Raw genomic sequence first — 133,106 nt, forward strand, 5'->3', positions numbered from 1 at the left:
ATAAAATAAAAATTAAGAAAAGGTTAAAATGGGAAGAAAGTATAAAAAGCTACAAGCTATAAGCTAAAAAGCTACTTGGATTAGCTTCTTAAAAAACGTTATAAGCTAGTGAGAAAAGCTTTTTACCAAACACATCTCATTTTATCAAAACAAGCTTATAAGCTAATCCAACAAACTATAAGCTAGCTTTTTTGTGTTACCAAATGCACCGTAAATTGGCAATGTTAAATAAGGAGAGCAGGTGTGTTAACGTTATGGTTCGCGTAACCCAAAAGTAATAAATGAGTGGAATGGGAAGAAGATAGTCAGAAAAGGAAGTTTCAAGTCCGACCTGACCACGCGACGCAAACACCTAACTAAGTAAGCTAACCCAACCTAACCACTCCGCTCTCTCTCTCTCTCTCTCTCTCTCTCTCTCTCTCTTCTGAATGCAACCACCGTCGTCCTCGTCTGTTCACAGGTTCGTATTGTCTCTCTCTCACACACTCTTTCTTTTCTCCTTTTCCTTTTTCTAGATTTCCCTTTTTCTCCCTCCACCGACATTACCTTTCATTCCAGATTCCAGATCAATGTCGTTTTCCCTTTTCTTCACCGCGTTTCATTGTGTTAATATCCTTTTCCCAAAATCAGCTATCCCTTTTATTTTTACCTTTTAATTTATTTATTTTTATAATCAACAACGATTGTTCTACCTTTCTTCTTCTTCTAGGTATTCATAAATTCTTCCTTATGTTAGTTACATTGTTGTTCATTCACTCTTTGGATCTCGTTTTTCACTCTCGATTATTAACTTTTGTTTTCTTAATTTCACGTGCTTGGTTATTTATCATGTTTCTGTGTCTTTTTTTAAGGTTATAGATCTCAACAACCAACTAACCTTGATGTTGTTGTGTAGGTGACTAGGTGTTAAAATGAGCGGTGTCAAGAATAATACAAGGGTTCACGCTGATGACAAACCTTTTCCTGGATGCTTGGGAAGAATGGTTAATCTCTTTGATTTGACTCCTTCTACTGTAAATGCAAACAAGCTTCTCACCGATAAACCCCACCGCGATCATCATGGTTATCTCTCCTTCTCAAATTTAACTATTAGTTTTCACTTTTTGCCACCAAATTAATTTATTAGTTTGTGATTTTCTTTTGTTGGGTTATAGTGTATGTTTTATGGGGTATTATGGGTTATAGCTTGTAGGTAACGATTAATAGGAAAGTTAGAAAAATGTAAATTTTCTACCTTGGTTGCACTTTCCTATTTGCCTTGTAGTAGTTGTAGTTTTTATTTATTTATTTATTTATGGATATACAACTCTCTTTATGATCTGTCCTTTTTTGTGTTTAGCTGACTTTACCATCATAAAACCTGGTCAATTACTTTTATATATTTTCAAGTAGTTTGTAAGAATAATAATTGTGGTTTTGTCTGTTGGATTTTTTTATGCTACTCCCTCTGTCCCTATATATAAGACCCTTTTGCCAAAATCACGGGAATTAAGATAGTGGATATTTGTATTAAAGTTGTTTGTAATCACTATTGTTTTTACAATTTTATCCTTTAAGAAAGAAGGTTAGTTTATGTTTTCAACATGTTATTTATTGTTGATTGAAGAAAAAGATGTATAATAAATAGGGGCATGTATGTAAAGAAATAATTAATGTAGTTGGAAATAACAAAGGGGTCTTATAAAAAGGGACAAAAAAATTTCTCAAAAGGGTCTTATAATTAGGGACGGAGGGAGTATTAAATTTTTCCATATTAATCTCACTGCATTATAACTGACTTGCATCAGCATCTCTTTCAAGAAGTCAATCCGATGTTTCGAGGACTGCAAGTCCTTCATTTGGTGATCGGATAGAAGATAAGCCGGTAAGTTGGAGAGGGTTACTCTTTTATTGGGTGTAATTCAAAAGAGAAATACATGAGACCATAGTGCTTTGCTGTACTTGTTTTGATTTTTTCCGTTTTTATGGGCTTTGCAGATTGTTTCTGACTCAATGAGAGCGTCTTCAAATAAAAAAGTAAATGGAACACCCATCAAGATGCTCATGGACCAAGAAATGTCCAAAGAAATTGTTTCCAAGCATAGTCCACCAAATGTGGTTGCAAAATTAATGGGCCTTGAAGCCCTTCCACGGGGAGAACATAGTTTAGCTGTGGAGAGAAGCCCTGGAGGAGATTGTTCTCAGCATATGTGTAGTCATTCTGCGACATCATTCAATCATTGGCAGCTGGAAGATAGGTTTATGGACAAGGAAATGCTTCATGAAGTTCATCCGAGCAGAGAACAGGTTGCTTACAAAGATATTTATGAAATATGGCTGCAATCACAAAGAACAAGCAATGTAAGAGACAAGACACCGGAGAGACGGAAGTGGGTTGAAGATGTTAATGAGAAGAAGATGGCTCTTATCCGCCAAAAATTCATGGAAGCAAAGCGTCTGTCTACAGATGAGAGGTTACGTCAATCGAAGGAGTTTGAGGAAACATTGGAAGTTTTAAGCTCCAATAACGATCTGTTAATAAAGTTATTGGATTCTCAAAATCTATATGAACGGCAGTCTACTCCACTGGCTGAGACAAAGCGTATTACCGTTCTTAAACCTTCAAAGATGGTTGACAATGAAAAATTCTGTAGAAAGGGAAACAATAGTGACAAGCATTTTAAGAACCCATTAAATAATGATGCTGTGTGGGAGAAAAATAGTCCTGGATACTCTCCAGCCAGCCAGAAAGTTGATGAGTTCGCTGTTCAACCTACTCGAATAGTGGTATTGAAGCCAAGTTCTGTGAGGGCGCATGATATTAAGGACGTGGTTTCTCCAACGGTATCATCACCTCAAAATCCGCAAAGTGGAAGCTTCTATCATGACCCTGAGGATGATGATCTACTGGAATCGAGAAAAGTGGCAGAAGAAATTACACAACAGATGCATGAAGACGCGAGGAGCTACCAAAGAGATGAAACCGTGTATTCTTCAGTATTTTCCACGGGCTATATTGGCGATGACAGTTCATTCTACAAATCAGATCATGAGTGTACTGCTGGGAATTTTAGTGATTTGGAAGTTATGTCACCATCTCCAAGACATTCTTGGGATTTTGTCAATCGCTGTGGAAGTCCTTATTCGTCTTCATCCTTCAGTCGTGCTTCCTGTTCTCCTGAGTCGTCAGTATGCAGAGAGGCCAAGAAACGACTTTCTGAAAGATGGGCCATGATGGCATCTAAGAAGGGTTTTCAAGAACAAAGACATATGCGGAGAAGCTCTACTTTGGGCGAGATGCTTGCTCTTTCAGATGTGAAAAAATCTCTAATATCTGAATTTGAAGGTATTAATAAAGAACAAGAACCGAATGAATCTGTTTCTTGCAGTAAAAATTTCAATGAAGAAATACGCGCAGATGGTTCTCCTAAAAACCTTCCCAGGTCAAAATCTGTCCCTCTTTCTTCCACTGTCTATGAAAATGGGCTCTACGTTGAAGCTTGTAATAATAATGCTACTAAGGCACACGACTCCAAGGAGCTGACAAAGTCAAAGAGTATGAAATCATCATTTAAAGGGAAAGTTGCGAGTTTCTTATTCTCAAGGAATAAGAAATCAATCAGGGAAAAATCTTGTCTATCTATTTCTACAGACGAGTCTCAATCAACTGTTGCAGAAACATCAGTATCTCCAATAAACTCACCTGAAATCCCTAGGAATGATATTTCTCAAAGCTTCAACGGTGGCTTCTCTGGAGAGTGTTCTCTTTCAACTCTTTGTGAATCATCGGGCAAAACTTTATCCGGTTCTGTCTTGAACAAACAAGGCGTAATATCTCTGGAGGTAATAGCATTTGATCTTTGTTTTCATGGTGCCTTGTGCAAATTTTCTCTATTGGCAAGTTAACTCATAAATGTCTCTAACTCTGCCACCTTTTCTTAGTTGCTCAACTCCCCTCTTCCCCTGCGATAGGGCAAAAGGGAAAGAAAAATGGGAACTAATTGAAATATTGTAGGGTAAAACAGTATGAGATTGGTTCTTCTGAAATCCAAACTATGTTGTTCAGTTGTATGGCTGACTGTCATTTAATCTGTGTCTATGTGTCTAGGTCATAACATGATAATAACAGTCTTAAACTGTATAGTCTTAAGTACCATTTCTTCACTATCCAGAAGTAAGTTTGTGCTTTCTCTAAGCTAACTAATAAATCAGTCCCTTGAAACTTGCACTGTTGTAGAGATGCTTGTATGCATTGTTGCTTCATGGTATACTGTAGTGTTAAGTGTTAATGAAATTGGATGACATGGTGGCAGGTTCTATGTAAGCAAAACTATTTTCTTGGGGATTTTGATATGTGTCGGAATAGTGAAATAAATGAATACCTAGTTATGAATATCATAGGGCCGGTGATAAATAATCTGTCTTTTCTCGGTCAGCTTAGACTTAGTACTGTGAAGCACAACCTCTTTGATTTCTTGCTGTCGAAGATTATAGAATGACGAACTTAATGCCATATACCCTTTTGGATCATATTTGTAACAAATACTTTACATGTACTCAAAGTTGGTAAATAAATGGACTGGAGAAGTTTCTGACACTGTTTTATTTGTTTTCACAGCCTGAATTGACCATGTCAAAGCCCAGGGTGCCATGGATTTCCAGTGAAAACCAGGATCAGCCAAGTCCAATCTCAGTTTTAGAACCTCCATTTGAAGATGAAAATGCAGCTCACGAGTCCTTGGACTGTATGAAGAGTGGTCAGCTTGGTAATGCTGCTTTGCTCTCTCTCTTTATCCCGACCTTGCTATTTTAGCATGTTCTTAATTGAATTTTCTTGTCATTATTGGTTTATTTACTCAAATGTTATCTATTCTGTAGGATCACGGGTGTCTCTGAAGTCTAATTTAATTGACAAATCACCGCCTATAGGATCAATAGCTCGAACCCTTTCATGGGATGATTCTTGTGCAGAGGTGGCAAGTCCGTACCAATTAAAGCCTTCATTGGCTTCCTTGGACACAAAGGTGGAGGACCAAGACTTGCTTGTCTTCGTTCATAAATTACTATCAGCTGCTGGACTTGATGATCAAGAGTCTGACTTGTTTTATTCTAGATGGCATTCTCTTGAAAGTCCATTGGACCCAACATTGAGGGACAAATACGCCAATCTCAATGACAAAGAGCCTCAACCTCTCCACGAAGCAAAGCGAAGACAGAGGAGATCTAATCAGAAGCTTATATTTGATTGTGTCAATGTTGCACTAATGGAAATTACTGGTTACGGATTAGAAAGTTCCTTAATGGGCAGGTTGTGGAGTGGGGGCCACAGAAGGCTCCAAGTATCAGAGGGTGCACCTTCCCTATTGGTGGATTTGATTGTATCCCATATGAAGGAGTTGACATCTAGTGGCATGAGGTCTGTTTGGGGGGATTGTGGGGACAGCAACAGCCTGGTGGTGGAGACTGTTGTCAGAAAAGAGGTCGTGGGTAAAGGGTGGGTTGAGCTTATGGGATTGGAGGTGGATATTTGGGTGAAGGAAGTAGAGGGGAAATTGCTAGAAGAACTTGTGGAGGATGCAGTGGTTGATTTGACAGGCAGGGTCTGAATGGTTGAATTAAATCCTTGATGTGGCTTACTGCTTTGTTTTTTGAATATTGTAACTCTATTATTGTTGTATTCGATTGTTAACACATGGTCCTACTTACCTAATTTATTAAATGCTACTGAAAAATGTTGCAGTATGTTATAGTAATGAATCTGTAACCCATTAAATATCTACACCTCTGCTGAAACAAAGTATATAAAGAATTGCATTGGTTTTAAGTATGAGTAGGGTTATTTATGTGACAATTTCTTTTTTCTCTCTTTTCATTGGTCAAAAACAATGAAGAGAGAAAAAGAAAGAGAGAGAATAAGAGTATAATATGAATATGAGAGAGAAAGTTGTTAAAAAGTGGTTGTATAAATATCATTTCTCTTTTAAGATATACCGTGCTATCCATTCTGATTGCAAATGTAAATATTAGTATGAGACTATTAAATAAATAAAAAATATAAACATTAGGTATCTTCCTATTTAGGAATTTTTTTTTTTTTGCCCTAGGGTAAATAAGAATGACTAGTTGAAATTTGTAGAGGTTAGAAGAATACAGTTGGAAGATCCCTAAAAAAGAGAACTGCAAAAGTGATTGAGAGATAGACTGTAACAAGCTACTACTACGTTGCAATAAGTGTATAATCAATTAAGTTCTGGCAGTAGAATAATATAGTAATAGAGACTCGATTTTGAGTACTCAATCATCAACTTTTCAACGTTGAGTCTGTCTCAGCGGGTGGAAATGTAGACACGGCCGTGGGCCATATGGTGCTGCATATCTGTACAACTTGTATGGAACATGGACCCACCATAACCCTTAAAGAAAGGAATAGTTCATTCCTCTTCTTATTGTCTACATATTGCAATAATACGTTGGTTGGCTCCATTAAATTATGATTAAGATAGAGTCCAGAGTTCGCAACTTCAAGAATCGTCGTCACAAGTTTATGATTGTACGTTGTTAGTAAATTCAAGGTCATCTGATCAAAATCGAACCATCCACATTTCAATCTAAAATATGTTTGATCTTAATCAGATGGTCTTGAGATACTGATTGTGTGCATTAAAGACTGAACTTAATCTGAATTTCAACATAAGACATAACCACAAAGAAATGAATTGCATCTCCTACGGTTATAATCTTGACCGTAAGTTGAAGATGGAATGATTATGATTTTAAGTAGTATTATACATCTATTTTAGAATTTAAAACATAAATTGTCCATGTTTATCAACTAGGGTGACTACATTCAATCTGATGGAATGATGATGACTTTTTCACAACCAAACATTAACATGATGAGGAGTGATTCTAATTCCCTAATCCATATTATACAGCTGAATGGGAGCACGTTCAATTTGTCTGTTCTAAATTAGTCCATGACATGATGGCTGATAGTGCACCAGATGACAATACTAAGATGCAAAAACATAGCACTTGCACTATCCAAACAGCCTTTCCCTTTTGTCTCAAAACTTGTCTTATGCAAAAACAGCCTTTCACTTTTAATTACAAAATTGAATTTATTTTTATTGTTTTTTATTTTAAAATTTAAAAGTGATAGTTGTTTTCATTGCTTTATGTACAACTCTTTAAAAATAAAAGTTATATTAAAAATAGCAAGAGTTTTAAAATCTTAGAATAATAATAATAATAATAAATCAGACTGAAACTAGGGTATCATATTATGCATTCAAAATATAACACAAGGTACTTCTTATGAGCAAAATTTAGGAGATGTTTTTGACCAAGCTTTTAAAGTTTCATATATTTATAATACATTAGACGTCAGTGTCATGCAATAAAATAAATTACAAAAATGTATGGATATTATAGCTGGTTTTAGCAAAAGCAATCATATTTGAGATATTGTTAGAGAGACGTCTAAATATAAACACCCTCGGGGAGATTTAAATATTGATTCAACAAGTTATGAGCATTGCGAGTGACTAACAATTTTTGCTAGATTCAATCCTCAACTGTAACTATGTTTAATGTAAGATTCTCTTACAACACATGGAGTGTCGCATATACTAAGGGAATTTTGTGGTCCAAAAACCACTCACGAGTTGAAGCAAGTTTATTTTATATTATGGTTTTTATTTATTGGCACATCCATTCTATAGAATCTATTTCGTTTGAGAAAAAGGGGTTATTCAGGATTACGTTGTTCAGAGCTGGTTCATCTGAAAAGTATTATTTGTTATTAAACATGGTATATAAAATGAGTACAAACCAACAATTAAAAATTAATACTGTTATGGGATTATCGTGCCAAATTTAATAATGATATTTAATCCAAGTCCTAAGAATGATCAGAAGGCGTGGTCAACTTGTATTATTTTTAAATTTTACATCATTTTTTTTTATAAATTTTTTTTTGCAGTACAAGCGGAACGTACATAAATTATGATGAGAAGTTGATGTTCCGAGTTTGAACCTACGCTCCTATATACTAATTGTCTCTGCAACATTTTACCATCATAACTCATAAGCGTGTTTACACGGTGATGTATTATTTATATGTTCACATTATAATTGTATATACTAACTCGTGGGATGCAATGAAAGCTAAATAGATTAAGAAAAAAAGATTCTTGGGCATATATGAATATGATCATGTAAGCCAGGTACTAATCATAGTAGCTAACTCGGAAACTGAATCAAAATAGACAAATAATATTCCAAAAAAGAAAGGGTATAGTGGCATTTGTCAAAAGACTCAAAACTCAAATGTGAGAAAGAAAAAAAAAAAGAATATTCCAAAGTGGCAGGTATTCTGGCAAATGGTTATTCAGGGAAGCCAAAAATTATTGCATCTTCGACTTAAAAATTGAAATTTGAAACACAACCCGTGACAGCTCTATTTGACTATGTTACATGAAGATAAGGCTTATAATAGAGAATAATTAATTAACTTCAGCTTACATCCTTGAGATCCTAAAATTGCAGGAGTAAGGCTGATTCTTGAAAGGGACTGATATTTTTTTCTTTTATCACTTGTCATTTTCTATATCAAATAAAAAAAGATAAAAATATTGTACCAAAGAAAAGATTGAAAGATGTCTGCGTCTGTTTGGATGATCAAAGAAAGTGAAAGGAAAGAAAGAGTAAGGAAAGATTATATGAGGAAAGAAAAAGAATAGAAAATGAGAGGATTGTTTTGGTTGTTTGGTATAAAAGAAAATGGAATAGAAAGTTGAAGGAAAGAAAGATATATATTTATTAATTGACATAAATACCCTTGTAACCTTAACAATTTTCTTTGACTTTTATTCAATTTTTTTTTCAATTAAATTAAATCTTTAGTGAAGCTTTTAAAATTTTAAATTAAACAATGCTGACAATTTTCCAACTTTAGCAGAAAAAAAAGGGGCAGTATTTTTTGTACATAAAATAAAGGCCAATTACTTTTTTAATGCACTGCAGTTTAAAATAATATATAATATTTTGCATATTGTTGATATTACATTAAAAAGGGTTACTTTTGTCTTTTTCTAAAAAGCATGGTTTCCCTCATGTTTCTGTCCATTCCAGAGCGGAAAGGATTTTTGTGTGGATCCCACGTAAAACTTTCTTTCCTTTCTCATGTGTTGGAGTTCCAAACCATGGAAAGGGAATCTTTCCACTAACTTTCTTTCATCTCTTCTTATCTTTCCACTGAACCAAACACACCAGGATAAGGATAGAAGAAAAAAGCTTCTTTTTCTCTCTCCATTTTAAGGATTTACTGTATTGGTTTTACTGGAATACAAGAAACTGTGACTAAATTCTTTAAATTTCTTATATGTCCGGTGAGAATGGATGAGAGACAACGGTGGTGGAAAGTGCTCCGGTGTGACGGTGATGGTTTCCGATACGGTAATGATGAATCTTCGTGGTGGAACGAAAGGTGCCTGCAGACACGTTAACACTTTAACGCTCAAGTCAGTAATGAAACTGAGAAAGAGTGTGTAAAAAGTGTTGTAAAAAGTGAATCATGCCATGAGGGGGGAAGCAATGTCACCCTTATATAGACGCACATTGGAAATAACCGCCTCCGAATTTTGCGGCGTGTGATTAGGAACATTTGGAGGACACCTATAGCGTGATCCTTGCATGGGGAAGCGTTTGTATGTGATTTGACGTGTCAAAGTTGACGTGTGTGGAGCCTTAAGACGGTGTAATTTAGATCACGTGCCAGCATGGGATTGGTCTTCTGACCGATCTATAACATTTCTTAAACAAAAAATGAAGATATTTATTACTATGATTTTAATGTATAAACATCTAATTATACTAAAAAAATGTATAAATGTTTAATTAATATTATTAACTTTTAGAAAGTGTAGTAATAGACATCTCAATTTTTCTTTCTTTTTTTTTTTAAAAAAAAAGGGGAAAGTGTTTGTTCATTTAAAGGATTTTAGAGGTAACAAGGAAAACGGATTTCAAATGAACTCGTTTACCATTCAAGACTCAATTTATGTAATTTTTATTAAATAGTTAGATGAAATGACAATGACAATTAAAAATTCGTACACATAAATACAAAAAATTTCCTCCTTGAAATTGTAGGTTTCGTCAATTACCCCTTGAAATTAACAAAACTTCAATTACCCTCTTGAAATTGCATAACGTTAATCAATTTATCTCCTCCGTCAAATTTTTATGTTAACTGTTTACGGTTATGATCAAATACCCCCTGAAATTTTGCACTTATGTGCAAAATGCCCCATAAATTTGGAAATATTTTTTTTTTATCCTTGACTCAAAAGATATTAAAGACAAACAAATTAACAATTATTGATCATATAAATATGTATGAAATGTATGTTTATGCAGCTATTGGTCATATAAATCTTTATGGAAGGTATGTTACTCTCATGTGTTTTAAATATATACATATATAGAAGACGTTTTTTTACACGAGTTGGTAATTATATTAGAGTGTAGTCATATAGTACACAAGTCTTTGATAATTGTGTGTCCATATGTTAATATCTGCAGAAGGAAGAAGAAACAATGCTTGTTGATAAATATGAAATGTGAATGAAAAGGCTGCGCATGACAGAATCATGATTTCTTTGACATATATTCATTCATTTTCTTGTGAATAGAATTTTTATGACAACAGTACAATATACTACTTGAAGAACTAAATGTATGATTTTTGGTAAGAAAAAAAATCTAAATTTTTAAGTTTAAGGGGCATTTTGCACATAAGTGCAAAATATCAGGGGGGGTATTTGATCATAACCGTAAATAGTTAACAGAAAAATTTGACGGAGGGGTAAATTGATTAACGTTATGCAATTTCAGGGGGGTAATTGAAGTTTTGTTAATTTCGAGGGTAATTGACGAAACTTACAATTTTAGGGGGGAAATTGACCATTTACTCTATTTTTTACTAAGAACGTTTTTTTTTTTTACTAAATTTTTACCAAGAACGTAACAACATTAATTTAAGTTCTCTAAAAGAACATTAATTTAAAAATTATTTCTTTTTAACTCTCTCAATATCTTTTGGCTCCTCAAAGTTCACTTTTTACCCATATCTATACATAATATATGTTAGGTTACCTTACATACCTTAGATGATTGAGATATATCATTGTACTTAGTGATTTCAGAGTTTGGAACAGATGATTGTTATTTTATGTAATAGAATTGGGCATTTATGTATATTCTTTATGTTGCTCCGAGTCCTTTCCTGTATTTTTTTTGATACCTCAGGTAGATAGATAACTCCTGGATGGTTAGGGAAATATCTACCGGATGGTTTGGGAGATAACATCTGGATGTAAAGGATCAGGGGTAGAGAGAAAATTTTGGGGGGCCTAGGAGATATTGAGGATGATCATTAAGAAAGAAAATTGTTTTTCTGACAATGAAAACTTCCTATTAACACATGTAAAATACGTAAAAAAAAAAAAAAAGCAATTTTCACTAAGAAATTCTCAAAACTGTGGTGGTGTAAGCTGACGCATCTAGCAAGCCACAAGTATTGGGCCTTGTTTTCAATTTTCACTTGGTTGGTTTTCTTCATGAGAATTTCTTACCCCATCCTCCAACATTTTCACACACCCTATTTGCATTATAAAATTTGGGAAAAATTGTGTATTTTTTTTTTACACTTTTTAAATTATATAATCCAAGATCCATGGGATGCGCGAGAAACAGCAGGGTGAAAAAAGATACAGCATTTCTTCAAATGTGACATATTAGGACCAAAACTGATTGAGATTAACAAGTGAGCATACATATCTATATAACACATTTAGATTAAGAAGTTCTCAATCATAGAAAGTCACATACATTGGTGCCCTCATAAGTTTCTATTTGTGAAGGAAGCATATATATATATATTTCAAAGAGAAAATAGGAGACACCATGTCGCCGGAAAATAGTTTTACATTATGGTTTAATAAAACAAGTAAATGGTAGTTAGTTCAAAAAGCCCATGGTGAATTAGATTTATCATGTATGTAATCTATTTTCAGTTGCAGTTTTTCTTTAAATATTGAAGAATGAAATTAATGAAAAGTGTTGCATGGGGGTTTTAACGTGATCATAGACATATTGAAGTTTTGGAGAAGAGACGAGGTTGAAAATAATTTATTTTATTTTCTTATACAAGCAATTTTTCTATGTTGTTTCTAAAAAAGTGTTTATCTAGGTTTGGTCATTTTGAATTTTCGAAAAAAAAAGGTTTCAAAACTGAAATATTTGGAAAAGAATAACATTTCAAAATACCACTTTTTTCAGAATAAAAAAATCAAATAAAAAAGGAAACATATAGCATAAAATAAATCAAATTTTAAAATAACCCCCCTTTTCACCCAAAGATAAATTAAAAATATTTGATTTTTTAAAGATAAATTTTCAAAACAAATTAATTTTTTTTTGAAGAAATCAAAATGATATATAACCAAACGATTATCCTCCCAGCACAAGGTGTACCAGAAAAGAGCCAAAATTTACAAGAGTATTTCAACAGCAAAAATCAATAATTAGCCACAACCCGCACAAATGAATGGGTTTTGGCACCAGTGATGAAAGCTATAATGAAAAAAATACAACATGAGCTTTAAACCACCAAAAGGATAATAATTTTACTTTTTCCAAGAGTTGCAATGGAGAATTATCTTTACCGCTAAAGATCATGTCGTTTCTTTCCTTCCAAATCACCCAAACACAAGCGAACCAAAACAAATGCATGAGGGAACGCCTAGAATTAGCACCACCAGAAAGAGCACCAAACCGACAAAAGTGATCAACAATGTTATAATGATCCGGAGAATAAACACAAAGTCAATTTCGAACTAGTTGCCAAATTTGACCAAACAAGGGACAAGACAAAAAAAGATGATTCTCCGTTTCCTCAAAACCACAACCTGCTACACACATCTGAGCCTCTGATGGGATAACGCCTCTACGATACAAATTTGTCTTAGTAGGCAAGCGAAATTGAAACAGACGCCAGGAGAACACAATAACCTTCAAAGGAATGTCCTTCCTCCACAAAAGAGCCTCCGGGATACAAGCAACGGGGAGGGGCCGCACAATAAGGATTAAAAAATAATTAATATTCTTTTAGAAAAGTCTCTTTTAAAATTACCAATACAATGAATAAAAGCTCAATAATTAAAAAGTTAACTTTTCAAAATACCCGATAAAACATAACAAAAGTCGTGTCAAGTACATAAAAATACCTCTTATACAATTGTCACTAAATTATAGGTTTAATTCCACCTTTGGCCCCCTAACTAATGAAAATACAAAACAGCCCCTGTATATTGGATCTTTGGCAATTTTGGCCCCCAAGGTCAATTTGGACTCGTTCAACGCACACGTGTATTTTTTAAATTTTTATTATTATTTAAAATATATATATATATATTTTTTGTAATTAAAAAAATAAATTTTTTTATTATTTAAAAAAAGTACATTTTTTAATTAAAAAATATATTTTTTATTTTTTAAAAATATTTATTTATTTTAAATTGCCACATCAGCGAAGACCAAATCAAAATTGGTCTTGGGGGTCAAAACTGCCAAAGATCCAATACATAGGGCGCTGTTTTATATTTTAATTAATTAGGGGTTAAAATTGCACCTTTTAAAAAGATAGGAGGTCAAAAGTGCAATTAAACCTAAATTATACAAGAGGTATTACAAACTGGACTACCAGAGCAGATCCGAACTCCTTGCGTATATAAACCACCCGAACCGGGCCCAAACAAAAAGTATTCATGAACTGTATAAACCGAGACACAACGAGAGAGTATCTAGTAGTGTTGCAATAACAAGTCATTGCTTAGACTCTATTCCATAAATTCTCTCGTGCGTGTTTCTTCTTCGCATTTTCACCGAAAATACAATTCCGGTTAGATACAATGGTGGAGGAAGCTCCGCCTTCTTCACTGATTACTCTCTGTATCGATCATCTCGCTAACCAACTCCTCTTCGGTATACAATTTTCATTCTCTATCTATATTGATTGAATATTGTAATGTCTATGAGAAATTATAACCTAAATTTTGAAACTGTTTCAGGGGAAGATGAAGTTATTGCTATTATTCCAGTTATATATGAACTTCCATCACATTTGCTAGATGATTTGATTTCGCGTTTAACTCCTCATGCATTGTATCATTTCCACCTTCACATGTACGTTTTGTTAATCAACTCCATTTTTGCTAATTATTATTGTTTATCTGAACTATTATCTGGAAGGTAAAATTTAAGAATGAATCACTGATAAGTTTGTTATGAATTGTAGGTCAATCAATTTCATATGATTTTCACTGAAATTGTTTTTTTTTTTTTTAATCATGTAATATTATTCCTTCATTGATCAATGATGACTAATGTGATACATGTTATTTTCATTTTTAGCTTTTTTGTTTTTGTTTTTGGAATTTGTTAATCTCATGCAGCAAGTTTTTGATCTTTACGATTTTAGGGTTAAATTGGTGATTCATGTTGATCAGTGGTTTTTTTGTGTTTGTGATTTTTTTAATCATATAGTATTAGCCCTTAATTGATCAATCAGGACTGTTGTGATATGATATTTTCAATTTTAGTTTTTTCTTTTTTTTTGGAATTTTGTTAATTTCACGCACCAAGTTGTTTGATCTTTACGATTTTAGGGATAAGTTGGGGATTCATGTTGATTGGTGTTTTTTTTGTGTATTTTGAGTACTAGCTGTCATATTGTTCTGTTTTATACTATTTAGTGAGTGAATATGCAAACTGGTCATTGAAATTGTGATCATCGGTGAAAATAATCCCTAATTTTTGCAAATTGGCAAATACATCATTGAAATTGCAAGATGTTAGTTAAAAGTCATTCTGATAACTTTAATTGTTTGAGACTATATTTTTACACATTAGTTGAATATGTGGTCCCTCCAAGTTGATTTCGCATCAATTTCACCACACTAGATGCCAATTTGTCTATGAAGTATAGGTCTCTTAATGACTAACTTTGTCAGTGATTGTCCCTGCACAATTGCAATTACTGACAGTTTTGTCCATGAGTTGATTTAAATTTCATAGGCAATTAAATCCCTAGTGAAGTGAAATTTATTTGGAATCTACATGCAACGTGACACGTGCAGTTAATGTGACAAGCCATAGCCTCTAACGGCAAAAATTAACATAGGGACTATTTTGACCGATGTTTACAATTTTGAGGCCAGGTTTCTTATTCATGTCACTATTTAGTGTTGTGTTGATAGGAGGAGAGTTTCTCAGTAGATCGCGTAATAGTGGTTCAGTGCTTTGTTAGCTGCTGATGTCAATCTCTATGTTCTTTTGATGTCTTTTGTTGGGTCATTGTTGTGTTATTTTTGGCACAAGAGAAAGTTAAAAAACGTAACATTCTCCATTCAACACTAACTTCAGTTTCTGATAATTGATACAACAATTTCAATAATAGAACAGTACAGTGTTCTGCTAACCAACAATGATTATATAGCCTAAACCCCAAACACACTGTAACAATCATGGTGAAAAGACACACCAAACAACTACACAAGCACATCCCGAAACACCTGTGTACATCTTAAATTTCAGCATCTGAATAGTTATTATTGGTACAGGCCATTTCAGGATGTAAATGAGGAAGATTTTTCGCGTGATGACTCAACGAACAACAAGAGAAAACGTTCCAGGTTGAGGAGAATTTTATACTCATCTGGTTTCCGCAAATGCATTCTAGTGTTATCCTTGTTGGTTATGAATTTGTGAATGGAATCTTGTTATTACAGGGATTGGAATCTAAATACAGCCTGGCAGAAGTTGTTTGAGTTGCGGTGGCCTGATCTCATTAATCAGATTCAACCATCCGACTGGCAGAAAGCATATTGGGAAGCCCATTTGCAAAAGTATTTACACCATAAAGCATTATATTATGTCTATCAATTGATATCGTTTTCTCTCAAAATTTATATTTTTGTATAATCTACTTGAAATAACAGCTGTCTGGATGAAGCAGCAGAGATAGCACTAATCTCACCTTTTAAAGGACGTCTTGCGGACATAAATATTTCTGGTACTATGCTAAGTTGCTTTCTCTGTAATGAAATTTTCAATGCGAAGTTGCCTTTGATATGTTTATGTTAATTGAGAAATTGTTAGAGATGTGGGTCATGAGAAGGGTTGGGAGGAGGAGAGAATCTTGCCATTTAAGAGGCTTGTGGCCTGTGGGCATTTGTGAGGTTTGCAGACCCTCAAAGTTCTGCAGTTTTGTAGTCCTGCAGTCAAGACAATTTTTCCTATTTTCTTCTAATACTAGTTCCTATCATATCCGTATCAGGCTTATAGCTCCAGAATAGGAAAAAGTATGTTCATTTTTGGAAAACAAGGGAATTTTTCCTATTTTCATCTAATTAAACACTGGTTCCTATCAGGCTTATAGCTCCAGAAAGTATGTTCACTTTTTAAAGTGGTTATGGAATAAGTCGATTTTGTTCCTCATAAAAGAATGTTGCTAGTGTTCTTTTAGTCAAAGAAGAAATGTGATTGTAACATGTTGCTTTTCACTTTTAAGGATATAGATAGTTTTTAAGACTTTGATACGTTGAACGCCTTTGGCGGATGACAAAGAATGAATGAGCAATATAGATGATTCAAAGTTTGTTCAATTGATTGATTATCCTGTTGGGAAAACTACTGAAGTTCCATTTTATTCTTTAAGTATTTTCTGTGATTGTGATATCTCCTACGTGAGTATAAAGCTTCTGAGCTTTTGAGAAGAAAAAAATTTAGTTGCAAAGAGTTTGCTTTGACATCAATCACATTCACAGTCTGTATACTTAAGATGCCTTAAACTTTATGCTTAAATAATCTTTTCTGTGTGGTGCACAACCCACTTCACTCTGTTTTATTTTGTCAATTGATAATTATTGAATTTTCTTCCCTTTTGTACTCTTCTTTTCAGAGAGCATACTGCGCCATATTGGTTTTGTGAGACTTGCAGAGCATGAATATGATAAATATTCAAAACTCTCTTATCATTGCCTACAATTTGGAAGCCATGTGAGGTAACATGTTAAATTGTTATCTTCTATTATAATTTATATGAAAACGATCAGTTTTGATAGCCTTTATATAGTAAAGGAGTGACCCAGAATTCAAACCCCACGATTCTTAACTAGACATGATTTAACTTCCGTCAAACTTTGGATTACCAAAGTTGATATTTCCCCTGGGAATTGGAGGGTTAAAATAAAAATATAATAAAGGGGTTAACCATGGATTACATTTTTGTATTCATGGAAAAATACTTTCTTTCTATTGGTAAAGGTCAAATGCTTTGACTGTTGTGGCAGCCACCTTCTAGGTTCGATCATTTTGATAGTGAGGCATTCTGGTTGCATCTAGGTAGTGACAGTCACACAAATATTCAAAGAGAATTGCTAAAATTACTCAATTTGACAAATTGTAACCGAAAATAAGATCTGAATTTAATTCCAATTAAGTCACGGCAACACTTTTAAGACATTAGCTAGTTCAAATGACCTGAAACATAGTGATGTAATTGTAAATGCACATCCAACCAAATGCAATTCAAGAGGCCAAGCGATACACTCAATAACAAATATTAGGATATGAAATGAAAGGATAACACAATAATTGCTTTTGATGGTATGTCAGAATCATGGCGACCCACCGTGATTTTCCAAAAGCTACACTTTGTAGCTTCTGCAAAATCACAGTGGATTGTCGTGAGATACCAAACATACACCAATTTACTGCTTGGTTTGGCGGTGGTGTAAGAAAACGCACGTCCAGATGGCTTTGCGCGTGATTTTAAAGAAGCTTCAAATACTAGCTTCCTTGTGGCCGCACATATGTAACGCCCACACTAAACGTATCTAGACAGTTTAGTATGTGCATTATCTTTAGTATTGGATACATTAAAATTTACAACATAAATTCTTCGAATGAATATCTTATACAACAATGCGCGTTCGTACAATCAACAATACAAACTACTCGTCCAAAAACATAGAAAATACATTCTTGAAATCGAAACATCCTGCAGCGGGTACGAACGAACACTTGCTGAATATCCATCCGGCTACAGCTTGCTAGATCCTGCCACATCAACCTGCTTGATCTGAAACAAATAAGGATTGGGATGAGACATAATGTCTCAGTGAGTTCTACCCAATCCTAGGCTATAGGTAACCTCGGGGAAACCTATGGTCACCACGTGTCTACAATACAACCTGCCGGTTGATTATACGTGTGTGGGCTTGCTTTCCTAGACGGTTGTGCATACTAGTCCGTCGTAGGTTCTTCGTATCATAACTCCCAAGTCTTGTCTTACTTTACATGTCATGGCGGTCAAGGGAACCTAGGACCGCTATGTCGAGATACGATAAACGCATCGAGACCTAAACATAACTCATTCATGACATGTTCCTAAACTGGATGATTGGGGAGTCACTCAGACCGTCGACAGTGTATCATCTTTACTTGTGCTATTGCATAAACTTATTCTCGTCTCGTAACGTATCATAAACATACACATATTCATTCTTATGTTAGAAGTTAGCGTGTAACAAACAACATTATCTTGGTTCATTTTACGGAGTGCATCGGGTGGAGTAACCCCGAGTACATTCCCTTACTTGACCGATGAAAACCTAGCTAAGGTACACCGGACTCCCTCAGTGACGTGCGGGCCTACCTTGCGGAGCGTATCCCGTTCCCCTTGAGAACCTCTCGTATCCCCCTTGGCGTGGATAACGGAAAGCCACGACAACTACATCTTACTTTATGGTCTTGACCATATATGATATCTTGTCTTAGTACTTGCTTACTTAAACGTTCTTACTTATAGTGAATAGACTACATCTATCAATCCTTGGCTTAACGTTACTTAAGGTTCTTGCTAACTTTCTAGTTCTCGACAATCTATGTCGAGGCTCTATGCTTTCCCCATTCTTAGTTTATCGCTACCAAAACAAAACATGTTAAACTCTCTTGACCATTCTTGACATATATGCTAATATTGCCATGATTTTCATTTGAAGGATCAATCGTTGTAATGTGCGTTGTTTCGATGATGTTTAGGGGTTTTGTAATTGGAAAACATTGCAATAAAAGTATCGGAAGGCACTACAGGCACCCATACGAATCTACAAGCCATTTGAAAAAGATGGAAAGTCAGAGACTTCCGCTAATGGCTAAATAATTTCGCCAACGACGGTTTTCTTCTGGGGAATTTCGCTATTAGCGAAATAATTTTGCTAATAGCGAATTTCTTTGGGTCTGTAGTGCAGATTTTGCATTTTCACCCTAAATTCACCAAATCTTGATCCTGCAATGCACATTACACTTCCAGCAACTTATATAAACATTATAAACATTTTGCATGGCAATATTAACACATAATCAACAAGATTGGACATTGGGTACTAGGGATTTGTCATACCAACTTAACTAAAATCTTGCTTTCTTGCTAAGATTACACAACCCAAAGGTATGTTAAACTATCTAAGAACTCACCTAGTGATTGCAACAATCTCCAAGCTTCAATCACCAAACCCTAGCTCTTGATCTACTTGCATCCATGATTCTTGCTCACCAATCCAAACCCCAAAGTTTCAATCCACTCTTATGGTTGTTTCTTGCTTGTTGAATTGCTAGCATCCATACTTGATTCATCAATTACACAAACTTGGAAGCTTGAGGGAAGAAGATTGAGGAATGGGGGCGCCATTCTAGAGAGAAGGAGGAGAGAATTTCTTCTCTTGTATTCTAGAGTGAGAAGCAACATGAAAATAATGAAGGTTCTTGGTCCAACATGCTTATATACTCCTTGTGCGAAAATACTAAAATGCCATTCTTCTTAATCGTGTTTACACTGACACTGATAATTCAACCCGTGATTAACTGACATCACATAATAAAATAAACATTCTCTGTCGTACTTGCTTCCCATGAATATTCGTCCTCTGATATGTTTGACTGGTCATATCCCAATGATCGTCGAGCGGGATATTACAGCATATTTACGTGGACTCTGCCGCGATAACAAACACATTATAAGTCATTCTTCAAAGTCATGTTCCCCAAAGTCGAAATCATTGACCAACTCTTCTAAGTGTGGCAATTGACTCCATTTATTCATCGTCCATCCATTGCATCCAACTATCAATCCATTGACTATACAATAAAATTGTTAATAGATTGGATCCGGTTCCTCTATTTTCTTTTTAAATCCAATCGATAACTTTTTATTTAACGATCCAACTTTTTTCAAACAATCCAATGGATCATTTTTATGAGTGAACTCCAATGGATTTTTTTTTTTGTTAAAAAATAAAATAGATTTATGTAAAAACGAAAAAATAATTATAATTATTTTAAAAATTAATATTTTCATTAATTAAAAATCAAAGGTAATTATCACCAGGCCGGCCGTTGGTTGCCACTTTTGGCCTCAGTTAGCCAAAGCTGCTACCACCGCCACTTCCATGTATTATAATTAAAATTATTAATAAAATTTTTAAATAATAATAATTTCTTTTTTAGAGATTTGTTTTATATAATTTAATAAATGGATTGGAAATATTGTAATGGATGGTTTTATATTTCAGTGGATTGATTAGATATTTTGAACTGACTTTTATTGGGTTGTAAATGGATTGTTTGAATTCATCCAATTACAATCCAAATCCAAGGTTAATATAGAACATGCCCCCTCACGTGAGAGGCAAAAGAGCGTTCGGTGCATCATAAAATAACACTCTTGTTTTTTTTCATTTTAATCGGAGCTTATTGATTCTTAGTCGCACTATTGATGCATGTATCATTCACAATCCATCACATGATACGAATCATTGGCTTGCCCAACTACATCAAATTATGATCACCCATGCATGTATCAAAAGATTCTAAGCCATTTACAATCCATCACATAATACAAATCACTGGCGTGCCAAATTGTATTGAAATGTGATCACTGCATTTTGTCTTGATTATTTTTTTCACTTCTTTTATCAATTTGTCTTGATGCAGTTGTCTGAGACTGCAGAATATTCTGTGCTCTGCAGAAACTACTGTAAGTTGTGTGCTATCTACAATATCATGAAACACTCCTTGATTACTCTGCATTATTTAGTTAATCTTTTTGGAATCACTTTCATCATATTGTCATCTTGTTAAATGCATCTGTAGTTTTCATAACCTTAAGGAAAGCACTGACAGCTACTTGTTATATACATTAACTTTCTGTCCATGATATCTGCTACTTTGAAAATTTTGATTTGTAACTTTGAGAGAGTTCACATTTTATTGTGAGTGCAGAATTACAACTGAATACAATCAGCATGGTAGAGTAGTATACAGAAGCAGTGTGCATGCACTGTTTCTGTTAGTTGGTAACTTAATCTGTTGGAGTTAGCCGTTAGGTATGGAAATTATTGTGTTAGTTCTCACTTTGATGTAATCTTCACTCACTATTAGCGAGTTCCCCTTTTACCTAATCATTCAGTGAAACCTGCACTCACTATTCTACTTCTCTACAGTGAAGCACAGATGCGGAAGTCTTATGGCGTGCCACCGTGTCCGACACAGTTCCGACACCAACATAACCGACGCGCATCTGCTGTATCCACCAAAAAAACGTACAAGAGTGGGGCACGGACACGACACCGCGGTGCTCGTCAAACAGGACACGACCCAACACAAAAAAACCCAAAAAAAGAAAAAGAAATAATGAAACTAGGTTAACTAGCTCGCATCTCCACATTTTCTATAGTATAAATGCCACACACACCACTTCAAATCTATTATCGCCGCCATGACCTCCTACCAGACATATTCTGTGCCGCCGTCTGCTTCCTTTCTTCTATCCATGGCGTCGTTGAATTTCCCAGTTCCATGTATATCTGCTTCCTTTTGTTTTGTTTGTTTTTGAATTCTGCTTAAATTTAATCCTCCGTCTCTGCTTTGTCCTGCTTCCTTTGTTGTTAGAAAGGAAGCGAAACAAAGCAGGGATGAAGGATAAAATTCAAGCAGAATTTAGAAACAAAGAAAGCGGAAGGAAGCAGATATACCTGGAACTGGGAAATTCAACGACGCCGTGGATAGAAGAAAGGAAGTAGACGGCAGAGCAGGACAAGTCTGGTCGGAGATCACGACGGTGATGACAGATTTAGAGTGAGGTGAGTGGCTATTATATTGTAGAAGATGTGGAGACACGAGTTAATTAACCTAGTTTTCGTTCTTCCTTTTTTTATTTTTGGGTTTTTTTGTGTTAGACCGTGTCCTATTTGACGAGCACCGCAGTGTCGGGTCTGTGTCGCACCGTTGTACGTTTTTTTTTGTTGGATATGGCAGATGCGGATCAAGTCCGCGTCATACGTGTGTGGTAACCACGGTGAATCGCCATACTACCGCCATGTATTCATTGGTAGAAACTAGAAACCAATTTTGTTTGATATTGTCAAAGTATTTTGCAACTTTTGTATTCATAATTCGATTGCACCAATTCATTATAATAATTTTCTTATTGCCTTGTTCAAAATATTGCAAGTTTTAGAGAAATGGTCTCCAAAATATATTTTGAATGTTGAGAACCAACTGGTATTCATGCATTATGCATTTTGAACAGTCAATAAAGTGGGAGGGGGTGGGGGGTTCCCTTGAATCTATCTGCAATTTCCACAATATATTATATTTATCGTACAATTCAAGACATGCATTATATGATGTTTTCATATGCTTCAACTTTTTAATGCTTTAAACCACGTAACATATATTCATCATAGACCCTGATTTTGACTTGCAGCGTTTATTGAGAGAATGCAAGCTGCAGAGTATGGTGGTAAGATGTATCCGATCTGTGGAACAAGTGAGCTCTCTTTCTCCGATAGATATGTATTATCTATGCTCCCTCAGTCCCTAGTAATAAGCACTCTTTCAGAACAAAATTGTCGCCAAATATAAGCATTTTTTTTTCCTTCCAAACATAACCCTAATTAATAATACTGTTTTGTTTTGGAACATGAAAAATCAATATTAAACACTTCTATGCTCATCACATATAATCACAATTTCATTAACATAAACCACAAGGCAGATATATATTTTTGATGATGAGCATTTAAGAAAAACAAAGCAATCTAACCCTTAGCAGATCATCACATTTTAGCAATGAGGAGTGTTTGAGTTTCACAATCTCGCGAAGCACCTTATAGATTGGAGTGTAGATAGATCGTTTTACTTTGTACATATGATTTACTATATCAATATTTTTTCCTACTGTAAACTATGGACTGCCTCATCATGACTTGATGATTTCATTTGTATTCACTGTTTCACAGGTTAATGGATTATGCAGACTGATCAATCAACATAGCAGGACATTAACGTCCCTGGAGTTTATTCACTGCACACTCTACGAAAATTTTCTTAATACACTACTTGATTCTGTTGTCAGAAAGAGCGTACATAAATATGCGCTCCAAAAACACGGGCTCCAACACCTCTCAATCGTCTCCTCAAGTTTCGGACCATGCACTGGTTCTTTACCTACTGGGCTTCAATCACTCTTGTCTTCAGCAAGGTACATGAATGAATGTAAACTGTTTTTTTTTTTTTTTGTTTATTCGCAAACTTCTTCACACTCTTTTTTATGTGCTATTCCTATTTGTTATTTTATCAAAGTTTGATATGTTCTCTGAGTGATCACTATTTCAAGACTTCGTATGATGATCTTAATATAAATGAATAATGGCTGATGCATTTGCTATTTCTCTGGAAATCCATTGTAGAGTTGTTTCTCCAGTTTTTGTTTTATTTGGCTAGCTATGGGTGGTAGAGTAGGGTGATTATGTTCATATATATCGCGTCTATTTGAATGATAATATTACGATGATAACATCGATTTCGGATATTGAAGAAATTGACAAACTTGAGAAGCATTCATCTTATGATAATGTATTGGATCTAGTACTGAAGTTAATCTCCTGCTCTGTTCCTCACTTGGCAATTGTTTTATCAGACTATTTAAATCATTTGCAATTGTTTGCTTGATTAATTATGTTATTTTTTTTTTTTTTTATTGTGTGTTTGTATGACTAGATCGTAGCTTTTCTGTCTCTTGTTAAGTATTTACCTTCTTTCATGCTGATATTGCTGCTAGGTCCATGTGCTCATTAAAACTATGTGGCAGTCGCCTTGGACGGAATTTTGCAAAAGCTCTTTTTGTGACTCTTCTCAGTGTTTCCTCATGCATATCTGTCCTTGACCTTGCTGAGAATGAAGTAAGTTTATCATCTACAAAATCTTCTGTGTTCGGACTTATTATCACTGTAAGCTAACATAAATTTCATGCATACCATTCAAGATATCGGGATGCCTTTCTCACTTTAACAGGAGAGTACCAAGTTATTTACGCGAGTCACATATTGGAATTGGAGAGTCCTTGCAACTCTTGCGTGTACTCAACCTGAGGTAGCACCATACTAAATAGTTGTGTTTTCTGTGTGATATGAGAAATCTTTGATAATTTAACGTGTACACTAAGTATGAGAAAATTTCTCTGTAACTTTATCACGTCATGCTTTGGTATATGGGTGTTCGCAGTCCAATTGAGGTGAAAAGCCATTTGATCCAAAGTTTTAAGTAGTATGTGGTTCTGTTTAGATTGTTTCCTCAAAAGAATCTAATATGATCCAATTCAATTAAGTTCGGTCTGGATTTGATCGGTTCATTCAGTTTTACTAATATGCATAATTACATATTTATATAATGTCAAATAACGTAATACAAGCTAAATTATGTTTGTAATTGTTAAAATTAAGAATCTTCAGATATTCCTTTAATTGTATAACTTCCTGCATTGATTGTTATTCTAGAGTATACAACTTCCTAGGCTAGTGCCTACTCATTAAGCATTCAATGCATTTATTGTAAAATCGTTATAAATACAAGGTGTGTGTGATCTCATTATAGACACAGAATTTACAGGGTTCACATATTTTTACATTAACATATATAATTGCAAGGAACTGAAGATTAATAACACAATAACAAATGAAAAGAGAGAAAGAGTTTTGTATTATTGATGATAATGGACAATTACAATTGAGAGATTCTCAATAGCCACAGGGAAAGCCCTTACAGAGAGCTAAAAGCTCTCTTTTCTACTCAGTTGATTATTACACTGGATGCCCAATTCTCACCCCAATCCCCCTTCTTAAGGAACTCTGCCAACAGAATACAGTTACCAGATATTCTCTCTGTCAGCTGCCAGCGCAGCAGGGCTGTACTCCTCTTCACTCTACGGGTGTAAACCCGCCTAGTGATAGGTTGACTCACTGGTCCAACATCATTAGCAGTGGCCCAACAATACCTCCTTCTGGGACTTCAACCTTGTACCCAAGTTTGAGGTGGGGAAACTTAAATAGTGGTCTAATTTGCACTCCGCATGTCTTCTTAAGGCAACCTTGCAGATTTACTAACCAAGGGGCTGAACAACAATAGCTTTGAAAGAATTGTTTCCAAGTTGGGAACGATAGATATTCATTCACGATCTTGTGGAGTGTTGCAAATAATGTATTTTTATTTTTATTATTAGTTTTTTTGTATTCCTCCCATTAGTCCATTATTAGTCAAGCCAATAAAGTTAGAATAATCTATATAAACACATCAGTGGTCGTACATTATTCATAACTTCAAATATAATATATACGCTTGGATTCAGTATTAAAAAAAGAATCTGAAATCTGATTCAATCCAAACCTAATGGTTTACACAAAAAGATCCAAAAGCATAAAATTCGGCTGTGTTTTTTTTGGAAAAAAAATTCTTCTGTTTGTAGCTGTTATTTGGATCGGTTAGGATGTGAACCACCCTAGTTTATTTCCCATCTTTTTATAGTCACCTTTAATATGAGCTGCTCTAAGACAATGTTGATAAGTTGTTTGCATATATGTTTTTCATTTCAGACAGTATTATATAAGCAGAGAATTTCTAATCTGATTTTTGTCACATAGGGGGAACAATCTACGGAAAGATGATGCAGAAAATCTTGGATATGCTTTTGCATACATGCCTAACTTGGAGGACCTAGATATAAGTGACAATCCAATTGAGGATGAAGGACTCAGGTCAATTTTATTCCTATTTTGTTGGTATATTTCGAAGATATGAAATCAGAGTTGAGTGTCTAATTGTCTACCATCAAACTTACAGGTATTTGATCCCATATTTTGCTGGAACATCTGAAATGTGCTCCCGCCTGGCTTGTTTGAAATTAGAGGCTTGTGACCTGTCCTGTGATGTAGTTAACCATCTACTAGATTCCCTTCCCGTCCTCAACGGAACATTGAAGTCTCTTTCCATTGCTGAAAATTGCCTTGGAAGGTTTGTGTGTAGGCTGTATTCATCTCCCGGTTCATCTCTCCACCTTAATTTTGATTGATTTTTCATATGCAGCAAAGTAGCAGGAGCTTTAGGAAGGTTTTTGAGCACACCTATCGAAGTACTTGATGCATCAGGCATTGATTTGCTTCCATCTGGTTTTCTAGAGCTTCAAAATATGCTGACGATAGAGGAGGAGCTTAGTTTGGTGATAATTAATATAAGGTTAGGATTAATACTTTATATTCTACGATTGCTTGTTTAATGTTGTAAAGTGACACTTTTTTCTATGTTGGCAGCAAAAACCGTGGTGGGATCCAAACTGCCAGGTTTTTGTCAAAACTCTTGCCACAGGCTCCACGACTTGTTGACGTGAATGCATCAAGTAATTGTATGCCTATTGAATCACTGTCCATCATCTCCTCTGCATTAAAGTTTGCAAAAGGTATTTATGGTGTTCCTGTCTCTTATATCGGTGACCTCTTGGATCTCAGATGCTGGCAGGTGGTAACTTCGTGGTTATTAAATTGATCAGTTATTATAACATGCCCACTAAATTCCCATCTGTCGCTATGTCTTGTTGCAATGTTACAGTCGTGTAAATAGCACCGATCACACACTCTAGGGAGGCATTACGGAAAGCATTTGAAAACCCAAAAACACACTATGTTTGTGGTAGTTTTTTTGGTTACAAAGTATGTTTGTGGTAGTTTAGGGGGTTTTGGGTCCAAGTAATCAGATCTCAGAGCTGAACACCTATGTGTTGAGAGCTCTTTTACTCCGCACCCATCCGACCTTCGAGGAACTTTTATAAAAAAAATTGAGTATTTATTCATATACTAGTATAAATTGATCTTCGAAGAATTTGTTTTAAAAAGAAAAGGTCAAGCATTCATTCATATATAGAATTGTTTAATCTGACATAAAAAAGTAATAGAATCATGGACATTGTGCTATGTCTAGGATTAATAAATATGATCTATGGTTACTTATACTCCAGCTTGCCAATAGTATAATATTATAGTGCAAGCAACTAATTTTAGCTAGAAGAATACTCCTGGTTCAACCTCATTTTTTTTTACAAAGAATGGATTATCTTCCAGGACAGTGAGTAGTTGTAGAACCTATTTGAATCTAGTTTGTTAAAATATATTTTGAAGTTCCGATATTTATTGTTTCAAATCTTTGACAGCTGCAGGTAATGTTCTGAATTTGGACTTGACGGGACATGACTGGGACTATACGCCAGAGCTTACTTCCCTTTGCACTGAATTTGTACATAATGGAAAGCCTATATTGATGCTTCCAGTATCATCGGCCACTGCTGCTCCTATTGATCATGATCCTTAGAAAACAATTTTCTTTGATTTCAACTAGTGTTCATGCTCAAACTGGTTTAAATTAAATAAATTAAAACTGTAGGCAGATAAAAAAAAACTTAAAAAACCGCACAAAACCACATTATTAGATGTTATTGGATTTTTTTGTTGTTGTGAAAACTGCTCGGATTTCAGATTTCCCAACTTTTTCAAAATCAAACCAAACCAAATAAAAAAATTTAAATACTGATTTTTTTATTGCTATGAGATATTTCATTAGTCTATTATTTGTTGGTTTTCAAATATTTTAATATTTTTCAAATATTACATTAATCTATCTATTATTTCAGATATTTTAATAATGTTTATTAATTTAATTTAATCTATATTTTGGTTATTTCACATGTTTCAAGTATAACCAGTCATATTCCTCAAAAAGAAAGTATGATCAATTATTGTTACTCTGTTAATTTTTGGTATATTACGTTATATTTTGCATTAAAATTATTTCAATTGTACTAATAGATTTTTTTTTATTTTTTTTTATTTTTAGAATTGTCATTTGGGATACCATAAACCGATCCAAACAAGACTGTTTTTAATTGGATTAGATTTCAAGTAATTTGAATCTTCGGATCAAATGATTTCCCCCTCAAAACCATTTCAAACTACACCGCAAACAATCCTAATTTCAACTATGTCACCATGTGGGTGACATAATTGAAATTGATAGTTGTTTTTGTTTCTGTATTAATCATTTTGTATGGTAGATCAGTTTTATTCATAATGCTCGCAAACTAAATTTATTTTGTATTTAACGTGGCACAAAGTTAAGGAGACTATATAAGTGTGTGTATATAATTTAATATTGGGCGGTTTCTCTTGTATGTTTGAAAGCAATCTGACTTTCTTTTTTTATAGATAGAGAAAAAGTCATATGATTTCATAACTATATATGAGGTTTTGTTTACTACCTAGTGTTTTGAGTTGTGATTTTGCTCATTTTAATTTCTTTATCCAATAATTTGGTCGCTCTTTTAAATTATCAATGAAATGTTTTATAGCGTAGCAATTGTCAATCATTCGGGACGGATTTGAGTATGAGGTCGGAATGAATGCTTATATCCTTGTTATCCATCTTACACTTGTGTTTTGAACATGAATAAAATTCAAACTCATAACCAAAAAAACCGTCATATCAAGGTGAGTTTGGACGAATACACGCGGGTATGTATTTTGTTGTCATGCCTAATTAAGTCCGAGTTTTAACTTTAATATTCACATGGCTCATGAGACCATAGAACATCTCTTTTGGTACGTAGTAAATTTTAAAGCTCTTTCTTGCAAAATTAATGTTAAGAACATAAATTATTTTTAGAGCAATCACAATGAATAGATGTTTCGTCTATTTAATATCAAGTTAAATAGGCATTTTTTTAAAGGAAAATAGACATTTTTATTGTTAAGCTAAAACTTTCGGTGCTTTTAGGAAATGATGTTTGTAGAATGACTATCTCTCTTTTCCTTTTTTTTAGAACTGACTCAATAAATTGTTTTTAAATAAATAAATATTGATGAAATACAATAATTTGTGAAACTCAATTAATAAATTTTGTGTGAGGCGTTGGGTTGGAGGAAGTGAGTGCTTATTTAGTAAATATTAATATTAAAAAATTATAAAAAAAAAAAACAGGATGTATACACACGAGACCGACTTAGACATTTAAATAGTTGAATTATTGAATGTTTAAGTCTTTTTTTTTTTTGTTCGAAATAGAATGTTTAAGTCTTAACTTTCTTGTTTAACCCTTAAAAATAAAATAAAATGCACCCTTAAAAATAAAATAAAATGCATCTACGAGGAAATGATCTCATGTGATGTAAACTAAATGATAAGAGAAATTTAAGGACCCAAATCTCACCCCAACTGGAGATGCTGCGTTTTCTGGCCTGCACTGTGGAATAATAAAGTAGCTTATGTATAATGTAGTCATGGTCATATGAAGATGAAAGACATTCCACCCATGAGAATAGAGACATTGAACAGAGCAGGAACATCTTATTATGGAATTCCTGAAGAATTGTTCTAGATTAGAGTTGCATTGTTCAGTAGCAATAGTTGTCCCTGTTTCAACGAATTATTTATGTTCATGCATTTGGCTCTACATTAACATATTTCATAGATGTTTTTTTGTTAAATCTAATTGCGGCAAAGGCAACGGACACAATCATGGATCATATAAAGCAACAATGGAGCAAATACATAACTTCCGTTGTAGCATTTTTTTTAGTTTTTCTTAATTTTTTTGTGTATGTACATAAAATTTTGTTCTCATTCAAAACAAGTGAATTGCATGATTGCTAATAAATTCGGTGCAATGTTTTAAGAATCTGATTGACCCAGGTAAATTGTCGGTTGGTTTGATCTCAATTGAACCGCAATCGGATTGAACCGTTTGAACTTTAGTTGCTTCAACGGTTTTTTTTCTTGCATTATTTATTTAAATCATTGCCGAACTAATTAACCAACGATTTATAAGTCTCTTTTATTCGATCTCTCATGCAACATAATACATTATTTGAAGTAAGTATATACGATTAGGCAGAGTTGGATTGGACAACAGTTTTTTAACACTATTTGAAGCGTATGGGTTTCTTGGACGTAACTTTTCAACTATATAGGTCTTTTACTTGAGGAATTGGTTTCATGGTAGATTAATTTTTCTTTCATATTTTAGGGAGTGCCCCAAAGGGGTTGTAGGCCAGCATTGGTATACCCTACAACTTAAGGTACCCAAGACAAGACTTCACAGGACTTGCATCATCATCCAAGCTACTTCATTGGCTTAATTGATGAAATTAATCAAACATCAAACAATATATAAAACCTAACGACTGACGTGTTGAGACAAAAATGGAAGTGGACAACAGTTTTTCATAAAAAAAGATATTTTGTAATAATTTTTTGAACTTTGTCTAATATGGGTTGTTGATTAGGCTCTGTCATGAAGGTTAGCCTCTATTTGCTCTACTTGTGGCAGTTTCTATCAACTAATGTCAAAGCTTATCACTTCTCAAAATTCATTTAACAAACCTAATATAAATAATGTTCTTGAAAGACATGTGAACAAACAACTTTTAAGTTTTTGTCCGGTGGAAGTGGGACTTCAAATATGTTTTAATGTGGAGTCTTAACCATCATTACGTGATGAAAATGTGAATAATGCAATGTAGAGTATCATGCATGGGACCATTATTATGTCTAATTTACACGCTGCTATAAGACCACAGGAATTATTTGTGCTTTAAATCATATTTGTGGTGTACATGCGTTTGTTTAGAATTGAAAAGATGGTTCGTTAATTCTTATAATTTTTTAAAGAATTTGACAATAATAATATATATTTTTTTAATTCAAATTTAAAAACATATAAAATGAAGATAGACTTAATAAATTTTCTTTACTATAAACATGGTCCCTCCAATAAACTTAATTTTTAACTTCATCCCTGTTTTGAAAGGAATTATTTTAAAGGGTTAAATAAATAAAATGTTAATAATAATATGATAAATAATCTTATAATATTTTTAAAAAAACATTTCATAGCTTCTTTGACTTAGAAAAAATAAATAAATCTTTCATTTTTTTTCTTTATGAAATCCTCGGTGGAAATATACTCTAAGAAGTACAATTGTAATGTCATACACCACAAATGACATCTTTGTGAAAGTGTACCAAACTGATGGGTTGTTTTTGCAAACAAAAAAAAACTTTTATTCCTAATTTAATGAAAAACACGGATCAATGCTTTGATTAACCAATCAAACATGACATATCATTTTCATTCCCGTAAAACTATTTCTTGCTTGCTACCAAACAGAAATTTTTTTCTTACAAAAAAACAGATTAATTTAATTTTGAAATAGATGCGTTTTTAAAACTACAATTTATGAAGCGGGGTATTTTCAAAAAAGTAATCAAAATATTGTTTTGACAATTTTGTTACCAATGCAATAAACAACGTAAAGCAAACATCAACGTGAAGAACAGTGGTATAAAGCGTAAATTTGAAGTATAAGTATGGTTAAATTTTCAACAACCACACCCTCAACAATAACACTGTTAATTTTCTTTCAATTTCATTTTCAACTTCAACTTCAACTTCTATTCATATCTTCTTTCTCCATCAATCTACCCCCTCTCTCACTCTCTCTTTCTCTTCTTCAATTCAACTTCTCCGCTAAATTAATCACTTAATAATCGATTCTCAAACGCGCTTCCAAATTCAATTCACTTCCTCTCTTCAACTGCGCTTAACTTCCCGAAGTGATTATTAGATCTGAAGCAGATCCAAATGGAGGAAGCGTTGGAACTCACACGCGCCAAAGACACAAAGGAAAGGATGGCTGGTGTGGAGCGTCTCTACCATCTTCTAGAAGCTTCTAGAAAGAGTCTTTCATCTTCTGAAGTTACTTCGCTTGTTGATTCTTGCATCGATCTCTTGAAGGATAACAATTTCCGTGTCTCTCAAGGTGCACTTCAGTCTCTCGCTTCCGCCGCCGTTCTCTCCGGCGAGCATTTCAAACTTCACTTCAACGCTCTTCTTCCCGCCGTCGTTGATCGTCTCGGTGATGCTAAACAACCTGTTCGTGACGCTGCGCGACGACTACTTCTAACGCTGATGGAGGTTTCACTTTCACTCTTACTTTATTAACCTAATTTGATTTTAATTTTAATCGAATTTGAAGTTTAGATGGTAGTTACGGTGGAAAATTGTTATTCATAAGTTGAGTGTAATGAAAGTTTCTAATGCAGTAAAATTTGTTAGAGTATTTGCATGAAGGTTTTACTCTTCATTGATTGTTTTAATTTATTGGTTATCAGTAGTTTTCGGTTGTTTAATTAGTATTGTAAGGTCTTTAATTGCATGAATTAAAAAGTTCTATTCCAGAATCGTCTTTGCGTCTTTCAACTCTAATGGAATAATTATTAATATTTAACACAAATAAATGTCTGCAAGCCATGAAGCACAAATAAATGTCTGCAAGCCATGAAGCACAAACACACAGACACGATACCCACAAGTCGACTCTGGTAATAGATTTGAAAAAACGACATAATTGAAAGTAACCACATGTGTAGGCATGCATCAGATTGACACGTGGCAGATACGCCTTCTATCAGAAGTGTAGGTGCTTCTGAAATCTGCAAGTAGCTTTTGGAGAAGAAAATGCATGCGGGATTTCAATTTTTATAGTCTTAATTTTATATCTATTACCTACTGAAACCTATGGCTATGCACTCTTTTATGTTAACAAAAAACTAGTTTTAACACCTGTGCAAAGCACGGGGAGGTTTGTGCATATGAATTAAACTAATATATAATTGACATTAAATACTTTTCGCATATAAGGTAGTACAGTAGTTACAATAATCTGGTTCAACTATAGAGCCAACTAACCAAAATGATTGAATAATAATTTTAACAGCAAATGTATAGGTGAGTTTGTATCCCGCATACCATACTATAAGACCTTGTACCGTCCTACAAACTATGAAAACAACAAACCTTCAGTTGAATATATAGTAAAAAAATACAGGATCAGGAATATGATACTCCCAGGAAAGCAAAAACCCAGCCAAAGTAAACATTGTAGTGCCCTATAATGAACAAATGTGAGATGATTAAGTTTGGTATCTTTGTCTTGTTAAATATATGTAGCTATAGAGTGACTGTTTCTGGGCAAATCATCATTTCTAGAATGGCCTATGGTTATCAAGTTAAGCTGGAAGGTAGATTTTCTATGTCTTATAGACCAGCTTGATTTATATTGTATAATGTAGATATTGTCATAAGCTTGTAATTTATCACCAAATGAATGGAGTTTGACATGGCCAATCGGTCAAAGTAGGATTTATTTATCTGTACGACCTTATGGTAGGTTGGGTGTTTCTTTTATGCTGCCATTCTGTGTCTCTCGCGAACAGTAAAATGCATAATGTTTCATGTGTATTCTGGAGTTTATGTTCTGTTTTGCTCGCATTTTGAAATATTATGGTTGTTTGCAGGTTTCTTCTCCTACAATAATTGTTGAAAGAGCAGGATCCTCTGCTTGGGCACACAAAAGCTGGAGAGTCAGAGAGGAGTTCACGCGAACTGTAACATCTGCAATTAATCTATTTTCAGCTACCGAACTTCCACTTCAACGGGCTATCCTTCCTCCTGTATTGACTTTACAAATTACAAATAAGCGGCACCCTTCTTCGTACAGTTAAATTGTTTTAGGATCTGATACTAACTCATTTCAACACACGATCTATTGTCAGGTTTTGCAGTTGCTGAGTGACCCAAATCTTGCTGTTAGGGAAGCAGCTATTTTATGCATTGAGGTATGGCTTATTTTGTTGTTATTGTATATTTTAACTTAAGGATTAGGTGAAAATGACATTATTGAGTTCATGTTGGCTATTGAAAAAGGGTTATGCCATAAGATAAACCCATGATGCATGTATAAAATTACGTCAACATTAAATTAATAGAAATGTTGGCTATTAATTATCTTAGTCTTGGCTGAAAACAAAAAAGAATTGCTAATATTGCATTTTTCTTTTAGGTTTAAAAATAACAAATGGCATAGTTATTGAAGAACAAAAAAGTTGAAGTGGGTATAATGGAGGACGTGGTTGAATCTTAGAACTATGCTATGTTGTGATTTATGGTTATACTATTATACTATAATCTCAAAGCCGGTTTTATATAAAATTTATTTTTCAAGGCCTGTTGGCTGTGAATTTCATGGCTTTAATTTTACGAATTGATTTGGTGCTGTTTTATTGTTTTGAAAGTTTGAACTTGTTTATTAATGGAATGTATTTGCTTGTGCATATTATAAATAACTAGATTATGTTTATCATATTTTATTTAATGCATTGGTAATTGATATCATATGATGCAATATGTTGATTTATTGATCTGTTTATACTTATACACCTGAGGCTAGCAATTGTGGATATTTAAACTACAGTGAATGTTATTGTTAGTGCATTTCTTTGACAATCTCTTTTACAGGAAATGTATACACAAGCCGGACCTCAATTTCGTGATGAACTTCACCGCTACAATCTTCCTTCATCTATGGTATATATCTAAAAAGAATTGATTTCCTGATTGTTTTGTTATAAATATCTGCAAACATACACACATTTAAAATTTTAAACTCATGGATATCGATCTTTGAAGGTCGTTTTACATTTTACTATCAGCTACTGTGAGAGTTTATTAGTTATTTCTCATTATATCATGATGGTTTCAGGTGAAAGATATTAATGCCAGGCTAGAAGGGATTCAACCAAAAGTTCGCTCTTCAGATGGTATTCCAAGTGGTTATATTACTGGGGAAATTAAGACTTCAAATGTTAACCCCAAGAAAAGTAGTCCAAAGGCCAAAAGTTCTTCAAGGGAGGCCTCTCTTTTTGGAGGTTAGAATATTTTCAATTCTTGGATCTCAAACATTTCTATATTAATTTAGTATTGATGCAATTTTATACATGCATCATGGGTTTACCTTATGCATAATTTCCCTCGTTTACAGGTTTTATAATAGTATATTTGCTTTACCTTAAATAAAAAAGTTGTTCATTTGAGATAGCTGCATGACAGTGACATGTTTGTTTAATAGTGCGGTGAATGTGGAGAGTGGCGTGTTTGTTCTACAGATCCCATTTTTCTATTTTAGGGTTTGAATTTATAGCGGTTTATTCTACTTTCTATCTTATCATTGAAGTTTTCATATTCAATTGGCACTAGCTGTGTTGATTTTCCTTTTGTTTTTTTGCATCAATCTGTTTTTGGAACTTAGAGATACTGTAGCCAACATGCATCCTTGGGTAACTCCACAAGTTATGCCTACATCGTAATTGGGATTCTACCTTGAGCTTTAATTAATTTTTGCTCTGGGATCTTCCTACTTTTAGTCGTCGAATGGTGGATATTTTCTTCTGCATTTCACTGAAAAGGTTTACATGAGATGTAAAAGCAGAATGTGTTAAAAGTAAAATCTGAGATTATTTTGGTACTGGAACTTCGAAAGAGATAAGTAACATTCCTAGTTGTAAATTTGCAAACAAAAAATTTTCACATTGCATGCAAATTCTTTGCATAGTTCAACACTTATCCTTCCCTTCTTAGCTGGGAAGTTGATGCTTTAATTAATGAATTATTTAACTTCACATTTGTTTATTAAATCATGCGCAGCAGAAGGTGATGTCACGGAGAAACCTGTAGACCCTATCAAGATATACTCGGATAAGGAGTTAGTCAGGGAAATCGAGAAGATTGCATCTATCCTTGTGCCTGAAAAAGACTGGTCCGTTCGTATTGCTGCTATGCAGAGAATTGAAGGTCTTGTTCTAGGAGGTTGGTGTTTTGAAATTCCTTTTCAGTTCAGGATTGTGTACTGACTACTGATCTTCATATGCTTATAATACAATTTTAAGAACCTGTTCCCGTTTTGAGGATCTTAAGAGGGATAACAGTTACTGCTGTAGAATATCTGACTTGAAGAACTGGATTGAAGAGTGTTTATCGTGACGTTTTATGAATTTGATTTTGGGTTTTTATGGTGATGTTGATTCAACACCTTCATCAATGAAACTATGTCATAAACAATTATAGAACAATAACAACAACAACAACCAAGCCTTATCCCACTAAGTGGGGTCGGCTACATGGATCAAATGACGCCATAGTGTTCTATCATACACCAAATTTGGATCCAAGTCATTGACCTCTAAATCCTTTCTAATGGTTTCTCTAATAGTTTTCCTAGGTCTTCCTCTACCTCTTTTAACTTGACTCCTCCATTTGATCTACTCTTCTTACCACGACATCTATGGGTCTTCTCTCTACATGCCCAAATCATCTAAGCCTATTTTCTACCAACTTTTCTACTATAGGTGCTACCCTCACTCTCTCTCTAATGGTGTCATTCCTAATCCTATCCTGTCTAGTCTTACCACTCATCCAACGCAGCATCCTCATCTCATCTCTGCTACACTTACTTGATTCTCATGTTGACTCTTAATCGCCTAACACTCCGTACCATACAACAACGCCGGTCTGACTGCTGTCCGATAGAACTTTCCTTTCAACTTAAGTGGTACTTTCTTATCGCACAAAACATCTGAGGCTCTTCTCCATTTCAACCAACCACCCAGCTTGAATACGATGGCTTGCATCTACTTCTATTTCTCCGTCATTTTGTACGAATGACCCAAGATATTTAAACCGTGTAACATGGGATATGATATGATCTCCAACTTTCACCTCCAAGGTAGACCTACTTCTCCTTCCGCTGAAGTTACATTCCATATACTCCGTCTTGCTTCTACTCAAGCGGAATCCATATGCTTCTAAGATTTGCCTCCAGGTCTCTAGCCTCCCGTTCACTTCCTCCCTCGACTCACCCACCAAGACTACATCATCTGCAAAAAGCATACATCTCGGTGCTAACTCTTGGATGTGTTCCGTCAATACATCCAAAACTAAAGTGAAAAGATAAGGACTTAGGGTTGACCCTTGGTGCAATCCTATTGTTATGGGAAAATCTTCCGTAGTCCCATCCTGCATCCTCACACTAGTCGAAGCTCCCTCATACATATCCTTGATAGCCCTAATATAGGCAATCCTAACCCCTTTCTTCTCCAGGGCTTTCCACAAAATCTCTCTCGGTACTCTATCATACGCCTTTTCCAAATCAATGAAAACTAAGTGCAAGTCTTTTTTATCTGTCCGATATCGCTCCATCACGCGTCGAAGTAAGTAGATTGCTTCCACAGTCGACCTCCCAGGCATAAAACCAAATTGGTTATCCGTAACTCGGGTCTCCTTTCTTAGTCTTCTTTCGATCACCCTTTCCCATAACTTCATGGTATGACTCATTAGCTTAATTCCCCAATAAGCTTGTTTGGATTTACTTATTCAAACTTATCTACTTACATAAACACTTAGACCCTGTTTGGATAACAACTTATTTGCAGCTTATAGCATAAGCACTTATGTATAAGATATTTCCTCAGCAAAAAGTAAAATAAGGTTAAATTGTTTTTGTATAAGCTATAAACTGTTTTCATAAACTATCTTAGAGAACTAATGAAAATAAGCTGAAAACAGCTAATGAACATGCATAAGCTCATTTTACAAGTTCTCTCAAACAGTCTCACAAAACTTATCCCTGTATATAAGCTCAAATGAACCAATCCAAACAGGCCCTTGTTAGACTGCTTGAGAGAGCTTATGGAACATGTTATGACATGTCCATAAGCTGGTTTCATCTTATTTCCACAAGCTCTCCAATTTAGCTTATGGAACAGCTTATAGCTTATATGATAATTATTTGACTTTATTTTATCTTGTTATATAAATAGCTTATACTGCAGCACTTATATGTTATACGCTTATGCTAGAAGCAGTTAATTAAATTGTTTATCTAAACAGGGTCTAGGACCAAAAACTACCACTGTCGAGGGATAAGAGTAAACTTTTGTTTCATTTGAAGAGGAGAGTATTAGGATCCCAGTTCTATAAAACTGGGGGATGTGGGCTTATTTAGGGCCTTAAACTTTAGTTTCATTTTTTAATATAAATTGATCAGAGTTCCGAGCCGACATTTCATTGAGTCTGTTATGTATTTTGAATTATCTTCTTTGTTCATATCTATTTTTTTAATTAATTTTTTGTCAATATTTAAGGAAAAATAGCTGTACATTATTGTAATTTTAACTGAGCTATTTTTGTGTAATACAGTTATTTTTATTTTTGTGTCTGTGTAATGATTGCTGAATCTTCTTAATACTCTCCTTGTCAGGCGCTGCTGATTATCCATGTTTTCGTGGACTCCTGAAGCAACTTGGCGGACCTTTAAGCACACAATTGTCAGACAGAAGATCTAGCATTGTAAAGCAGGTGCACCAACATTTTTATTGTACTATACTGTCATTATTTAATGCAAGTGTTTTTATTTGTTAGTGAAAGATAATTGTACTTTGCCAATGTGAAAATTTGATTGCCTGTTCATCCTTCTCTCTTTCAAAACTGAGGTTTGTGAATGTTCTCTGTTGAAGGCTTGATTACTCGAAGCAATCCTGCTTTGTTTATCATCTTAAAGTGAAAATTTCATCTATTCATTGACTTTGTCATAGGTGAGGTTCATGTTATATTTAGTACTAATACCAAACTAATTTTGGTTTGTTCTTTTCTTGTGTATTATAGGCTTGCCATTTATTATGCTTTTTGTCAAAGGAACTCTTGGGTGATTTTGAAGCATATGCTGAAATGTTTATACCAGTAAGTTCAACCAGTTATCTTTGGACTGTCATGAATGTGATACTTTCAAAATTATTAATTCTTGATCTGATAATCAGGTCCTTTTCAAGCTGGTTGTGATTACTGTGCTTGTAATTGCAGAGTCTGCAGATAACTGCATAAAAACGGTAATGTAATCTGCTGATGTAATTATCCGCATCTTTTTATGCCTTTTACGTGTTCCATTTTCACCTTCATCGTTTACCTTTCCAGATGCTGCGCAACTGCAAGGTTGCTCGTGTGCTTCCCCGTATAGCTGATTGTGCTAAAAATGACCGCAATGCAGTGCTTCGTGCAAGGTATGGATTGTCAACTATTGAAAAGTGACTTGAGAATTTTTTGGTTTTTACAACTCCATCTGTACTGTAGGTGTTGTGAGTATGCTCTTTTGGTCCTAGAACATTGGCCAGATGCACCAGAAATACATCGTTCAGCTGAGTTATATGAGGATATGATAAAGTGTTGTGTTTCAGATGCAATGAGCGAGGTAGAGTTATAGGTTCAGGTTATTTGACATTTAGTAAATATATGTTTTGTGCATTGAAGTTGTAAATCTGACTAGCTTTTTCATTAGGTTGCTCTTCTTTCTGAGCTATGCAAAATAATTTACATAACTTTGGTTGGTGTGTTGCATTTGCAGTTGTGGGAAGTGACAATGTTTCTCTTGTTTGCTCTTTACTTTAGGAACATAGCCATTCCCATTAAATGTCTAATGTTGTAAATTGTAAATTCCATTGGTGATACTGAAATTGTAAAAAATCATATGCTAATTGGTTTATCGTTTGGCTTTATGTCTCGATATTGTCGGTGTACGGCAAAGGATAATTAATTCTGAAAATTTGCATCAATAAAATTTGTGCAAAAGTGACGCGTCTGTTATGTCCAACCAAAGAAAAGGGATCTGTTCAATACTCTTTGTGCGTGTATGCATGTGTACTGCACTTGCAGAAATGCAATGATTAAAGATCAGTTTTACTTTTCCAACATGAACATAAGAGAGAAAATAAGCATCCAAAAGGAAATTGTATTGTAAGAAGCTCACTACTCTCCTGCATCATGTCCCTTAAGAAAATCAGGGTCGGAGACATAAAATCTTTTTTTTTCTTCCCAAATCTATAGATTTTATCATTTGGAACACATTATTTGAATTTTTTTATTCTTCTACGTAAAAGAGCATTCAAATGATGTGATTATTTTTTATTCTGTTTCATCATATAATGTTGGTTTGGAAAGATTTTGAGATATTGTCATGCAGTATGAACAATATTCATTGACATGGGATTGTTCATACGAACCACATTATTGTTGCCAAAGTATATGTGCATGAAAATGGTTACTGTGTGAAAATTTATAGGTACGATCTACTGCAAGGATGTGCTACAGAATGTTCGCAAAAACTTGGCCAGAGCGTTCTCGTCGCCTACTTTCATCCTTTGACCCTGTTATCCAACGGGTATGCACTTATGTTCTTGAGGGTGTTTTTCTTCCTTCACTTTGTGCTGTGCCAGTCATATTTTAAAGTGAATTTTAATTGCAGTTAATAAATGAAGAGGATGGAGGAATACACAGGCGACATGCTTCACCTTCCATTCGTGATAGAGGTGCACTGACGTCATTATCCATTCAAGCCTCTGCTTCGTCTAATCCACCTGGTTATGGAACATCTGCAATTGTTGCAATGGATAGAAGTTCAAGTTTATCATCGGGGACATCTGTCTCTTCTGGTGTACTTCTTTCACAGGCAAAGTCACTTGGTAAGGGTACAGAACGTAGTTTGGAAAGTGTGTTGCATGCAAGCAAACAGAAGGTCACTGCTATTGAAAGCATGCTTAGAGGCTTGAATATGTCTGATAAGCATAATGGATCGTCTCTCCGGTCATCAAGTTTGGATCTAGGTACTAAATAAGTTTAGTTGTTAAATATTTTTATTTTATACTCAATTTTCAGGATTTTAAACTATTTCATGGTTGGTGGTAGTGGTGTGTTTCTTTTGTAAACTCTTCATGAGCGGCTAAATTTTTCTCTTATTGCCCCTAGTGCAGAAGTTGACCCTCCATCGTCTCGTGATCCGCCTTTTCCAGCTGCTGCCTCTGCATCCAATCATTTGACAAGCTCTTCAACAACAGAACCTACTGCTTATGGTGTCTATAAAGGTAGTAACCGAAATGGGGGTCTGGGCTTGTCCGACATAATCACTCAAATTCAAGCTACCAAAGATTCTGCCAAGTCATCATATCATAGTAATGTTGAAATTGAGCCTTTACCATCATTATCCTCATATTCAACTAGAAGGGCTTCTGAAAGATTACAAGAAAGGAGTTCTGCTGATGACAATAGTGACATCAGGGAGGCTAGGCGATTTATAAACCACAACACTGATAAGCAGTATTTGGATGCCCCTTATAGAGAAGGAAACTTTAGGGAATCACATAATAGTTATGTGCCTAATTTTCAGAGGCCACTAGTGAGAAAGAATGCAACTGGACGTATGTCTGCTGGCAGGAGGAGGAGTTTTGATGATAACCAGCTATCTCTTGGAGAAATTTCAAGTTATTCGGATGGACCAGCATCTCTTCATGAAGCTTTGAGTGAAGGACTTAGGTCAGGTTCTGACTGGTCTTCTAGGGTTGCTGCCTTTAACTATCTTCACTCGTTGTTGCAGCAAGGTCCAAAGGGAACTCTAGAAGTTGTTCAGAATTTTGAGAAGGTAATGAAGTTGTTTTTCCAGCACTTGGATGATCCTCACCATAAAGTTGCACAGGCTGCTCTTTCAACACTAGCAGATATAGTTCCAGCATGTCGAAAGCCTTTTGAGGGATACATGGAAAGAATATTACCACACGTCTTTTCCCGGTTAATTGATCCTAAAGAGGTTGTTAGACAGCCATGTTCAACAACATTGGAAGTTGTTAGCAAAACGTACAGTGTCGATTCTCTCTTACCTGCACTGTTACGTTCACTAGATGAGCAAAGGTCTCCAAAGGCTAAATTGGCCGTGATTGAATTTGCAATCAAATCCTTTAACAAACATGCAATGAATGCAGAAGGTGCTGCTAATATTGGCATATTAAAATTGTGGCTTGCTAAGTTAACCCCTTTGGTTCATGACAAGAATACAAAGCTTAAAGAAGCAGCTATTACATGCATTATTTCAGTGTACAATCACTTTGATTCGACCGCAGTTCTTAATTTCATTCTGAGTTTGTCAGTGGAAGAGCAAAATTCTTTGAGACGAGCCCTAAAACAGTACACCCCTCGCATTGAAGTAGACCTAGTAAACTATCTACAGAACAAGAAAGAGCGGCAACGTTCCAAGTCTTCCTATGATCCATCTGATGTTGTAGGAACGTCATCTGAAGATGGGTATGTTGGTTTCTCTAGGAAAGCTCATTACCTTGGAAGATATTCGGCTGGTTCCCTAGATAGTGATGGTGGCAGGAAGTGGAGCTCTCAGGATTCAACTCTTTTGAAATCGAGTCTTGGTCCAGCAGCTTCTGTTGAATGTGAGGATCATAATCATAGTCATAACCATAATCTTGAGACTGATTCTAATTGTGACAGTCCTGGTTCAAAACCCAAAGATCTTGCATATTCAGTCAATCCAATGGGTCAAAATTTTGGCTCTCAATCTAGCCAACTTGGACAAGTGGACAGTAGCATGAATTTCGAGGGTCTTTCAACTCCTCGTCTAGATGTTAACGGTCTGATCTCATTAGAGCGTTTAAATGTTGGTGAAGGCTATGCACATGACAAAGAACTTCCTTCCGCATTGGAACTTAATCACCACTCAACCGAAGCTGTAAAGATCAATTCCATGGCAGACACTGGGCCCAGCATTCCTCAAATTCTTCATATGGTGAGTTATGCGACTGTGGAGGAACAAGTTGGTTTTCTAATTTTATTAATCGAAACAAAAGATTCTGTAAGAGAGATAAAGAGTGGGTGAGAGGAATAGGAGGGAAATAAGCCATTCTCCATGAAAAACATATTGTAGCAAACAAAGTAGGAAGAAAAAGAATCATCAGCTCAAGAAAAAAGGAAAATTGATCAAAAAATCAAAGGAACTAAACAATTTGCTGAGTACTGATAATAGGTGAATGGTTTATCCTCAATTCCTCATGGCCCTGTTTACTCAATCCAAAAAAGTATAAATGAATCAGTACCGTAACTAACCCCTCTAACTAATGAATCAGTACCGTAATTAACCCCTCTAACTAGACAACCAACCGCTCTAATGATCCCTAATTCCGTTTTCCTTTTCATCTGTCCTTGACAAAAACAGAAACCCCTAAAGTCATTGGCTATTAAACCTTTCCTTGTATCTTTTGTATGCTCACCCTTCCCAAAACCTTGATAATGAGCTGTAAAAACAAATGTCTGCTTGTGGAATCATTTTTATCTAGCTGATCATTTTTTAGGTTTATTATAGTAGTTATATATTATACTATTTGGCATCACAACTCAAAAGATATAGTTATTTTGTGTAGATATGCAATGCTGATGACGGTAGCTCTGTTTCAAGTAAACAGACTGCACTTCAACAGTTATTTGAAGCTTCTACAACAAATGACCAGTCTGTTTGGACCAAGGTATGCTTTATTTGATATTGAGTGTCTCTCTTTCTTCTTGTCCCCATGTTGTTTAGCTATTATTCCTATTTCCAAATACACTGTTTTGGTATGATAAAGTAAATGTCCATCAAACTCCATTATTCAAATGTGGCATTTTATTGTGTTACTAATGTTTATTATTGGATAGTTGGTATCAAGTAATTCTTCTTGTCTTCCTATCTCTGATAATATTATAGGGTTTTTTACAGAGGGAAGAAAGAAAATAATGACTTTGAATTATGATTTATGTTTAAACACAAAAGACTAAGGGCTAACCTTTATATATTCTGGTACTGGATTCGTTATCCTAAGATCCTGATTAAATAACGAAGTTGGAGACATTTGAGAGATGACAATACATTGCTCGAAGGACAACTCGACAAGATGGCTTGTATGATCATCAATTGGAAGTGCTGTTTGATTTTTTGTTTAACCAAAAAGAACATGGGAGACTTTGAAATCACAAAGAAAGTCAGTATTTTTACAAAAACAAAAATTTAAATTGAGCTTGACGTGCATTTGAGGTATAAATAAATCATACAGCATACCTTATTATTAGGTAGCAGAAATCATTTTTGGCATAATTCATAGAAGCTGGTATAGATCACAGTTTTTTTCATTATTATTTTGGAGTAGTCAATGTCAAATTGCATATGGGATTGCTGAGGCCAGATTGAATCTGGGAGAGTTAAAGCCAGACTACATTTAGGATAGGGTCAAACTTTATCTGGGACAACTTGAGGTTGAGACAAATTGGTCCATGGCTTTTTGAGTTGCAGAAGCGATAAAAATTGTGCATGACCAAGAAAAAGCAAGAATCATGGAGATAATGTGGTGATCAATGTAGTCAGGATAGGAACGAGTTCCTACGTAGGTTCGATTGGCCGGTTCGATTGGAAAGTGTGGGCTTCTTAAGCCTCATAAGCCCGAAGTATCTCTAGGCAATATGGGATTAAGCACACCCTTCACATTTAGCACAAGTATCAATGTTTTTGAGTTTATACTGATTGTTCATGTGCAATCAATCAATTGATTTATAAAATAGACAAGTTATGTTTGTATAAGAACAATATGTCTGATTTAGTTGACAGCAATGCACAGCATATTTGGATTTTTTTGCGCTTAAGTAATGGTTGTTTCATGGTGTACTTGCAGTACTTCAATCAGATTTTGACAGTTGTGCTTGAGGTGCTGGATGATTCCGATTCCTCAGTCAGAGAGCTCACTCTTTCGTTGATAGTGGAAATGCTCAAAAACCAGGTTCGTACTCTTAAGCCATTTTTTCAGACCACTCATATCAGTACCTTCCACTGTATCTTTCTCCCTATGTATAAGACATTTTTGGGATTTCAATAATATGGTAAAAAAATACAGTAATTAGTTGTGCAGATTATTTATTTATTTTTTACTTTTATTGTTAACAGAAAGATGCCCTGGAGAATTCAGTTGAGATTGTAATTGAGAAGCTGCTTCATGTTACAAAAGATATCGTTCCTAAGGTAGCCAAAGTTGTCCTGTTCTAGTTGGTCTTTTCTATTTTTCCTTTCTTTTCGTAGTCTCAGTTTCTTCCATCCCTTATTCAGGTTTCAAATGAAGCAGAGCACTGCCTGACCATTGTTTTATCTCAGTCTGATCCATTCAGATGTTTAAGTGTACGTATTTGTGATTTTTGTCTGTGTAGCAACCTCATTCCCTGTAAAATGTTTGAGAAAAGAAAATGGGATTCTCTTTGTTAAAATCTAATGCTCAATGTTTTAAACTGTTTCAGGTTATTGTCCCCCTACTGGTTACCGATGATGAGAAAACGCTTGTCACTTGCATTAATTGCTTAACAAAGGTAATTATCTCTTGAACAACCTTTTTACTATTTTGGAAATGCGTGTCAATGATTTTTTATATATTTCTAAATGAGGCGGGGTGTTACTTTGTGCCCATATGCTATACCAATGTGCTGGTGATAGGGGTGGGCATGGTTCGATTTTTGAAGAAAACCGAACCGAACCGATCCAACGGTTTGAAAAACTGAACCGAATCGTTTGAGTTTTGCAAGGAACCGAACCAAAGTTATGGTTCGGTTAACCGTTTTATTGTCTACAGACCGAACAAAACCGAACCTAAAGTAATATTTTGATCTAAAGTGTATTTTCTTATCCTTTTGCAAACCAAATTGTTTTTTTGTTCTTTTCATAAATTTGAATTGTGCGGCGGGTGTTAAGAAATTTTATCCTCTCAAAAAGTTAGTGAGACTTTTTATTAATTATATTAAACTATGACCAAATGCATTAAGCCTTTTTAAAAATTAAATCACACCGGTTATTAATTTCTTGTGGTTTTACTAGTTGTATTTTAGGAATATCAACAAAAACATTAATAAATTCCAATTACAATGCATGATGAAAGGGAAAATAAAATTTCATTATTAAACTACGAAGTTTGTTCTTTTCTAATGGTTTGGTTCGGTTTATTTCGGTTCAAAATGGTTCAGTTATGGTTCAATAACCATTATTAAATTACTGGTTCGGTTCGCAAACCACTTTAATGGTTCGGTTAATTTCAGTTCGGTTCGGTTCAGCGGTTCGGTTCAGTTTGTTGTTCTTTTTGCCCACCCCTGGCTGGTGATACTTGTAAAACATATCGTGGAGGTGTCTTGCTTTTCTTATTTATTTTATATCCTATGTTAATTGGCTACTACATTATATGAATACAACGGTTTTAATTCTTTGTACAAAAAAATAGCATAAACCAGTGAATGATCCTTAAATTGGACTTGAAGCTTCAATCTAACCAGCAAACTGTTGTATCCTCCTTCGATTAAGTCTTTTTCCTAAAGTCATTTTCAAGCTAAAACTCTGTTTTTTTGTTTTATGAATATGTTTTATGTATTCTAGGCCAGGCTATCATGAGAATTCACTATATCTCCATATCTGTATCATGTGATACATGTATTACATACCATTCTTCTTAAAAAGGAATCCATTTTAATGAACGGATTAATTAGTTATGCTTTCTAAACATGTGTGACAAATAACATCATATTATTCCTTTCTTCAGCTTGTGGGCAGGCTCTCTCAGGAGGAACTGATGGCTCAGTTACCCTCGTTTCTACCTTCTCTTTTTGAAGCTTTTGGAAACCAGAGTGCAGATGTTCGCAAGGTACTTGGGTCTCTTACATTTTTTGAAATTTTTGGTTATAATTTCGTAACTGTCAAAGAACAACGTGATGTGTGTATATGTGTATATCCAATTTATTTGCCAACCAAAAATCAGATGTTTGAGACCTCTCTGGTTATCTGGTACCTACTTAAACGTATTTGGTACCTTAAAATAGTCATCTGTTCCAAATATTGATGAGAAATCATTTTGGTCAATAAGACTAAGGTGTCACTAATTGAAACATCTTTGATTATTGAACAGAACTTACTTTTATATGAACTCAACATTCATCATCCAAAAATGTCGTATGAAATTAAGTGCTGGACAAAAAATATTCAATAAGAAACTAAAACTCAATGTTGGGGATGTGAGAATGGGTAGTTAAGTTGTCATACCTACTCACACAAAACAAGATAGGATTAGAAAGGAATGCATACAAGGGATGAAGGTTGGGTAGCACATATTGTCACAAATACGGTACAGTCTTGCCTTAGTCTAGCCTTGTCGTAGAGTGCTAGTATTGAGGTAGATTAGATGTAAAATGGTTCTTAAATGAGGCACTGGCAATTTGTATACCTTCCAATACAATCTAGCCTTTTTAATAATAATAATAATAATAATAATAATAATGATGATGATGATGATGATGATGATGATGATGATGATGATGATGAATGCCCCACCCAATACAAAGTCAATTTGTAGACCTCACTCCATCTCCATCTTCCACCGCTGTCTCTGAAAAGTCATCGCTGGCCCAATCATCCCATGGGAAGCACACTGCAAGGAAAAATACGATATTGTGAAAACTTGTAATGGGAGAGTTTAGGGGGAACAAGTAGGGGTCTTGGTCCCCACATCCTTGCAACAATTTTTTGGTTATATTTAATATCATATTATCATTTGATGTTAAAAAGAAGTGTTCCTGCCACTGCTGTCCGAAAAGGTCATCGCTGGCCCAATCATCCCATGGGAAGCACACTGCAAGGAAAAATATGATATTGTGAAAACTTGTAATGGGCGAGTTTAGGGGGAACAAGTAGGGGTCTTGGTCCCCACATCCTTGCAACAATTTTTTGGTTATATTTAATATCATATTATCATTTGATGTTTAAAAAGAAGTGTTCCTGCCACTGCTGTCCGATTTTTCCCTCATGTCATGACCTATGATTAAAACAAATTTAACTGGACGTTCCAATAATGTTTTTTCAAGTAATGACTAACCATGGTAAAAAAAAAAAAAAAAAAAGTAATGACTAACCTTGTTACCTTAGTTATTTGTTACCTCAGTACCCTACTATTTGCTTACATCTTTCGATTCTTAACAAAGAAGTTGACCCTTCATTCCTGGGCTGTCCTTCCTATAAACAAACTTGTTTGTACGTTATTCCAGTATAATTTGCCATATGAATTGCATTAATAGAAATTGATGATCATTCCCTTCCATTCTTAAATTGAGGGATTATTCTATTCCATCCCCTCATTTGAACAAAATTATTTTCGGGACCTAATGCTTTCCATGTATTGAACTCATTGTATTTTGGTGCTGGTGATTTGAGCTAAGCATCTGAATTTGCATTGCACCCGATGACAAAATAATGAGATATAATTGAATATTCATATCAAAAGAAAGTGATAAATCTGAATGGCTTAAATATGTCTGGTTCTATTCTTTTAATGAGGATTAGAGTAATATTTTTATCGTTACTAATTGTTAGTTTGTTTTTATGTACATGTCCTTTGTTCTCTTGATATCTGGTCTGTTTCGTTGCTCATTTTATTTAAATGGTGGATGGTTGCAGACTGTTGTTTTCTGTCTCGTGGATATTTATATCATGCTTGGGAAAGCATTCTTGCCATATTTGCAAGGCCTTAACAGCACACAGTTGAAGCTGGTCACAATTTATGCGAATCGAATCTCACAAGCCAGGACAGGCAAAGCAATTGATATCGTTCATGATTAGCAGGTTCATTATGTAAAGAAAATTTGTGTTTTGGGTGTTGTCATCTTCGTTGCTGTGCATTTTGTATATTACCGTGAAAGAATTTTAGAATTGGGTTCCAATTCTTTCCTTCTTCACCTTTGTTCTATATATATAGCTTTTTTTTTTCCTTTCCTTTTTGCCTGTCAATGTTTGTTGGGTGTTTTTTTGACAAAATATTTGTTGGAATTTGGTGAGTGCTTGTGGTGAAATACAGTGAAATTTGTAATCTACATTGAGAAACATTATTGATTGTATTTAATGGTTTAAAAAGAAAGCCGCATTGGTTCAGTTATTTGAATACTTTGGTTGTTTCCAAAAGCTTTTCTTCCAGCTGTAAATTTGATTTCCTCCAACAGCGAACATTTGGGTTTTTTGGGGTATGCATGTGTATGTGTGAGCTAACGAGAAAGGAAATCGTCTCCTAATTCATTAGTGACTTTTTTTTTTACTTCGACCGTTATGGACAATGAATAATATATGCAAGGTCTGGGGTTCAAATCTCGGCCGTCACAAAAAAATCTTAAAAAACTAGAAAACTATTACATTCCCTAAAAAAAGAGTACATTAAATGACTTTTTATTTTAAAAAAGTAAAAATAGAATCAAACCGTCTAATACTCCATTCATATGATTGTGTGCAATAAAGGAGCTAATACCCAAAAAAAAAGGGGGCTAATACCCAAGGTACTTTTTTTAAGGAGCAAATCATTGCATTTTATTAGCTACAATATGCAAAATACACAATGGTATATCATCATATATTCATATATGTGGGAGCTGTGGGAGCTATATGGGGCTACCTGAGTTAACTCGTGAGCGACCCCATTAACATGCTTTTAAAACCCAAGTTATTAAAAGCAGATGATTTCTTGAGGGGTGTTTTTCAGTGCACAAGATATATTAAAGTGGTCTAAAAATGTCTTCTGTAATTGAACATTGAAGGCTTAGGGTGAAATCTCGCTAAACTTAATAATAATAATCGATGGATTTTGAGTTAGGTTCTACCTTCGGAAAACTCCTCAAGTTGGCCACATTAAGTGTCTGTTTGGTTAGTGGTGGGAAGGAGTTAACGCATGTCTGGAGTGAAGCAAATTCTCTGCTTCTTGTTCCATGACCAAAAAGTGCATTGCGACGCGATTTTTTTAGTTGCCGCGGATTTGAAACTTCACACCACACACTAAGCCCATGCCAAATCTCACAAAACTCTGTATAAACCTCCGCATTCATCTCGTTGAGAACATACTCAACCATACAATTGACCTTCATCCACCTATAAAGAGGAACCAACTGGATTTGAATTGCACTGGAAGCATTGACCCTTAGGATGATGCCAAAACCAAGCAAAATTTTAGGAAAAACGTTTTCACCTCCCAACATGAGTTTGGGTGTACACAGAAAAACTACAAATTTTGTACTTTTTGAAAGTGTTTTTTAATAAGCAAATTTATTAGAGTACAAAGGCTACTTAATCCCGTAATAGAATTACCAAAAAGAATCTTTAAAGCAAATTAATGGATTGATCAACCTACTAGCCTTAGCATGAATTTTCCCTCAAAAAAAAAAGCCTGGGTATGAATTTGATTTGTAGTCATAGAAATCTGTAACAACACCTTCGAGCAAAATCAAATTTTTATAATTCCATATATCAAAACAAAAACCAGCAGGTTCAAACTACTCCATTTGCTATTGTGATGAAAACAAATATTGCACCAACTCCTCTATTACCACATTCGTTCTCATACGCTTTGAAGACAAGTGAGAGGGCTACTATTCCACCAAATATTGCTTCCACAGGTGTTAAAAACTCTGCTACATAACATAATACTTTCCTTCCACTCCCATTTGTCGTTTGCCCAATTAATCTTCTTACTTTCAGCCCCTCCTACCCACAAAAATCTTTTTAAATTTGAGAAATATCATTTAAGATCTTCTTTGAATTGAAGCCTTATACTAAGAGAAGAAAAATAGCGGTAAAGTACTCAATACTGAATTCATTAACACTTCCTCCTATAGATAAATGTCTTCCATTCCAACCAGGGCGTTCCGATAAAAATGGAGGCCATGTTCAAATAATAAAAATTGGCCCCTATGAAAAAATAAGATAGTCATTTTTATTAAGTAAAAGTAAGTTTGTACATGGGAGGAACTAATTAACTTGTGTTAAACTTCACTAACCAGTAATTGTTTTAATATTAAAGTAAAAGTAAGTTTGTATATGAGAGGAACTAATTAACTTGTGTTAAACTTCACTAACCAGTAATTGTTTTAATATTAAAAATTGAGTTCATAATAAAAAGAAACGCCAAAAACTTAAAAAGAATCATCACTTTGTTTAGTGTAAAATGGATCTTAAGTATATTGGTTGTTGTTGCTTAAAAAAAAGTGTCTTTGCTATCTAAATAGTGACAAAGTAGTACTAATATCGAAAAAAATAGTAGCAAATTAGTACTAACATGCGTGATTAAACTTAAAACAATAGAAAAAAAAATACTAATTATTTAACAGATTTAATTTGTGTTGTTAATGGAAATAGAAGACAAAAAATTCAAGATATTTAGCAGTTTTCTATATTCATAGATAACTCTGAAATGCATGTTAAATTGTAATGGTCTAGTAGTTGTGTATGTAATTGAGACTTTTATATTCGACTCAAATTCACACAAATGCTCGTGATGGAACCTCAAGACCAAATACTCAAATGCATTCTATTTTACTACTAAACTATTACAAGATGTCTATTGATTTTTTATATTTTATTATATATACCTAATACTTTTTGGTGCTATATTCAAAAAATATATTTTGAAACTCCTAAGATTGAGGCACGGTACCGTAGTTCACCTTGTGCTTGCTAAGGGCCGGGCCTGATTCCACCAAGAAAGTATCTTCTTAAGCAATTTTTAACTACCGTCGAACAAAACCAGTAGTAATTAACTACCGTTGGAGACAAAAACGTCATTTCCATGAGTTATTATGAATTATTTGATGTCAGAAAAACAATTTTCTTCTTAAAAGCCAAATGGCACTTTATCCACATTGCAACGCAGGAAGTTAGATGCCACCAATACAGAAGATTTATCCAAATTTAAACCACATTATTTGGTTTTAGAAAAGTTCACTTTTAATCCGGAAACCATTTCAAAACTCCTTTTGAAGTGTAACTCCGAACAATTTGTGCTGTTTAAAAACAATTAAATGACATTTGTAAAAGAAAATAAAAAAATTGTGCCAAAAGTGTTCAAAAGTACAGAACATAAGATATTTTTTTAGTAATGAACAACTCTAGTCTAAAATTCCCATCAACAGTGATGGAAAATCGCCACATTGCTATTTTTTCAAAAGCTGTCAAACAAGAATATTACCACATTCTCATTCCACTCAATCTAAAAAAATGTCATAGCAAGCAAGTGCATGTATTTAAAACAATTAAATCAATAAATCAACCCATAGTTTTTTCATGTGACAAAATATATTCCATGATTCTTTCTTCTCTACTTTTAATGTCGATAACCTTCAGCTTGACTCTCCACGGTATGCTATTGCTAAGGGTGACCATTAGCAGAAGCATGATCAATTGATCATTGATATGATTATTAACAGGAGCACGATTACCATTACTACAAAAGACACACAAAAAAACCATTAATTAATTTTGTGTTTCGATACGCGGTACAACACTTTATTATCGTGTCTCGATGTACATTCATTTAGAAACCACATTTTCTAGGTTCTACTCTAGTAAATTTGATACAATTGTGTACTATGCAAATATAAATGATAAAAATCAATTCACAAGTAAATTAAGGTATCTTATACTGTCTGTTATACACGCATGAGCAGAAACTAATCTCTCCAGAAAATTGATATTCCATTTAACGGTTCGATATTTTTTGATATATATTTTTTCATACACATTGGTCAATGATCAAACATTAAATTAAATGATCAAGGGTCCAAGTTAATACCATTTATGCTAGAGTATGTTGATTATAAGTTCATAGATACATCCTTAAAACAAAAAGTCCATAGATACATAATGCTTTCTTGGTGATGTGATATAGTATGGGTTTGATTTAGTTTTGCGGAGTTATACGTATGTTTAGAATGCCATTTTGCTGTGAATTTGTAAAGTTAAAAATCTCAACTTCTAGTACATGTGCGTCTGCGTCATTCCTGCCGAGGAAACAAACGGTCCAATAGTTTATTTCTTTGCACATAAGGTAGAAAACCTTGCGTAATTATATGCAATATTACATCAACATTTTTGTTGATAGCAATTTACATCTACACTAATCTTTTTTCTTCTCATCATGTTATTGCCACGAAGATTTAACCGCTTTTAACAATGATCAATATATATATATATATATATGTTGAGGAACTTGTCAAGCATACAATGTGGGTTCTACATTTTCAATCGATTTTTTTTCATGTGCAAAATCAATAATCAAACCCCTAATCACCGTTTAAGAGGTCCAAATTCTTTGCTACTTGAACAAAACATTTGTAAGTACATCTACATTATTATTGATGTAAGATTACACAATTGTAATCTTACATCTACATCAATATGTGTAATATTACATATATTTAAATGAATTTGTAATCTTTGCTACTTGATTACTCCTCACACATATATAATAGTACATATTGTTGGTAGAACAATATTTGGTTAGACTTTACTTACTTTTTAATCGAATTTCAGATTTTTAGGGTCCTTTTCTTTCAAGAACTGGAGGGTTAACACCAAAAAGTACATGTTGTTGGATTATGAAGCGAGCACAAGGATCATTAAATTGCACTAAAAACAGCTACACAAGTGAGTTGCACACTACATCTTTACCTCTAATCTATAAAGCGATACCTGCTTGCTTTGACATAATTTAAAATTAATGATATAGAGTTATTCGTGAGACTCTTATCGTAACATTTTTGTAGAGGTGCGGGTTAAATGGATTGAATGTTTATCAGATATTATTATAAAATCATAACTGGGTGATATAAATACCAAAAGTGGTGTATGCCGACTAGAACTCACACTTCCCCTAACATATAACATGTGGATAAATATGAAATAAAGAATCAAGTTCTAAAGTTCTATGTATAACTAGAATTGAGTAGCTAGTAGAGCTCTATGATTCTAATCTGTTGTAGACATCACTTAAACTATTATGGTCCTCCAGTTGTAAATAAAGTTTTATACGTGGACATGTACGCTTACTTACCTCTGTTTATTCTTTTTCGTTGCATTGTAATGTAAGGAAAGCACTTGATGGCTACAAGGAAGAAGAAATGAAGTCACAAGTTTAATTTGGTTCATTCATTTTTCGTGCCAAAGAAAATGAAAGGCAAGTAGCAAAAGGACCTCAAAAAAATATACAGAAAATTTTATTGTCTTCTTGTCTAGCTCAAAATAGAAAATGATGCCCTACAAATTTATTCAAGATAGGAATCACCTCCATTTTTGGAAAAAAACTATCACATTCCCTTAGATTTTGAGATTTTCAGCAGAATCCAAAGGCACACTTGCACAAATCAAGTTGATGCTTACGTACTTCTTCTTCCAATTGGGCACTTCATTTTCCTTTGAATCATATGTCTCAGCTCACTAAACTATCCACATGCTGTAGTCAATAATATAATAATTAATTGTATATACAACACCTCATCATTTATCTATATATATTCATGTTCAGTTTTCTATTCCTACTCATTAGTGATCTCATCAGAATCTGGAGAAAGAGTTAACTATACATCCAGGTTAGTGCTAATACTACATTATCTTGAAATCTACATATATATATATATATATATATATATATATATATATATATATATATATATATATATATATATATATATATATATATATATATATATATATATTTAAAAAATCGAAATTATTTATGTAACAAAAAAAACATATAGTTTTGTTTTCTTGAGAAGAAAACCAACTCATTTTGATATTTTATATTTTGTGCAAGAAGTGTAAGGAGTAGTGAAAAAGTTGTGCAATATCTAAAATACAAAAACTGAATGGCCTCACCTCAAAACTTTGTATCCAAGCTAACAGCACTGGTTGTGGATGACAATATAATTAACCGAAAGATTCATCAAAAGATGTTGAATAAATTTGGAGTCAAAAGTCAAGGTGTGGAGAATGGAAAAGAAGCAGTGGACATTCATTGGCGTGGACAAAAATTTGACCTAATTCTCATGGACATGGATATGCCTATCATGAATGGCATTGAGGTATACGTGTACTTAATTAGTTATATATTACGCCCCAGGTTTATATATTTTTATATGATTATGGTCTATATAATAGGCTAGAATTTGAAATCAATATTTTCTATATTTGGTGTACTATTATTGTTCAAGGAAGAAAATGAAAATACTTATGGCCCAACATTAGTGAAGGTACTTTTGTCACAAAAGATAAGAAATAAATAATTATTTATAGGCTCTCTCAAAAATAAAATTATTTATAGGCAAATATTAATATTCATATAGTTTGTTAGAGGAAGGAGAAATTATTAGCAACAGATATCGAACGTTGGACCTCATTCATAAATTTCTTTAGTGTTTAGGGTTGATCCTGCAAGTAAAGACGCCGCTTTGGGCGTTAAATTTTTTCAAGCCTCAAAAGTAATATATTTTTCTCTTAATAGTATTAATTTTAGGCTTCATATTATAAAGTTCACTCATTTAATTTTGTTACTAGGTCAATTTAGTAAAAAGTTAATTAATTACATATATAATTTAATTTTTATTTAAATATTGTAAAAAATAATTAGTCTTAAAACCCCTCCAATTTTATAGTTAATTTTAATGGGTTTTATTGGAAAGTTTACTTTAAGTCTCTCTAGATGTTTAGGCAGAGTGTCTTAATCCATAGAACTAAGCTACATCTTCAAGGGAGGGGGAAATATGTTCCCTTATTGGTTAGATCACTTGTACTAATTCCTTCTTTCTCAATAAAACTATCTTTGCTATTAAAAAAAAACTCTTGTGTTTTATACTTTTTTCTTCTTCTATAAATATAAGGGAGTTTCTACGGTACATCCTTAAATTAAGGTGTACCGGTACACCTATTTCATAATTCAATAAGTTAACAATCATTTTTATGTAATAAAGAGATGTCTATCGACTTTTATATTTTAAAAAATATCATTTCATAAGAAAAAAAACATCATTTCATCATTTATAAGAATCATACTAATTTTTTTAACATTTTATCCAAAAAAATAATCAATATTCAATAATATGAGTATTAAAAATTAAAAAAATTTGAATTTTGATTTGCCGACACTTTTGAAAAATAAAATATAATTATTATAATTGTAACTAATAGAAAATATATTTTTTCTAAGAAAAAAATATTCATTAAACTATTTATTTAATATATGGGTGTACCGGTATACTCAATTTTTTTGAATGTACAGTAGAAATTGCCTAAAGGTAATCTGTACTTTATCGATGATCTTATTTTCCTTTTTTATTTTTTGTGTGTCTATGTGTTTATATAGGCAACAAAGGAACTTCGTGCAATGGGTATTTGTAGCACAATTGTTGGTGTGTCATCACGCTCTATGGAAGATGAAATACTAAAATTCATGGAAGCTGGATTGGATGAATATCAAGAGAAACCCTTGAACAATGCAATACTTAGTTCCATTCTTGGCAAGATCACTCCAACTGTGTGATGGATGCAAGGAATTGAATAACATGCAGTATTTATATTTGTTTCCAAATTTGGTTTTTTTTTTTTTTTTTTTATGGTGTTTGAGGTTTGAACCCCGAACATTGCATATATTATGCATTGTCCTTATCAACTGAGCTAAGCTCACGATGACATATTTTTCATTTGCACCTCTGTAGTTCTACCTTTTTATTATATTTTAAAATAAATAAATAGTTCTACTCTTACTATGGTCAAATTATAATTCTAGTACAGCTTTATGAGATCTTAAATATTTTTGCACATTACGTGTTATCATTTTCCAGAATTCCCACCCAAGACTTTTGAACAAGTTTTTTGGAGGGGCCAAGAGTGAGTGAGAGATCTTAAACAATTTTTTTGAAGGGGAAGGGACAAGGGTCTGATCTAAAGTTTGATAATGATTTTTTACTTTAACAGAAAAGCTTTAAGTCAGATCTTTTTGCTGACGAGAGATACCTATTTAAGCATTTTGATTTTTCTATTTTGTCAAAACTGCAATTTTGGCTCTCATTTTAGAAACCTTTACTATAACTTATGATTTTGATGTCAAATTTGATGATGTGGCAATATATTTAGTGACATGACATGAACACAAATGATTTAAATGTTGAAAGTTTTTAAAATTAGGGTGTTAAATTGAGTTGTGACCATATATATAAGAAAAAGAAGAACAGTTGAAATGATACAAAAATATCATGAATAATTTATTATCATGTCATCGAATTGAAAGATCAAAATTATAGATTGGTCATTTTTTTAAGAGACTAAAATTACACAATTAAAAAATGTCAAGAACCAAAATTGCAGTTTTTTAACAAAATAAAGAGGGAAAAAAACGCAGTTAACTAATAATAATAATAATATTAATATGCAATTTAATTTTTAGAAAATTAAAGCAAAGGTTTCGATGCGATGGCATAGAGGTTGGGTGCCCTCTGCAACATGTTACACAGAATAAGGTAAAACACTTATTCAATCCATCAATCTTGAAATCTTAGAGGAACTAATGATTAAACAATGACTTCTTCTTCTTTTTAAATGATATCGAATCAAATCAAATATATGGTGATTGGTATAAAATTTTGTTGGTTGCTAAGATGTTGGTGACAAAATTTATATGTACTCGTATCATTTGTCAAAACCATCGAAGAATAATTTTTGAGAAATGCTAACTTGTGTCCTTGAAACATAAGCCAAATATTAATTGTAGAAGTTTTTTTTTGAAAATTATGCATTTATATCTTAAAAATTTCAAAAGTTATATTTTTAATATAAAATTTATTTTTAATTTCTATTTTAAGCTCCTTAACTTGTGCCCTTAAAAGACACAAATTAGTATCACCCATAATTTTTTTCGGGCTTGAAAGAATAATTTGACAAAACCATCTACATTATTTACCATTGTATTGTTTGCCACAAAAAATCACTTTTCAAACAAACAAACTTGTTTTGTCTTGCGTATCCAAAGATTAAATGCCACTCATTTTCAAAATTTGCTTCACAACGGGGACAATTATCCTGACATGGAACCCTTTGTTTTGCAACCGATCCCATTCCCAGGTAGGAAGACATGATTATCGATGAGGAAATTCATCGGATACCGGTAGGCGGACTTCACCGTGAGTATATGCCTTTATTATTGAACTTCTGCAAAAGCAAGCGTAGACGTTTCTTTCAGAAACCTTCTCTTTATTATGAACAAAAATTGCTCCATGTGCTCATTGATTCATCCAACATCGATAGTTCTAAAAAGTCCTCTGTTAAACAGATATAAAGGATGAAGGGTAAAAAAAAAAAATCAATCAATCAATTTAATTCATGTTAAAATTCATCATACTAGCGCTTTGTTAGATAATATAAGGGATTTTAAGCGTTCTTCAAAAGCACCATGATTAAATATGTTTTTGAAATGGATTAAACACGTGCCTATTCTCTTCTAAAACATTCGCGTGGAATTTGTTATCAATGAGAATACAAAAGAGACAAACAAACAAAACTAATCTCTCAAGAAGAGTTGAAGAAAGGTGTGAGTAGTAAGACCGGACTGAAGAAGAATGACAACAACCTTGCATAGAAGAAGCATTATTATTCACGGACAGTTTGAATGAAACTAAGATTCAAATCATAAAATAAGTACCTCTTCATATGGGAAACCAATGACCCATATGTTCATCCACCAAGAAAAACTTTCGCTTGGAATGATTCTTGAGAATATAAAATGGAAAGATTTAAATAAAAGTATGTATATGTTGCTGAGAGTGGCGTGACGTGACTTGAAGCCGGAGACCATTTCCTTTTCTTGCTCTCGTGCCGGATGTCATCTCGACATATCAGTCGTTTAAAAATAGAAACAATTGATATATTTTATATATATAAAAAAAAAGTTTAATCTATTGTATTAATCTTTTAAGACATTTGTTAATATTTCAGTTAAAATAATTTACTTATAAATATATTGTCCGTCTGTCTTATCAACACCGAAAAGATGCCTGAAAGTTCATTCAGGATGGGAATCAACTAATTTTTTGCTTGGAATAGTTTTTTTTTTTTTTAATACAACTAAAGATTTTGTCATTTTGATGTTTTAAAGGAAAAAAAATAAAAAATAATAACTCCTAAAAAAAGTAAAAATAAAAAATTCCGAATCCAATACTGATGTCTTTTAAGTCTCTTCACTCGTTTCTTGTGCTTTATTAACCTTCTTCATGGGTTTTTGAAGCACGTGAGAGAAGTACATATTGCTCTTGTTGCCAGCCACTTATACATCTTTTCCCCTATTGGTTGTTTGATGAAGAGTTATCTATCCAGGTCATGGTAACACTATTACTTCAAAATGTGTAATCTCTCAACATTTAATAAATTGAGAGAGAATCCATTTTATGGATTTGCATTTCATGCAAGCTTACGAAGTTCATGTACATACATCTAATTTGAATTAATCAAATAATTGTATTTAAGTGGTTCGTAAAATTTAGTTAAAAAGTCAATAGTTCGAAATAATCGGAACTCATTCAATTTTTGTCCATACATAACTTAACACCAAGTTTAACCTCATTATCAAGATTCCTTCCTTTAGAAAATGGAGGATTAAGAACGACTGAAATTGTTTAGTAAAAAATTAAGCTAGCAAATTTAAAATAGAAATCGAAATTCTTGTTTGCAACTGCATAGATTTCCCAACCAAATTAATTTAGTGAGAGTTCTTTAAAAAGAAAGAGTGGTTGTTTTTATAGATTCTCATTCATTAGAGATAATCATATTCGAAATATATCAGTTATTAAATGCATATTTTTCTCTATCAAAATTCAAACATTGATTTATTTATTTTAAGAAAAATTCAAACATTGATTTGTTGATGTAGTCTTTCTAAATTGTACTAAATCTAGTAAGAAATAATTTCATGATAGACTTTATTTATTTTACTCTATTATTTTTACTATTTTTATTTTTTAGTAAAACTTCCTCCATCCTTTTTTTTTTTTGTTGTAAAAACCAACAATTTATTAATAGAAAAAGAAAGAAAGAAAGGAAAAGGAAAAAAAAAGCATATAATCAAGTGGATGGACCAAACCAAAACCCCACTTAAATAGGAAAAGGAAAACAAAATACAAATACAAAATACAAAAATTACCAAGTGGAGGAGGGACCAAACTAAAAATCAAAGAAAATCAAAAATTGAGAATTCATTGCGAAATATCCTTCCCAGTAGATATGAGCATGAATGTTATCCAATGCATTGCTCACTGCAAATGAAATCAAGATAAAAAAATCAAAGTAATGCTTCGAGAGATTAGGAACGTTATTAGGTCTAACATTGATGGTGGAAAAGGTACTTTTGCATATTAAGGCTATGCAAGTACCAATTAGGAATCTGAACTGTTTTTTTTTTTGTTGGATTGTATAATCCAATCGGAGGTAATAATGGAAATTCAGAGGGCGCGTGAGAAACACGGAGGTGGGAAAAGAAATTCTTTAAGAAGAAAAAGAAAGAGGAGAAGGAGGAGAAAGGTCCGAGAGAAAATGTAACCAAAATCATTAATATTTATAATTACCATTTGGTTTATATGATTTGTAGAGTTTGAACCTTATTTTTGAGGTTTTGGAGAAATATTATTATGGATGATGTTGGTGTTTTTTATTTTATACGATTTGTATTGTATAATTTTTAGGTTAATTGAAAAAAGAAGAAAAAAAATAAAAGGTTGAGATGAAATATAATCAAAAAAACTATTTTGAACACAACGAGTGTTTAGGCTTTTAATCTTTGTCGTTGCAACTTGACGATAAATACTATTAGAACCAAAGAGGTTTGGAATTTTTACTTTTAATAAATATTGTTGTCTGGTTGGCATATTTGATTCCTTTTCTTCGGTGGTCGTCTCGTTCTCCTCAAGTCTATCATAATTGCTCTGCATGTCTATGCTCTTTCCTTCTTCAAAGCTCCATCATGTATAATCTCTTCCATAAAATATTTATTGAATAATTTTTTTTGGAAGGGGTGTGAGGGACATAGGAAAATTTCTTGGATAGGATGGTCTTCTGTTTGTTTGAGAAAGGAGTATGGAGGGTTGGGGGTTAGGAGGTTGAGGGAGCTTAATATTGCTCTGTTAGGTAAATGGTGTTGGCGTTTGTTAGTGGAGGGTGATGATTTGTGGTGTAGGGTGTTGGTGGCTAGGTATGGTGTGGAGGATGGGCGGTTGGAGGATGGGGGCCGGAGTTGTTCTTGTTGGTGGTGGGAGATAGTGAGAATTCGGGATGGGGTTGAAGGTAGGGAGTGATGGGTGGTTTGTGTCGTGTGTGTCTTTTTGGTATGATGTCCAGTGTGGCGGTGTTTCTTTTCGTGATCGCTTTCAGCGTCTATATGATTTGGATGATAACAAAGCGATCACAATTAGGAATATGTGTCTGTCTGGGTGGGAGGAAGGGGTTAGGCGTGGAGGTGGCGTCGTCGTTTGTGGGTGTGAGAGGAGAAATTGTTAGAGGAGTGTAGGGCATTATTACTTACAGTTTCTTTGCTGGATACCATTTCTGATGTTTGGTAGTGGTACTTGGACCTAATAGGGGGTTATTCCGTTCGTGGTGTTTATGACATGCTGACATATCAGGAGCATGCTCAAGTTCCTCCAAGCATGGATTTTATTTGGCATAAGCAGGTTCCCCTAAAGGTCTCTGTTTTTTCATGGAGGATGCTAGACTTCCAACAAAATCAAAACTGGCAACTCGTGGTGTCATCTCTACAGAGGCTCGGTTGTGTGTGGTTGGGTGCGGGCGTGTGGCCATGTTGAAGAAGCCCATCATTTGTTTTTATTGTGCCCAACATTCTCCTCTCTTTGGTCGTTGGTGCGCGCTTGGATTGGTTTTGATGGTGTCGACACACAGGTTATTCATAATCCATTTCTGTCAATTTATTTATGGCACGCCTAGTGTGCAAATGTACATCTTTTATGAAGAATTCAAAATATTAGGAAGATGTTAGATATGTGACATCAAGTTTGGCAAAAAGGAAAATAAGCGTTAGTTTTGCCTCTAGTGAAACACATCTTCCATTTGATAAAGAATATGCTAACTTGTCTCTCCTAACATGAATATGCTAACTTGTCTTTTCTAACATGCAAATGTCTGCCTCCGGTAAAAAATATGAAAGTGATCATTTGCTCCTTTTAAAGAATCATCCTCTTGTCATTCGTAAATGGCTACCATTTGATTGAAACAAAGAATTCATACAAAAAAAAAGGACCAACATGTGAAGAACTTGTGAGTTTGATAAGCATCCTATGCTTGTGTAGTTGATGAATCATATGCTTAATTGACAACACATTATCATTTGACTAAGAAGAGTTATGATGAATCCTTGACCTCTTTTAAAATTGTGCGAGGAATTAACTTATGGATTAGAGTAAAATGGGTAAAATCAAATCATATTCTACTTACTTAAAGATATAGAGCTTTTAAATCCCAAAATGGACAATGTAAAAAATTGCACAGTCATGTTTTACAAATATGTGGAAAATACAACTACTTGTAAGGGAAGATGAGAAACACCGAGTCCAACAGTATAATGCATTAAGAAAATATTTTCAAATCAAGACACATTTATCTTAATTGTTGCATTTCTCGAGTGAAGACAAGTTCCTTAACAGGGGCAACAAGAGACTCGACATAATACCTACAACTTCTCTCAATTCTACCATGTCCCCATGAATAGGACTCCGCCCGTAACACGATCGACATATCCAAGACGTATTCCTACAGGTAAAGGGAGTTCGAATAAATATGTGTTTGAAAAGTTATGAATCGATTGATAAGTCCAATTCCAATACCTTGATTTCTAACGACAATGCACCGTGAACTGATATATATCGTCTGCTACTATACGGCCAATTAATGTTTGTATCAAAAAAATTTATGGTATAACTATCAATTGATAACGAACTAGTATAAATCGACGTGTACACCCTTCTATTCAACTTGCTTTTGCATTACATTTCTTTTTGCTTCTATTTAAAGTGATTTTGCTTTTCAGCAACTAAATTTTTATCTGAGTATTTTAAAAGATTCTTCTTTATAATATATGTATTTATGCTTAATCTTTAATAAAGAATTCCCTTAAAGATGGCAATTCTATCTCCAGCCCAAATAATGCAGGCCTTCCACAGGTTCAACGAGGTTCGATGGTAGCGGGTCCGTGGTAGTATGCACCAAGATACATGTCAAGTTCTTTAAGGTTTATCATCCGTTGCTAATCCCACATGCGGAGGTGGTTCGGTCTCACCCCCTAAGCCAACTAATGAGGAGGTTATTGTTGAAGAGGATCATGCTAGAGATCATCCTAACACACTAGGTATCATACAAACCCTCCACGACATGACGAAAGAGGGGTTGCGTTATGATAACTCAGTTGGCAAACAAAGTGAAATCAAATTTCTTCCTATGCACCAAACAATGCATATTTCTCTTCTTTTCTCAAATAAACTACAATTCAACATGTGAAACCGATCAAACCACCGATTTTACGGGCCTTTATCTATAATCGTGTTATGTTGCTAGACGATTTTGAGTGTTGTTGTTTTTACATTCATTGTTTCTTAGAAACGCGTGAAAATGATAAAAAAAAAAAAAAAATCTAATTACTCCGCTTGAATGTTGGACATGGAATGTTGGTCATTTTCATGTGTTTCTAGAAAATAATGGAGGTGAGAAAAACAATTCTGGACAATTTGAAGTGGACCCAGGTCCAGCTCCCGATCCAACTACTCGAATCGATCGGTTCCATTTTAATTACCTTGGTATAAAGTGTGCAACAAAATTAATCTAGTAAAAAAGGAGAAATGAAAGCAAAGCGTCAAAAAAGTATTTTGTCGTTTAGCTTGACATTATTCGTAGAGAAACATCTTCTTATCTCTCTGGGTTTATGTGGCCTCGCTTGTGCTCTGCTCTGTTCAGTCTTGTCATAGTGACTTCTCTCTTATTTCCAACAACCACACGTTCTATTCTGCAACATTACAATATTCAACTATCTATAACTATAACTAACTTCACCGACTTTGCTTTCCTACTAATATGTCATGAATTTTGATTTTCAAATTTAATTGTTTTTCGTGACATGAACAACTACTGCGTTTCATATTTCCAATCTCAAATGGATCAACAACGATTGCCTCGTCCTAAGAAACCAATCATGTAACTTTTCTACTTCATTTTTATATTTTTTTATATTTTTTTTTAACTAACGAGTGATAAAAAAAATGGAACAGTGCAGATGATGAGATCATGGAGTTGTTATGGCAAAACGGCCAAGTTGTTACACAGAGGCCAAACCACCGTCATGCCAAGAAACCACCGTCATGTCAAGAAACAACTCGCGGCGGAGGAGCTTCTCCAGTAGAAAACTACAATCAATATCTCTTCATGCAAGAAAACGAAATGGCTTCATGGCTTCATTACGATGATTCTCCCTTCGATCGAACCTTCTCCACTGATTACCTCAATACGCCGCCGGCGACGGCTAATAACAACAGTAGCATACAAACTCCGACGTCGGTGGTTCCTTCTCGTCCTCCAATTCCCCCGCCACGGAGGATGGGGCACGTACAGCCTGAGACACCGAATTTCGCAAAACACGGTGTAATGAACACTGCTGTGAGGGAATCAACGGTTGTGGATTCGTGTGATACACCAGCTGTGATGCCGGCGGCGTTTTCGGAGACGGTGAAAAGCTTGGCGGATCAAACGGAAGGAGACACCGAAGTAGCGGTGGTTTCGACAACTTTTGATGAACCGGGAGGTTCAAGTAGCAGTGAAGAACCTGAACCGGTTGGGAAGGTAGCGGAGCAGGACCGAAAGAGGAAGGGAATAGAAGCGGAGGAATGGGAATATCAGAGCGAGGTGAGTGAGTGAGTTAACTAAGCGCTGTTACTTTTTTATTTACTGTTGCTGTGTGTGTGTGTGTGTGATTGTGCTTTATGGACATACCTGTCGTGGCTGGACATGGCTTCGCCGCGTGTATCGTTTTAAATTCGATACTTTTTAAAGAAACTTTTGTCTAGGAGTAGAATATATTTTTTAGATATGGTGGTCCACATCAATGATAGTAAAATTAAAATCTAGTAGCGTATGTTTGGTTGCATGGCAAGAAGAGTTGTTTTGAGTGAATTGATTCTATATAACCGATTTTGATTAAAAATGAGTAGAATATAAAGTGATTTGTATTTACATATTCTACAAAGCAACCAAACATATTAGAATCAATTTTGACCCCTTAAAAAGTAGAACCAAACATACATTTTAACCTTTTGTTAGTTGCGACTTTACCACTTGGGCATATGAGGGTGATGTTTGAGCAGGAATCAAAGTTCAATTAATTACAGAAGGGTTTTACGATTGAAGAAGTTGGATATGATGAGGAATATTGGGTGGCTGTGTGATCAATGTGAAAGCTGCTTAAGCATGGTTCTTAGAATAGACAAAGTAATTAAGCTGTCATGAATGTGAGCCACCTAGCTGGTCTAAAGTTCTTTGAATGCATTGCATGCATATTCTATTAAATGGAGAAGTTCTGCAAATATGAAATAGTATTTAGAAAAATGCATTCTTGTACATGGTTAGTCGTGGATGTATAGTATGAAGATTATCAAATTGTGCTTAGTTGTGGAGTTTGAGTAGGCAGGGATTTAGGTTGGAATCCTTGGCAATTGGCATAAGCAGTGATTTGTTCCTGTACAACTTAAAAACTTTAGAAGCTTTGCATGTCATCTAGGTAGCATATTATGGGAGTTTAACCCTGATCGTAGTTCTTCATAAAAAATTCCAGAGTTCTTTTTCACTTCAAAGATAACATCGCCTTTCACGCACAATATCTAATATACTTGGTTGTTTTCTTAATCCTTATTTCTCCTATTTATACGTGATAACCCCTCTACTTAATCAGCTACACTAACTATAACTAATCCTTACTAATCTAACACCCATTTATTCTTTATTCTTGTACTGTCTCTTGTTTCAACATTTTTGTGAGATAGATCAATTTTTCAATAACATTTTTTACATCTTTGATTCTTTTTCTACAATTTCTTCAAACATAGTTTATTTGCAATTTCTATATTCTTATTTCTAATTGTATTTCTGTAAAAGGATGTTGATTTTGAATCTGCGGAAGCCAAAAAAAATATCAGTGGATCATCTACAAAGAGATCTCGTGCTGCTGAGGTCCATAATCTCTCAGAGCGGGTTGGTAGTTTTGACACACATTTGTTTGAGTTTACATATTTTATTCTGCTTTCCTCATAACATTAAAGTTTTCACATTGCATTTCTATGCAGAGGCGCCGTGATCGGATTAATGAAAAGATGAAAGCTCTGCAAGAACTTATACCTCGATCTAATAAGGTAAACTTACGTTTAGATTTCCCAGTGTTTTATTTCTTGATAATGTAAGGGGCAGGGTTTTAGATTTAATTTACTTCCTTTTTTTTGTTTCTAATCTTTCTCCTACTCTTAATTCATAGTCTGACAAAGCATCTATGCTGGATGAAGCAATTGATTACTTGAAGTCGCTGCAGTTACAAGTGCAGGTAGATTCTTCTTTTTTGGGTGAACACATTCTTCAGTTTTTCCTCACCTTGAGTTTGTATTATAAATTCATTTTCAAGTAGTATATTATACTCTATGTTCATAAATTGTTTAGGCGGATAAACTTAGCATCTGCTCATTTAATAAATTGTTTGTTAAACAAGATACCCTAGTAAGCTTGCACCATGCCACCATCGGCCAGTGGTGGAACATTACACAAGCAATTCAGTTGATTAGAAATGACATCTATATATTTGTGACCTTAACAAAAGGTCATGCCACTATCTAGTAGCAAGTTGGTCATGTAGTTTCATTTCTGAAACAGAGAGTACAACTTATGCAGATGATGTCCATGGGATGTGGCATGGTACCTATGATGTTTCCTGGAATCCAGCAGTATATGCCAACGGTTGGAATGGGAATGGGGATGGGTATGGAAATGGGAATAAACAGACCAGTAATGCCATTTCCCAATATGTTATCCGGTTCTGCTTTGCCTGCAGCCGCAAATTTGGGACCAAGGTTCGCGATGCCTCCTTTCCATATGCCGCATGTTCCAACACCTGGTTCATCCAGAATGCAAGCAGCAAATCAGGTAGATAATAATGTGATCACCTCAGCTGGAACACATGATTCAAATCAGTCACGTACCCCAAACTTCAGTGATTCTTATCAACAATATCTTGGACCCCACCAGATGCAGTTTCAATTGATGCAGGTATTTTGTCCTCTAATATTATTTCTGATTACAAATTTTTTAAATAATATGTGAAGTAACTTGTTGCACATGAGATCCATTGGATATCCTGCCACCACCACATATATTATTTTACTATGGTAATAATGTGTGTGCTGTTTTACTTTGCATTTTAAAAACAGATCAATCAAAAAATTTATGTTATATATAAATTGGTATTTTACATTTAACTCAACTGGTAGTAAAACTTCATTTTTGCAAACGTTCGAAGTTTCTTTTTTTGTTCTTTCAATAAAAACAATCAAACGACGTAAACATTTAAGAAGTCCGTTACCATGTGTAGAATCAAGCAATGAACCAACCAAATGTCAGCAGGCCTCTTGAGAAACCAGAAACCCGCCAGTCAGGTAAATTGCCTTATCTTAGTATTTTGCAGGATTTGGTTAGTTTATTATTCTGTGTTTTAATGATTTTGATATACAGTTACTGTGTTCTTGTGTCATGAGCTTCTGGAGCACATTAACTTCCAGAACCAATTTAACCTTCCTGTGTCCAAGAACCAATTTAATCCTTCAATTCAAATTTGTACTGAATCTTTATTATATATCAAATATGGCTTAGTATCTCAATTTTTTTCTTGATTATGTTCAGGAGATAAGTGATTATTTGATAGTTTCAATCAAGGGCTGGCTATTCAGATGGTGCTTCTTATTATTGTATATTATCTGATACTACTAGCTCTCAATATGGTACTACTAGTATTATTGTAAGTCCCGAACAAGCTATATTTCACAAAACATGGATAACTATGAATAATTAATAATGGACTTGCGTGCATTGCAGGTTATATTTTCTGCCACTCCTAATACAGTATGCCAAGTTTTGTAGTGTGACGGAACGAACTTTTTAACAGTTCTCAGTTGCAAGCTAATCTATACTACACTGCTAACATGTAAACTGTTGTAACTTAGTTTTTTCTCTTCCCTCATTTACATTATTCTGTTTACAAAATAAAATGGGTACACTTATCATAGGATAAAGTGTCAATCGATTATATGTATGTAAATGTAATGTTGTATACTTGTTTTTACAAAATAATGTTAGATACTTATATCATGAAAATAGTTTATAGCTGTTTTATTCATCAATGACCTGTGAATCTGTCTCAGTATAATGTTTTAGGCAGTTGTTAGGTTATGATTTTCTTCTGGCGTCTTAGTGGTTCTCTTTAGCCCGGGTTTGATGTGTAGTCACAATATGCCACCTTGCGTTGAATTGGAAATTCACTATTTTAGCCTCTTTCTGATGCATTGGGACGCAAAAGATGGTAGATTAACACAAACCAAATATAATCATATACTCCCTCCGTACCAAATTGTATGTCGCTTTAGGGAAATTGTTTTGTCTCAAATTATATGTCGCTTTACAATACCAATGTAACATTAATGTTACTTTTTCTATTATAACCTTAGTTATTTATTACTCTCTCTTCTTTCATTTATCTTTCCCATATTATTTATTAAGGACAATTTTGTAAAACAACTCATAATATCTCTTTTCCATACAATATTAATTGCATTTCTTAATATGTGTGAAATGCCTAAAATGTCATACAATTTGGGACGGAGGAAATATATCTTTTAGAATCTGGATCTACTATAGTCCATTTTACAGCGAAGTCTTTGTAGATGTTAAATTAAAAGAAAGAAAATTTATTTCTCTTAATCTAACGATCTATAACCGACTGCTCCTTGATATTCATAGAGAATCTAATTTGTACTTTTGAAGGAGGAAATATTTTTCACTCATTATTAAATGATGAATGACCAATCTTGTGTACCATGATCACATGTACACTCTACTCTCCGGTCTATAGGTTTATTATAGTTTAGCATGCATTTATGAGTTTTTTGTTTGTGGATAAAAAATGAGTGATGATAGGTGGACATACTTAGGTGGCATACCACCTTTGTACCACTCTTAGGAAATGATCCCCTCGTGCCTTTTAAAACAAGAGAAAATATAAGTTGACACCCTTTTGTTTGTACCACCCTATGTGGCATGGGTATCTTGGTAATTTTACCTCAAAATTACAACCACTCTTTAATCCACTGCTTCTCTCTCATAACCACAATATGTATCCTCTTCTCTCTCGCAACCCCTTCTTCTCAGACCACCTTCACTCTTTAATCGCCGCCGTTCTCAGACCACATCGCCGACGCCGTACAGTTGTAACCCATCACCGAATCACAACCCCTTCTTCTCCATCTCCACCTTTCCTCCATCTCTACCGGCGACTGACCTTTTTTTTTTCTTACAGATCTGTCTCCGGTGGCCACGAGGTGGTCGGAGAAGAGAAAGAAGGAGAGAGTGTGTGCAGAAGGGAGATAATTGAGAGTGAGGAGAATTTTTTTTTGAATGACATGGATTATTCTTGCCTGACTCTCCCTAATTTGTTAAAATCATTGATTGACAATTTCATTTCAACAATCAAAATTCCATCTTTAATTCCAAATGAAATTAGTTTGTGTGTTGGAATTGGATGGGAATACTACAAGATACAACAAGAAGAAATTCTGCAATATCAAAGGAATATTCAAATTCATTGAAAACCATAAGAGGAGCTTTTGGGTCCAATTAGCAAGACCAATGGAGGTGTGATTCATAAATTTTGCTTCCAAAAATATTGTCAAGGGGAAAAGGCTTGATCTGCTTCTCAATGATTTTAAACATTTATTCATGTTATTTTGTTTGAAGACCAATATTATTTGTGGTTATGGTGCCTATGGATCTGTTGAAGAAGAAGATAGAGGATTGAGAAAGAGAGTCCGCGAAAATTGAAGGAAAAAAATGAATAATACAAACTTTTATCTCTCCTCTAATTTTCTCTTCCCTCTTGTGCAAGGACAATTTGATAGTGACTCTATCTTGAAAAATTATGTCATGTTGAGTTAAGCATCTGCCAAAATAAGAGGCTAGTTGATTTAGAAATCACTAAATGTTTATTACAAACTGTTAATGATAGGGAATGGCAACGGTGGGTGGTCGGAGACGTTGGAGAGAGAAGGCGGTGAGAGAAAAAGGGTAGGAGTACGAAGAGAACGAAGGGAGGATTGTTTGTCTAGATTGTCTTACAAAATTGCCCCTGACTTTTTGTTGTTGGACAAAATTACCCCCAAATTAATTAATAAAAAAAGCCACATAGAAGGTGTACAATGAGGGGTATGCCACATAGGTATTGCTCTTAACAAAATAAGCCCTGGCTATGTAGCGCAATAGTATACTTCTTTCATTTAGGAAAGTGCAATAGTATATTGAAAAAGTCATATTTTTTAGAGCAAGTGAAGTGGACTCAAAAGGTCGTTACCCTCTTCATTTGGCTTCAGCTGAAGGACACATTCAAATAGTGAAAACTTTGTTGATGACAAATCCAAATATTTGTTTGATTCCCGACAATGATGACAAACTTCCTATACACTTGGCTGTGTCTAGAGGACACGTGGAAGTTGTTGAGGAATTGAAAAATGCTAAGCCATGTTCAATTCAAAAGATTGGTGATGATGGATCTCTATTGCATTTGTGTGTAAGGTATAATCATTTGGAGGCCTTGAAATACTTAGTTCAATCCGTGAATGGAGCTCAAGAGCTATAGCATGTCCAAGACAAGGAGGGTAACACGATTCTTCATTGAGCAGTTAACCTCAAGCAAATTCAGGTATTCAACTTTAATACATTTTTATTGGTTACTATTCAGTTCTTACATTTTTTTTTTTTGAAGAATATTCAGTCCTTACAATTTATTATACATTTTTAATCAAAAAATTACTTTTAGTAGTTTTAGTTGAGTTTATTTAAGCTTTTAAAATCAATCATAATTAAAAAAAAAAAATGTTTTCCTTATTAAAATTAGAAGCTGATTTTAGTAGCTTTTGAAAAAGAAAAAAAGATTTTGATGAAAGTGGTAAATGAAAGAGAATATTAATTTATAAGTAATAATCCACATTAAAATCTCTAAAAGTAATTTTATGAGTATTTTATCTAATAATCATTGTTATTTTATTCTTAAACAAGCAGACCTAATATCTTCCTTGGGAAGAGCTTGACTTTTAAATGACAAGTTTTTCCATTTACATGAATTGAAATTTCCTTGAAATTTTACTTGTAAAATTCAACTAGTGTTCAAACAATTTTTTTTATGGATAGGGAAATATATTGATTTAAAAGTGATGCACTTAATATAAAACTAAAGGATAACTGAAAAGCAAATGAAAAAGCAAATAATAATGTTATGTTGAAAATTGAAATTCATGTTAGGACAATTTCTTTATGTCAATGTGACACTCATAATGAGATTCAGTATTAGTTTACATTGTTTTCGTTTTAATACCAGTTTCTAAAAGTGATTGATTTTTCTTAACACTCTCTGCACAGACCATAAAATTCTTGCTTTCGCTTCCCCAAATGAGAACAGCAGCAAACACTTTGAATAACAAGGGTCTCACACCTTTGGATATATTGAACAAACACTCTCAAGCAGATTTCATTGACATTGCAATCCAATACATTTTAATTGAAGCAGGGGTTCAAAAAACTTGTACAAATGCACATGCTAGTAGTACTAATGAACCACATCAATCCAATACATTGAAAAATTGGGAGAATTTTTTGTCAAAATACATACAACATCAAGGTAATTGGATAGAAGAGACACGTGGCACATCAATGATTGCAGCAACCATGACATTTCAATCAGCATTGAACCCCCCAGGTGGAGTTTGGCAAGAGAATACACTTGCACTACTTATCATAATGTGGATGTTAACTGTTGCAATGACCATTGCGGTTACTTTTATGATGCTTACTTATTTGTGGGCCATTGGATTGGTTACACCTGATCATATTATTTATTATGATGCTTATAGGTTAGGGTTTCTATTAGGTGGTGCTTGGGGTGTTATATTTCTTGTTCTTGCTTTGATTCAAATTGTAAGGTTTATTTTTTGGATAAAGCAGCAGCAGCTCCACAGATAAGCTTATTTATATATAAATTGTGGTTCGTGATTGCAGATGTGGCTTCAATATCAAGACTCACAACTGCAATCACAATTTTGAAAATTGGTTTGGGAAGGTATTTTGTATTCTCTGATTGAGAAAAAATATAACTTTGTCTTTGTCTTTCTATCATGTGCACAGGAAACATCCATCATTTAAAGGGTGTAATACCACATAGTTACTTTATGCCAAAAAGAAAAAAGAAAATATTTTTCCTTTCTATTATATATACGTAGCTTGTATGTTTGATTTCACTGTAGAAACTTCCAAGTGATTTCATAAACATTGTAATTTCATGCTCAAAAGGCGTGATTAGAAGATTAAATATTCCTCCACAAGTCTTAACTTCATTTAGACAAGTTAACGATAAGGACTGAAATTGGTGAAGAAATATAAATATAGGGCAAAAATTTGAATTAAATTTTTGAGTTAACTAAAAATAGAAGTTCATTTATTTAAATGGATGAAAAACATGGTTAACTCAAAAATAAATCAAACGGTGAAGAAAATGATAAAAGACACAAAATAAAGTACTATGATTTGTGCTAATAAAAAATCAAATTATTAGATATGTGTTATCTAATTTATGCAAATCGCATCCATCTTCAACACATTTAGGAATTTTAGATATCGGTGACCGTTCAATCAAGATCAGACAGTTCAAATTTAACTTCGATATTTTAAATTATAAAATCAAAATCAGCCTTTTTTAGATCTTCCAATCTTGATTAAACGGTTAGCGATGTTCCAAATGTGTGTATACATAATCCCCTATACCACTCTTAATTGTCAAAAACTCATTGTTGGCTAGCCGGCTGTGACCTTAAATATCATCAAACTTTTTCTTGTTACTCCTTTCTACATACTCATTGGTTTTATCAATCCATATTTGTTGAAGTATAAATCTCTTGAAGTATAATTTCATTAACTTGTCAGAGAGTTGAAGTAAATCATATCACTTGGCTTAGCTTCCAATAACCCTTAAATGGAGATTTCTATAATGAGAAACCTCTATGATGCATCATTAAAAGGATGTGTAAGTAGCTTAAAAGCACTTATCCAAAAAGACCCTCTAATTCTAAGTAGAGTTTCACTCTATCCATTCTCTGAAACCCCATTACACATAGCTTCTTTACTTGGACATTTAGAATTATGTCAAATTCTTCTTGACATAAATCCCAACTTAGCAGCTGAAGTGAACTCAGAAGGACATTGCGCTCTTCATCTAGCTTCTGCAAAAGGGCACATTGAAATAGTGAAAGCTTTGTTGTTAACAGATCAAGAAACTTGCTTGATTCGCGACAAAGATGACAAACTTCCTCTCCATTTTGCTGTAATGAGAGGACATGTAGGAACCATCAAGGAGTTGATAAGTGCAATGTCGGAAACAGAAACTATTAGGGTGATGGCTGAGATTGATGATCACGGTTCCATTTTGCACTTGTGTGTTTTCTATAATCACCTAGAGGCATTGAAAATCCTAGTTGAATCAATGAGAGGAAACATTGATCAATTTTTGTCTTCTAAAGACAAAGAGGGTAACAATATTTTGGATTTAGCTGTCAAACGAGGACAAATTAAGGTAATGTTTCTTCGACAACAGATAAATTTAGGATTTGTTCACTTTCTAAAAATATTTTCAATTTACATTCTAAAAATCTGAAATCATTTTAAACTGCTAACAAATTAAGTAGAATGCTTTTTTTTTTTTTTTTTTTAAATAATGAAAACAATGTTTTAAAATTTTCAAAAATTATAAAAGAAAATGGCAGGGAAAATACTGAATCTTGTTTTGAGCCCTTGAAACCTTTTCATATGAATAATTGGATTAAACATTAGTAACAACTTTTATATAACTTTGCAGATCATTAAGTACTTGCTCTCACTATCTGAAATGAGTGAGACAATAAATACTTCCAAAACAGAAGCTTTAAGAGCTTTATATATGTTAGAGCATAGTCCAAGAGATTTTAGTAGTCACACAATTCAACACATTTTGACTGAAGAAAGAGCTCAAACATCTACAAATATAGTTATTGGACAACAAGATCATGTAAACTCACCAAGCAATGATCCTCAACAGTTACTAGAACAACAGTCACAAATCAATGGTCATGAACAGTCACAAACTCCATCACCAAACAATGATCCACCACAAAATCAACAACCATCACAAAACATTGACCCTCCACAACCACCACAATCTTCACCAATAAATGATCCTCAAGTACAACTAGTACAATCACCGATTAGTCATCCTCTACAACTAACAAATCATTCACCACCCAACAGTCCCTCACAACCACCATCTCACAATCCCTCACCAACCAATGAGCCTCAACATCCACAATCACCATCACCACACAATGATCCTACACAAGAAATTACACATTCATCACCAGGCCTCAATCCTCTACCACCACCACCGCCATTCTCACCAAGTGACGACCCTTCACCAACACCAAGCATAGCTAATGAACAACATGAACACAATAGATGGGACAGGGTTGAGAGTTTCTGCAATAAATACCTGATAAACCAAGGTTATTGGATAGATAAAAAGACAAGAGAACAATTAATGGTAGCAGCAACTGTGATTGCAACTATGACTTTTCAGTCAGTAATTAGTCCACCGGGCGGTGTTTGGCAAGAAGATACAACAAAAGGTGGTTACGCTTGTCCTGATTATGGTTTTTGTGAAGCAGGAACTGCGGTTGTAGGATATGTTTGGTCACCAGATTATCTTAAATTCATTTTCTTCAACTCTGCTTCTTTCTTTGCATCACTATGTGTGCTTTTGGTTCTCGTAAGCGGATTTCCTCTTCATAATAAGTTTATAGTGTGGGTTTTGGCGGTTTTGATGATAGTTGCAATCACATGTATGTTGCTTACATACATGTGGGCGTTGGGATTAGTTAGTCCTAATCACATTTTCTATAGAATTCGTGATTTAGGTTTTATCTTGGTTGGAATTTGGTCTTTCTTACTTTTTGTTGTTTGTTTGATTCAAATAGCTAGAATTGTGTTTTGGGTTAGGTCTAAACGCAGGTCCTCGTCGAGGTCCTCGTCCTCCACAGATGTTGCGCTTTGAAATATTTCTACTATAGTTTAATAATAATGCAGAGATGGTGTTGATCCATTTTCTGGTTTGCTTCTTCATATAATCTAATTTATCAAAAATATATTTTCAGTAGTTGCATAGCTATTATTGTTTTACTAAAACAGGATTTAAATCTCACAAACTTTGTCTAATAATGACGCTCTCAAATAGAATTCGTTGTGAGAAGTAATTGTTAATGACAAAATCAAGTTATTGTTATTATTCTACTTCTAATGAAGCATTTTCCAGGCATTCTCCATACATTAACTAAGTTGATATCTACATATAGTAGTAGTTTGAGAGCATTTTCTAGCATCATCCTTGCTACAAGCCTACAACCAGACCTTCTAAAAACTAGTTTCTACAACACCTGATTTAGTCTCTAGCATTTGGTTGTGCCAACTGTAATAGTTTGCTAAGACTAGTAAAATCAGAGACAAGCTTCTCTGATTTGTATATAAGCCAAGCCTCAGTGATTGAAAACAAAAACTCAGAATCATGATATAACTATTCAGATTCTCTCTAAAGTCTAAACTTTCTCTCTTTACTTCTCTTCAACGATAAGAACCTTAGGCCACGAACAAGGTGATAAAATAAGTTGATACAGGAGATTGAAATCAGTAACCTACATGAGAAATACTTGCACCATTATAACACAAAGACGAGGAAAGTATACTAAAACCCTTTTAGAAATCACATTCAGAGTGATGATCTAAGTTAAAAGTAGAAAAGGTTGCCTACAGGCTACACAACACTTTCATGAACCAAAAACTACATTGGCATATGCCCAACTCCAATCAATTTAAGCATGATGTGTTGAGGATATCCTTTCTGAAACTCCTCTGCCACACTCTGAGAAGTACTTGGAAGTGCTATGATTCATAAAGCATAAAGACAACCAGTGTGAATTTGTTAACATGGCATCAACTAAAACCAATAAAATGTTAACAAATCCACCAGTTGAGGTTGTGGGAGGTTGTCTTCTGTTAGTACTTTTCCGTGTTGATTTCTTATGTAACCTTAATTATGTTTTAAACTGGATCATGATTCAAATAATTGAGAATAAAGTTCAGTTGAAGATCTTGAGCATAATTGTATTCACACATGAAATTATTATGCGCGTTTCAAAGATACTTGCAATTCATTCATCTTGAAATACAAGTCCACAGAATTAATTAGCTGTAAGATTAACCTAATCAAAATAACACGATCAACGGTGTTCCTTTCATATTGTAATTTTTTAATAGCTTATCCTTTCTCGCGGATCGATGACTAATCTCCCATTTTTTAACGGATTGTATAATGGAAATTTCTTATCCGCATAGACTTTTAATAGTGTCTTTTTTTTTTTTTAAATAGACAAAATAATAATTTCTATTAAAAATTCACACATTCAAGCCAAATAATTTGGACATTTTTGTTGCCTAAGAGTTGTGCTCATGAAATATGTTTTATTTAAGGTAAATGTGGTTTTTTATATAGATCAATGGTTGAAGATCACATATTTTAAATGTGAAAAGGTAGAGAATTTGGGATTTGAACCCTAACCCCATTATAATATTGTCTTTGCAACTTACACACTAAATCCAGTTGTAAATATTTATCTTTTGTTTAATTAACTCAAATATAAAAATACTTATTTTTTGTTTGTGGATCCTGTTTTATTTTAGTATGCAAAATATTGTTTTTGTGTGAATCGGGTATTTTTGTCACGCAATTATAAAGACTAATATCTCATACTGAATAGGACCACCATGAATGACAAATCTTTTGTACAAGAGATTAACATGCAGAGGTGGATCTCTTCGGAGACCGGCAGGTGCCACTGCACCCCCACCCCATCCCCTATATAAATTTCATATTATGCATGATTGTTTTACTAATTAATGCATTGTCGTTGCAGCGGTTATGCGGTCCCTCAGTGTATTAAAAGTCACGCGTTCGATAAATATTTGACACCTCAGAAAAAAAAAAAAAAACTCAAGATCCGCCAATATTAACATATGAATTTAAGACCATTAAATAAGCTAGAAGATACATGTTTTTTCTCTCATTCAAGTAATCTTAAATAATATGTAAAATATTTGTTGATGTACGAACTCATATTTGTAATATGTAAATTGTAAAGCACTCTAATGCGGGCTATATAAGAACTATAATAATATTTCTTTTGAGAGATAAGAACTATAATAATAAACATTCTTTAAAATAAAGGAATATTTATATATATTGGACAATAATAAATCTTACGATCTTACTTTTAATTTAATATTTTATATCATTGTTTTATATTTAATTCTGCACACAATGAAAACACAATTTAAGACAATTTTACAAGTGTCAATCAACAAATGCATGATGGTCACCATGTGATGAAAGCATTTTGTAATCAAGCATGTCGCACGAGAAGGTAAAATATAATCATCAAGAATCAAGATATTCATATATATTGTGCTCAATTATTCAAACGTTCGAGCATTTTATGTAAACAAACTTCAAAGGACACTTAAAGCTTGACAATTGAAACCCCAATTATCAAAGTTCCCTTCCTGTTACTGTTAGCATTTTCTTCCGTAAGTCTCTGATCATATTTTTACCCATTAAGCACGAGAGAGCTCTGAAAAAAAAAAACTTTAAGTTAGTTAGATCTCGTGAGCTCACCAGACCCAGAGAAAGTGTCGAGGTTCAAAGAACACTTCAAAAGACTCATCAATATTACTTGGTTTGTTGTTCAATATTTATTAAATGGAGATTTTACAGGATGACACGATGAGAGAGCTCTACAATGCATCATTAAATAGAAGTGTAAGTTCCTTAAGAACATTGATCCAAAGAAACCCTCTCATTTTGAGCAAAGTTTCATTGTATCCCTTCTCTATAACACCATTGCACATAGCCTCTTTGCTTGGAAACTTCGAGTTTTGTCAGATTCTTCTTGATATAGATCCCAATTTAGCATCTGAAGTGAACTTAGAAGGACGTTGCCCTCTTCATTTGGTTTCTGCAAAAAGGTACACTAAGATTGTCAGAGCAATATTGTTGACAAATTCAAAAACTTGCTTCATAAGGGACAAAGATGACAAGATTCCAATCCACTTTGCTGCAATGAGAGGACGTGTGGAAGCCATTAAGGAATTGAATAGTGTCATGCCAGAAACAGAAATCATCAAGGTGATGTTTGAGACTGATGATCATGGTTCCATTCTACACTTGTGTGTTCGCTATAACCATCTGGAGGCTTTGAAAATCCTAGTAAAGTTAGTGAGAGGAAACCATAGATTACGATTCTTATCAGTCAAAGACAAAGAAGGTAACAATGTTCTGCATTTAGTTGTCAGACGCGCACAAACAAAAGGTACTACTTGCCATTTTTCTAAAATAACTTGAATGTTTCCTCAACCACAGTTTATGGTTTTCTTAAATATCGCTCTAAAGAACAATCTCCAAATTATTTAACACCATTGGACAGCTATAAATAATTTGAACAACATGGGTTTAACACCATTGGACATGCTGGATCACAGTTCAAGAGATTTTATTAGTCTTACGATCGAACATATGTTAGCTAAAGAAGGAGCTCAAAGGGCTACAAATATTGTCACAACAAATACCAGCTTCCTCGTCAACTCAAGTTAACATACACCAAATGACAATGTCACAAAATATATCTTCTGCACAACAAGATCATATGCTCTCGCCACACAATGATTCTCCACAACCACAGCTGCTACCAACACAAACATCACCAGATGGAACATGTTTGAGAACTTCTGCACAACATACCCAAGGTAATTGGATTGATAAAAAGACAAAAGAACAATCCATGGTAGCAGCAACTGTAATCGCAACAATGACATTTCAATCAGTAATAAGTCCACCAGGCGGTGTTTGGCAAGAAGATACAAAACACAGTGTTAGCTTTTGTAATGGCAGCAGAAGCAATAAGCTCAAAAACAGAAAACAGAAATTAGAGAAGAAAAGAAATGGAAGAGAAAGGGACAATAACAATGTTTACTATGCTGCAAATTTTTTATATATCATCCATACATCCTTCTTACATACTTATAGCCAAATACTTAGTAATAACTCAGCCTATGTTTAGCTGATGTCATATGACATAAACCTACTTAACTTGCAGATAACCTTACTTGTGCAGCATAGTTTTACTAACAAAACAAGTTAAAATAATTACACACATAAGCAATAAAGTAACATAAACAATAAAGTATAAAGAAAAGTTTTATAGGTCAATTAGTCAACACTCCTCCTTAAAACTTTTCTGGAATACTCCCAGCTTGCTTCTTAGCTCCATGAACTTGGCACTAGGAAGTGCTTTTGTTAAAATGTCTGCCAATTGTTCTTCAGAACTGCAGTGCTGCAGTTTTACATCTCCATTTTGTTCAGCTTCTCTTATAGCATGAAATTTTACATTGATATGCTTTGTTCTTCCATGTTGAATTGGATTTTTGGCAATTGCTATAGCTGATTTGTTGTCACACCATAGCACAATTGGTTCCTCTTGTACATGATTCAGATCGCTCAATACCTTTTTGATCCAAATAGCTTGATTTGATGCAGCTGCAGCAGCAATATACTCAGCTTCAGCTGAGGATTGAGCAACCACATCTTGTTTTTTGGAATTCCATGAAAATACACCACTACCAAGTGAAAAAACATAACCACTTGTGCTTTTAGAATCATCAACAGATCCAGCCCAATCACTATCAACAAAGCCTTCAATCTTACCATCACCTTTGTTGTACCAAATACCAAAATCAGTAGTACCTCTTATGTACCTCAACACTCTTTTGCCCACACCTAAGTGTGTTACACTTGGTGAATGCATGAACCTAGAAAGCAAACTAGCAGAGAACATCAAATCTGGTCTAGTTGCAGTCAAGTAAAGAAGACAACCTATCAAACTCCTATATTGAGTAACATCTGCCTTAGCATCTCCATCAGATTTTGAGAGTTTTTCATTTACAGCAAGAGGTGTTGAAACAGATTTACAACTCTCCAATTTGAATTTTTTAAGCACATCATTAGCATATTTCTTTTGTGAAAGAAATATTCCATCATCAAGCTGATGCAATTCCATTCCCAAAAAATACTTCATCAATCCCAGGTCCGTCATTTCAAAGACCTGCAACATGCTCTTCTTAAACTTGTTAATCTCATCGATGTCATTACCGGTAATCAACAAGTCATCAACATAAAGAGAAACTATAATCCTCTTCCCATTGCCACATTCTTTAACATAAAGTGTAGGCTCATTTTGACTCCTCCTGAAATCATTTTGCAGAAAATGTGAGTCAATTCTGCTGTACCAGGCTCTAGGCGCCTGTTTTAGCCCATACAAGGCTTTGTGAAGCCTATAAACACTGTCTTCATGACCTGCAACAATAAAACCAGCAGGTTGTTCAACATAAATTTCCTCCTCCAGGATTCCATTTAAGAATGCCGATTTGACATCCAAATGAAAGATCTTCCATCCACATTGTGCTGATAGAGCAACAATCAACCGAATTGTTTCATGCCTAGCAACCGGTGCAAATGTATCACCATAATCAATTCCAGCCATTTGAGAATATCCTTTCACAACAAGCCTTGCTTTGTGTTTGTGAATGGAGCCATCAGGATTTAACTTGGTTCTGTAAACCCATTTAACTCCTATCACATTTTTATCTTTAGGTCTTTGAGTGAGTTCCCATGTACCATTTTTATTAATGGCCAGCAGCTCCTCCTTCATTGCATCTTTCCATTCTGTTATCAATGAAGCTTCTTCAAAACTAGAAGGTTCATTCACAACAAAATTGCAATTTTCATAAACTTCAGACAGAGATTTGCTCTTTAGAATTGGGGAATCAGATTCAGCTATCTGATTTTCATCTTCATTTGTTGTGTGCTCTTGTTTGTCATGAGCACTTTCAGCAGATTTTGTACTTCTTTGAACCTCATAATTTTCCCAATCCCAATATGCATTTTCATCAACATCAATGTCTCTGCTGATCACAATTTGTTTTGTCTTCAAGTTGTACACTCTATAACCTTTGGAGCTTGCTGCATAACCCAAAAAAATCCCCATTTCAGCTTTGTCATCCAATTTGGATCTTTTTGCTGCTACAACATGAACATAACATATTGATCCAAAGACCTTCAAATGTTTGGCTGAAGGCTTCACACCTATCCATGCCTCAATTGGTGTTTTCCCTTGAACAGCCCTTGTTGGCAGCCTATTCAAGAGATACACTGCTGTATAAACAGCTTCAGCCCAAAAGCTTTTTGGTAATTGCTTTTCAGCAATCAAACATCTTGCCATCTCCATAACTGTTCTGTTTTTCCTCTCAAACTCCATTTTGCTGAGGTGTGTAGCTCACTGTCAGCTGATGCACAATGCCCATATCTTCACAAAACAAATTAAATTCATTGGAAGTATACTCCTTTCCGTTGTCAGATCTCAAAGCTTTGATTTTGCAGCCACTTTGAGATTCCACCATAGCTCTAAACTTTTTGAAGACATTAAAAGTTTGAGCTTTACTTGTCAGAAAATACACCCATGTCATCCTAGTCAAATCATCAATAAACAATAGAAAGTACTTGTTGTGGCTAAGAGAAGGCACACTCATAGGACCACACAAGTCGGTATGAACAAGCTCCAATTTTTCCTTTGCTCGTGTAACATTTGTTGACTGAAAGGACTTTCTATGCATTTTTCCAAGTTGACAAGCATCACATAAATCATTAATACAATTAATTTCTGGCATGTCTCTCACCATATCATGAGATTGCAGAAATTTTAATGCATTAAAATTAAAATGACCATATCTTTTGTGCCATAGTGCAGAATCATCATGTTTGGAAACAAGTGCTGTTTGATTCACTTGATTCAAACTTAATGGAAAACTATTTCCACACATTTCAACCTTCACAACTTCAGAATCAGTTGAATCCATTATGACACAAACATTATTTTTAAAGGAAATTGAATATCCTTTCTTCAATAACTGAGCAACACTTAGCAAATTTTGACTCAGATCTGGAATCAACAAAACATCATGGATATATTTTGGACCTTTGCTAGTGTGAACAGAAACAATACCTTTTCCTTTGGCCTGCACATATTTTCCATTTCCAATCTTCACTTTGGTTTGTACAGCTTTGTCCAAAGAGGTGAAGAGACTTGGTTCATTTGCCATGTGGATTGTGCACCCACTATCAACATACCATACATCTTTAGAAGAAGAGCTACATGTATGAGTGGCCATAAACAAGTGATCTTCATGGGCTTGTTCATCAGTGAAGTTAACCTGATGTGCATGTTGTGGTTGAGATTGGTTTTGTTTTAATCGACAAAACTTCTCTCTATGACCCCATCGATTACAGTGATTGCATTTAATTTGGGGCTTTCCCTTATAAAAGCAGTCTTTTGTCAAGTGATTTGTTCTTTTACAAGTTAGACAAGGAGGGAACTTGTCCTTTGCTGCAGATTCACTTGAACTACCATCATCTTTGTTCTTTCCTTTTTGATCACCACCATGTTTGTAGTTCTTTTTCTTCTGTCCAACTCCAAACTGCTTGTGTTTGGCCTGAAAAGCACCATCAGAAACATCATCCATTCTCATAGAGAATCTTTGTTCATGAGCTGTCAATTTGCTGACCATCTCAGAAACAGTTAGTTTCTTGAGATCACATGACTCTTCAATAGCAGCAACTTTGGCTTCAAATTTGTCGGGTAAGCTGATCAGCATCTTTTCCACTACTTTGCTGTCATCTACAACCTCACCATGAAGTCTCATTTGATTCACCAAGTGAGATAGTTTTGAGGTGTATTCTTTGACAGATTCATGTTCCTTCATTTTCAGCATTTCAAACTCCCTTTTAAGAGTCAATAACTTTATGGATCTTACCCTTTCATCACCAGCATACCTTTCGTTCAGCTCATCCCATATTTGTTTGGCTGTTTCGAGATGCATGATTCCCGTAAACACATCATCTGCCAAGGCTGAATGCAGAACTGAAACCGCTTTCTCCTTCTTCAATTTCTCCTCCTCATGGTGTTTCATTTGAGCTACTGTGGGATTAGCTTGCAGTGGTGGAACCTGCTTGTCTTCATCTACATAATCCCATAAGCCAAAAGACTTCAAACATGATTTCATTTTGACAACCCATATGTGATAACTTTCCCCAGAAAATTGAGGGACAGTAATTACAACATTACTACCAGAAGCCATTTGATTTCTAACAAGTTTTCTGGGTGTGTTTTTCTTTTTCTCACAGCCTCTAAGAACACTGCTCTGATACCACTGTTAGCTTTTGTAATGGCAGCAGAAGCAATAAGCTCAAAAACAGAAAACAGAAATTAGAGAAGAAAAGAAATGGAAGAGAAAGGGACAATAACAATGTTTACTATGCTGCAAATTTTTTATATATCATCCATACATCCTTCTTACATACTTATAGCCAAATACTTAGTAATAACTCAGTCTATGTTTAGCTGATGTCATATGACATAAACCTACTTAACTTGCAGATAACCTTACTTGTGCAGCATAGTTTTACTAACAAAACAAGTTAAAATAATTACACACATAAGCAATAAAGTAACATAAACAATAAAGTATAAAGAAAAGTTTTATAGGTCAATTAGTCAACACACAGTAACCATACATGCACTACTTATGATTTCTGTGAAGCAGGCACTGCAGCTGTTATGAAATTTATATTTTTCAACTCTGCATCTTTCTTTGCTTCTCTATGTGTGGTGTTGGTTCTCATCAGTGGATTTCCACTTGGGAATAAGGCCGTGATGGGGATTTTAACAGATTTAATGATAATTGCTGTCACATTCATGTTGCTCACATACATGTGGGCACTTGGATTGATTAGTCCTAATCATGTTTGCTATAGAATTCGCAAACTGGGATATGTTTTGGTTGGTACTTGGTCTTTCTTACTTCTAGTTGTTGTTTTGCATTAGGAAAAAACTCGTTGAGTCAGAATTCTCCTAATCAGTATGATTGTATATTGCTGAACTACTAACTTCATAATTGCAGAGAATGAAGTAAGGGCAGTCCGGTGTGTATTGTACTGTTGATTGCTTATGCAAATTTATTTTGGTTTTTTTTTTATCATTTCCAAGATTTTAAATTGTAGGATAAGTGAACTTCTTGATGTTATGTTCTCCAAAAATAAGCATGGTCACGGAGATGAAACAAATGTAAAATTCAAACAGATTATATTCTCACAAAATTAAAAGTAAAAGCAAATGTGCTAGGTTCAAAGTAATTTCAGCAAAGACAAAATTCATTCATTCATCGTTAAGAATTAAGATACAAGTCCAAATACTAGAACCACAGGACTAAGCATTCAACCAGATCTAAGACTACTAAATTTATATTAACCAGATTTAGAACTAAATCGACCAGAACAAACTAAACCCTAAATTTAACCACCGAAACCGTAGAGAGTCCTTCCCTGCCTCTTGAGAGCATACACAACATCCATGGCGGTAACAGTTTTCCTCCTAGCATGCTCAGTGTAAGTAACAGCATCACGAATCACATTCTCAAGAAAGATCTTGAGAACACCGCGAGTCTCTTCGTAGATGAGACCGCTGATTCTCTTCACACCACCACGCCTTGCAAGACGACGAATCGCAGGCTTGGTTATGCCTTGGATGTTGTCGCGAAGAACCTTTCTGTGCCTCTTTGCTCCTCCCTTTCCCAATCCCTTTCCTCCTTTTCCACGACCTGACATTTTTGCAGAGAATGAAGAAAATGGATTTTTCTTAAGATTATGAAATTACTAGAAGATTGATTTTTGAATGTGTGTGATGCTGTTTCCTCAATTAGGCTTTTATACGAAGATTTGAAGAGTATTGCGAGTTGGATGGGACGTGTTAGCCGTTGATTATAATTTAATCAACGGATGAAGATGGCGATCCGTGTCGTCTCGTATGGTTTGTGCGCAACCGTTGATAATTTGAGATGGACGGTTTTCTTCTTTCAAGTTGTGATGCTGGAATAACTCGTTCCTCACGGATCGATGACGTGGCAGAGTGTTTCTCGCGGATTCATTTTTAACGATTGAAATGAATGAACCGGATTTCAAATCCGCGCACATGACTCCAATAGTTTATGTTTTTCCTTAAAGAAAAATTATTATATTTAAACAATTATTTTGTTATAATTTTTAAGACAATATCCATCTTCTCTTTTTATATTGATAAAAAATAATAGAAAAAAATTAAAAAATAAAATAAGAACAGGATGAGAGTATAAATGAGAATGGTCAAAAAAATGTTATGAAACACAAATATCATTTCTAAAAAAGAAAAAGTAGATTATTTTTTGGAACAAATAAAAAAATAAATTGTTCCCGTAAACTTATCTCAATTGACACGAACAATTGAGATTTAAACCTAAATTTTTCACTTATTTATTTTAAGACTGAATTTCTAACAATTGATTCTTTTAACTCTTAGGCTTTAATGCAGTTTTACCCTCTTAGTTTGATTGAATTTGGATTTTTGCTCCCCCTATTTTAAAACTCGGAATTTTATCCCCACATATTTTGATTGAATCTTTTTTTCCCCCAATTTTAAAACTCATAATTTTAAAATACGGGGGAAAAAATTCAAATTCAATCAAAATAGGAACCGTAAAATTGCAATGTAAGTCGAACTTTTAATAGTAGAGAGGATGACACATTAATGCTCAATGCTTTTGGAAGTAGTTTATGTGCATGTTTGGTTTTACTTTTAGGATGTCAAAAATTGATTTTGAAGGTGTAGAATTAATTATGACATTTTAATGTTATCAATAGAATTGATTTTGCCTATTGACTTGATTATACTTGAAGTATTATAGTTTTTTTATAATTGATCTTCACACATAAATTTATAATTCAACTCACTTTTATGTGAATGTATCCAACACAAATAAGTTTTAATGAAATTAGTTATTAGTTAAAAATTCTATCAAAATAATTATAAATGTGGAGAAGTGGGGTGTCAGAGGTTCGAACCATTGCCCTTGCATAAATTATGCAATATTCCTACCAATTGAATTAAACTCACAAGGGACATTCAAAAGGTTGTTTTACTACTATTTTTTAGGGATGGCCGGTTGTTTCGCAATTTTAAATCTATTTGGTTTTTTCTTTAAAACAAAAATCTAATTGGTTGTTGTTAGAATTGAACATTTTAGACCTATTATTACTCTTGCTAACAGCAGGTTATTTATGTTCCTTATGAAAAAACTGATTGGCTTAAATTTTGAAAGCTAATGATTATTTTAAAAATAGTGTTCTTATTGATTTTTGTTATGCAAATTAGTGAAATTAATAATTTAAAATTTATGAGAATAAACTATTTTTCTTTATTTATGTCATAATACATTGCTTTTAAATATATACTTAAGGAAATTGGATAATTTGAAAAGCTGAAGAAAGGGTAAACCAATTGATTTTATATTTTGCGAAATTTTAGTCACATAAAATTAAGAAGATCATGAGTTTAAATAAGGCTAATTATAAAATTGTTTGAGTACGATTTATTAAATTAATAGTATTATTATATATTATACTAGTGTATTTATCCGGCGTTGCACGGGTTAGACATATTCAAGAAGATAAAAAAATTATATGTATGATATCTGCAAATAAAATTTATCACGGATTGGAATAGGATGAATATCTTAATAAATACACACAAATATAATAAAATATAACATATTATAAATACTCGTAAATTTATAGATGCACATACAGATAAAATTAATTGGATTTAGTAAAAATATTAACACATATATAATAAAATTAACTTTTAGGAATTTATGTTATTTTTGTTGAGATATTTCTGCTACATAAAGTATTATGAATTCAATGAAAAAGTTAAGTAAAATATTTAATAGATAAGATCAAAAGTTTGTTGAGATATTTATGCCAAATCAAATATTGGTTTTAAAAAATAGAAAAATAATAAAAATATTGCAAATAAACGAGGAAGTGACACGTGGCATAAAAAATCTTACTTTATATATATACTAATTGATTGATTGATGATTTATAGTTGAAGGGTATCGTATGTAATTTGTTGAGATATTTCTGTTACATAAAATATTAGGAATTTAATAAAAAAAGTTAAGTAAAATATTTAATAGATAAGATCAAAAGTTTGTTGAGATATTTATGCCAAATCAAATATTTGTTTTAAAAAATAGAAAAATAATAAAAATATTACGAATAAACGTAGAAGTGACACGTGGCATAAAAAAATTTACTTTATATATATACTATTGATTAGTAGATAAGAAGGAGAAGAAATAGGAAACAAACGGGGTCTTTTATTTGCAAAATATCGGGAAATAGTTTTGAAGGGATAAACTATAAAAAGAAAAAATTAAACTACAGATCGGATAAGAAGGAGAATCAAGAAGAAAGATTAAAGGGATAAGAAGGAGAACGAACAAAGCGATAAATTAAGTTTGTGTTTGGTTCAGCTTTGAATAGAATTGATTCTTGCAGAATTGTTTTGACAGAGTTGATTTATGTTTGGATACAATAATGTAGAATTGATTAAACAAACTAAATGTCGTTTGGATAGTTTTGATCAAAATTGTTTTTGAATGTATAATTACTAAAATTAACATAGCTAAATAAAAATAAATGGACATAGTTAAATGTGTATGTTGATCAATACTAAATGTAGATATATTATTTAATTTAATAAATAATTTTTTATATATTAATTTAAAAAATAATTAATATGATCATTAAACCACTAGTTGAATAATGGCTAGAAAAAAAAATCACCAGAAAATTAGCGTTCTCCTTCAAACAAAAAATTACCATTCACACTACTACTATACGACTCGTTTTATTCAACACAGCTGCCCAACAAAAATTATAGACGCATCAAAAATTTATGTTCGGCAATACATAATTTGTGAAAGGCAAAAGAAGGAAATAAGAATTGATGAAGGGCAATGTTGAAAAGTAATGAGCTCTAATAACCTAAGTATAAAATTAAATGTATAATTGATTCTACCAAACTCAAAAGCTAGGATTCCTAGCTTCAAAGAAAATTGCTTTTGAACAGGAGAGTTGCTTTTGAAAAGTCAAACCAAACATGTGTGAAATTGCTTTTTTTCACTATTGAGGATGTAGAAGTGCTTCTAGACTAACAATAAGCTAAACCAAACAAGCACTAAAAAGTGAAGAAAAATCGAATAAGGAGAATAAAAAGATAACTAAAAATTAAAGTAAATTTGAATAATACTAGGCTAAATATCATTTTTGGTCCTTTTAGTTTGACATAATTTTTAAGTTAGTCATTTAAGTCTCGAAAGTTTCAATTAAGTCATTTTAGTTTGACAGAATTCCCATTCTAATCCTTTAAGTTTCAAATAGGTCCTTTTAGTTGATAAACTATTTCACCATTACCCCTCCTGTCAGTATTCGTTTAACTGATGTTGTTGTATCCGTTAAGTTGTTGACTTTGATCAAAATATTGCCTTTTAAGAGCTCCGTGTGTCAAAGTGTTACGTTTAATGGTCACAAATGATCATTTATAGTGCTAGAAAGTCAGCTGTTTACACCAACAAATGTCTTTCTAGCACTATTAAACAACATTTATAGTGCTACAATGATATTTGTGACCATTAAACGTAACGTTTTGACATCCTGAAACTTCTACAAGGCAGCGTTTTGATCCAAGTCAACAACTTAACGGCTGCATCAGCATCAATTAATTATTAACTGACATCAGCGTTAACGGTGAAATAGTTTATCAAGTAAAAGAACCTATTTGAAACTTTTGAAACTTAAATGATTAACTTGGAAATTCTGTCAAACTAAAAGAATCTATTTGAAACTTTTCAAATTTAAATGACTAATTTAAAAATTCTGTCAAACTAAAAGGACCAAACGTGGTATTTGGTCGTAATAATATTATATATGTAATCTAGACAACGTAGAAAAATACGCTAGTTTGTTTATTAAAGTGCTACAATATTTGTGTCATTCAAAAAAATAATAATTTATATTATATTTGTTATATTATTGATGTCGATGAAAAAGATAAGTATTTTTTGTTACAATATAAAAGTGTAAAATATCTATACAATTTTAATCAAAATCAAAATAATTTTAATAAATATTAAAATTTCATCAAAAACCATTGTCCTAATAAAAATATTCAATATGAAAGCGTAAAATATATATACCATTATGCTAATAAAAAAGTAAAATATTTATTCTCTTTACACTTTAATATAGTGTAAAGTGCTCTCAATAATCATCACACACAATTATCATATTTTCTCCAAACTCAAGCTCGGCAGAAAGAAAAGAAAAGAAAAGGAAGACCTCCCAAGATTATCTTCCCGCGATTTTTGCGAAAATTTTCAAATATTTTCGGAAAAAAGGTTAGTGGAGAGTATTGCACCATCGTTTTTAAATGTTTTCTTTTTGGAGTTGAACCATCCTACCTATGATTTTTATGTTTCGATTGCGGTGTTATTCATTGATATTCATGTTTTCGTTTTAATTTGGTGTGAATTTTAGTGAAGATGGAATGGGTCAGCAACGTATGGAATGTCTTGGTTGGTAATCAACGAGAGACACCAGCTATGAAATGGTAATTCTCTTTTCCCCAATTTTTTTTTTCTTCTAAATATTCATTGATTTTTTTTAAGGCAAACGCATTTTCTTATAAATTTTCATTGATTTTTTACAGCAAACGCATGGTGACGAATGTATCTAAAGAACTTTTGAGGAACCTGGACCAATTAGAAAAGGAGGTGGAAAAAATTGAAAAGGATATAAGCATGTGGCTTCAAACGAAGAACTCCGTATATAAGGCAAATATCAAGGTTGTGCAAAGTGGCGTTTAATAAATGATGCATGTGGTTTATAATAAAAACTACATATATCATTAATTGAATGAATTTAAAATATAAATTTTTATTTATAACAGTAATCGGATGATGTATATAGTATATATATATTTTATGGAAAATGTTATGAAATCAATGCATTGGAAATTGGAGTTTTTAACTTTTTTAAATAGTGCTCTTAAGAATTCTTAAAGAGTGTCTTTAGTGCACTCGGTAACAAAGACTCATATTTTATAATTAACATATATGTTTTTAGGGAGCATATTTGTTTTTTTTCTTCCCTAAAAAATATATTAGTTTTTTTCCTTTTGAAGAACTAAGATGTTTTTTTTAAGGAACTTACATGTTTGTTTGTTAATATTTTATCAGGTTCTCTCGGTGTTACAAAAAAAACGAGACATATTAATCGCGCAAAGATTGGTTCATTGTTGTGCTATGATTCATTCGACAGAAGAGTTATATGTAAATAGAAGTACGAGGTACTGTCCTTCAAAAAAAAGAAGTACGAGGTACTAGTATTTTATTTTTTTCGAACTTAAATTGTTTGTATTTAAAACTTCCTTCATGTTTATCACCATGTCATTTAACAAAATATTGTGTCCGAAATTGTATGACGTTTTGGACATTTCACACATATTAAGAAATATAATTAATATTGCGTGGAAAAAAGATATTATGAGATGTTTTACAAAATTATTCTTAATAAATAATATGAGAAAGATAAATAAAGAATTAAAAGAAGAGAGAGTAATAAATAGTTAAGGTTATAATAGAAAAAAAAAAAAAAACATTAATGTTGCATAAGTATTGTAAAGCGACATATAATTTAGGACAATTTTTTTTCTTCCTAAAACGACATATAATTTGGGGCGGATAGAGTATTATGTTATCTCTTTCTAAATAAAGACCATTTTGACCAAATCATCAAAATTAAGAAAGTTAATAGTAGTAATAAATTTGTTTGTAAATATAATTGTTTTTTAGAATTTCATTCTTTTAGTAGTAATAAATGTAGTTCAGAATGCAATTAAATGAAAGAATTTCATTCAAAATTAAGTGTTTTTTGTTTTCTTTCATGCAATGTTTGAGTCCGACGCATACATCGTGTAAACATGTGAACTATTACGCCATACAATAAGGATGGCGACGGGTATCCTCTGGATATAGTAGTGTATAGCTCACATCTCCATACCCGTATTTATAGAAAGATCATGATATATATCCAAGTTCATACACTTGTAGGCTACAAGTTTAGCGTTCGTCCTCATACTCTCTAAGCATCTAAGTGCATGTACTTATGTACCCGCCTCATTACTCACATTTTAACAACAAAAATATGATAAATAACAAAATAATATCACAAAAAAATTAAAATACAATCTTTTTTTTAAAGAAATTAAAATACAATCTTAAATCACTTAAATCTACATGTAAATACGCATCATATTATTTAGCCAAATGTAAAACATCTAAAATATAAAAAAAAAAAAAAAAAAAAACAAGTGCATGTTACAACAAATATAAAGATTTAGGATTAATTAACTAAGTTTAGTGTTACATAAAATTATTGGTATAGTCTATAAAATGTGCCGGTGTAGGCAGGGTCGGGCACTAGAGTCTCTGTACCCGTACAAATTTGTGGGTAATTACCCGAGTCTAGATCCATATCCAACAATGCAAGTATTTATCCATCCATCGTGGGTATTTTTTACCAATGTCTATTGGGCTTGGGTGCAATTGTCATCCTAATATACTCTCTTCGGTCACATTTATAAGTAAAAAATAACCTTTTAGATTTATTGAAAACTAATGTATTCAGTTTATATATAGATCAGATACGTTAGTTATTTAATGAACTTACAATTTTTATTTTTATTTTTTGCTTATAAATGTGCTTAAAGGGAGTGTGTGTGTGTATGAGAGATTTATAAAAATATTTAAAAAATTACACTAATTAATTACCACATTGATTTTAATATTTTTTGATTTTTCTCTTATAATTAAGACCGAAGGGAGTAAGTGGTCAAAGGACCTTCGAATTGCATTAGCAATTCTGACATACGTAGATGCCAGGATCACTCCATCTAGGAGCTTGAATGAGCTTACAAGTTACCTTAAAGGTCGTTTTAGTGGGAAACATGGATTAGGAAAAACCAGTACCTTCGTACCAAATCAGGTAATTATTGTTGTTTTTTGTGCTCCTTGTATCTTCATTTTGTATCGAAAAATACTTATTTGATCACAAATACAAATAAAATTATTTAAGTGCACACACCTAAATAAATAAATGATGTGAAAAATTATTTTTCATCAATTTTTCTTCATTTATATAGGTGTGTCACACATTTTTTATTTGTATTTACGCCAAAATAAGACTTACTCTTTTGAATCATTTATTAAATTCTATATACATGCCAGGTTATGAACTGGTTCACTCCACTGAATCCAACCGATTACCAAAAAGGCATACTTCTTGCAGATATCGCCGCAAGGAATGGTGGATTTGATCACGTCGCAGTGCCACTGCCACATGATTTTGCAATCTATCTGCCAGGTCTTATGGAAGCACTTCATTTAATTTAAAGTATTCAGCAACTTAAGAGAAATTGTTTTAAATTGTTTGTTACTTATTAAAAACATTGTAACCAAAGTTTAGGTGTGTTGCTCATATTTATTTCTATTTCAATTACAAATTCGTGTTTAAAATTATGTTTTCCTCTTCCTCATGTTGTCAGGCAGGACTAGATCACCCGTAGGCATGGTCGTGAACATGTTTTCATGGTCTTGCATCAAAGCAACCTCAACAAATAAAGTTCATCTCTTGTATCACCACTTAATAGCACATCACGATAATGTAATGAAGGATGATTCATGATGAAAGTAGAAGAATCATAACAACAACGACTAAGGAAAAGAATGACAAAGTAGATAACCAACGGTGTTAATCAAAAGGGAGATGTTTTTCAATTTGAATAAAATTTGAAGGGTTCGTGTCTAGTTGAAACCTAACGGGGGTGTTAGTGCTTTTTGAGTAATAAGGATAGAAGAATTGGGCATATTAGGGCTAAAACATGATATGGAATATGGTTTTAAAAATAGAAAAAATGTTTTCAAGCAAACATTCATACATGTGAATATATCAATTTAGTCCTCGATAATTTTTTTGCATATACCTCCTACTAGCCCTAGGAATAAATAGGTATAGATGGTACCCGTTACCGTTTTTCTTCATTTTAACATAGTGAACAAAAATCACGGAAAACGCTGTTAAAACACTGCTTACTGTCAGAGAGTTATGGAAAGTTTTCCAATTTTGGAGTTAAAGAAAACTATAATTCAGGCCCATAACGACCATAATTCACAATACTAAAGAGTACATCTGTTAACACAGCAACAAAAAAAAACACCGTAATGAAACAAAGGAGGCAGGGGTAAATGTGGACGATACTTCACATATACAATCCTTCGGGCACCCCTTCTTTCTTCTTAAACATAACTTTATCTTTTGCCTTTTTAAAATCAGCATGGGTCACCTGAAAAACAAGATAAACAACTGGTGGTGAGGGGTAAAAAGCATAAGCCAACGCACCTCAAAAAATACAAGGTACAAAGCTACAGAAAAACTGCCAATAAACTAGCAGAAGACATTTTAGTCCAATTAAATGCAAAGCAAGATCTCGAATATGAGTACTAGGCCTTATGGTTAAAAAACACACCAAGCGAAACAGTCATCACCATTTTAAAAACACACCAAGAGAAACTTCACTACCATTCTAATTATTTTTTTTAAATTACTGACTTGATCTAATTAAATTATGGTTAATTTAATTCATTGACCAGTTTTTTCCACTCTGGTAAATCAAGTGAATTAAGGAATGCAATTCACCTAAAGTTTGTTTATTCTTGCAAGTGTTATCAATACCAATTAACAGTATGGAGGTTACCTAAACATACAGGCCAATAACAGAACAAGAAAAATCAATTGCATCGAACAGATGTAAGCAACTAAAACATTCAAATACAAGAGATGACGATATAAATGTAAGAACACCCAAGACATGAATGGTCAACAATGATTGATGACTGATATAAATGTTAGAAAACACGGGCACCCCAGTGTACTAAAGCTCCCACATACGCAGGGTCCGTGTCAGAAAACACGGAACACAAAACAAAACAAAACAAAAGAGAGGTAACAGATCATAAGTAGATGAAAGGCTAGACACTGAGATCTACAGTGCTTGCATCAAAACTAAAAGGAAGAGAACATTCAAGCCAGAATTTGTGAGCAAGAGAAAAATGGGTTGCTGGGCAAAGCCGGAAAATTCAAGCTAGGCCAGAACAATGCCAGCAAGCAGTGTATTGTACCTAGAAGGGATTGCATCGAAACAGAAGGATATAGTATAGGTCTTCACATGAAACATACAGTGTTCTAACACAAGGGTTTTTGAAGTATTTAATCTATTCTGATTAAAAGAGAGAGATCGTGAAATAAACCAAAACATTGGGTGAGATTAGCAGGGCGCAACATCTGCAAAGCCAGAACACTCGGCAAAGGGAGTAGTTATGAGGCAGCTGCAGGATGGGTCACCGCAACAGCAGAGCTATAACACGTTGCTACCAACGAGAAGAGCTGAACTACAATATCTAGTCTGGGTTCTTTCGAAAGATGAAGGTAGAAACAGCCCCAAAATTGATCTTTTCAGGAGCAATATTCTGCTCTATCTCTTCCTTTCTCTCAAAATTTCAAGTGATTGTTTAAGCCTTTAAGGAGATTCTTACCCATTACCCAATCTCATTACCTCAAATTATCTGGCATCTCTACCCACTTCAATTTTCCTTCAACTTTTTTTTAAAGGTGTAGATTGAAAAAGGTTGGTATTAAACACTTGAGATATCCGACCATAACCTATGCTATAATTTTGTTACTCTAAACTGAATATATGAATTTAGGTCATATAATGAGCTACACACTAATCAATACTCTGTACTGCTAACTTCCAAACAGCAACAAAGTACCAACAAATATTTCCTTCCACACAATCAATTTTTTGGCCAAAATAGTAGAATTTAGATGTTTTGGCCAAAATAGAACAATTAAGATATAGAAGTAACTTCTAACCTTCATTCGGCGTTCTCGTAAAGCAAGTAAGCCAGCTTCGGTACATATTGCTTTTATATCAGCTCCAGAGAACTCATCCTTAGTCATGACAAATTCTTCTAAATTGACATCATCAGCTAATGTCATCCTAGATGTATGGATCTAAATTTCAAAAGTATGAGATGTTTTAGTCATACAGATATAAAATATCACAGTATCAGCTAAAACAACGAGTGAGCTTCTTTTTGCAGAGTAGTCATGCCTACCGTGAAAATGCGTCTCCTAGTTTTGATATCAGGGAGAGGAAATTCAATCTTCCTGTCTATTCGACCTGGTCTTAGCAGAGCTGGATCGAGGCTTTCAATTCTGTTGGTTGCGAGAATAACTTTAACATCTCCTCTAGAATCAAAACCATCTAACTGGTTCAGCAACTCCAACATGGTCCTTTGAATTTCACGCTCTCCACCTGAGTGAGCATCATACCTGCATGGCATACCAGAAAAGTATATTAAGACATGATTTATATGTACAACTCCTCCACTGTTCCCACATACCCGTGCCCAAAACAAAATGCCACATTCAAGAAAGGACACATTATTACAATGCGACTCCTAAAGCTGATACTCAATAACATACCTCTTTGTACCAACAGCGTCTATTTCATCAATAAAGACAATAGAGGGAGAAAGATCATCAGCAACTCGAAAAAGTTCCCTCACAAGTTTTGGACCATCTCCTAAGTATTTTTGAATCAATTCACTACCAACAACACGCAAGAATGTTGCTGATGTTGAGTTGGCCACAGCCTGAAAGCAAAGAAAGCATTCTTTAGACCAAACAGACTGCAGAGTGTAATATCAAAAATCATAAAATGCAATAATAATAACATGTTACAGTTAGACATGCGTTAATTAATGCATATAATCGCTGTGCATACATGTAAATATCATATAGTATTTATTACCAGTGAGTACTTAAGAAGCAGAAACAACCCTTTGTTTGGTTACTTACACTTTTGAAATGTCGAACATCAGAATTTCAGAAAGTAACTAGATAGCGTATAATATTTCTCAAAATGTCTTCCGGTAACATGGTATCAATGCAGATTATCAACACATGAATCTAAACAAAAAACTTAGTAATCCAAAAACCACACAAATCTCTCTAAGAGAATATACATGAAAAAGGAATTTCACTTCTAATCATTCATTTAGTGTATGAAGCATGTTTAACTTAAATGTAAATATATTGAGTCTCATTATCTATGTATAACAATGAAGTGAAATAAAACTATAAAGAGAAGAGGCCATTTAACCCAAGATTGGATAATATTTTTCACCCTGTTTTGAAATGGGCTAAAAAGAGCAATCTTATTGAGTTTTAGTTACCATTTGTATGAATTATCAGACGTATTAATTTAAAATAAGTGAACATAGATATGAATTATCAGATGTATTAATTTAAAATAAGTGAACATAGATATGAATTATCATAGATGTATTTAAATTAAAATAAGTGAACACAGAAAATGAGAAACATGAAATGAATTGTTAAATTATATTCCATCAGCCCTGTCAAACACACAAAAATGCTCACCTTTGCAAGAAGTGTCTTTCCTGTACCAGGTTCTCCATATAAAATGACTCCCTTTGGAGGCTTGATACCAATATCTTCATACAGTTCAGGATGTGTCAGGGGAAGCTCTACGGCTTCTTTAATTTCCTGTATCTGGGCATCTAAACCACCAATGTCAGCATATGATTCCAAAGGAGCCTTCTCAACCTTCATTACAGAGACCATTGGATCAACTTCATCTTGAAGAAGTCCAACAACAGAAAGAACCTGAAGAGCCAAGCATCATATAAATTATATAAAGCATTATACCTTTACTGCATCAAACAATTCACACCATAGTAAAATCATGGAATCATACAATCTTAGATCCCCCACTCTCATGCAATTAACATCACATTGTTCAAAACATTAAACCCCAATGAGATGCGTGTCATTTTAAAGCTATATTTTTTTTTTATCAACGTATCATTCGTAGTGGGATCGTTGGTGTTTTAACTAGTAACCTTCACCCAGCTGAGAAAATATTTCAATATGAGGGGGTAATACTATGTCAATTAAGATATGTTCAGCCATTGAGAATGAAAAACATACTAAATTTCTCCATGAATGAAATAGAAAATTAAGTGAAGATAGAACACAAAGTATGCCGCCTCGAAAAGAGCATAGTGTACCCACCAACCATTTTAAAAGGGCGGAAATATCAATGAAACTTTTATTGATACTTAATAAAATGTCAACATAACAAAAATATGTTAAATGTGTTACGTTTTCATAATACAGCAAGTGTTTAAACTTAAAACCTAGTGAATGTCATGACTCTTGATTCAATAATTTATGTTCAGATAAACAACTTATTTGAAGTTCATAGCACAAGTTCTTATCATGATAAGAGCTAACGGATGAACTATTTCAAGATAGCAAAAGATAAAATAAACTTAAATTGTTTTCGTACTAGCTATAAGTTGTTTTCATAAGCTATCTGAGAGAACTAATGAAAATAAGTTGAAAACAGCTTATGAACAATGCCATAAGCTGTTTTCATAAGTTCTCGCAACCAGAATCACAAAACTCATATCAATAGATAAGTTCTAATAAGCCAAACCAAACATACGTGCGAGGTTTCCCAATCAACCTTCCAAATGTATGTTTTCTCACTTAAACGAGTGAGAAAAAAAATGCTAAACCTAAACCTAAACCTAAAATTCATAGCATTTTTCCAATATATTAAAACAAAACCCTAAGAATCAAATAATCAGCATAATAATCACGAGAAAAAAGAGTAAAACCCTACCTTGTTATGCATCAAGATAGCGCAACCAGGTTCCAATTGATCCTTATCAACAAACGACAAAATCCCAACATAATACTCCGGTCCAACAGAACTCGAAACAATAGCATGATTCTCATCAATAAGCTCTTCGAGATTTCCAACGCTCATAGGCGAACCACGAAGATCATCAACCTTAGATCTATCTTCTTCAGCTTTCTCTTCCTGAGGCTTCAACCGTTCCTGATTCGCTACAAACTCTTCCTCCATCAACAAATAGTCTTTGATTCGTTCCAGTTTCAATAACCGAAGTTTGCACTTCGATAACGGAGTTACAGTCGGCAACCGCGACGCAGCCTCAGAACCCTTTTGTTTTCGCTGTTTGCGACCGACGCGAGCTGGTGGTGCGGCCGGTTCGAATTTCTTGTCCTTTTTGTCGTTGCCATCTGGTTTCCGGTCACCCGGTTGCCGGTTCAAACCGCCGCCTGGTGTTCCTTGACCCATGGTTTTTTTGTTTTTCTTTCTGAATCGTGAGGTGAGAGAGAGAGGGTTATATTATAAGACGATGTGTTGGAATTGGCTTTATGAACAAGTTAAATTGAAAACCATGGATGAAGGGTGTGTTTTTTGGATTTTCTTTTCCTTCTTGGGCCTGTTTATTACTTGATGCCAAAAGTTGCAACAAAGACCTGTCATACACATTTATGTATAGGTATGCTGTTTTTGCTACTCACAATCTATTTTTCTTCATTTTTCATATGACCGTTCCCACCCACTCTCATTTTTTTTTTGTCAATAGTCTAGTGGCTAGAATTCATCTTATAAGATGAATAAGTGAGGTGTCCGAGGTTTGAATTTCAGCCCCTGCATATAATAATGGATTCCCACTCTCAATTTTTATTTATAACTATAGTAAAGAATGCGTCCGTCTATTTACTTTTTTATTGTAATTAATTTTATGAATTTAATTAGTATACTATAATAGGATATGATTCGTGATTTATTTGAGAAAAAGAGGAACATATTTGAGAGGAAGAGGAAACCATAATGAATAATGATAAAATAAAACATACGTAAAAGGATAATTATGGAGCTCTATTCCATTGTATGCATCCTAAATTAGGGGGGAATAGAAAATTCGAGGATTGTATGGTATGAAATGAAATAAAGTCTACTATTATATTCCATTCGTTTTATTCTCCTGCATACAAGCAATCCAAACACAATCTGAGGAATTACGAAAGCCGTCTTGACCCCTTTGATGGACCGTCATCTTAAAAAAAACAAGAGCAAACAATATTGAAAGAGTTGCGCGATGACTGTTAACAGAGCCCGAATTTTGATTGAAGAGTGGCAAAATGCACAAGGAACTTGCAGTGCACAGATTGTTGTGCAAGATGACAACAGTGCTGGTTCACGTCTGGTACATCAATTGAAATGGCAGCGGCCTCCCCGTGGACAACTTAAGTGTAATGTTGATGTTGGATTCTAGGCTTCTATGAATAGAACCGACATAGGAATATGTGTGAGATGACGACGGTGCGTTTGTGCTAGCCAAAACTTTGAATTTTGAAGTTGTTCATTCAATTAATGTACGAGAAGCATTGGGTTTGTACTATGCTCTTGAGTGGTTAAGTAACATGCAACTTGATCATGTCAACTTTGAGACGGACTCTAAAACCACCCATGACGCTTTCCATTCTCGTAAATACGATGTTTCCGAATTTGGACAAATTATTTCGGCTTGTCAATCTCTCTTTAACACTCACTTCACAAACTCTCGGGTTGAGTTTACTAGGCGACAAGCAAATGAGGTTGCTCACACACTTGCAGAATAAGCCACATTATTAACTAGACCCACTATTTATTTTAATCCCCCTCATTGTATTAACAATATCATTTTTAATGAAATGTTATAAGCATACTCCCTCCGTTTTTTAATATAAGCAAATTTTGACTTTTAGGTTCATTCAATCAATGATGTATGTGGTTTATATTATAGACCACATACATCATTGATTGAATGAATTTAAAAATTAAAATTTGTTTATATTAAAAAACGGAGGGAGTATTTCCTTAAAAGAAAAATTGAAAGAGAGAATGCTTCACCATTATGTTTTTAATATCAAAGTTTTGGACAAAACTCCATTTACCCATCGAGAATCATTTAATATACTTGAATTACTTTATCTATAAATAGAAGCTTCCAGAAACAATTAAGTGAACAATTATAAATGAAGCAAGATCCACTCTTATAGAAAGAGAGTTGAATGAAAAAAATAGTAAAGGGTCAAATTCATATAAAAAATTCAATATTGATATGACCTAATTCAAGTATGGATAACACAACTATATTTAAAGAGAGAAGGAACATTAATTATATTTTTTCATCGATTTCATTATGAGATCATACAATGAATAAGTTGTGGAGAGAGAAAAGATAGATAATTCACCAAAGAAATCTATCAACAATAAGACATATTCAACATTACTCCTTAACATAATGTATTATAGATCATTCTAGATTAAGGTTGTTATATTTACTTCTAGAACTAGAACTAAGTGAGTTATCAAACGGGTTCCTTATTTAAGTATCTTATCATTCTCTACTGCTTCATGATCAACCTAACCCTCAAAGTTGTATAAATAATATCCCTTTGAATCACACGGTTTGAAATATGAGAACCTCTTGTCATTTGAAAAACAACAATCATCCAGAATGATATCCCGGCATATATATGGTTTGGTGTGTTGCGCGACCGCCACCTCTTTCTTTGCCTCCAATAAGCATATAAAAGCTATTAAAGGGACACCCACAGCCTTCCAATGTCACATATGGTATGTCCCACAATCTTCTTAATTACATCTTCAATTGATGTATTGAGAAGTTATGCAACAACATTATAATGCCACCCCAATATTAGTTTCTGGCAAGTATAGAGAAAACCAAGGATGTTTAAATCCAAAATAATCTAAAATAAAATTGTAAATTGTTCAAAAAAAAAATTCAAAAACTACCAAAGATGAAATATTTTTTTTATACATTCGGATGTTGTTTTGTAGAAATTGTCCAATTTCAAATCACTTTTTTCAAAAACGAATCACACCTCAAAAGCGCAACTTCTTACTCTAAAAATATACAATAAAATATAAATAGACTAAATTACCTTTAACCCAATTATAACTATAACAAAAGACCTAATAACATATTATATAACAATTTTGCATTTATGCAAAACTTTTTATAATCCAGATGTTGCATTTTTTGGTTATTTTAATACCAATGCAATTTTACGTCATGAAACTTTAGTTTATTGCAAGTATTTTACGATGAAGTTTATTATTTGATATTATAATTTATTATTTTATGATGCATAAAATTATAGTAAAATAAGTTAACCAATTTTTTTAAGAAAATTAAAAAGTAGAGTAATATTTAAGAAAAATTATGAGTACTTGTCATTTAATATTAAAAAAAATAGAAAAATAAATTGGATAACTCATCACTCAACCCAAAATATTTAACGGGTTTGTCCAAACACACTTAATGGTATGACAGATGATTATTTTATCTTATCCAAACCGGAGTACTATATTTAGTTCAGGTTTTCAGTAGTTTGGCCAAGCTCAACCCAAAACGACCCACGTACACCCCTGTATAAAATGATCGTACAACAAAAATAGACAATTATCAAAATTAAATTATAAAACAACAAAGTTGGCGAGGCTAGATCATATCATTTTTCACCTCAAAATCGAAAAAATCCAATCTACAAGCACCTTGTGCATATCTTTCTCTGAAAAAAGCACCTTGTGCATATCTTAATGTCCATTTTTTCTTAAACCGAGCAGTGTTAAATAATAAAAAATCTATTGTGGTTTACTTTTTGTCCGAGCTAGCAGACTTCTTACCTTGCAATGGTTTGAGGAAAAAAACATGAAAATAAGATATTTTGACATCAAAAATGGATTATACAAATTGTGGGGTTTTGCTGTATAATAATTTAACTATTACTTTTTCCTCCCTATGGCCTTCTAGCACGCCCTATGTAAATTACGAAAATGCCTTTTGGATTATATAATCCGGAACATGAATGCGTATTCCGGAATATAAAATTCGGACACCTGCGAAGTATAAAAGGAACTTCAGCCCCCATTTTTACAGTTTCACTTTCACCATTCACCCACTCTCTCTACATTATCACAAATTCCGAACACCACAAATCTTTTCCGAATTTGGAGTTTTGTTGCTCAAAAGCACCACATTTCAACCCTTTTCAAACATCATGGAAGATAAGTTCGATTTCTGTACATTTGCATGGTTAATTTGGTCGTTTTTTTTGGAATTCTGGTTGGATGCAATTCGGATTTGTTTTTCCAGACTAGATTGTTGATTTCTGGAATTCGAAATCCGGACAAACCCATAACGTTTTTTTGCTTCTGTATTCTGCTGTTTGATTGTGATGTTTGATTACCCTAATTTGAATGTTACAGAAGGTTCAACATCTAACATTCAGCGCGTAAAGGAGGCAGGACATGCTTCTCGTAGGAGAGCGCGTAGGCAACAGTTGGAGGATGAAGGTGGTGTTCCTCCGAGGCGTCGGAGTGCTAGAGGACGCCGTGCTAATGTCGAGCCTGATGTCGGAGCAGCAAGAGTATATGGACTTGCAGCAAGAGCAGCCTGATGCAGGCTTCCAGCACATGGAGGAGCAGAAGCTTGAGGAGGAGTTGCATTCTATGAACGAGGAAATGGATGATGCTGAGCCACGACAAAGGCGAAAGAAGAAGGAGAAGGTGGTGGACCCTGAGCCACAAGATGACTATCCCGGTAGCCCACACGAGACTTGCCTGCTTTGGAAGTACCATCTGCACGTGGCCAAGAAGGCGGGTGATGGCGAGGTATTTATTAATGTTAAATTCACTTTAAAAATGATGTTGATATTTGTGAAACTGCGTGTTTATGTAATGTTAAATCTGTTTGTGAAGTCATGAGTTTAAACTCACTTTATTAATTTTAATTATTTGCAGTGGTGTGGAAAATTAAAATGCATCAACAACGGAAAGAAGATAGAAGCAATGCATGATAATGACACCAGACCTATCATGGCTGCACGGTGGTGGGAGAACAAATTGCAGGGCACCGACCTTGGTTGGCTCAAGGACACCAGCTACAACATGATTGACCATGGTCTGATTTGTGTCTTTGTGGAGAGGTGGTACGAGGAGACTTCCAGCTTCCACCTTCCGTTTGGGGAGATGACAATCACACTTGACGATGTGGCCTCTTTGCTGCATATCCCCATTAACGGCATGCTCCTGTCCCACGGGTCCATATCACGGGGCGAGACAGTGGAATTGATGGAGACGTACTTGGGGTCTAGTACGTTTGATGCTCGTAGAGAGCTCAAAAAGAACAAACGTGTACATTGCCGATTTGGCTACTTGGAGGAGATCTTCAAGGAGCGCTTGAAGGAGCAGAGGGATTTGGCGGCGGAGTATGGTGTGACTGAGGAGGTGGAGAGGTTGCGGGACCAGATTGTCCGCATATATTTGTTGTACTTGGTGAGTATCACGATCTTCACTGACAAGAGTCAGTGGGTTGTGGATGTTGTGTACCTGAAGTACTTTAGAGACCTCGATTTTGTTTCTGGTTTTTCATGGAGAGTTGCGGCACTAGCTCACTTGTATAAGGAGCTCAACAATGCTGCACGTTGGAACTGCAGTCAGGTGAAAGGATACCTGACTTTGTTGCAGGTATAAATTAAAAACTATGTTTTATTTTTTAAAATGTAAGTGTGTATGGTTTGTATATTATATGTGGTTGTCTTTGGTGCAGACCTGAGTGTTTCATCACTTCCCAGATATGGAAAGCAAAGATGTCTGGGAAAAGTATGTAGAGAATCAGTATCCACGCGCGATGCTTTTTTTTTTTACCATTGTCTGGCTTAGGCAGAGTGGACAACTACAGAAACTATCTCGATGCGCTGAATTTGACGAGGGTTGTCATGGCCCCATATGGAGTGCATGGTCAAGCACGTCAGTTTGAGCGGGTCAGCCTTTACTCTGGATGGCTGAGATTCATAGAGCGCATGGTGAGATATCTGCCGGAGAGGGTGCTTCGTCAGTTTGGGTGGGTTCAGACCATACCAAGACATCCGGTTGAGATTGCAGCTGTTGATGTTAATTTGGCGGAGATCACAAACCGCTTTCGCCGTGCACTTGATTATGCGCTGACACCTCAGCAGTTAGGAGAGCCTGCAGTTCATGGTGTGGAGGCAGAAAATGGATATATCGAATGGTTTAATCAACATTCCCATCCACGCATGATTCTTCATGACATGCCGCTACCGATGCCGAGGCCACCGGATCGTGAGATCCTTGATGCGCGAGCTGCTCAGGAGGATAGAGACCTTGCGTACCTACAGCTTAGCGTAAGGATGAACTGCATTAGAGACCATATCTATGTTGTGATGAGAAGTGGTCTCGTGCTGAAAGGGACTGAGGAATGGCAGCATTTGGAGGATGCTTTGAAAGAGGTGCATGATGAGAAAGTTTACTGTCGCCGGGGAGCTACTGAGGGTGGCAGAGGTGGTGGCAGAGGTGATGCAGGTGTAGTTATTAGAGATTGATTGTATTTTATTTACTTTTAATGTTTGAACATCTTGGATAATTTTTGGTGATGTAACATTTGGATAATTTTTAATGTTATGTAATCTTGGATAATTTTTAATTATATTTGATTAATGTTATGTTTGCAAAATTATATTTTGTTGATGATTATAACTTCGATTTACTGTTAGAACATGTCAGCGACATGATATATCTGTTTGGAAGCAAGCAAAATGCGCCAAAACAGATGGTTTCTCCCTCTTTACTGATGCATTTCGGATTAATAAATCCGGACAGATTTATAAGATTCCGGATTATATAATCCGAAACCATCATTCATCACCCCCTTTTGTTGACTTTCAACGGGGTGATTTACACCTTTCGAATTTTAGAATCTGGAAATTCTCTAAAGTGTTCGGATTATATAATCCGGATCCATCTATTCATAACTTACATCTTCATCCATCAGCATACTGAAGTGCCAAAATTCACAAAACATTCTGGAATGTACATTTCGAAACGGTTCCAAATTATATAATCTGGACTAGGAGTATTTTAGGAAAAAATAGAACGCGAGAGGAAATACATGGAAAAGTAATAGTCTAATAATTTTCCTCAAAAAAAAAATAGCAAAACTAAAAAACCAGAGAATGTAATGTAGGCAAGAATAGAAGGTAGGTGAGGTTATTTAATTTTGTTAGCACCCCCCTCCTTCCTACTTCAATTCGACCATATTCAATTGGTGTTGCCACTGACAGGAAGTAAATGTAACACGGAGACTGTTGCCATCTGCAGCACTTAGGTTAGTTACTGTGGTTGGGCCAGCATGTCATATTTCTCCATTTACGACTTCACCAAATAGGTTGGCACGACAAGTTATATTTCTCCATTTACGATTTCACCTAAGTTTCTATTGCAATAGTTAATACCAGTCAAACCAACTCATCCTAGTAGCACGAAAGTCACTAGCAACAATATTCTTGTTCTTCCATTTGATATATATATATATATATATATATATATATATATATATATATATATATATATAGTTTGAAAACTGTTTATATTTGTTTTTGTCCTATTTTTATAAGCAAAAAGTGTATTACGTGAAATACCAAATTACATCCATTTCCATTGTGAACAACACTACGTGTTACCAATTCTGAAAATAAACGTGAATTACTCCTTCTTTCCTAAGTACTCGCTCTGTCTTTAAATATAAGCAAAATTGACTTTTTAGATTCATTCATTTAATGATGTATATATATAATAATATGAACCACATACATCATTAAATGAATGAATCTAAAAAATCAATTTTGCTTATGTTTAAAAACGGAGGGAGTATATATTAGAAATAAACCATCCTCAACAAAATATATTATCAAATCCATCATTTATGCATAAAGAGTAATAATAGATTATATAAATTTAGGAAAAAAAATATAGCAAAATATATAAGTAATTATAAAAGCATAATGAATGAATGGCGGAGCCCTTCATGGGTTGGGGTGGCCCCACCCGAAAAAAATAAAAAATCAACGATTATATGTCTAATTTGCGAGATTTTATGCAATTTTGTATCGGTTTTATGTTTTGGTTGATCCAAATTCCTACAAAGTGGTGTAGTGACCCACCCGAAAATTTAAATAATTCAATTATAGATCTATTTTGTGAGATTTTATACAAATTTATGTCGGTTTTAGATTTCAATTGATCCAAATTTCTGTAAATTGGTGTAGTGGTCCACCCGAAAAATTTAAATAATTCAATTATAGGTCTAATTTGTGAGACTTTAAACAATTTTTCAATAGTTAATTTTAGTGGCCCACCCGACATTTTTTTCTGGCTCCGCCACTGTGAATGATATATTCACTAAATTTTTTTGGCTTAATTGCACTTTTGGACCCCTATCTTTCCAAAAGTTGCGGTTATGGACCTCTAACTAATTTAAATACAAAACAGCCCCCTATGTTTTGATTCTTTGGCAGTTTTGGACCCCCAGTCCATTGTTGACTCGGTCAACGCTGACGTGGCACCCTAAGTGAGGTGCCACGTGTCAATTTTTTATTTTTTTTTTGCCTTGGGGTCCAAAACTGTCAAAGAATCAAAACATAAGGGGCTGTTTTGTATTTAAATTAGTTAGGGATTCATAACCGTAATTTTTGAAAGGATAGGGGTCCAAAAATGCAATTAAGCCAAAAAAATATTAAGAGACTCGTTAAATTAGACAATGATGACCCTAAAATGTTTAGGGTGCGTACGATGCATCATGCATGTCTCAGTTTTTTAGGGGCACCAATAGATTTTATTTTAGGAGAAATTTTTGCTTTAGTTAAAAATTTGGAATGATTAAAAAATTATATGTCAAAAAGCTTATAAAGGGGCTCTTTTTTAACATAATTTATGAATAAAAAAAAAGGTTGTATCAGGTTCACAACTTCAACACAGATAAAAACTGTTTGACTCATATTAGACTGGCTATTGCTATATACCACGAAACAAAAGGCCACGAAGTCCACGAACTCACACAGCATGCGGCATTTTTTCTTTGATTAAATAATAGAATAAATATTAAATTGATTTTTGGTGGAAAATATGGTGGTGATAAGTGAAATTCTTGGTTTTCGTGGATATATGGTTCGTAGGAAAAAGTATTTCCCAAAAATATAATTAAGACCCATTTTGATAATTAAACATCTAAAATCAATTTTAATTTAAAGTATCCAAACAACATCAACTTGAAATAATAACTTTTATATGAGTTTATCCAAAAATAAATCAATTCATATCAAACTCACTTTTGACTAAAATCAATTCTTTCAAACTAAATTCTATCAAAATCAATTATCGCCACCGCCATACCAAACACACACTATATATACACAGGAAACAAAGATGCATAAAAAGGGAGTATATAGTCCGGTCATTATTTGTCCATTTTTTAAGTAAATATTCAGATTCTTTTTAGGAAAGTTTCGCATTTGTTTATATGGGGATTAAGATAATTTTCAACAATTTTTTTAATAACTTTAATTTCTCCATAAAGTACTGCATCTTAAAAAGATTATTTAAAAAAAAGTGATTTTGAGAACCACAAAAGTTTAGTAGATGTTGTTAGATTATATCTTAGTAAATGTCTGATGTGTACCCTCTCCAAATGTGAACCATACTAGTTTTATTAAATTTTAATAAAATGTTATATTTTTTCTCCATTTTTTATTATATAAAATACATTTTAATTAAAAATGTTAAGGTGCACATTTGGACCATTTTCTAGAGGTCCATAATATTTTTTTTTTTTGAAAGAAGAGGTCCATAATATATGAACAACTATTCTTATATTTTCTTAAAATAATTGGTTCAGTTTATTTTAAGGAGAAATAGGATGATAGTACCATTTTTTAATATGATGATACTATAAAAAAATAAGTCGGAAACATAGAAATTTTCACTTAGAGACATGATATTTGACCAATCAAATTTTGATTGACCATACACGAGGAACCGAAAATACTCTCTTTTCAATAGAGAATAATGTTTTTTTTATTTTTTTTATTAAGTAATCTAATGGTTAGAGTTCACACAATTTAATTGTGTAGAAATGGAGCTCACACCCTGAGAATACTTATTAATTGGCTTTTAGTGCAAATCGTCTTTAAACTCATATAAAACTCTAAACTTTAATAGGTTATGAAAGAAAACTCATTTGCCATTCAGAAAAACAAATAAAGAGACGGGGAAAAAACATGAGAAGTACTAAATTAAACTTATATATTGCTTCCAAAAGGACACCATACAAGATATACTACTATACTTTTTCTCTAAAAATAGACCATAAACACTAGATAGAAAGCTTCAACGATAAACATTAACAATACGTTACGCAATAAAAATACGAGTACAAGAATAATAACATATGAGAAACAAAGAAGCCATGCATGCATTCTTTTGTTGAATATTGATCTTAAGGGAAAGGATGAACACCACCAACACCAGTTCCGACACCACCTCCAACTCCACCACCAACACCACCGCCAGCACCGCCAAGTCCTCCCAAACCACCAAGTCCACCTAGGCCACCACCACCACCTAAATCACCACCGATTCCACCTCCAATTCCACCAAAAGGAAGTCCATTGTTTCCTATTCCAGAATAACCACCAGCAAATGTCATGAAGTTCTTCTGGTCCTTCAAACCAGCATCAGTTGGTACATTTCTTGCACTTGTTGTAGCCACAACAAGAGCAAGAACCAACAACAACATACACCACTTCGCCATATCTCTCCCACTTACTAGGAATATGTATAATAACTGCACTCACTCTCACTCTCCCTTTGTGTCTTAACCTGAGTACTTGTGTGGCAAAGTGTGTTTGGGGAGTATCTTTTTATAGCCAAAATACTAAGACCTGATAGGTGAGGAGGTAGTTGAGCATGGTAAATGATATTTAATTTCTTTGCAGAGCTTGCTAGTCTTGCTGTCATCATATCAGACACATTACTACCAAAGACAGTATATATAAAGTACTTTTTTTTCTTCAAACTGGCGTATTTTTTTTATATTAACTCTTTGTTCTCAACCGGAAAAGGACCATGGTAATCTGAAATTTGACTGTGTGGTAAGTAAGTTTAGTCAAGAATTATTCTACACAAAAATCGAACTCAAGTTCATTTGAACTATTCGTTTTTGGTGTAGTTTATTAATCACTTATCTGATTAACTTAACTCGCGTATATATACACACGTATGTATAATTTTAAAAGAGACTGATGAATGGGACACTATTAGGAAAAGCAAAATTAGGGAGGGAAATTTGTGACGGAAAACATAAAATTCCTCACAAATTCCTTGGTCGCAAAATTTAATGACGGAATTAGAGAGGGATTTCATGTTTTCCCTCACTAAATTTCCCTCACTAATTTTTATTTTTTTAGTAGTGGGATCCACCGTGTCCAGGAGGTGCCCTCAACAAAGACCGAGCCATATCCTTTTAGGTTGATCAATAGATACAAGTTGCAATTACTCCTCCTATTGGGCAATATATTCTGCCACCATATCCATTAGGTAGAATAGTTACAATTGCATTTACTCCTACAGGGCAATAGATTCTGCAAGCATAGGATTGGAGCTCAAAGAACCGACGTGGCTAGATTTAGAGGAGTAGAAATCTTGGAAAATTAAGACAGTTGCAAAGATGGGACCGTATATATGAATAGAAGTTTTGTATAGTCACGTGACTTTCGTTTAAGCAGTAAAATACAAAATTGAAGAGTCTATGGGATGAAATGAGACCTAAACATGAGTTTATAACTTAATAATGCAATTCTCTTCTAATAAATTGGCTTTGCTGTGGACAACTTTATAAATTGAGACGGTTTTCATGTTATAAGTTGAACTCAAAATTACGAGTTAGGATCTTCTTTATTTATAAAAATAAATAAATGGAGATTGTCAATTAGAATTAGATACACACAAAATATAAATTGTAGTCCTACGAATAAGTGAGTCTCATCATCATTAATTATTTTTAAATTTTATTGTTGTCCATGTCTCTTCAAATGGAAGAAATGAAGGAGATCTAAAATGGAGAGAATCTTGACTTCAAAATTATAGGAACAAATTGTAAGAAATATAAGTTTTTTCCTAATATTAACAAAAACGTAAATAATATCTGGTCATTTTGGTTTTTTATTACGACCATTTTATGTCTTATACTAAAAATCACTGGTTTGAGAAGACACCAACTTTTTGGAAGTATAACTAAAATGATCATATTGTTAAAAAAAATAACTGGTGTTTGTAAGCAACGATTATTTTGACCATGGCAAAGCCGTAAAGAAGGCTCGAATTTGGCACGGATACCACCATGGCAAAGTTGGTCAAAATTTTGCAACAATTCGATCACAAATTACTTTCAAATACACGACAAATATCAAAGTTCGTACTTATAGTCAAATACACGACAAATATCAAAGTTCGTACTTATTAATTCGATCACAAATTAATTTATCTGAACAAGACAATTCTGTCCAAAAATTTCTTCATTCTTTCCGCTTCATCTTTCCTTGTTTTCAAAGTTCCCATCTCCTAAACTCTCAACCAGATCTAAGAGGGAAGAAATCTCCTTATTTCATAATCTCAATAATAGCCTGCGAAGCTCGAATAAATTAAAAATAGTTCGCTCTACATAATAGGAAGTCATTGCAACACTTCTTGTGACAAAGCTAAAGAGAGAATGCATGAGGAAAGACGGAAAATTTGAGGGGAAAAGGAGAGAAACAATGGGAGTAAAAAAAAGCTTGGACAAAACATTGTTGATCACCTTGAACAAGGAGTTAACAATAACCTGTAATAGTATTTTTGTAGAAAATAGTTCAACAAACATCATAGATCCGTGTGTACTTCTCCTTAATCTTCAACAATAGTGATTATTAATCACTGCATGCATAATTTGATCCTAGTTTTGTTTAGGCTTAATTGGACATTTGATCCTCTAAATAATTGTGCGTTTACATTTTGGTCCCATAAATTGTAAAATTCACATTTTGGTCCTTTTGGTTTTGCTTCGTCAGTCAAAAATGTCCTAACTGTTAACTTTAACCCCCAAATGTCTATGGTGGACCAACTTTAAAAATGGTCCACCATAGATCCAATTAATTATTCTAATTTAAACCGTTTGATTTTTTGTAAAAGGGGGGTCATTGGATTACGCATGTGTATTTTATCTTACGGTGAGTCAACAACAACTAACTAATTCTCCCTTTCTTCATCTTCTTCCTCACTCTTCTTCATCATTTTCATACCATCTTCATTAACATTCATAAAAAAAATCCAGAAAAATATAAAAACCCCACAATTTCTTCTTCTCTTTACAAAACACAATCCTCCTTGTGATTCTTCTTTCATTTCCTTTTCTTTCTTCCTCTCTTTACAAAACCATACTCTCCCTCTTCTCCTTTTCCGAACGAAATTTTCGGCCACCCACCGTGGTGTTTTCGGCCCTCTTTTGCCAAACAAAATACATAATATTCACCCTCTCTTCGTTCTCTATCTCTTCCTGAAATTAAATTTTAGATAGGAGGCATTTTTTTAGTCTCCAAACCGTCACTTTCATTCTAAATCTAGACCACCACAAAATGTCATGTGACAAACCACCACCATAAACATACTCTCCTTCATATTCTCTACAAAATCCACAAAGAAAAATCAATATAAGATGACCTTGCTCCGGTGACCACCGCCCAATCAACCTCTTAGTATCATTGTATATAATACTCCCTTCGTCCTGCAATAAATGACCTATTTTATAATGTGCAATATTGACCTAGCATATTTTGACTGCATTTTTCTACTAATATACAAAGATAAATTATATCACGTAAGATGTTGTATTCATCTCGATGAATATTTTTAAAATATTAAATTTTTATATATTTTTCTAATAGAGAATTGAAGATATTAAAGATAAAACATATGCATTATTATGTGTGACAGAGTGAGATGTGTCACTTAATTAGGGACGAAAGGAGTATGTGTTTAGTTTCGTGATTTGCACCAAAGTTTGTGCTACAATCATAAATTTCAAGGTTATCAACTTCAACATTTACCTCATTTTCAACCATCTTGTCATCACCACATCTTCATCTCTAATCCTGTCATTATCCGCCATATGACTAAGTTTATTATAAATAATCATCTTATGGATATATCTAGGCTCACGGGACTCTACATCAACTCGATGGTGTTGTGTGAATAATACATATGTTGGAGGAATTGGACACCCATCCATTAGATATACCCGTAATATAATTTTTGAGGAGGAATTGAAGGGGTTAGGGATTTATTGAGAATTTGGGCTTTTGATTTTTGTGTTTAAAAAAAGATTTGTGAGATGAACATAACATAAATTCATGATATTTGAAGATATATTTGTGTAGAATTTTTTTTTTTTTTATCCAAGGAAGAAGATGAAGATTATGAACATGTCCATCTTATTTCTTAACTTTTTTTATTTTTAATAAAAGTATAATTTTAAAAATAAAATTATGTATTTTTCAAATAAAAAAATGAGAAAAAGGATTTAAATGTGCTTTTATGAGAGATAAATGACCTAAACAGAAGAAAACAAAGATAAAGACCAAAGTTGTACAAATAAGGCCAACATTTGCGGTCCTTTAAGTTACATGATTATAACAAGTTGGGAAATGCTAAGACACAAGTTAATGATTAAAATATAGAAATAATTTATTAGAATGCGTGTATTCTATTTAATCTTTAACTTAACTTTTTAATGAATTGGATGCACAAAATTTCGAGAGTATTTATTTTTTTGAAAACTCAAGAGAGAGTATTTCTTGTTTTGGGTTTTTTAACATGTGCCCTTAGGGCACAAGTTAACATTATCCTAACAAGTTACTCCTTCCGTCCCAAATTGTATGACGTTTTAGGCATTTCACACATATTAAGAAATGCAATTAATATTGTGTGGAAAAGATATATTATGAGTTGTTTTATAAAATTGTCCTTAATAAATAATATGAGAAATATAAATGAAAGAATTGAAAGAAGATAGAGTAATAAATAATTAAGGTTATAATAGGAAAAGTAACATTAATGTTGTATTAGTATTTTAAAGCGACATATAATTTGGGACGGAGGGAATAGTTTTTAAGATTTTTTTTGTTACAAATTGGTCCTTTTATGTCATAAAATATATATGCACCATTATCCTAATTTCATCAGATTCAATCAAAAAGTGTTTATGTGGATGTTTAATGTTAAGTTGGTTTATTCAATTTTCTTTATTAAAAGAAAAAAAAAAACATAAATAAACTAACGATATCTAATGAAAAAAGCTTAATTGCACTTTTCCCCCTTATCTTTTATTAATTATGCGATTTCGCACCCCCCTCTTTTTTTTGAGTTCGGGTATGCTCCATTTAGGGTTTGGATGCAAGACATGTGGCAAAAAAAAATTCTAACGGTTGAGATTTTTAATTTAAAATCTCAACCGTTAGAACTTTTCACATGTCTTGCATCCAAACCCTAAATGGAGTAAATGGAGCTTCGCCTAAATGGAGCATACATGAACTCCTTTTTTTTTTTTTTTGAGCGACTTTGCACCCCATCTTTTGCCTCCTCTCTGGTTATATGTACCTTCTCCCTTTCCTCTCTTTTAAAGATGATTTTGAAAAAAAACAGAATTGGCAAAAGATGAGCTCACAAATCACAATGAGAAAAGTGCAATTAAGCTAATGAAAAAAAGATAACTTGGTCGGTTTATTTTTCAAATGGTTTCTTATCTCAAATACATTTTTCTAGTCTCCAGCCATATATGTCAACCGATAAATTCATGCAATAGCACCATCACCACACTAAAATTATAAACATTGGCGGGCGTAATTGCCTCGTCAAATTCCACATATTGCAGCAAAGTTGTAAAATTAGTTGAGCATAATAAAACAAACCCTCAAGAGTATTTAAAAAGATAAAAGTCATCCTCCGTTCAATGCAATACTAAAAACAAAACACATAACAGTAGATCAAAACAAAATTCGCCAAAAGCTAGCAGTTGAATCCAGCGATTAAAATACATCAAAACAAAATTATAACATCAAAATATAAAACCACAGATATCAGAAGAAATCAACTATATTTAGTCGACCTCCTCAATCTTAGGGCCAGCACCGCCTGCATGGGAAGGAGCATCATCATCACCGGGAGCAGCACCCATGTCAGGACCTGCACCACCTTGGTACATCTTGGCAATGATAGGGTTGCAGACACCTTCAAGTTCCTTCATCTTGTCCTCAAACTCATCAGCCTCTGCAAGCTGGTTGGCATCTAGCCACTGGATAGCAGCCTCAATGGTGTCCTCGATCTTCTTTTTGTCATCCGAATCAAGCTTTCCTGCAATTTTTTCATCCTTAATGGTGTTCCTCATGTTGTATGCATAGTTTTCCAATGCATTCTTGGCCTCGACCTTCTTCTTATGCTCTTCATCTTCCGACTTGTACTTCTCTGCCTCTTGAACCATCTTCTCAATGTCTTCCTTTGAAAGTCTACCCTTGTCATTGGTGATGGTGATTTTGTTCTTCTGGCCAGTTGTTTTGTCTTCTGCAGAGACATTCAAGATACCATTGGCATCAATGTCAAAGCACACAGTGATTTGGGGAACACCTCTGGGGGCAGGAGGAATGCCGGAAAGTTCAAACTTGCCCAACAAATTGTTGTCTCTTGTTCTTGTCCTCTCTCCTTCAAAAACTTGGATCAACACGCCAGGCTGGTTGTCAGAATATGTAGAGAAAACCTGTTCTTTCTTTGTTGGAATAGTGGTATTCCTTGGGATAAGCACAGTCATCACACCACCAGCAGTCTCCAAACCAAGAGATAGAGGGGTGACATCCAAAAGGAGAAGATCCTGAACCTTCTCATTGCCCTCACCACTCAAGATAGCAGCCTGAACAGCAGCACCATATGCAACAGCCTCATCAGGATTTATGCTCTTGCATAGCTCCTTTCCGTTAAAGAAATCTTGCAAAAGTTGTTGAACCTTTGGAATTCTGGTAGAACCTCCTACAAGGACAACATCGTGGACACTTTTCTTGTCCATCTTGGCATCTCTCAAACATTTCTCAACTGGCTCCATACATTTTCTAAAGAGATCCATGTTGAGCTCCTCAAATCTTGCACGAGTAATGGGGGAGTAGAAATCAATTCCTTCAAAAAGAGAATCAATTTCAATGGTGGTCTGGGCAGTAGAAGAGAGAGTTCTCTTCGCTCTTTCACAAGCAGTCCTCAACCTCCTAAGAGCTCTGGGGTTGCCACTGATGTCCTTCTTGTTCTTTCTCTTGAACTCTTGAACAAAGTGGTTCACCATTCTGTTGTCAAAATCCTCACCTCCAAGATGGGTGTCTCCGGCTGTGGCTTTCACCTCAAAGATACCCTCTTCAATAGTTAGCAAAGAGACATCAAAAGTACCACCACCAAGGTCAAAGATCAAGACATTCTTCTCTCCAACACTGGTTGCTTTCTTGTCAAGACCATAAGCAATGGCAGCAGCAGTGGGCTCATTGATAATTCGCATGACATTAAGACCGGCAATAACTCCAGCATCCTTGGTAGCTTGACGCTGGGAGTCATTAAAGTAAGCAGGGACAGTAACAACAGCATTCTTAATGGCAGAACCAAGGTACGCTTCGGCAATCTCACGCATCTTCATTAGCACCATGGAAGAGATCTCTTCGGCAGCAAATTCCTTATCTTCACCTTTGTAGTTAACACCAATAAGTGGCTTTTCAGCTGGCCCAGAAATAATCTTAAAAGGCCACAACTTCATGTCACTCTGAACAGAGGCATCACTGAATCTACGACCAATCAACCTCTTGGCATCTGTGAAATACAAAATATATATAACTGAGAGAATACAAAATATTATAGAATGATTGCAACTTAAAAAGATAGGTAACAAACGAAATTAAAAAGCATGCATCATAGTATCTTGATGTGTATCTCATGTATCACATTACACATCTAAAAAATCTGGCACAATATGCATTGTAAAGCATAGTTCCAACAATATCAACAAAAATATACTATACAGTATTATTGAATCATAGCAACTGAAAAAGAAGCATCATTGACATTGAATTTGAAAATACACGTACCGATTCATGTTCCACATTACAGATCTATTACTAGATAAACAATTCAATTGCAGCTTAGGATAACAAGGTAAACAATAAAATAAAAAATCATAAGTCTTGTATTACCGACCTATTGACATAATTCCAGCACAATAAAAAATAAATCTACACGACTATCATGATTAATTGAATCATAGCAACACAAAAATACTTATTATGAACATGAATTGAACATTGAATTTAAAAATCCATGTATTACAGCAAGATCTATTGTGAATATAGATTCAACCGTATAATTGAGAAACAGAACAATATCATAAACTAGTATTGATTCAGAAATATGCATCATTAACACTAAAATCATATACTCTAACTACGTGCAAGTTCAGTATTATGTAAATAGAGACAAATTCGATAGATCGAGAAAAGAGTAGGAAAACTAACCAAAAACGGTGTTGATAGGGTTCATGGCAACTTGATTCTTAGCAGCATCACCGATGAGACGCTCGGAGTCGGTGAAAGCGACGTAAGACGGCGTGGTACGGTTACCTTGGTCGTTGGCGATGATTTCAACACGGTCATGTTGCCATACACCGACGCATGAGTATGTGGTTCCAAGATCGATTCCGATCGCTGGTCCTTCTCCCTTTCCGGCCATTGGTTTGTTGCGAAAAAGAGAGAAAAATTTGAGTGGAAGAGAATGTAGATCACAGCACCAACACTGTGATTCAAGGTGGACGAAGAATAGTGGTGTGAGTTAGCTTATATAGTTAGGGTTTTAATTCGTTCTAGAATGTTCTGTTTGTCTGCAGATTTTGATTGGCTGGCTGGCTCGCTTACGCGTTTGTGGATCTAATTTTCCAGCTTTTTGGACTCGTATTGGGCCTGACTATCTTAGATTCTCAACTTTTGTTTCTTTCCTCACCTCTCTATTTCTTCCTCCAATTTTATTGTCTTGTGATTTTAAAGATTTTATTTTATACGCATCAAAGTAATGATTTGAAAAGATGCATATGAAAAAAAGTTTTACACTACAAGTGTAGGTGGCATTTAGGGTGGGTTAATGGAATACTTTCCCACCATGGCCCAATTAGTATTTAACCATGAGATCAACTAAAGAGTATAGCTTTATCATAGTCTCGCCACATTAGATAGTTTTTTCCACACTATCTTCTACCTCCATCTTCTCTCTCCTCCATGTCCCCACTCAACCACCACCTGTAGCAATCTCCATTTTCAGTTGTGTTTTATTTCTCTACAACTACCAAATGATTTTCACAGCGATGCACATAAAATCAAAAGTTTCTTTCCAATGTTGATATTAATCTCCCTAAACACAATCATCATTTGAAAAAGCTATTTATGTTAATGTTTGAGAAAAAGTCCAATGAATAATAAACTGATATGAGTCATATAAGTTTGTTCAAATGTTTCAAATCAAGCGGTTATCTTATGAACAACAATAGAGAATTTTCGCAAGGCAGCGTCGTTGCTCTCTGAATTAAATTGAAACTAAATTCTACTACTGTTAATTTTAGAAAAAGCGTTGGAGTAGAAATTTGATGGATGAGTTAATTCCAGTAGCTTTATGAGTTTTATTTCGGTTAAAAGAGATAAATGAAAATGAAGGAAATGGAAATGGCCAATCCAGAGGCGTGAGAAACATTTTGTGATAATTTGATTAATTTCATCAAAGATTAATATGATTTTGTATTTATTTTATTTTATTTTATGGGTTTTTCATTTCTAATTTTTTGAATTTGTAATTAATTTGGTAAAGATGAAAATAATGATGAAGAAGATGAACAATTTGTGAAGGATTTTCTGAAATTGACTTTATTCATATGTTTACGTTAAAAAAAAGTGTTTTTGATGTTTATGTAGTTTTGCTGTTTCTTGTGAGGTTGAAGATGATATGAAAAAATATACGGTGTGGGTAGACCATCTTAAAAGTTGTGTGCGTCTTTAATCTATTGGTCAAAAAAAACTTTCATATAGTAGGAAACTTTTTCCCCTACCCATCCTAAATGCCACCACAAGTGTATAATATGCATCTATTAACAGCCTACTTTGTCCATTATTGAGGACCTAAGCCATACATACAAGCGACTGTAGACCCTTAGCTCTTTTTTTTCATAGACAAATGTATGCAGTCATGTTAATTTCCAAGATCGAATTCGAACCTAAGATCTCCTTCAAACTTCTTTAGATTTTTAACTTGGACATGTGACCTACAGTTCGGTTATATTAAAAAAAAAAACTCACGTTGCTTGACAATCAAGGCAAAAGAGTTTATAATCAGTCACTTTCATCAATTCACTATGACACATTTCATCCAAGAATAAAACTTACAGGGTTTGCACAAGACTTAAAGCAAACAATATCACAAACATATGGTACATCAAACTTAAGGTCAAAATATCAACATTTCAAATTTATTATAAAAACTTATTAAATCAAATAACATGTTTATTTCCATTTGTAATAGTATATTTCATTCATAATATATGGCCAGGTTCAATGAAAACTTTTAAAAAGTTTCAAAACAAAATAAACTAACATTGAAAAAATATTATTTGAAACTATAAGTCATTTTACAATATCAATGAAATGTATAATTAATGAAGGATAATCATATGAAAGAACTTGTAGTTCTCTTTTTTTATTGTCCATATTTCTCAATATGTACGGAACAATCAAAGTGACTTATAATTTAGGACGAAGACAAAAATTCAATGCAACATTTCACACTGGTGAAATTCATTTAACATACTTCAAGGGTAATTTTCAATTCTTAACTCTTTTTTTATTTTTTTGAACGACAAAGTTAATATACCAATTGTCATGTTAGTATTTTCTTTTTTGCAAGGATTCAAATTATGGACTTTTAACTCCTTAACTACTTTAATCCCTTAACTCAATTAAGTGAGCTATCGACCCCCTTCAATTATTAACCATCGCAACACACTATTTTAAACCTCCAAATAACTATCACATCACACTCTTTTAAACCTCCAAAGGGAGCAATCCACAGTTGTCCATTTTTTACCATCCATATCAATGTCGTCCTTCTATTTGTTGCAAAGGTTAACAAGCCTCCTAGACTCTATTTAGATTGACGAAACACAACGGAACGAAACAAAATAATACATTTGAAATGGAGTGAAACAATACCAATCAGAATAACTATTTTATTATATTGTTTGAGTATTTTGTGACTAAAGGGTACAAATTTCCCATTCCATTATTTTAACAATGATTAAAATGAAACAATTTATGATTTTTTCATTCTATTATTATTATTATTATTATTATTATTATTATTATTATTATTCTTTTCTTTTTTTACAAAAATAAATGATATTCATGCATTCAAATTGATAGAGTACGTCAATACAATATAAATTTAAAGTTGCTAAAAATAAAAAAAGGATGAACCTGCAAACAAGCTCACAACATCCATGTTAATAGCAAAATTGGCCTAGCATATATGTCTACAAATACGACTATATTCAAGCCACCGAAATACCCGTGTTTTTGGATTTGCAACGTTGACGACGCAAAATTCATTGATTGAATCTGCACTCGATCAAAGCTAATCTTTCAGTATGAATCAAATAAAAACTGTACTAATGCCGAAAATAAAAAACACACTGCAGAAAGACGGGAAATCAAAATAAACAAAATCATGCTAGACAACGATATCACGAAAACAAACGAAAGAAAACTGAAAATATGTGAAAATCACCTATTTAACTAAAGAGAAAGTTAAACAATTCGGAGAGGTGATTTCATGTCAAAATTGACCCTAAATCATCCATCTTTTGTTGACCAAGAAGAACAAAAATTGTTATAGCCAGGGTTTGAGAAAGGGGAGAGAGCGATTATTTTATTCTATTATTACATGTATATAACTACTGACGTTTAAACGGAACTTCGTGCTCTTCTTTTATTTCACTAATGTGTGTAAGTTACAAACATTAGTTTTTATAATAATTTTTTTTTTAGAAAGTAGTTCTCATAAAATATATGTTTTTGGTTAAAATCATATGTATAACTATTTTGCACTTTCATATTCATATTATAGCAACCTATAATTTTTTTTAAATGACATAAACAATATGACATTCTTATAGGCAAATTTATTTAAGGGTATAACTGAAAGTGAAAAAGCCACTTCAAAACCATGTATTTCCTTTATACATTGTATTTATACACATAGAGATTTTGATTAAAATTATAGGCTTATATATTTTGCACTTTTATATTGTAACAAACCATACTTATATTTTCAATGACATTAACCATATAGAAAACATAGGATACATTCTTATCATTTTGAATACATCAACAATATATCATTCTTATGAGTCAAATTATTTAAAAGTATAACTAGAAGTGAAAAAAATCACCACAAAATCATGTATTCTCTTTATTTATTTTTTTAATAAAGAAAACATATTATATTTTTATTGAAATAGTTATACTTACGATTGCCTTCACTTTGACTTTCACACTTGCTTTTGAATTTATCTAATTTAGCTTGAATTTATCTAAAGAGAGATTTGATATTGACAGACCATAGTAAATCTGTGTTCTTGATTAGATCAAAGATTGTCTTCAATCGTAAGTGAAGGCAGTAATTGGCTTTTAATAAATTCAATTGTTGGCTTTTGAATTTGCAAAAATGGAGCATGCCACTCCTGTAACGCCCTAGTTGTTATTTAATTATTTTTAGTTGATTTAGAGTTTTTTATATGATTTTAAATGATTTATGTTGATTTTATGTTGTGGTGTATTTTATTAAATGGTTTTTTTTTTATTATTTAATAGAATAAGTGGGAATTATAATTTATTGGAGTTTTGGGGGTTAAATATTGTTATCATGGTTTTTGGGTGCCAAGCCATTAATTGGACTTGAACCTTTTGACCGTTGATATTCTCTATTTTTTTCTTGGGAAGGGCAAAATTGAGAAAAACCCTTAGATTCTAAGTTCGGGGGTCGTTTTCGCTACGGGAAGGTGTTAGGCACCCGGAGCGATTATGGTACTCCATAAGAGCCGCTCTCCTAGGCTTATTTCTACGCTTTAGTTTTATTGCTTATTTGTAAAAAAAGAAGATGCGATTAGTTAAGAATGGGGGTGAGAAGAAGTAGGATTTGATTTTATTTCGGCTTGGATGAGTTTTGACTCATTGCCTACGTACCCTTTTAAGGGATCAAAACCGTTCGTAGTTCATTCTCAAAGATGGTTTTTGTTTTTGTTGGTTGATTTTAAGTTTGAAAAGAGATTTTGAAGAAAGGAGATGAGAGGCCTCAAGGGCATAAGATTTGGAAAGTGTGAGGTGGAATTAGTCATCTTGCAAAAATAAAGTCCAAGGAGGATTAAGATTTATTGAAAAATTTACTTAAGAGAATAAAGGGAAATAAGGAGTTTTGACTCCATTTTATTTTTAAAAAAAAGTTTTCAAGTGTTATTTGCATGTTTTGGAAAAAAGTTGATTTTTATCTAAGTGTTTAAAACCTAAGCGCTTATCTAACCATACAATCCTATGCATACATCTAAGGTGAGTGTGTGCGTGTCGGTGCGTCATAGTGTCCATAGTCCATATTACAAAAATTGCCTAAATACATTCTATGGCCCCTTTGCCAAGCTACAAACCAATGATAACAAATTACATCATCGAATGAATTAAAATTTGCAAAAATAAATGCTAGGCTAAAGAAAGCGGAGGAGGTGGTGGAATGCTATGAAATGAATGTCACATGAGATGAAATAGTTAGTAGAATAAGGCATAGAATAAAAAGAAATGCACAAAAAGAAAATTAGGAGGAAAGACATGGAAGAAATTAACAAAGTGACAAAATGTGCATGAGAATGGTCATAAGGCTCTAACATGTGTATGTCCTATGATCCCTTCATTATGGCAAATTTTTTAGAAGTCTTGCTTTGTGCCATAAGGTGAGAATTAATAGGACATATTCAAGCTAAAGCTCATGACACATTTTCAAGACATTTTGCACCTTATTTATTATTAAAACACATATTAATTGCAAGGCAAGAAGAAAAATGAGATTCGAATTCACAAGCAGCAAGCCGCATATAGGATCAGCAACAAATTTATCATGAAATTGCATTCCAAGAGTTCAAATCGCATGTCAACAATTCATGAATGATATGATACTAAAAAATACAAGTTTATGTCTAAACCCACTAATTAACCAAGAAATATCACATACTCTCTTTTATCATTTTAAAACCATTGAGAAGTATCAAAAAGGCATGAAAATTCATCAAGAAATATGTGATAATTTTTGGAGATTTTATTAAGAAAATTTAAGCATGCAGAGGTTCCAGTAGCAAAGAGACAGGGTGCAGATAGCAAAAAAAAGCAGTAAAAACGAAAATGAAAGGCCCAAACCATAACAAGAAAATCTGGAGCATCAGGGAGCGTTAGATTGATCTGAAGGCTGAGAACGAGGGAGTAAAACCGAAAATAAACCGGACCGGTTCAAGTCTCTATATATAGAGGTGAAATCCGGTTTTTTCATTTGTTACTCCTCTTTCTCTTTCTTCTCTCCTTTAGAGAGAGAAGCTCCACCTTCTCTCTAACTTTCCGATCATCTTCTCCGGTTGGCATGGCTTTTCCGGCGCGGCGGACGGCGGTGGCGCCTCCGCGCCGGAGTTCGAAACTTCTCCGATTCAAAATTTTTTACGTTTTTAAACATCCTTTTTTACGTACTTCTCGAATCCGAGCTTAGATTTTTCAAAAAAGGTTTGAATCGGAGTAGATCTGAGTTTAAACTTCGAAGAAACTTTGGAACAAAAACGGAAAAAGGAAAGAGAGAAAGAAGTGAAAAGGATTACCTCTTTGTTGCTTTTGGCTCACGAACGTGATTCTTGGTTTGGCTTGGCTTGTTGCGTTCGAATCCACTGCTTTCTTCTTCTTCTTGCTCACGACACGTTCGTGCTTGCTTCTGTTGCTTGCGTTGTTTCCGTAATGGCTTCCGTTGCTTGCGTTGTTTCGCACTGGCTTCGGTTGCTTGCGCTGTTTTTGCGTTTTTTCCTCTTCTTCTCCGATTCGCGCTTTTCGTGATCGTGCTTGAGTCCAGCAATGGATTCGCACTCGTATTGCGAAAAGGACAATTCGATGATGACGATTCTTTGATGAATCTTCTGAGAATTGCGAAAACTTCAAAGGATTTTGGTGATTTTTGTGATTCTGGAAATTCTAGGGTTTTTGAGATCTTTTTGTGTTCTTGATGAATCTGTTTTTTGATCTAACTGAATTTGGGAGAGGAAAATTGATTCTGTTTTCTCTATGGTGAAGTGGCGCGTGGTTACTCGGTTATGTGGCACTGTGAACAGTATTTATAGCTGAGGTGTGAGTGACTGGACCAATGAGGAGCTGCCACGTGGCATTGGGCTTGTGATTTGGGCGCTGCCTTGTAATTTTGGACTTTGAGGACCTCCCTGCAATTTTGTAAAATATGGGACTGGACTGCAATTTTAAAAATAGAACTAAAAAAACATAAAGATTGGACAGTTTGGACTTAAATGCAATTTTAAAAAGTTGAAGGATTAAAATGCAAAGTAAAAATAAAAATGAATTAAAATATGTAATTTGACTAAACGTAAAGCGAAACAAAAATAAAACTGACAAAACGGACTAAAACGAACCAATGGCCTAAATGAGGTACTTCAAAGTAACCTCTCTATGCCGAAATTTCGTGTGAAATGACCAAAATGCCCCTAGGGCTAAAATTGACCTAAACAGATTCAAATTGACTCGACACTGACTCAGACGCAAGTTTGAAACGAAATTAACAAAGTTTACTGATGAAATGAAAAAAAAACAATTTGAAAAGACTCAGAGACAGTCACAAGGATGAAAATGGGTCCCACTGCAGGAAATGACCAAAATACCCTTCTGCATGACTTTTTGCAAATTTTGAAATAAACTGTAGAAGAAAGCAATGCAATGATTCAGAGACATTTTTGAATGACTTACAAGACAAGTAGAGACATTTTGAAAGGTTTTATGCAAGAAAAACATGGGTAAAATCGTGATTGAAAATACTGCGAAGCAGAGACAATTTGAACTGTGCAGTTGAAATTTGATAATTGACAAAGTTTGACATGAAATTGGGCCCTAGTATTTTTTAGGTCCAAAAACAGGGTATAACAAATATTAATTAAGAGAATTAAGTGGGAGTTAATTAAAATTAAAGGGGAGTTAAGTTAAGAAGTTAGAATTTGAGAAGTCATAAAACAGTTTTACGTGCAAGCGGTTTTGGGGGAAAAACCAAGAGAAGAGCCAAGAGGGGAGAATCTGATTTTTGGAGAGCTTTGTTCATCAAAATCAAGGTAAAGGTGAGACTAACTCTCAATGATAATAGTTCTATACTTCTGATTTTGATTTAACAAGGGTTCTAGTTGAATTTGGAAATTAGGGGTTAGGTTTTGATTATGATATTTTGAATCAAAAAGTGTAGAATCTATGACAATAGTGTTAGATTGTGTTCAGGTCATAGGCAGAAACTTATAACACTTCTGTAATCAATTTTGGGGATTGAATTGGGGAAAATTGGGACTTTTGGTGAAAAACTGCAAAATTCCCGTAGTTTGACCTGACGCAATTCGCCATGGCGAGTAAGCCTTTTCATCGCTCGCCTCGCGAGCAAGACCACTCGCCATAGCGAGTACCTGAGTGAGAAATTATATATATTTTTTAAAATGTTGTTATAGGATGTGAGTTGGATGGTTTTGACTGCCTGGATGTTTCTAGAGAGGACTGAGCAAATTTTTAGATAAAAAAGATGATTAGGGAGCTTAAAAATGAAGATTTAGTGAGAAAAATGTCAAAACTCCCGAGAGCACTATTTTTTCTGCTCGCGACGGCGAACAACTTACTCGCCAGAGCGAGTAGCCCATTTTATTGAGCTCGCCATAGCGAGCAGAGCACTAACCCCGCGAGTTGCTCAGTGGCTGAGGGCCGCATTTGCATTTGAGTACTGTTAGGCTGGAATCTTGGGTATATTAAATAATCCTGATTAATTACATTACTTATCAGAGTTGCTGATTTGAATATGAATGATTATTGATTGTGGATTTATGTATATTTGTATGTAAATAAATTATACAAGTTGTTGAATTATATTGTCGAAGGTTGTTGTGTCATTGGTCGACCATGTTGATGTGTAAGTCATATTTATATATGCACTGCTGTGTTGTAGATGTCGTTGCCCATGTTGTTATCGTTGTAGGGGAGTTGTATGTTGATATACACAAAACTGAGTCCATTGCATACTCATAGTTGTTGAAGGCTTATGCCCTGTGAACACCTTGTCGTTCAAACCGTTGAGGGCTCATGCCCTGGGAATGCTTAATCGTTCCAACTGTTGAGGGCTTATGCCCTGTGAATGCTAGTTCATTCAAACGCGTTAAAATGGTACCACATGCATGTGCATTGTCACATTTGTTGTTGAGTCGTAGCATTGATGTCGTGTCATTGCATAAGTCGTTGTTGTTGGTTGAGTAGTAGTTGTGGTTGATTGGTTGAAATTGCAAAATGTTAATAATGTTGTTGATTTATGAAATATATATATATATATATATATATATATATATATATATATATACGTATTGAAATATTGTTGTTAGTTAGATTGTTAAATTCAATTGATGAATTATATATCTATTATTGTTGTTTGTGAATCTCACCCCTTTTGTTTGGAAATGTTGCCCTTCGTATGAGTAACTTGCAGGTGATCCAAAGTAGTTGATGTTATTGCTGTTGTGAGTGGACTTTCCTCACATGTGTCATAGGGCTCTGATACGTAACGGGATGGGGATAATTTGTCGTTGAATTTTCATCATTCCTTATGTATCATTTATTGAACCTGTTGATGTTAATTTAATCTTTAAAGATATTTTGTTGAGGCCATGTGCCAAGAATTTATTGGAAGTTGTTTGATTTTGATTATAATTTTCCGCTGCAATGTAATAGTTTTATATTGTTGAAGTTAAATAAATAGCATTTTATTCTATTTATGAATTTTTGAAAAGCAGTGCCACATTCCGTTAGATGATTAACTCTGATTTCGTTAATAATTACGTTGTTGAGTTAACAGGGTGTTACAACTCCCATCCATTACATCATATTTCAACAACTCAAACAAAGCCTTAAAACCGATTTTACAAAAATGATTTGTAAGGTGAGGATTATCCTCACTTATAAATATATGTTCCAATCATATCTCTCTCAATGTGTGACTCTATTTGGAGCACGACTAAAGCGGTCATATAGCAGAAATATAAGGTCCAATGAATTTTGAATTGACTTTGATATCATCTTTATAATTTGGAGAGTCTAGCTCAATATTAAAAAACTGATTTATAAGGTGAAAAACTCCCTCACATATAAACATAAATATGTTAAAATCATATCTCTTTCAACACGAGACTCTTAACATTATTTTATATTTGATAGGAGGAAGTTTCAAATGATGACAAAGAAGGTATTATAATTGTTGAGAACTAATCGAGATACATGTGCTACAACACGGGTAGCGGCTATGCAGCGCAGCGCAGCTACATTACGATCTGCGGGTTAGCAAATCAGGCGGCGGCATATTAGAAATTAATTTTATTGAAAAGTGGTAAATTAAATTACTTGAAGAATTAAAAAGATAATAGAAAGTTATATATAGGAAGATAAATATTCGAAATATTAAGTGGTACAACATTGAAAATTAAAACTTGTCTCTTAAAAAAAAATTAAAATTTGACAAAAAGGAAAGAAACATTGAAAATTAAAAGATTACAAAAACGTAGATAGTTGATAACAAATTGATCTTTTTAATCATATCTCTAACACAACACTCTTAACATTATCTTATATTTGATAGGAGGAAGTTTCAAATGATGACAAAGAAAGTATTATAATAATTGATACAGATGATTCTGGAGAAGTCGACAAGAAAGAAGAAACTTGAGAAGAAATCAAATAATAAAAATATCAAAGAAAATAAACAATAGAGAGTACTGTAGTTTTGCAATACAGAGAATACAATGGTAGTTCAATTTATTTTAAAAAGAATGAGAAGAATGTGAAGGTGGCCCCACCAAATAATACGATGATAAGAATTAGGTTTAAATATGTCTTTAGTCTTTGCACTTTCATCAGATTTTGACATTGGCCCCTACACTTTTTTTTGTTTGGAATTGGTCCTTGCACTTTGTAAAAATATTGGTATTGGTCCCTCTATTAACTTTCTGTTAAAAAAAAACACAAAACTATTGGTATTGGTCCCTGCACTTTGTAAAAATATTGATATTGATGCCACGTGGCGTGAAATGATTGGGCCATGTGGCACTCCGTTGGTTTTGTGTTTTTTTTAACAGAAAGTTAACAGAGGGATCAATACCAATATTTTTACAAAGTGCAGGGTCCAATGCCAAACAAAAAAAAGTGCATGAACCAATGCCAAAATCTGATGAAAGTGCTGGGACCAACCTAAGAATTATAAGATATTCCTTCAAAAAGAAAAAAAGAATTATAAGAAAAAAAAGGAGGAAATACATTAGTTGCAAGCCAAATTTAAAGATTTAGAATTCAAATGAGGCGTCTATAGTTTTTTTTTTCTTTCTAAAAACTAAAAGATGTACACATATATCAAAGCAAGGAGTAGTATAAGAAAATACCTAAATATACATGTTTAACTATGAGAAATAATAACTAGCTGTTATGAGTTTGTTAAGTTTTTTAAAATGTTTGATTTGTTTTTAAATTGGGTCAATTAAGTGTATGTTTTTATAAATATTCGTAATTTTGTTTTCGGTTGCTACAAAAATAATTGTAGTTTATAGTTTCTATAAAAAAAATTGTCAATTTTGTTAGTCCATATAAAATTGGAAAATGTTACATGAACACATTTTAATCATACATCCTATTGTACACCCCATGTATTAGGGATATTTTCTATTAGCATTTTTAATCTTCATTTTTTTAATGTAGCACAACATTTTTAATCTTCATAAAAGTTATTATAACCGGAATAAAAATAAGGTTAAAATATAGTTGGTGGGATCTACTTTATATTCTTTTTACTTTTTAGCATTTGAGAAAAAATGATACTTGTTCTTAAACTTCAGTTGTATAATGGGTCCCACTGAAACCAACTTAAGAACAATATTTGAGTATAGCTTTGGAGATTCTTCAAAGAACATTTTACTTTACCAATACACCGGTTTGAGATCGGATCTAGACTCATAAGAGCATCTTCAATGCGGTTCTATGCTTTATTTTTTAGGCCATGAGAATTTGTTTTTATGTTCTATCTCATCGGTGTGGAATGATATGGAAGTCATGTTGGAGAACCGTTCTCCCTAAAGAACACTGTTTTATGCAATAACTTGTAAGAAAAAGAAGAAATCACGAGAGAGGGGAAATGGGTGGGGCTGAGAAGGGAAACTGTGTGAGACCAACTTAAAATAAATGAAGAACATTGTATTTTTGCATTGGAATAAAAACTATATGATTGTTCTTGAATCTCCATGTGGTAATGATGAACCCACCAAAATGCTTGAAGAATACAAATCTTGTTCTAGCATTGTAGATGCTCTAAATTCAACATTCCAAATTAAGCCAAACTTATAAAAATATCTAGCAATTAATCCTAAATATCTAACTTTTTTTATTAGATTTTTATATTGAAAACAACTCATTGTTTCGGATAAAAAATGTGTCAGATAAAAAATGTGTCATTCTTTATATATATATATATATATATATATATATATATATATATATATATATATATATATATATATAAGATCGAAATAAGACGCACAGCCACAATGTTACACAATTAAACCTACAATTTAAATGATAAGGGCTACTAATGCACCATTTTCAAAAGTGGTAGTCCATCCCAGAACCCATTCATCATTACCTCTGGTTTGTTTTAACTAATTTTACTGCTGCTTCATAGCTTTCTAGGAGTACCCTTATGATTCATGTGTACCTTGGAGCAATATATGCTATAAATCTATAATATCATTAGCACCAAAAAATCTAACACAATTTTAGCTGAATAGTGTATTAGACGCCTCATCTCATTTAATACTTCGATAAGTCATTTTTGTTTGTTGTCACATATTTTATCGTTAATGGTTATCTATACTTTTCTTCCAATTCTCTCTGGTGGAGTTGTGAGGAACCCAGTACCCTAGGTTAAAGGGAACTCTAACCACCATTAATAATTTAGTGATGTTATTGGTAGTAATTAATTGATCAATTCTCAGGGCATATAAAGATCTCAGGAATGAAAATATATCTGTCACCAGATCATAGGACATTATTTTAGCCGATCCACATGAATTTTCTAGTCTAAATCATGCATCATACTCTGCATTGAGTGTGTCATTAATTTTCAAACAAACTTATCAATCATAGAAATTCAATTTGAGTTTCTTTTTTGTCATCCTTCCCGGCATTTGAATCCCTAAGAGCCATATAAAAGTTATTTACCATATAAGAAACACAAACACATACGCTAATATACAAAATGTACATGCTAATAATAATTTAAAAAAATGGAAGTGATTGAATTTATTCACATGTACGAATGATACATGTCGAACACCGAATACTCCTTCAATTTAAAGTGTCGGTGCTATATTGGTTACTAATAATCATGTAAGATCGAAGAGTTTTTTTAAACGGCGGGTGTTGTGTAGCAAGCAAATTTGAGGTCGAAAGTCTCACATTACTTGAAAATATGGATTGAACATTTTATAAGTGAGATGACCAACAAATCCAATGTCTCAAGGTTTTGAGTTAAGATGCAGTCTCCAACCACTTGTGTAGTTAGTATCAGAGCCGATTGTCCGACAAATGATTCGATCGGCCCCTTGTGTCGAAAGTCATCCTGACAATGATGTTAAGACGACGTGTCCTATTGATGTGGTGAGTTTCAACGATTGTGCAAGTAAGTGTATATGAATGAAAAACTTCCGCTTTATGGGAACATAATAAATTAATGGCGTTGAACACTTATAAGTGAGAAGACCCAAAAACTTAATACCTTAAGGTTTTGGAGAAAAATTGAGTGTCTTGCTCACTAGAGTAGTTACTATTGACCAATGTTGATGATCATCCAAACTCCCTTCATAACCCAACAATTAGGAAGTTCCACGCTTTGGACATTGACACTTAGCACAACACCAACACATATAATTACATTCAAACAATTTATCTTATCAATTGATGATAAGTGTCGATATGTCGGTGTCATTTTCGTGTATGCGGTGCATCATATATAGTTTACACATACCACTTTACCAGATTATGAAGTGTACTAAAAATCGATGAGAACAAAGTAATCACTAACATGCATGCATATGCAAGGAGAAGATGGCTATAGTATTTCTATCTAAAATGAGATAATAAAGAAGCGTACGTGTATCAAAACAATAATAATAAATGGATATAGAAACGATAGGTGGAGAAAGTCAAGATAGTTACGAAGTGTCTGCCTTATTTGTTTGATCAATTGCTAGCCCTGCATTAGAACATCAAGATCAGACCAACTTGTTGGGTTTGTGGCTCACCTATTTGTTTCAAGTTTGGATTCCACACCACACATAAGACAACTCTACATTTTGTTCTAAATGGTAGTCAGATTAAGTGCTTGGACCAAAGTGATTCTTTTAATCATTTACAACAAAAGTGCTTACATGTGTGTATTTTAAGCAAGTCTTTCTCAAAAGTGCTTGGACCAAAGTGATTCATCACTTACATTGAAATTGCTTGGACCAAAGTGATTCATCACTTGCAGTGAAATCGATGTTTAAATATAAAATTCATTATAATACAAATTAATCAAATATAATTACATTCATTTTTCAGATAAAATCATTTTTCATGTTTGTATGCTTATTTATTGTTTTTAGTTTTTAATTAGGGCCGTCTCTATGAAATAGGAGGTTCGACTCTCTATTTAAAATAGGTTTCCAATAAAATAAAAATGCAATTTTTTTGTGTAGTTAAGCTTTATTAGAAAAATAGAATTAGAAGAGCTTCTAAACATGAAACGAAATACAAAAAAATTAAGTGAAAGAGAGGTGGAATTTACTAACGGCGTCGTTTGAATTTGTCACTTATCCGTTGTGGGAAAGGGAAAAACGAATGGTTTGATTGTTGTGATTCTTTCAATGAAATAGCTTTTCAAATTGACTGATTAAGTGATTATACAAATTGGAGGTGGTTTGATAGTACCAGATTTATGTTCAGATAGAAGAACTAAAGTCTAGAAAAACCTCAAACGTGTAAAGAAGTAACATATATATTTTTTATTTAAGTAGGGGTGGGTATTAGAGTTAATTTTTTTTAGGCCCATAGCTTTTGGAGGCCCGGCTTAATTGAGCACCTTGCACTCTCTCAAGGCCGACCTGTTTTTAATGTAGTGCATGTTTGGTGTAACTCTCGTAAAATTATGGAGGCTCACCGTGATTTCGGGTAATCCACCACAATACCAAGTAGACATTTTGTTTGCGAGTTTGGAGAAGAAGAGGGGAAAACTTTGTGTAAAATGAAGGAGGAAAAGAAAATGGAAGAAAGGATGGTTTCCCAACTATTGAAAAGGGGATAAAAAATCCTCTTAAATTTAAGAAATTCAAAAATTGTATTAGAGAAGGACTTTGGAAGGTTTAGATAAAGAAAATTGTTAATTATCGCGAGATAACATATCTAACATTTCACGAATGACTATTTTACACTTAATATTTTCTCAATGCCATACAATGCCCTCCCTTGTTTTCGTGCAGGAACAAATTTACATGGCTATAAGCTTGTCATGATCTGTTCGGGACATATTTTCCCAAGAGCAATAACAACGCTTTTATATAAATTCTTCAAATTCAATCTATATTGTTGTAAAATTCTCAAATTTAAAAATATATTAACAATAAACGTTCATTTATCATTGTTTATAAAAACATCCACTCAAAAAATGTGAAAGATTTAACTAATTTTCTCTTTACTCCTCTTCTCTCATTTCAAACTCGCAAACAAAGTCTTAGAGATGATTTTAGGAAGAGGTGGGACTTGTCATGTTGAGGAGGGTGACAAAAATGTACCTTACAAATTATTGTCACAAAAAGTAAGTTAGACCACATACAAATTATTGTAACAAAAAGTAAGTTAGACCTCAAAAATGTACCTTACTAATTATTGTAACAAAAATGTACCTCATAATATAGACCACATACATCATTAAATGAATGAACCTAAAAAGTAAATTTTACTTATATTTTGAAACGGATTGAGTAGATGCTTGTTTGGAAACTAACTTGATTATTGGATTTAAACAACACAACAGTGACTCTATACATTGTAATATAATTCCTTCATTTACAACTTTTTAGGTGAATATCTAATTTTGGAGTACGTGTACTGCATAAAAAAAAAAAAGAAGTAGACTTCAC

The 133,106-nt window shown here is 33.7% G+C and overlaps 12 protein-coding genes across 17 annotated transcripts; 8 read left to right on the forward strand and 4 right to left on the reverse strand.

Moving 5' to 3' along the window:
- Nucleotides 1-261: 261 nt before the first annotated feature.
- On the forward strand, nucleotides 262-5,806 carry LOC11425227 (uncharacterized). Of its 2 annotated transcripts, none has more exons than XM_039828349.1 (6): nucleotides 262-460; nucleotides 896-1,062; nucleotides 1,785-1,864; nucleotides 1,978-3,822; nucleotides 4,598-4,745; nucleotides 4,858-5,806. In XM_039828349.1, exons 2-6 carry the CDS (start codon nucleotides 912-914, stop codon nucleotides 5,583-5,585), a joined length of 2,952 nt encoding a protein of 983 aa, XP_039684283.1. In that variant the 5' UTR covers nucleotides 262-460; nucleotides 896-911; the 3' UTR covers nucleotides 5,586-5,806. The 2 variants fall into 2 exon arrangements, with proteins under 2 accessions (XP_039684283.1, XP_003625464.1); XM_003625416.4 differs by having other exon boundaries at nucleotides 1,788-1,864.
- An 8,028-nt stretch (nucleotides 5,807-13,834) lies between these two features.
- Nucleotides 13,835-28,008, forward strand: LOC11441496 (uncharacterized). Of its 2 annotated transcripts, none has more exons than XM_003625419.4 (16): nucleotides 13,835-14,028; nucleotides 14,115-14,229; nucleotides 15,666-15,737; nucleotides 15,834-15,950; nucleotides 16,044-16,117; nucleotides 17,006-17,108; nucleotides 21,100-21,142; nucleotides 22,874-22,936; nucleotides 23,409-23,650; nucleotides 24,230-24,350; nucleotides 24,434-24,540; nucleotides 26,085-26,198; nucleotides 26,284-26,454; nucleotides 26,527-26,676; nucleotides 26,751-26,896; nucleotides 27,644-28,008. In XM_003625419.4, the coding sequence occupies exons 1-16, from the start codon at nucleotides 13,956-13,958 to the stop codon at nucleotides 27,799-27,801; spliced, it is 1,869 nt and encodes a 622-aa protein (XP_003625467.2). In that variant the 5' UTR covers nucleotides 13,835-13,955; the 3' UTR covers nucleotides 27,802-28,008. The 2 variants fall into 2 exon arrangements, with proteins under 2 accessions (XP_003625467.2, XP_013449959.1); XM_013594505.3 differs by having other exon boundaries at nucleotides 27,650-28,008.
- Nucleotides 28,009-31,888: 3,880 nt separating this feature from the next.
- LOC11440470 (CLIP-associated protein) lies at nucleotides 31,889-49,181 on the forward strand. 2 transcript variants are annotated; one of them, XM_003625421.4, is made up of 21 exons: nucleotides 31,889-32,458; nucleotides 33,841-33,996; nucleotides 34,099-34,161; nucleotides 34,841-34,909; nucleotides 35,085-35,250; nucleotides 36,026-36,187; nucleotides 38,637-38,734; nucleotides 39,041-39,115; nucleotides 39,193-39,261; nucleotides 39,347-39,432; nucleotides 39,503-39,620; nucleotides 40,488-40,586; nucleotides 40,671-41,028; nucleotides 41,176-42,989; nucleotides 43,621-43,722; nucleotides 44,899-45,003; nucleotides 45,168-45,242; nucleotides 45,327-45,395; nucleotides 45,512-45,580; nucleotides 46,795-46,896; nucleotides 48,699-49,181. In XM_003625421.4, exons 1-21 carry the CDS (start codon nucleotides 32,126-32,128, stop codon nucleotides 48,858-48,860), a joined length of 4,350 nt encoding a protein of 1,449 aa, XP_003625469.2. In that variant the 5' UTR covers nucleotides 31,889-32,125; the 3' UTR covers nucleotides 48,861-49,181. The 2 variants fall into 2 exon arrangements, with proteins under 2 accessions (XP_003625469.2, XP_024626476.1); XM_024770708.2 differs by having other exon boundaries at nucleotides 36,029-36,187.
- A 5,410-nt stretch (nucleotides 49,182-54,591) lies between these two features.
- LOC11444782 (two-component response regulator 24) lies at nucleotides 54,592-56,608 on the forward strand. The gene is made up of 3 exons (XM_003625424.3): nucleotides 54,592-54,640; nucleotides 54,868-55,132; nucleotides 56,410-56,608. The coding sequence occupies exons 2-3, from the start codon at nucleotides 54,917-54,919 to the stop codon at nucleotides 56,584-56,586; spliced, it is 393 nt and encodes a 130-aa protein (XP_003625472.1). The 5' UTR covers nucleotides 54,592-54,640; nucleotides 54,868-54,916; the 3' UTR covers nucleotides 56,587-56,608.
- Nucleotides 56,609-64,009: 7,401 nt separating this feature from the next.
- Nucleotides 64,010-68,483, forward strand: LOC11419484 (transcription factor PIF1). 3 transcript variants are annotated; one of them, XM_003625427.4, is made up of 9 exons: nucleotides 64,010-64,283; nucleotides 64,358-64,988; nucleotides 66,234-66,329; nucleotides 66,422-66,487; nucleotides 66,607-66,672; nucleotides 66,996-67,388; nucleotides 67,711-67,774; nucleotides 68,019-68,133; nucleotides 68,211-68,483. In XM_003625427.4, the coding sequence occupies exons 1-8, from the start codon at nucleotides 64,207-64,209 to the stop codon at nucleotides 68,027-68,029; spliced, it is 1,404 nt and encodes a 467-aa protein (XP_003625475.1). In that variant the 5' UTR covers nucleotides 64,010-64,206; the 3' UTR covers nucleotides 68,030-68,133; nucleotides 68,211-68,483. The 3 variants fall into 3 exon arrangements, with proteins under 3 accessions (XP_003625475.1, XP_013449960.1, XP_024625778.1); XM_013594506.3 differs by having other exon boundaries at nucleotides 67,014-67,388; XM_024770010.2 differs by having other exon boundaries at nucleotides 68,019-68,116; nucleotides 68,211-68,478.
- Nucleotides 68,484-78,264: 9,781 nt separating this feature from the next.
- On the forward strand, nucleotides 78,265-78,998 carry LOC11446476 (ankyrin repeat-containing protein BDA1). Its single transcript, XM_024771073.1, has 2 exons — nucleotides 78,265-78,829; nucleotides 78,925-78,998. The coding sequence occupies exons 1-2, from the start codon at nucleotides 78,265-78,267 to the stop codon at nucleotides 78,996-78,998; spliced, it is 639 nt and encodes a 212-aa protein (XP_024626841.1).
- A 157-nt stretch (nucleotides 78,999-79,155) lies between these two features.
- Nucleotides 79,156-84,496, forward strand: LOC11446477 (uncharacterized). The gene is made up of 4 exons (XM_039828017.1): nucleotides 79,156-79,598; nucleotides 83,186-83,251; nucleotides 83,360-83,573; nucleotides 84,178-84,496. Exons 1-4 carry the CDS (start codon nucleotides 79,166-79,168, stop codon nucleotides 84,494-84,496), a joined length of 1,032 nt encoding a protein of 343 aa, XP_039683951.1. The 5' UTR covers nucleotides 79,156-79,165.
- A 305-nt stretch (nucleotides 84,497-84,801) lies between these two features.
- LOC11446478 (histone H4) lies at nucleotides 84,802-85,353 on the reverse strand. The gene has a single exon (XM_003625433.4). It carries the CDS (start codon nucleotides 85,273-85,275, stop codon nucleotides 84,964-84,966), a length of 312 nt encoding a protein of 103 aa, XP_003625481.1. The 5' UTR covers nucleotides 85,276-85,353; the 3' UTR covers nucleotides 84,802-84,963.
- An 8,305-nt stretch (nucleotides 85,354-93,658) lies between these two features.
- Nucleotides 93,659-99,007, reverse strand: LOC11419485 (26S proteasome regulatory subunit 4 homolog A). The gene is made up of 6 exons (XM_003625436.4): nucleotides 98,384-99,007; nucleotides 97,114-97,359; nucleotides 96,154-96,323; nucleotides 95,784-96,000; nucleotides 95,539-95,679; nucleotides 93,659-93,949 (listed from the first exon to the last, which is right to left on the reverse strand). The coding sequence occupies exons 1-6, from the start codon at nucleotides 98,861-98,863 to the stop codon at nucleotides 93,866-93,868; spliced, it is 1,338 nt and encodes a 445-aa protein (XP_003625484.1). The 5' UTR covers nucleotides 98,864-99,007; the 3' UTR covers nucleotides 93,659-93,865.
- A 4,053-nt stretch (nucleotides 99,008-103,060) lies between these two features.
- Nucleotides 103,061-104,201, forward strand: LOC112416722 (protein MAIN-LIKE 1-like). The gene is made up of 3 exons (XM_024771075.1): nucleotides 103,061-103,258; nucleotides 103,388-104,113; nucleotides 104,196-104,201. Exons 1-3 carry the CDS (start codon nucleotides 103,061-103,063, stop codon nucleotides 104,199-104,201), a joined length of 930 nt encoding a protein of 309 aa, XP_024626843.1.
- A 4,600-nt stretch (nucleotides 104,202-108,801) lies between these two features.
- On the reverse strand, nucleotides 108,802-109,344 carry LOC11418518 (glycine-rich protein 5). Its single transcript, XM_003625438.3, has one exon. It carries the CDS (start codon nucleotides 109,248-109,250, stop codon nucleotides 108,936-108,938), a length of 315 nt encoding a protein of 104 aa, XP_003625486.1. The 5' UTR covers nucleotides 109,251-109,344; the 3' UTR covers nucleotides 108,802-108,935.
- Nucleotides 109,345-114,373: 5,029 nt separating this feature from the next.
- Nucleotides 114,374-117,369, reverse strand: LOC11423681 (heat shock cognate 70 kDa protein 2). The gene is made up of 2 exons (XM_003625439.4): nucleotides 117,061-117,369; nucleotides 114,374-116,362 (listed from the first exon to the last, which is right to left on the reverse strand). The coding sequence occupies exons 1-2, from the start codon at nucleotides 117,272-117,274 to the stop codon at nucleotides 114,627-114,629; spliced, it is 1,950 nt and encodes a 649-aa protein (XP_003625487.2). The 5' UTR covers nucleotides 117,275-117,369; the 3' UTR covers nucleotides 114,374-114,626.
- Between the last annotated feature and the right edge of the window lie 15,737 nt (nucleotides 117,370-133,106).

This window comes from Medicago truncatula, chromosome 7 (genome assembly GCF_003473485.1).
Source record: "Medicago truncatula cultivar Jemalong A17 chromosome 7, MtrunA17r5.0-ANR, whole genome shotgun sequence".
Lineage (NCBI taxonomy): Eukaryota > Viridiplantae > Streptophyta > Magnoliopsida > Fabales > Fabaceae > Medicago > Medicago truncatula.

Coding starts and splice junctions, on each gene's coding strand:
- LOC11425227 (XM_039828349.1), top strand. CDS start 912: ATGAGCGGTGTCAAGAATAATACAAGGGTTCACGCTGATGACAAACCT. Junction 1,063..1,784: donor ACCCCACCGCGATCATCATG/GTTATCTCTCCT, acceptor ACTGACTTGCAT/CAGCATCTCTTTCAAGAAGT. Junction 4,746..4,857: donor TATGAAGAGTGGTCAGCTTG/GTAATGCTGCTT, acceptor TCTATTCTGTAG/GATCACGGGTGTCTCTGAAG.
- LOC11441496 (XM_003625419.4), top strand. CDS start 13,956: ATGGTGGAGGAAGCTCCGCCTTCTTCACTGATTACTCTCTGTATCGAT. Junction 26,455..26,526: donor GCTGAAAATTGCCTTGGAAG/GTTTGTGTGTAG, acceptor TTTCATATGCAG/CAAAGTAGCAGGAGCTTTAG. Junction 26,897..27,643: donor TGCATTAAAGTTTGCAAAAG/GTATTTATGGTG, acceptor AATCTTTGACAG/CTGCAGGTAATGTTCTGAAT.
- LOC11440470 (XM_003625421.4), top strand. CDS start 32,126: ATGGAGGAAGCGTTGGAACTCACACGCGCCAAAGACACAAAGGAAAGG. Junction 45,004..45,167: donor TGGAAATGCTCAAAAACCAG/GTTCGTACTCTT, acceptor TATTGTTAACAG/AAAGATGCCCTGGAGAATTC. Junction 45,396..45,511: donor ATCCATTCAGATGTTTAAGT/GTACGTATTTGT, acceptor AAACTGTTTCAG/GTTATTGTCCCCCTACTGGT.
- LOC11444782 (XM_003625424.3), top strand. CDS start 54,917: ATGGCCTCACCTCAAAACTTTGTATCCAAGCTAACAGCACTGGTTGTG. Junction 55,133..56,409: donor CTATCATGAATGGCATTGAG/GTATACGTGTAC, acceptor GTGTTTATATAG/GCAACAAAGGAACTTCGTGC.
- LOC11419484 (XM_003625427.4), top strand. CDS start 64,207: ATGAACAACTACTGCGTTTCATATTTCCAATCTCAAATGGATCAACAA. Junction 64,284..64,357: donor CGTCCTAAGAAACCAATCAT/GTAACTTTTCTA, acceptor AAAATGGAACAG/TGCAGATGATGAGATCATGG. Junction 66,488..66,606: donor TTATACCTCGATCTAATAAG/GTAAACTTACGT, acceptor CTTAATTCATAG/TCTGACAAAGCATCTATGCT.
- LOC11446476 (XM_024771073.1), top strand. CDS start 78,265: ATGGAGATTTTACAGGATGACACGATGAGAGAGCTCTACAATGCATCA. Junction 78,830..78,924: donor ATCAGTCAAAGACAAAGAAG/GTAACAATGTTC, acceptor CCTCAACCACAG/TTTATGGTTTTCTTAAATAT.
- LOC11446477 (XM_039828017.1), top strand. CDS start 79,166: ATGACAATGTCACAAAATATATCTTCTGCACAACAAGATCATATGCTC. Junction 83,252..83,359: donor TTTGGCTTCAAATTTGTCGG/GTAAGCTGATCA, acceptor ATTCTTTGACAG/ATTCATGTTCCTTCATTTTC. Junction 83,574..84,177: donor TTCAATTTCTCCTCCTCATG/GTGTTTCATTTG, acceptor GTCAACACACAG/TAACCATACATGCACTACTT.
- LOC11446478 (XM_003625433.4), bottom strand. CDS start 85,275: ATGTCAGGTCGTGGAAAAGGAGGAAAGGGATTGGGAAAGGGAGGAGCA.
- LOC11419485 (XM_003625436.4), bottom strand. CDS start 98,863: ATGGGTCAAGGAACACCAGGCGGCGGTTTGAACCGGCAACCGGGTGAC. Junction 96,324..97,113: donor GAAAGACACTTCTTGCAAAG/GTGAGCATTTTT, acceptor CTTTGCTTTCAG/GCTGTGGCCAACTCAACATC. Junction 93,950..95,538: donor TACGAGAACGCCGAATGAAG/GTTAGAAGTTAC, acceptor CTTGTTTTTCAG/GTGACCCATGCTGATTTTAA.
- LOC112416722 (XM_024771075.1), top strand. CDS start 103,061: ATGGAGGAGCAGAAGCTTGAGGAGGAGTTGCATTCTATGAACGAGGAA. Junction 103,259..103,387: donor AGAAGGCGGGTGATGGCGAG/GTATTTATTAAT, acceptor AATTATTTGCAG/TGGTGTGGAAAATTAAAATG.
- LOC11418518 (XM_003625438.3), bottom strand. CDS start 109,250: ATGGCGAAGTGGTGTATGTTGTTGTTGGTTCTTGCTCTTGTTGTGGCT.
- LOC11423681 (XM_003625439.4), bottom strand. CDS start 117,274: ATGGCCGGAAAGGGAGAAGGACCAGCGATCGGAATCGATCTTGGAACC. Junction 116,363..117,060: donor CCCTATCAACACCGTTTTTG/GTTAGTTTTCCT, acceptor TGTATTTCACAG/ATGCCAAGAGGTTGATTGGT.